Source organism: Phoca vitulina, unplaced genomic scaffold, assembly GCF_004348235.1.
Source record: "Phoca vitulina isolate PV1807 unplaced genomic scaffold, GSC_HSeal_1.0 scaffold89, whole genome shotgun sequence".
Classification (NCBI taxonomy): domain Eukaryota; kingdom Metazoa; phylum Chordata; class Mammalia; order Carnivora; family Phocidae; genus Phoca; species Phoca vitulina.
Window position 1 is genome coordinate 1,551,219 of NW_022589792.1, and position 121,896 is coordinate 1,673,114.

The following is a 121,896-nucleotide window of genomic DNA, read 5'->3' on the forward strand; positions in this document are numbered from 1 at the left end:
CCTATGAGGGCAGCACAGATTATCCAGTAATCAAAGTATTCAAAGTGTCCTAAAAACTCCCCTTGGATCCTTTTCTACTTCTCTGACTTGCTCATGCAGTTCCGAGCTCTTCTTGAACATAAGCACACCAAGCGCAGTCATACCTCAGGACCTTTGCACTTGCTGTTTCCTCTGCCTGAAAGTTTCCCCTCTCCCCCTCCCCCATATACCTGCCTAGCTCCATCCCTTCATTCTGGGCTCTGCTCAGCATCACCTTTTTAAAAACGTGTCCCCTGACTACTCTGAGATCACTCTATAGCCCCTTGCCCTGCTTTGCCTTTCTCCCTAGTACTCACTGATGTTTTCTCTGCCCATCTCCCCCACTGGATGCAGGTCAGAAGAAGTAGGGATCTGTCTCTCTTGTTCACTACCACCTCTCTGGTCCCTGGCATGTAGTATACACTCAGTCAATGTTATGACCTGAATGTTTGTGTCCCTTTAAAATTCATATGTTGAGATCCTAACCCCCACTGTGATGGTATCAGGTAGGGCTTTTAGAAGGTGATTAGATCATGAGGGGAGAGCCCTCATGAATGGGATCTGTGACACCAGGGAGATCTCTCTTGCCCTCTTTCCACCATGCAAGGACACAATAAGAATACTTTCATAGGCAAGGAAATGAACCCTCACCAGGAATCAAATCTGCTGATGACTTGATCTTCTATTTCCCTGCGTCCAGATCTTAGAGAGAAATTTCTGTTGTTTATAAGCCATCCAGTCTATGGTATTCTGTTATAGCAGGCTGAATAGTTGACAACAGTCATTATTTGTAGTTAATGAATGAATTTACATCCTGTACCTTATGTTTTGTAGGGAGGGCTTTGAGGTGACCTCAAATGACAGCCTAAGTTGCTGCAAATGTGAAATCCTGCCCCTTCATTGAGCAATGATTTGTACTTACTGGATTCCAGGCATTAGATCCTGGTGGCCACAGATTACGTTCAGATTTCTTTCTATCATAATGCACTTTTTTTCAGAGTATGATTCCTAACAGTCTCTACTGTTGAGACCATACTTGAAGTCTGTTCTATTTCATCATGTGGTCAGGAGAATGCTTTTGCCTGTACAATTTGAGGCCACTGCTCCATGATACTCTGTTTCGAAATGCTGCCTTATAAAAATGTCAATGCCCATTATGAGCCTTTCTGTTTTTATTTATTTATTTATTTATTTATTTATTTTTTAAAGATTTTATTTATTGGGCGCCTGGGTGGCTCAGTTGGTTGGGTGACTGCCTTCGGCTCAGGTCATGATCCTGGAGACCCTGGATCGAGTCCCGCATCGGGCTCCCTGCTCGGCGGGGAGCCTGCTTCTCCCTCTGACCCTCCCCCCTCTCATGTGCTCTCTCTCTCTCATTCTCTCTGTCTCAAATAAATAAATAAAATCTTTAAAAAAAAAAAAAAAAGATTTTATTTATTTATTTGACAGAGACACAGCGAGAGAGGGAACACAAGAAGGCGGAGGGGGAGAGGGAGAAGCAGGCTTCCTGCCGAGCAGGGAGCCCAATGTGGGGCTCGATCCCAGGACCCTGGGATTATGACCTGAGCCGAAGGCAGACACTTAAGGACTGAGTCACCCAGGCGCCCCAGCCTTTCTGTTTTTAAATGTCATTAACTTGATCTACAGAGATGGAAATTGTTTAAGTAGAGATTAAAAATATACTAGTATCTTTCCCCCTTCTGGCTCTATCTTGATCTCTGTGTAACCATGTCCTTGGAGGGATGAAGATGATGTTGATAGGGTACAATGTTACCATGGAGACGACTGGGACTGGTCCTGTGAACCATGTTCTTGGTGGGATGAAGGTGACATTGATACGGTACAATGTTACCATGGAGACAGCTGGGACTGGTTCTATTAGCTGCAATCTTGCTAGCTATTATCCTGGCAAAAAGGGTGTGAAGAAATTAATATGCCAGCAGCTCCTAGGATATGTGACTGCTACAAAGTCTGTGTTAGTTTGTGTTTTTAATGACAGACCAGCGAATATCTCCTGGAAACATCGTGAAGATGGAATATGTAAGATCACCAGAAAGAATGTCAGAAAAATCTTCCAGTCCACCCCCTTGCTGAAGGTTTGTTCCAGATTCACAGCAGGATAAAACAGAAGTGTCTGTACCATTAGCAAAAGAAAACACATTGAAAGCAAAGAACAAAAAAAAGCCCACCTTGAAAATTCACATTCAGCCCACAAGTCCACCTGAGGCAAAGTCAGAGCAGCTGGGGTCTCCCTCAACACCCAGATTTTTTAGCAGACTTTTAATTTTACTTCAGGGGGTTCACTGTTTCATCTAATGAAGCTTCTCAAAAAAATTCTACCATTAATCATACATGGCAGCCAGCACCACTTGCTCTAGTTACAAGAGAACAGTAAAAACAGACGTGATAATGGCCACTATGGGAAACAGTATGGCGGCTCCTGGAAGAATTCAAAATAGAATCACCATATGATCCAAGAATCCACTTCTGGGTGTTTCTCCAAAAGAACTGAGAGGAAGGTCTCAAAGGGCTAATTGCACACCCATGTTCACAGCAGCATTATTCACAGTAACCCAAAGGTGCGAACAAGCCTAGTGTCCATCCATGGATGAATGAAAAAACAAAAAACAATATTCCATACAATGGAATATTATTCAGCCTTAAAAAGGAAGGAAAGTCTAACACAACACAGACGAATCTTGAAGACATTGTGCTGAGTGAAGCCAGTTACAAAAGGAAAAATGCTGTGTGATTCCACTTGTATGAAGTATGTAGGACAGGCCCATCCATAGAGACAGGAAGGAGATGGTGGGCGCCAGCGGCTGGGGGAGGGGAAGTGGAGTCAGTGTTTCGTGGGGACAGAGTTTCAGTTTCAGAAGATGGAACGTTCTGGAGACGGAGGGGGGTGATGGTTGCACGACAATGTGAGTGTACTTAATGCCACTGAACTGGACACCAAAAAATGCTTAAGATGGTAAATTTTATGTATACTTAACCATGATTTTTTTAACAAATTACTTTTAAAAATCAGTGATGAAATGCACTTTAGCTGGACACTGTTACCTGCTGAAGCTGCTGAGCCTGAGCCCTGTGGCCACGACCTCATTACATGGGGACGTCAGCCAGGGGGACAGGTGATGCAGGACACAGCACAACTTCAAAGGACACAGACGCCTCACAGCACTGACACCTTCTGAGTGTCTCCCGTACCACCAGGGACACGTGCCCCCTGGCCTCAGAAAGGTGATTCTAGTCCAGCCAGTGGAATGGAGGCCCAGAGAGGTTGTGATTTGCCCAAAGCTACTCGGCCAGGGGAGGTGACCCTGTGAGGAGTCCTGTCTCTGTTCCTGGGACCCTTTCTGCTCTTAGGGAGCAGAAAGCACTTTTTTTTTTTAGGGAGCTCTTTTGTGGGGCTGCAGTTGAGAAGATACCCTGCGAGCTCAGGAGAGGCAGGCCATGGTGGGGACAGCCGAGTACGGTCTGCTGTAACAAAATGCCACAGGCTGGGTGGCTTATCAACAGAAATTGATTTCTGGGAGTTTAGGAGGCTGGGAAGTCCATGATCAACGTGGCAGGAAGGTCAGGTTCTGGGGATATCTCCCTCCTTGGCCTGGAGATGGTCGACATCTCGGTGTACTCTCACTTAGTAAGAAGGCAAGAAAGCTCTCCTGGGTCTCTTTTATCAGGGCACTAATGGCTATTCACAGAGGTTCTACCTTCATGACCTAATCACTGAGCAAAGGCCCCCCTCCTAATACCATCACCTTAGGGGTTTAGGATTTCAACATATGGATTCTGGGGGCTTCAACATTCATTCTAGCTCAGTGTTGGTCATGTTGAGAGGAAGAGCCTTCTCTCCCAGCAAGAGCTCAGAGGGCAGCCCTGAGGGCGGAGCCCCATTCACACCCTCTCCCTTGACAATGACCCAAATATTTCAATCCTGGAAGAATTTCCTTTTTCAGTAGTCCCCACTCTTTGCATCTAGCAAAATCCCTGGCCCCAGGGAGACAAAGATGGTTCTAGTTCCTGCCCTCCTGCACTTTACCCTTTCCTGGAGGAAACGGACTGGGAGACCGTGTAGTAGAGTTTCCTCTTGTCCAAAAAGAGGTGTGGCCTTTGTCCCCCACTTCTGGGAGGTAATCTCGGAGATGTCATGCCAGACAGGAGGGTCTTTGTTTGCCGGGAGGTCTTGGGTCACACTGGAGAGACCAGGGGGATGACTTAGGGCGGGGGCCAGAAAGATCCACAACGTGCTGAGGTGGGGGCTTCGGGGTCACGTGGGATCAATGCATCTGGAGACTGAGATCAACCTTGTGGGCGATCCACCAATCGGTCGGCTGTGCCCACACAGTAGTGCCCCATACAAACTCGGACCCTGCGCTTGGGTGAGCCTCCCTGGCCGGTGATACTCGGTGTTGCATCACACATCAATGCTGGGAGGGGAAAGCTGTCCTGTCTCCGTGGGGAGGGGACAACAGAAGCTGCACGTGTAACCCTTCTCCCGGATGCCGCCTCGGTGCGCCTCTCCCTCGGCTGATCTGTCTGTAACCATCCTTTCCCTGTAATGAACTGTGGGTGTAAGAGCTTCCAGTCAGTTCTGTGAGTCTTTCCAGTGAATTACCAAACCTGAACGTGGTCTTGAGGAAACCTGAACTTGTCATTGATATCAGAAACGAGGGCGGTCTTGGGTGAACTGTGTCCTCAAACACTGTAGTTGCCTCTAACCCTTCACAGCAAAGAATTGAGAAAACATTTGAAATCCTCATAATCCTCTGAATCAAAAACAGGGAGAGCTGCTCTGAGAACCTAGTGCCTTTGGTTGTTACTCATGCTAGAACTTCTACAGTCTTCCACTTTTTTGAGTCCGGCTAAGCCCTGACCAGTTACAGTGTGAGCAGTGTGCTCTCTAGGTTGGTTCGAACCTTCCTCTTGGGACAGCTATCTATGGAAAGTTCTCATCATCTCCTGCAAGGGCTGTGCTAGTCTTTGAGGCACACGTATCGTCTGCAGCTCTGTTTTATCTCAGTTGATTCGCTGAGCTGTGGCTTTGTTGATATGCGGTGCTCTGAAAAGTCTCCCTATTTCTCCTGAAAACAGTTGGCTGTTGAGTGTTGGCTTTTGTTTTTTTAAAGATTTTTATTTATTGATTTGAAATAATCCCATAAACCTCACCCTGCAGTTTGGGGCACCTGGGTGGCTCAGTCAGTTCGGCGTCTGACTCTTGATTTCAACTGGGGTCATGATCTCAGGGTGGTGAGATCGAGCCCAGAGCAGGGCTCTACGCTCAGCACGGAGTCTGCTTGAGATTCTCTCTCTCCCTCTGTCTCTGTCCCTCCTCCTGCACTCTCTCTCTCAAATAAATAAATAATTTTTTTTTTTTAAAGCTACTACAGAGTTAAAATGCTTTCAAAATGATCAGGCTGACACAATCGGGTATCACCTTATGCCCATAAGGACGACGGCAGCAGCAAAGAAAACAGTAAGGGTTGGTGAGGATGTAGATTAGTTGGTGCATTGCTGCTGGGAATGTAAAATGGTGCTGCCGCTATGGAAAACTGTATGGAGGGACTTCGAGAAATGAAACCCAGAATTACCATGTAATCCAGCAATTCCACTTTTTCTTTTTTTTTAAGATTTATTTATTTATTTGAGAGAGAGAGAGAACCACAAGCAGAACCCCTGCGGAGCGTGGAGCCCAACCTGGGGCAGATCTCACGGACCCCGAGATCACAGCCCGAGCCGACACCAAGAGTCGGATGCCCAACCAACTGCCCCCCTCAGGTGCCCCCAGCAATTCCGCTTGTGCGTAGACACCCAAAAGAACTGAAAGCAGGGTCTTGAATAGATATGTGTACACCCACGTTCACAGCAGCATGATCCACAGTGGCCAACCTAAGTGTCTATCGATGAACGAATGGATACACAAAATGTGATAGAAGCACACAACTGAGTACGATTCCGTCTCAAATAGGAAGGTAATTCGGCCGTGTGACAGTTGCCTTCCACAGTGGCTGTACCAGCTCCCGCTCCCGCGTCCCCACGGGGAGGGCAAGACGGCTCCCTTTTCTCCACATCGTGCTCACAACGCTTGCCATTTTCTTTGTTTTGTTTTTATATAATAGCCATCCTAATGCGTGTGAAGTGGTATCTCATTGCGGGTTTGATCTGCATTTCCCTAATGATTAGCCTCGTTGAGAACATATTTTTAACTGAAGAATTATTCTGAGGCTAGAGAGGGGTATCCAGAATTATGTAACAGCCATCCCGAGATGACAGGGATGCTCAGGTTGGTTCTTAGCCATCTTCTGCGCCCAAACAGGACTTCCTTCTTAAGGAAAAAAAAAAAAAAAAAGGCACACCTGCCTGCACACACTGTCAGCGGGGTGTGGGAGCGCCACACACCTGCACTGGGCTCAGGGTGCAAGCAGAGCCCCCAGACACCCAAGTTCAGTGGCTGGGGAAGGTCACGTGGCCAGCCGCAAAACCACTTCTGACACGCAACATCTCGTCAGCTCAGAGTCTTCATTTTCACAGAAACCAGCGGTGCCGAGAGGCTGCTTCTCTGGACACAGCCCCATGGCCCCAGCCTTTGCCTCAACTGGGGCTCCCGCAGTGGTCCCCCCGCAGGGTCTAGCCTCTCGTCGCACCCTCTGCCCTCCAAGGACTTGCTGCAAGGAGACCAGACAGTGCTTGCTGCATTCATGTTTCTCACATCACATACCCCACCCAGCCCATAAACATCAGGATCTGGGCTGTCTTCTATGCTCCAGAAACATCTGCTGAACTCTGGCCACCATAGTACTTTTTAAGAAATTGAGTTCTAAATTGTTCATTTTTTAATCTCACAATAAATTGCATTATTATGAGTATTTCAAATTCGACCCTCATTTGGATTTACCCACATTTATCACTTTTTTCATTCAACACCCCTTCTTGGTTCTCAGCCCTTCCCTGTGGGATCACTTCTCTTCTGTTCTGCTTGAAGAACATCCTGTAGAACTTCTTTTGAGGCGGGTCAGCTGGTGGCCAACTCTCAGTTTTTATTTGCCTGAAATACCTTGCTTTTGCTGTGTTTTGAAAACTGTTTTCAGTGCAAAGTTGACTTTGGTTTTTTTAAAGTCAGTATATTGAAGATGAGATTCCCCATCTTCTGACTTTCACTGTTGCTTTTGCAATGTCAGCGGTCAGTATGATTGTTGGGAGTTTTTATTCCAGCTGATCTTCAAGTCATTTCTCCCTCTCTCTTCGATGTCTAGGTTTTATTACAATTGGCCAGGATGTGGAGCTATTATTTTGATAAATTTTAAATTGAGGGATAACACTGTATAGTGAAGAATTACCCAAAGAGAGGTCTGGCCTCCGTCTTGGCTCCTGGGAGGTAACCTCTAAACCCTTGGGATTTCCCGATAGGAGCTTGGTGGCTACTCAGGTGGGAACCTCAGACAGCACTGGGTAGCTAATGCTGACCTGATGACTCAGGGTGGGCCCTTGGATTGTTTATGCTAGGAGATGACTCAGGGTGGGGGCTGACCACACCAGAAAGGCCAACCATGTGATCAGCTGGCAGGAGCTGAGCCATGTGATATCAGCCCAACCTCCAGAGGGGGTGGGTGCTGAAGACGGATCCATATGGCCAATGGTTCAATCAATCACTCCTACCTAATGAAACCCCAGTAAAAACTCTGAACCTTGGGTGCGCTTCCCTGGTCAGCAATAATCTACGTAATGTCACACATCAATGTGCTCGAAAGATAATGCATCCCTGGGGACAATGAAAACTTCTGGATGTTACATCTCCGGTGTCTGGCCACGGTTAAGGTTGGAAAAACATATGCTGAGAGATGCTTAGGACTATTTTTTTTCTGTATGTCTTACATCTGTGTTGTTCCTTAAGTCCTCCATGACTGCTTTCTTTTGTTTGATTTTTTTTTTCTAGTGTCCCATCTTGATTCCATCCTCCTATCCTTTTGTTACACTTTTTGGTCTGTCTGTTGCTTGCCCCCTCTGCTATCCCTGACCCCAGATGGCTGTGGGGAGCTGACGTCTTTACTGCTTTTGACAGATGCTGCCCAGGAAGTGGCCCCAGCCATGGGACGACTCTGAGGGAGGTGACACAAAAGCAAGCCTTGGTGCTTGTCCCTTGGTGGTGGCAGGGACTGAGGACAGGTCAAAATGTACAACCACAGTTTTCTGAGAACGAGATGCATATTGTCCCCCACACCCCACCTGCAGAGGGCATCAGATCCTGCAGGTTCAGGGCTCGGTCCCACAAGACTGCCTCCCTGCCCATTTGCTGCCGGTCACAAGTGCAGGCTGTCATCTGTGCGTCTGAAGGACTGGCTATAAATCATAGGTTCCCACCACCCCCTCCTCAGGTTCCAATAGTTTGCTGGAGCAGATCATAGAACTCAGAGAATCCATTTCAGTACTAGATTGCCAGTTTACTGCAACGGATATCAAAGGATACAAATCAACAGCCAGATGAACAGATACATGGGATAAGATCCCCAACACAGGAGCTTCCGACCCTGCAGCGTTTGGGGCTCCGCATTCCGATGCATCTGGTTCACCAACCTGGAAGCTCTCTGAACCCAATCCTTTTGGGTTTCTATGGAGGCTTCAGGACATAGGCGTGTTTCATTAAATCACTGGCCACTGGTGGTTGATGCAATCTTCAAGCCCCTCTCCCCTCCCTGGAGGCTGGGGTGGGGAGCTGGGGGAGGGGGAGGGATCGAAAATTCCAGTCCTCCAATCACATACCTGGTTTGCTGGACAACCAGCCCCCATCCTTCTGTGCTTTCCAAAAGTTCCCTCATTAATATAAACTCAGGTGTGGTTAAAAGGTGCTTGTTATGAATATCAATACACCTTTATCACTTTTTTTTTTTAAAGATTTTATTTATTTATTTGACAGAGAGAGACACAGCAAGAGAGGGAACACAAGCAGGGGGAGTGGGAGAGGGAGAAGCAGGATTCCCGCCGAGCAGGGAGCCCGATGCGGGGCTCGATCCCAGAACTCTGGGATCACGACCTGAGCCGAAGGCAGACGCTTAACGACTGAGCCACCCAGGCGCCCCACTCTTTTTCTTTTTTAAGATTTTATTTTTAAGTCATCTCTACACCCAACGTGGGGCTCAAACTCACAACCCCGAGATCAAGAGTCGTATGCTCCTCTGACGGGGCCAGCCAAGCGCCCCAACACCTTTAACTCTTATCACTTACGACATTCCGAGGGTTTTGGGAGCTCTGTGTCAGGAATGGGACAAAACCAAACAGATGTTTCTTATTATAAATCACAATATCACAGAACAGAACCATTAGAAATTTCCAGAGGGACTGGATGTGGGAGTGAGGGAAAGTGCAGAGGTAAGGGTGCTCTTGAGATGTCTGGCCTGAGCCCCTGGAGGGATGGAGCTGCTGCTGCCTGACACACAAATTCTTTACTATTTTTTTTAATATAGTATACTCACTTAGAAATCATTAAAAATCATTCACAGTTTGGTAATCCTTGTCACCTTTCAAATTCTAAACCGAAGTGTCATATTGGTGGCCCAGGTGAATTCATTTATTCGACTAGTGTTTACTGAGCGTGCACTATACACTATTACTGACACATGGGATACGCTGATGAGCAAAAAGAAGACCCCACATTCCCACGGAGCTCTAATGTTAGTGGGAGAGGCGCAGGAGGGGCACAGGGAAAACAGAAAAGCGGAAAGGGAGGTGGGAGAGCTGGGTGCTGAGGGAGAGGTTGTAATACTAAATACAGTCATCAGAGAAGCTGAGATCGGAGCAAACGTGTGAGGGCGCTAAGGGATGGGGGAAAGAATGCTCCAGGCAGAAAGACAGCAGGAGCAAAGGCCCTGTGGCAGGCTGGTGCAACAGCGAGGAGGCTAGTGTGGCTGGAGTGAGCCAGTGAGTGGGGACTTGCCGAGGTGAGGGCAGGAGCCTCGTGGGGCACGGTGAGGATTTCAGCCTAGGTCAATGCAGCCGCTGGTCCAGTCCTTCTAGCTTAAGATTCTAGAGGCTGAGGGCGCCTGGGTGGCTCAGTTGGTTAAGTGACTGCCTTCGGGTCAGGTCATGATCCTGGAGTCCCGGGATTGAGTCCCGCATCGGACTCCCTGCTCAGCAGGGAGTCTGCTTCTCCCTCTGACCCTCCCCCCCTCTCATGTGCTCTCTCTCTCTCTCTCTCATTCTCTCTCTCAAATAAATAAATAAAATCTTTAAAAAAAAAGAATGTAAAAAGGATTCTAGAGGCTGATTTCAGGAGTAAGAAATGCTGTCTTCACCTTGCATTAGAAACATAACCCATGGCCTCTCCTACTTTATTTTTTGGGGGAATTTTAACTATGAAGGAAAAAAAATCGAAAACCAGGCATCTAGAGGTGTCTGGCATAGCATGGCAGGCAACCTTGGCACGTTTGATAATACCACAGCAAAGGGGTCGGCAGGTGATTGTTGAAAGGAAAACCTGCCGTGGCGCCGCTGAAAGAGCAGCTTTTCTTCCTCTTGATCCTGCCAAGCGAGGCCTCTCAGCAGTAATTACTGCGTGTGTGTGCTGACTCAGGGCCCGGCTGGTGCTTTCATAATTCATCCTGCCATGTGGGCGCGCAACTGACCTCAGAAGGGCCGATGACGAGAGCGTCGTGTCGGGGACCTCCACACCCCCTCCATCCATACGGCTGTAGTGATCTTGATCAGATGAAACAGTCTTCAGGTTTTCCCAGGGGCAACCAGGGCTGAGGCTTCTCATCAGGAGAGTCTTCCTGTCGCCCAGCCAGGAGCTGAGGTTGGTTGTGAGAACCTGGGTTGGCTTGGCAGAGGTTAGCTGGAAGGCCTGGGTTTATTACTGCTTATGAGGGCTTTTTTTTAAATTGAGGTAAAATACGCATACCATAAAATTGACCATCTTAACTATTTTTAAGTGTCCAGTTCAATGGCATTAATGCCCATTCACATTGTTGTGCAACCATCACTGCTACCCATCGCTAGAACTCTGTCTTTTTTAAAAAATTTATTTATTTGAGAGAGAGAGAAGGAGAGAGGGAGAGAGGGAGGGAGGGAAGGAGGGAGAGAAAGAGAGAGCACAAGCAGGGGGAGTGGCAGGCAGAGGGAGAGGGAGAAGCAGGCTTTCTGCTGAGCAGGGAGCCCGATGCGGGGCTCGATCCCAGGACCCTGGGATCATGACCTGAGCTGAAGGCAGACGCTCAACAGACCAGGCCAGCCACCCAGGCGCCCCCACTACTCTTTGTCTTGCGAAACTGAAAGTGTCCCCATTAAACACTAAATCCTCATTCCCCTCCCACAGCTCCCGGCTCCCACCATCCTACTGCCTGTCTCTACCAGTTTGATTCTTCTCGGGATCTCATATAAGAGGAAGCATTCAGTATTTGTCCTTTTGTGTCTGGCTTCGTGCACTTAACATAATGTCCTCAAGGTTCATCTACATTGTGGCAGGTGTGAGAATGTCCTTCCTTTTTAAGTTGGACTGATATTACCCACGTTTTGTTATCATCTGTCGATGGGCATGGGGGTTGTTTCCATGATTTGGCTATTTCGAATGGCTTTGAACATGGATATACAAACATCTCTGAGGCCCTGCTTTCCGTGTTTTGTTTGTTTGTTTGTTTTTGGTTCTGTACCCAAAAGTGGAATTGCTGGGTCATATGGTAATTCGATTTCTAACTGTCAGAGGAACTGCTGTACTGTTTCCCACCAGCAGTGCACACGGGCTCCGATTTCTCCACGTTCTCATCAGCACCTGCTATCCCAGTTTTCTGGACAGAAGCCATCCTAATGGGTGTGAGGTGGCCGTCACTTTCAAGTGTTATGAGGCAGCTTTTGCCTTCATAGAACTGTGTCTTGGGTTAATGAAGTCATTAGATGAACCAGTGAGCAGCCCCAGGGAGAAGTAACAGCCAGAGAAACCCAAGAGAGTGAAAATCTCCTGGGAGAATCAGAGCCACTGATTCCTTTCCCAAGGTCAGCCTGCGAGCGCACGTGCGGGGGGCATTCTGGGAACACCGGCTTGGGCAGAGCCAGGTTCTCCTTTCTCCAGTTCAGGCTTGGACAACCTGTTCTGCCACAATCTCACAGATGCCACTCCCAGGCCTAATTTGCACCGCAGGATGAGGTCAGTGAAAGACAGGGAAGATAATGTACAGGAGAGGCAGAGACGAGGTGGCTGGAGAGGGGCCAGGTGGGACAGGCAATTGTCACACCCTCGCCCTGCTGCAGGATGCTCCGGCCACACACGTGGGTACCCATCCAAGCCCCACGGCCGGGGTGACCAGTCATTCCTGCTATGGCCCTCCATGAACAGGTGAAGGAAAAAGGATGGTTAGAAGCCACCTTAAATCAGTGCTTCCCAATGGGGGACCATTTTGTCCCCCAAGGGGCACCTGGTGATGTTTAGAGACATTTTTGGTTGTCAGAACCCTGGGGCTGGAGAGCAGTGGAAGTTTCTTTTTTTATGGGAATTATTATATTTTTTTAAGTTTTGTTTATTTAAGTCATCTCTACACCCAATGTGGGGCTTGAATTCATGACCCTGAGATCAAGAGTCACATGCTCTTCCAACGGAACTGGCCTGGTGCCCTTATGGGAATTACTTGTATTTCCTAAACTATTGAATAGCATCCTAAAACCTTAAACAGGATTCTGGACATGTAGGCCTACAGAACAGACAAATAAATACAAAAATCTACCCCACCCATTTGGAGTTGGAACTGGGAGTTAGATACTGGAGGGAGGGTGTTCTTTTTTACATAAAAGTCTCTGAAGTCACATAAATACAGAATACTTTATAGTAGTAGGTCAGGATTAAATACTAGTCACTGAAGCATCATAACTTTTTTTTTTTTTTAAGATTTTATTTATTTATTTGACAGAGAGAGACACAGCGAGAGAGGGAACACAAGCAGGGGGAGTGGGAGAGGGAGAAGCAGGCTTCCCGTGGAGCAGAGAGCCCGATGCGGGGCCTGATCCCAGGAACCTGGGATCATGACCTGAGCCGAAGGCAGACGCTTAACGACTGAGCCACCCAGGCGCCCTTGAAGCATCATAACTTAATCAGTCTTGTAGACTGCAGGTTCTGTACATCTAACATGTAGAGACAGTCCCACCCTCAGCTGGCCCGGGGGGGTCTCTGTCTCCACATCAGCGCACAGACATCCACAACTGGTGGGGGTTTCAGAGCCTGGCACCTGTGCCCAAGGGAAGCGGGAAAGACAGGGCAGAGAAAAGGAGGAGATGCTCTGAATCGTCAGCCCTGACCCTGGACCCCCTGCTAGAGGCTGGAGGGACTTGCCCTTAGTGAGTCTGTGACCACCCCTTCTCATCCTCATTTTTGTTTTGTTTTGTTCTTCTGTAGGAGTATTTTCCTTTTTTAATTTCTTTTTCTAAAATTGCGGTATAACTGGGGCGCCTGGCTGGCTCAGTGGGAAGAGCATGCAACTCTTGACCTCAGGGTCATGAGTTCGAGCCCCACGTTGCGTGTAGAGATTACCAAAAAAATAATAAAAATAAAAACTTAAAAAAAAAGAAATCCTAACACAATTAAAATAAATTAAAAAAATAAAATTGAGGTATAACTGACATACAACTACTATATTAGTTTTACTTATACAAAGTAATACTCAATATTTGTATATATTGTGAAATGATCATCACAATGTCTAGCTAACATCCATCACTGTAAATGGTTACAAAATTTCTTTCCTTGTGCTAAAAACTTTTAAGATTTGCTCTTTCAAATATGCAACATAGTATTAACTATAGTCACTGTGCTGTACATTATATCCCCATGACATTTACTTTATAACTGAAAGTTTGTTACCTTTTGAGCCCCTTCACTCATTCCACACCCACTCCCACATACACCTTTAGCAACTACCAATTGGTTCTCTGTATCCATGAGCTTGGTTTTGTTTGTTTAGTTCCTTTGATTCCACATATAATTGAGATCATTTGGTATTTATCTTTCTCTGTCCGACTTATTTCACTTGCTACAATGCACTCAACGTCCATCCCTGTTGTTGCAAATGGCAGCATTTCTTTCTTTCTATTTCATGGTTGAATAATATTCCCATCCTTGGCCTTTCAAATAAAAAACAGGCAGGGGGGCACCTGAGTGGCTCAGTTGGTTAAGTGTCCAACTCTTGATTTTTGTTCAGGTCATGATCTCACAGTTGTGAGATCGAGGCCCGCGTCAGGCTCTGTGCTGGGCACGGAGCCTACTTAAGATGCTTTCTCTCCCTCTCCCTCTGCCTCTCCCCCTCCACGTGTGCACTCTCTCTCTCAAAAAATAAAATAAAATGAAATAAAATAAAATAAAATAAAAAACAAAGCAGGGTCCTGGTGGTGCAGACCCGGGTAGTTCTAGAGAGTGGACATGTTGGAGAGAGGACACAGAGGAGAGAGATGCCAATCCAACCCCATCTCTCCTTCACCAGTATACACCAAGCCAACCATCATCTGAGCAGCCACCAGACAGTGGGTCGGTCAGTCAGGCGGTGCTCAGTCACAGTAAAATACTAAAAGAAGAGAAAGAGCAGAAACCAAGAACACTGGACTCGCTGCCACAAGGAGGCTTCTACAGGAAAGGCCAGACAAAGGCCTGAGCCCCAGGATGTCATTCAGGGACGAGTCCAGGCCCCAGTCCTCAGTGATGGATGAGGCCAATGATGGATAGAGGCCCCCGTTGCTGCTCAACACCCTACAGTCACAAGCTGGCCCCCCAAAGAGAGGATTATCTGATCCCAAACATTAGTGATGCTGAGGTTGGGAACCCCTGCCTGAGGTCATCTTTTAACAAACCCTTGATAAAATGCACCCAACGTGGGCCAAACCCCAACATGTATAGCCTGCTTATTTCACCCAAACAGAAGGGGGAGAAATGCTACATTTTAGATATTTGCAGTTTATAGTTCCTGTGGCCAGCTTCATCCGGGCAAAGAAAAGAAAACAGACCTCCTTTGCTAAGCCCTGGGACAAAGACTGAATTTGTCAGTATGTCCATGCCCAAGGTGTCCAAAGAAATGGGATCTGGTGCCCACGCATTTCTAGTCTATTTTGGGGATGTGATGGTTCATTTGAGGTGTCAACTCGGCTCGGCCACAGTGTCCAGACATGCCAGGTCAAACATTATTCTGGATGTTTCTGTGAGGGTGTTTTTGAATGATACTCACATAAATCAGTAGCCTTTGTGTAGAGCAGATTGCCCTTCATAATGTAGGTGGGCCTCATCCAATAAGGTGAAGGCCTGGATAGAACCAAAGGCTGACCTTCCCTGCGCAGGAGGGGATTCCGCCAGCACACGACCGTCGAGCCTGTACTATAGCATCGACGCTTCCTGTGTCTCCAGCTGCCAATTTTGGACTTGCCAGGCCATACAATCACTTGAACCCAATTCTCTAAACTCAATTGGGCTGCCATCACAAAATTCCAGAAGCTGCGGGGCTAAACCACAGAAATTTATGTTCTCACAGTTCTGGTGACTAGGAAGTCCAAAATCACGGTGCCAGAAAATTCACTTTCTGGTGAGGGCTCTCTTCCTGGCTTATGGACAGACCCCTTCCTGCTGTGTGCTCCCAAGGCAGAGAGTGGCAGAGAGAGGGGTGAGACTTACTGAGAGAGAGAGAGAGAGAGATGGAGCTCTCCGGTGTCTGGTCTTACAAGGACACTAACCTTATTAGATCCAGGCCCTCCCCCTTCTGACCTCATTTAACCTTACTTACCCCCTTACAGGCCTATCTCCAAATGCAGTCATGTTGGGGGTCAGGGCTGACGGGCAGGTCCCGTGTGAATTTGGGGGGACCTGATCCAGGTCACAGCAAATCTCTTTCTACCCATGTGCACATCCGACTGGTTCTGTTTCTCTGGAGAACCCTGATTAATAGAGGTAAGACAAGACTTTCTAAAAAAACTAACTCCAGCACTGTTTGTTACAGACAACTGAGCGCACACAAAAATGGTCACCTGGGTTCCTGTCCCCTCCACAGCTTCACATATCACCTACAGGCAGCCGACTCCCACCCCATCTCCAGTGCTGTTTACAGCAGATGGAAAGAGTGCAGTGGTTAAGGGCACAGACACCAGGGCCGCTAGCCAGGGTCTGCAGGACTGTGTGACCTTGGGTAGATTATTAACCCTCTCTGTGCTTCATTCCAACTATAACTCAGGGCGATGACAGGAGATACAGCATAGCAAGTGCTTAGGGTCATGTCTATGGACATATGGTTTTTAAGTGAATGGACTTTATTTAGAGCAGTTGTAGCTTTACAGAAATTTGAGCAGATAGTACAAAGAGTTCCCATATATCTCCTCTCCCCTTAAGATCTTCATCATTTCCAGGGGCACCTGGCTGGCTCAGTGGAAAGAGCATGCAACTCTAGATCTCGGGGTTGTAAGTTCAAGCCCCACATTGGGTATAGAGATTCCTTAAAAAAAAAAAAAAAATCTCCATAGTTTCCAGTTTTCCCTATTATTAACGTCTTGCTTTAGTGTGGAACATTTCTCTCTCTCTCTCTCTCCCTCTTTCTCTCTCTAAAATAAATAAATAAATCTTAAAAAAAAAGACATAAAAAAAGGGGTGCCTGGGTAGCACAGTCGGTTAAGCATCTGACTCTTGGTTTTGGCTCAGGTCATGATCTCAGGGTCATGGGATCAAGCCCTGTGTCAGGCTCCACACTCAGCGTGGAGTCTGCTTGGGATTCTCTCTCTCCCTCTCCCACTGCCCCTCCTCCTGCTCATGCACATGCTCTCTCTCTCTCAAATAAAGAAAGAAATCTTAAGAAAAAAGACATAGTATGGAACATTGGTTATCACTGAAATTTACTACAATTGAACTAATTTTGATATGTTACTATTAAATAAAGTTCACAGTTTACATTAGTTTTCACTCTTGATGTTGTACATTTTTTAAAAATAAGCTTTAAGGGCGCCTGGGTGGCTCAGTCAGTTAAGTGTCTGCCTTCAGCTCAGGTCAGGATCCCAGAGTCCTGAGATCAAGCTCTGTGTCGGGCTCCTTGCTCAGTAGGGAGCCTGTTTCTCCCTCTCCCTTGCTGCTCCTCCTGCTTGTGCTCTCTCTGTCAAATAAATAAATAAATATTTTAAAAAAATAAAATAAATTAAATAAGCTTTCTTTTTTTAGACCAGCTTTAGGTTCACAGCAAAATTGAGAAGGTATAGAGATTTCCTATATACCTCCTGCCCCCCATGATCAACATCCCCCACCAGAACGGTATCTGTTGTAATTGACAAGCCTACATTCATACACCATTATCACCCAAAGTCCACAGTTTGCATTAGGGTTCACTCTTGGTGCTGTCCTTTATAGAAATTTAGACAAATGTGGAAGGACATGTATCCATCATTACAGTCTCATACAGAGTATTTTTACTGCCCTAAAAATCCCCTGTGCTCCACCAATTCATCCTTCCCCACTCCCATTAACCCCTGGAAACCACTGATCCTTTTACTGTCTCCGGTTTTGCCTTTTCCAGAATGTCACAGAGTTGGAATCATACAGTATGTAGTCTTTACAGACCAGCTTCTTTCACTTAGCAATGTGCATTTAAGGTTCTGCCATGTCTTTCTGTAGTTTGATAGCTCATCTCTTTTTAGTGCTAGTATTTCTGGATGGACCACAATTTGCTTATCCATTCACTTCGTTCAAAACTTGGTGGCTTTCAAGTTTTGGCAATTATGACTAAAGCTGCTATAACATTCTCGTACAAGTTTTTGTGTGGACATAGTTTTTTGTTTTTTTTTTTTTTAAGATTTAATTAATTAATTAATAATTTAGAGAGTGAGTAGAGGAAGTTGCAGAGGGAGAGGGAGAGAGAGAATCTTAAGCAGACTCCATGCCAAGCCCAGAGCCCAATGCAGGGCTCAAGCCCATGACCCCAAGATCATGACCTGAGCCGAAATCAAGAGCCAGATGCTCAGCCGACCGAGCCACCCAGGTGCCCCCATGTGTGAACACAGTTTTTAACTCATTTGCATAAATACCAAGGAGCACGATTGCTGGATCATATGATAAGAGTAAGTTTAGCTTTGTAAGAAATTACCAAACTGTCTTCCAAAGTGGTTGTACCATTCTGCATTCCCATAATATTTTAATTTACATATACATGGCCTAAAATAGTACATGGTCCTCAGGAAGTGCTATATAAGTGTTAGCTATTATTGCTGATATTCCTATTGGTCCCTTAACACAGGCTTCCTTTAGCATATAGTACCCTTTGACTTGCTAACAAGCTCATCTCTTCAACACCTTTTAAAAAAAGGATTCTCGGGGGAGCCTGGGGGGCTCAGTTGTTAAGTGTCTGCCTTTGGCTTGGGTCCTGATCCCAGGGTCCTGGGATCGAGCCCCGCATCAGGCTCCTTGCTCCGTGGGAAGCCTGTTTCTCCCTCTCTCACTCCCCCTGCCTGTGTTCCCTCTCTCGCTGTGTCTCTCTCTGTCAAATAAATAAATAAAATCTTTTTTAAAAATAATAAAAGGGGGTAGATCTCCCTTGCTGGATTGCTGCTCCTCCCAGTCACTAGACCAGAGCAGAGCTTGAGAGACACTGCTGTCCCCCAACCCCTACCCCCGATGTGTGATCCAGGACAAGTTTCTTTTCTTTTCTTTTTTTTTTTAAGATTTTATTTATTCGACAGAGAGATAGAGCCAGGGAGCACAAGCGGACAGAATGGCAGAGGGATAGGGAGAAGAAGGCTCTGCACTGAGCAGGGAGCCCGACTCGGGGCTCAATCCCAGGACCCTGGGACCATGAGCCGAGCGGAAGGCAGACGCCTAATGACTGAGCCACCCAGGCACCCCCCAGGACAAGTTTCTTAACCTCACGGCTCAGTTGCCTCACCTGGGAAAAGGACAGTGGGACGATCATAGCCGGAATCTCATCAGGTTGTAGAGAGGATTTCATCCCGGAACCCAGTGGTCCCTGGGGCGCAGCGACAGCATCACTTGGGAGCTTGCTATCAATGCAGGTTCTCAAGCCCTGCCCCAGATCTGCAAAATTAGATGCTCTGTGGGTGTGGCCCAGCCATCTGAGTGTTAGTAGGCCCTCCAGGGGATTCTGATAGCCACACTAAAAATGTGGATTCTAGCACACACTTAAATCTGGAGGTAAAAAAAAAAAAGGTAATTTTAATCACGTGGTCACAATAGCTAGGAATTCCTTGTTGGAAGGACCCTGCCTTTCTCCGAGATCTGGCAAGGAGGCAGGATAAGTTGGGGAATCTGTGGTCTTGCTCCACTGAAATCACTGCTTCCTCGGTTGTTCACAGATTCTTCCAGATGGTAGGACTAACACTGGGTACTTTTTATAAAAAATAAATTCCAGGGCTCCACCTGAGAAGGTCTCAGAACCTCCAGGAGATTCTCCAGGCTTGTGTTTGGAACAGCTCCCTTGCCAGGGTGCCTACTTGGTGAAGGTAGGAAGCACTGCACAGGCAAATTCTTTGCTGATTTCTCTAGAACATAACCTCTGTCAGGGCAGAGGAGTTGTGCAATACATATGAATAAATCAAGTAACGAATTAAGTTGTTTTTGTTGAATTGTCTTGCTCCCCAGTGTGACTGTAGCTCCCAGAGGGGAGCACCTCTTTCCTTTTTTATTTTTTAAATTAATTTTAATTTTTTTGAGGGGCGGAGGGGCAGAAGGTGAGAGGGAGAGAGGCCCCACACACAGCAGGGAGCCAGATGCGGGGCTCCATCTCACAACTCCAAGATCATGACCTGAGCCGAAATCAAGAGTCAGACGCTTAAACGACTCAGCCACTCAGGTCCCCCGCTTTCCTTTTTAATTTTCTTCTAGCAACTCCGTATTTATGATTATCACAGAGAAGGGACCCAACATATCTCACGAGATCACTAATAAGCAGATGCACCTACTCGTGTATTCATCTGCCCAAATTCATATAAGCGCTGACAATCAGGTGAAGTTAAATAAGCAGACATTCTACACAGCTCGTGGTACAAAAGCCGGGTACTGAGTTCTACAGACTGCAGAGCACCATGCGTGCGTGATTCCTACAGACCATGAGGGAGAGTGACGCAACCAGAAGTTCAAATGTTTCAAGCTGCGAGATTGATGCACTGACCAGATCCCACTGCTGCTTCTGCTGATTCTTCATGGGTGAAAACCCAGAAGGGCCACATGAAATATGATTTCATACACACACACACATACACGCTCACTCACAAAAGCAGGAAAGCCCAAACAGGCCCAAATGAATATAGAAAGCCACTGAGCCCAAGTTTTCCTTTAAACATTGTCCTAAGCACTTTGCTGGCTTCCCTGGATGGCAGCTTAAAACAACCGGAAAAATGCAAGTAAGTGATCGGCAGCTTTGCTTTGTTTAATCTAACGGTATTATGTTTGTTTATTAGAATTTTCATCCCAAAGATCTGTAAGATCTTCATATATATTTTAAAAAATTCTTTAGGGATGCCTGGGTGGCTCAATTAGTTAAGTGTCTGCCTTCGGCTCAGGTCACAATCCCAGGGTCCTGGCATCAAGCCCCCCATCAGGGTCCCTGCTCAGCAGACAGCCTGCTTCTCCCTCTCCCTCTGCTGCTCTCCCCTGCTTGTGCTCTCTCTCTCTGACAAATAAATAAATAATATCTTTGAAAAAAATTCTTTGAAGACGACTTACACTGCAGTAGAAGCCAAATGCTTATATCATAACCAAAGCATACAATACTGTTTGGATTGATTAATTATCTGCATATTGATTTAAGTTTTTTTAACTGAAGTATAGTTGACATACAATGTTATATTAGTGGATATTAGGTGTACAACATAGTGATTCGACAATTGTATACATTACAATTTGACAATTCTACACGATGCTCACCACAATACGTGTAGTTACCATCTGTCACCACACAACGTCATCACAATATTATTGGCTATGTTCCACTACATAGCTAGAAGTTTGTACCTCAATTTTTTTAAAGTAAACTCTGTGCTCATTGTGGGGACTGAACTCACGACCTCAAGATCAAGAGTTGCACACTCTCAACTAAGTCAGCTAGGCCCCCATAAATTTGTACCCCTTAATCCCCTTCACCTATTTCGCCCATTCCCTCAACACTTTCCCTTCTGGCAACCACCAGTTTGTTCTCCGTATTTATGATTCTGTTTCTGTTTCGTTTGTTTGTTTTTTAAGATTTTTAAAATTTATTTGAGAGAGACAGAGATAATGACAGAGATAGCGAGAGAGCATGAGCAGGGAGGAGAGGGAGAAGCAGGCTCCCTGCAGAGGAGGGAGCCCAATGTGGGGCTCGATCCCAGGACCCTGGGGTCATGACCTGAGTCGAAGACAGATGCTTAATGGACTGAGCCACCCAGGCGCCCCTGTTTTTGTTTTTGTTTTTGTTTGTTTGTTTTCAAGATTCCACATATAATGAAATCAAGTGGTATTTATTTTTCTTGGTCTGACTTAGTTCACTTAGCATAATACCCGTAGGTCCATCCGTGTTGTCACAAATGGCAAGATATCGTTCTTTTTTATGGCTAATATTCATATATTCATATGTGCATATATAATATATATGCCACATCTTCTTTACCCATTTGTCTCCTGATGAACACTTGGTTGCTTCCATATCTTGGCTACTGTAAATAAAGCTGCAATAACCATAGGGGGACAGATATCTTTCTGAGTTTGTGTTTTCATTTTCTTTGGGTAAATACCCAGTAGTGGAATTACTGGATTACATGGTAAATTCTATTTTTAATTTTTTTGAGGAAGCTCCATACTGTTTCTATAGTGGTTGTATAGGTTGGCATTCCCAACAACAGTGCAAGAGGGTTCCCTTTCCTCCATGCCCTCAACACTTGTTATTTCTTGTCTTTTTGACCCTAGCCTTTCTGACAGGTGTGAGGTGATATCTCCTTGTAGTGTTGATTTGCATTTCCCTGATGATGAGTGCTGTTGAGCCTCTTTTCATGTGTCTGTTGGCCATCTGTAAATCTTCCTTGGGAAAATGTCTATCCTGGTCTTCTGCCCATTTTTAATTCATCTGTTTTGCTAATACTGAGTTGTATAAGTTCTTTGCATATTTTGGATATTAACAACTTAACAGATGTCCTTTGCAAATACCTTCTCCCATTCAGTAGGTCGCTTTTTCATTTTGTTGATGGTTTCCTTCATTGTGCAAAAGCATTTTATTTTGGTATAGTCCCAACAGTTTATTTTTGTTTTTGTTTCCCTTACTTAAGACATATCTAGAAAAATGTTGGTAAGGCCGATATCCAAGAGATTATGGTCTATGTGTTTAGGGGTTTTTTGGTTTCAGGTCTCAAATTTAGGTCTTTAATCCATTTTGAGTTTATTTTTGTGTATGGTATAAGGAAGTGGTCCAATTTAATTCTTTTTGTATGTAGTTGTCCCATTTTCCCGACACTATTTATTGAAGAGACTATCTTTTGTCCATTATATATTCCTTAAGTTTTTTAATGGAAAATTTTATTGAGATCATTGTTGATTCTTATGCAGTTGTAGGAAATAATAGACTCCTCACTTTCTCAGTTTCCCCCAATGGTAACTTTTTTTTTTTTAAAGTAAGTAAGCTCTATGTCCAAAGTGGGACTTGAACTCACAACCTCAAGATCAAGAGTCACAAGCTCTACCTGCTGAGCCAGCCATGCGCCCCTGCTTTGTTTGTTTTTGTGGTAAAATACATGTGACATAAAATTTACTGTTTAACGTGTACAATTTAGTAGCATTAAGTACATCTACACTGATGTGTGTAAACATCACCATTATCCATCTCCAGAACTTTTTCATCTTCGCAAACTGAAACTCTGTCCCCATTAAACACTAACTTGCCCACCCTCTCCCCCGGCCCCTGGTAACTGCCATTCTACTTTCTGTCTCTATTAATTTGCTTATTCTTGGTACCTCGTATATGTGGAATCATACAATACTTGTTCTTTTACGTCTGGTTTATTTCACTCAGCATAATGTCCTCAGGGTTCATCCATGTTGGAGCAGGCATCAGAACTTCCTTCCTCTTTGAGGCTGAATAATAGACCATTGTGTGTATTCATCACATTATCTACTCATCTGTTGATGGACACTTGGGTTGCTTCCACGTCTTCTCCATTGGTAAGTAATGCTGCTATGAACATGGGTGTGCAAATATCTGTTTGAGTCCCCAGTGGCAATCTTTTACAAAATGATGTGTAGTATCACAACCAGAATATATATATATATATATATATATATATATGTATGTATATTGCTTGCTATGTTTTTTTCCAGCTTTATTGAAATATATCAGCCAGGATATTGACATTGACACAATTCATTAATCTTATTCAGATTTTCTCAGGCTTACTTGTATCCATTTGTTTGTGTATATGTATTAACTTCCATACTTAATATGTATAAGTTCCATACGATTAATATGTATAAGTTCCATACTAACATGCATAAGTTCCATACGATTTTATTATGTGGGTGGGTTTCCATATCCACTACTGCAGTCAAGATTACAAACAATTCCAACGCCGGTACTATCCCTACTGCTGCCCTTTTAGGACCACCTGTCCCTCCTTCCTCCAACTGCTATTCTGTCCCCATCTGGAAAAAATGTTACCATTTCAAAAATGTTATATAAGTGGAATCAGACATTTTGTAACCTTTTGAAATTGGCTTTTTTTTTTTTTTTTGTATTCAGCATAATTCTCTGGAGATTCATTCATTTGGGTTGTTGCATGAATCAAGGGTTCATTCCCTTTTATTGCCGAGCGGTATTCTATAGTATGGATGGACCATGGTCTGTTTAATCATTTACCCGTGCGAAGGACACCTGCACTGAGTCCAGTTTTTGTCTATTACGTATAAAGCTACTATGAACATTCATGCACAGGTTTCTGTGTGAACATGTTTTCATTTCTTTAGGATAAATGCCAGGAGTGCAATTACTGGGTCATGTGATACTTGTCTGTTTAGTTTCTTCTGAAACTGCCAAATTGTTTTCCAGACAGCCTGTACCATTTTACATCTCCACCTGCAATAAGGTCCACGTGTATTCCGATGTGTTCCAGTTTTTCCACATCCTCACCAGCATTTGGTGTTGTTATTAATTCTCATTTTATTTTATTTTACTTTTTAAAGATTTTATTTATTTAATTGATAGAGAGAAAGAGAGAGAGACGGCAAGAGAGGGAACACAAGCAGGGGGAGTGGGAGAGGGAGAAGCAGGCTTCCCGCCAAGTAGGGAGCCCAATGCAGGGCTCAATCCCAGGACCCTGGAACCATGACCTGAGCCGAAGGCAGTCGCTTAACCGACTGAGCCACCCAGGTGCCCCATTAATTCTCATTTTAGCCATTCTGATAGGTGGTAGTGATTTCTCAGGGTGGTTTTAATTTACATTTCCTTAACGGCTAATGATACTAACTAAACATCTTTTTATGTGCTTATTTTTTTTTAAAGATTTTTATTTATTTATTTAACAGAGATAGAGAGAGAGCACAAGTAGGCAGAGCGGCAGGCAGAGGGAGAGGGAGAAGCAGGCTCTCCGCCGAGCAGGGAGCCCGATGCAGCGCTCGATCCTAGGACCCTGGGATCATGACCCACGCCGAAGGCAGCCACTTAACTGACTGAGCCACCCAGGCGCCCCTTCATGTGCTTATTTGCCATCTGGATATCCTCTGTGGTGAAATGTCTAAATATTTCAAACCTAACCCAAATTTTATGTGATATATATACACATGTCATATGTATACATATGTAAAATTGATGACTTCTGATGGAAGCCCAAAGTACAATAGTTCAAAAAAGTTTAGTAAAGTCAACCTCAAATAAAACATACTATAGCTAGAATAAAACAACAATAAGATTCTGACAAATGTGGGTAGTTAGGTATCCACTGGAAGTGGCATAATTTAGTGAAAGCATAACATTCCATGCTAGTTATTGGCTGAGTTAAAACCAGGGCTGCCTGCAAAAAGAAATATACTGCCCTGGGTTTGTAACTTGGAAGGACTGCTTCCTGTTTTCCACACCACACATCTCACTGCTTGATCTGGGGAAATCTGGGGAAATTGCTTTCTTGCGTGGCTTATTTTTCAGGGCAGTAGGTCATGTTTGAGGAATAAATACATGTTTGGTGAATAAATAAGCAATTTCATGTTCCAAGGAAGGTCTGAACAGATTACTGAAAAATTATTCACTTTACAGCGGCAACTGAAGAAGATGTATACTGGACTTGGTAACCTTTATAATTCAAGTCCTTGATGTTGAGTCAAAAGGTGCATGTCTGTTTTTCTCTGTAACGGTTAATTTTATGTATAAACTTGGCGAGGCCGTGGCACCTCGTTGTTTGGTCAAACACCAGTCTAGATGTTGCTGTGGAGATATTATTTTAGATATGATTAACATTTTTTTTTTTTTTTTAAGATTTTATTTGTTTATTTGACAGAGAGAGAGCACAAGCAGGGGGAGTGGCAGGCAGAGGGAGAGGGAGAAGCAGGCTCCCTGCAGAGCAGGGACCTTGATGTGGGGCTCAATCCTAGGACCCTGGGACCTAGGATCCTAGGACCCTGGGACCATGACCTGAGCCAAAGGCAGATGCTTAACCGGGGCCATCAGGTGCCCTAGTTGAAGGTCTTAAGAGCAATGATTGAGGTTTCCCAGAAAAGAGAACATTCTCAGTGTGCCTGGGTGGCTCAGTTGGTTAAGCATCCGACTCTTGGTTTCAGCTCAGGTCCTACTCTCAGGGTCGTGAGATCAAGCCCTACGTTGGGTTCCATGCTCAGCATGGAGTCTGCTTGAGATTCTCTCTCCTTCTCTCTGCCCCCCCTGCTTGTGCACTCCCTCTAAAATAAATAAATGATCTTAAAAAAAAAAAAAAGAAATTCTCTTTAAGACTGTTGCAAAGAAATCCTCAAGTTTCTAGACTGCTGCCCTGTAGAATTCTGAGTCAAGACTGCAACATCTACTCCTTTCTGAATCCAACCTGTCGGCCATGTGTGTGTATATAAAATACTCTATGTGTATGTTTATACATATATATACACACACATGTCTATATATAAAGACGTTTATGTATACTTATGTATATGTATATGCATACATGTACGGTTTGCAATAGATTACCACTGGAGACTCAAACAGATATTTGCTCACCTATGTTCATAGCAGCCTTTTTTTTTTCTTAAAGATTTTATATATTTATTTGACAGATAGATAGATAGCACAAGTAGGCAGAGTGGCAGGCAGAGGGAGAGGGAGAAGCAGGCTCTCCGCTGAGCAGGGAGCTGGACGTGGGGCTTGATCCCCGGACCCCAGGATCATGACCTGAGCCGAAGGCAGCTGCTTAGCCGACTGAGCCACCCAGGTGCCCCTGTTCATAGCAGCCTTACTTACAATAGACAAGATGTGAAAGCAACCCGATTGTCCATCAACAGCTGAATGGATAATGTGATGTATACATAACAGATTAGATTGTGACTTGCCAGCCCCTACAATTACGTGAGCCAATTCCTCAAAATAATTCTTCCCCCTTCTCTCTCCCTCTTTTATACATACACACACACACACACACACACACACACACACACACACACAGAGGCATACCTTAGAGATGTTGTGAGTTCAGTTCCAGACCACTACAATAAAGTGTGTATCACAGTAAAAAGAGCCAATGGATTTTTTTGTTTCCTAGTACATATAAAAGTATGTTTGTACTATAGTTTAGTCTATTAAGTGTGTAATAGCATTATGTCTAAAAAACTCCAACGTACATACCTTAATTAACACTTTATTGCTAAAAAATGCTAACCATCATCTGGGCTTTCAGTGAATAATTACTGATCACAGAACAAATATAAAAATAATGAAAAAGTTTGAAATATTGTGAGAATTACCGAAATATGACACTGAGACATGAAGTGAGCAAATGTTATTGGAAAAATGATACTGATAGACTTGCTCAGCACAGGGTTGCCACAAACCTTTAACTTATAAAAATGCACTATCTGTGAAGTGCAATAAAAGGAGGTATGCCTATATGTGTATACAACAAAATCAAGAGAACAAATATATACGTATATATATATCTTTATATATATATTATCAGTATCTCTGGAAAACCCTAACATATCCTCTGAGGCACATGAAAAATATAAGAAACTCACACCTAATACTAACAAGAGATTCACAAAGACGTAGACATGAACCTGCAGCCTCTGAGGTTGCTAAAACCAACTGGGAGTTTTATTTTTCCACTCAGGGAGTGAGGCTGCAAACACCTGGTCTCTTATGTGTCTCCTCACATTCACAGCACACCCTTCCCCACACACCTCACACCACGCTTCCCACCTGGGAAGGCAGCAGGGGCAGATAAGGAAGGTGACTTGGCCAAGGACACGTGAGCTGAAGGGTATAGCCTAACAACGTGACTCTAGCCAAGGTCATTCTCCCTACTTGCATCTGAGGTGGGGGTGTAAAACTGAGGCCTCAGGAAGCATCTTGTAACCCAGGGGATGTATGGGTGATAGAGAGAGACACAAAGCTCATGTTCCAGCATGGGGTATCAGGACCGTGGAGAAAAATAAACCTAGAATGAAGGAGGGGACATTGGCAACATCACATGGAGCCACTGGGAGAGGGGGCCATGCAGGGGTCAGGAGCATATGGGCAAAGCTCTAGGGCAGGAACGTGCCAGACTTGAAGAACAGAGAATGAGGAGGCCCATGGTGAAGTGGAATGAGCAGACCAGGGAGGGAGCAAAGGCCTGGTAGCCCCTGGCGATGCCTGACTTTGGCTTTTTTTGTTTGTATATATATTTTAAAGATTTTATTTATTTGACAGAGAGAGAATGAGAGAGCACAATCAGGGGAAGCAGCAGAGGGAGAGGGAGAGGGAGAAGCAGGCTCCCTGCGATCCCAGGGTCCTGAGATCATGACCTCAGCCAAAAGCAGACGCTTAACAGACTGAGCCACCCAGGTGCCCCAGCTCATCTCTTTTTAACACTATTATTCCATTGTCTGGATGGACCGCAGTTTATCTATTCACCTGCTGAAGGACATCTTGGTTGCTTCCAATTTTGACAACTATGAATAAAGCTGTTATAAACATTCCTGTGCAGGTTTTCATGTGGACATAAGTTTTCAGCTCCTTTGAGTAATTATCAAGGTGTGCGAATGCTGTGTCATATAGAAGAGTGTTTCGTTTTACAAGAAACTGCCAAACTATCTTCCAAAGTGGCTGTACTATTTTCCATTCATACCAGCAAAGAATGAGAGTTCTTGTTACTCCATATCTTTGCCGGCATTTGGTGTTTTCCAAGTTGGATTTACCCTATTCTAATAGGTGTGGGGCAGTATGTCATTGGTGCTTTGATTTGCAATTCCTTAATGGCAGTTGAACATCTTTTCATATGCTTATTTGACATCCATAGATTTTTGGTGAGGCTGTCTGTTCAGGTTTGTCCATTTTTTAACTGGGTTGTTCATTTTCTTATTGTGGGAGTTTTAGGACTTTGTATTTTGGATAATAGTCTTCTTTTTTCTAACATTTTATTTTTAAGTAATCCCTACACCAAATGTGCAGCTCCTGGAGCTGGAACTTATAACCGTGAGATCAAGAGTTGTATGCTCTACTGACTGAGCCAGCCAGGCGTGCCTGGATAACAATCTTCTACCAGATGTGTCTTTCCAAATGTTTTCTTCTACTCTGTGGCTCATCTTCTCATTCTCTTGATGGTCTTTGCCTTTTATTCTTAGCAAGATGGGAGCCATTGGAGGTTTTGAGCAAAAGAGGGATGTGATGGAAATTTAACTCCTATTAAATATCCAGTGATGGTGTCTGGGAGGCAGTTTTCTAGAGCTCAAGGGAAAGGTCCAGGCAAGAGATAAACATTTGGGAACCATCAGCATGTCAATTTTTTAAAAAACTTCAGGTGAGGTTCATATAACAAAATTAAACATTTTAAAATGAACAATTCAGTGGTATTTAGTATATTCACAGTGTTGTATAAGCGCTACCTCTAGTTCCAAAATATTTTCATCCTCCCCAAATAAAACCCTGAGCCAATTAAGCAGTTACTCCCTCTCTCCTGCTCCCGCTCCTGGGCCATCTGCTTTCTGTCTGCACGGTTTTGCCTACTCTGGGCATTTGGAACAGACTCCCAATACGTGGCCTTGTGTGTCTCACTGCTTTCACTTAGCGTGGTTTCAAGGCCTATGCACCATGTAGCATGTATTAGGACTTCGTTCCTTTTTGTGGCTGAATATTCCATTGAATGTGTATACCACAGTCTATCCTTTCATCTGTTAATGGATATTTGCACTGTTTCCAACATTTAGCTTTTATAGGGATTTGTTCACATACCTGTTTTCTACTCCTTTGGGTTAAATACCTAGGATGTAGATGGTTTTTTAAGGTCGGCAAGACTGGAAGCTAAGAGGGTGAATGTGATAGGGGACCAAGTCCTGAGGTAGTTCACTATTAAGAGGTCAGTGTGAAGAAGAGGAAGCTATAAAGGAGCCTGGGAAGGAGCAGATGATGGGATGGGAAGAAACCCAGGAGTGTATAGTGCACTGGAAGCCAAGTGAATAGAAGTTTCTAGGGAGGTAATGTCAACTGTTGCCAACAGGTCAAGGAAAGTGAAGAGGAGAACAGACTCCTGCATACAGCAACAGGCCTGTGACCTTGAAAAGAGTCATTTCAGGGGAGTAGGAAAGGCCTGAAAAGAGCAAAGAGAAATTAGAGAAGACCTAAATAAACAGATACACTATGCTTATGGATTGTAAGATTTAATATTGTTAAGAGAACAATTCTCCCCAAATTGGTCTATAGATTCAATGCAATCCCAATCAAAATCCCAGCAGTTTTTGGTAGAAATTGATAAGGTGATTCTAAAATTTACACAGAAATGCAAAGGACCTAGAGTAACCAAAACAATTTTATTAAAAAAGAACAAAGTAGGAGGAATGCCAGATTTCAAGATTTATTATAAAGCTACAGTTATCAAGACAGTGTGGTCTTAGCTCAAGGGTAGACCTATCAATCAATAACAGAATATGGAGTCCAGAATCAGACTCACACTTAAACAGTGAATTGATTTTTGACAAAAGTGCCAAGGTAATTCAGGGTGGGAGCAGACAATTTCAGGACTGGTGCTGGAACAACTAAATATCCCTACAGAAAACAGTGAACTTCAATCTTACCTCATGCCATACACAAAAATTAACTTAAAATGTATCATAGACCTAAGTGCCAAAGGCACCAGTTTTGCTTAAGCTGGGATTCCAATGTACAGCCATGGAGCACTGGTCTATAAAATTGTTCCCAACGGACATCTTGTCCTTAAAGCAGGACTCTTGCTCCTCCCTTGCCACCATTCCCATGTCCCCATTGTCTCACCTGCAGAGAGAGCTGTTCACACTCTCACCTCTCAGGTCTATTCCTTCAGTTTCTATCCATTCTACCTCCAACTTCCTCCAACTTTACTTCTACCACCTTCACTCTAGTGTAGGCCACCGTCCTCTCCACCCTGGGCCATGGCAATGGCCTAAAGGGACTCATCACTTCCTGTCCTTCTCCTTCAGCCCAGGGGCCACCCTGCAGTATGAGCAACTATGGGAATCTCCTGATTAAAGCCTTTTAATTGCTTCCCACTGCGCTCCAGGAAAAGCTAAAGATCCTCACACAGCTGACAAGGCCCTCCCTGCCCAATGTTGCTGACCTCCCTCTCAGCCAAATGGGCCTTTCTGTTCCTACATTCTTTTCTTCACGGTCTTGGCATATCCTGTTTCCTCTACGCAGTGCCCTCCTTCTCCCTGCTCTTGCTCATCCTTTGGGACTTGGCCTAAGTGCCTCTTCCTTTGAAAGAGCTGACTCCTCAACCCCAGGAGTGCCCCATGTTATGATCTCATTGCACCCTGGGCTTTTCTTCCATTGCACTTACATTTTCCTATCACGTATTAGCTGAAAAACATGGGAGACAGTCAACTGAGCTCATGGACAGTCCACACCATGAGCAGGAACACTGTCTGCTCAGTGCACCACTGGAGGCCAGGACCAGCTCAGTGTTTAGCATGTCAAGGACGCTTAAGAAATACTACCTGAGGGAGAGATACTGAGGTTCAGACCCCACTTGCCCATCTACTGTGCGTTACTCAATATTATGAGCTAAGGTTCAGAAAACTTCCAGGTGGCCTGCTTTCAGAGATTCCTCATAACCAGTCTGTGGAGGTGAGTGTAGTTATTGTTTCCAGTGCACAGGTGAAGAGAAGGAAAGTGTAGACCAGTCCAATTTTCCTGGCATCACCCAGCTACTGACCATGGAGTCAGGTTTCAAACCCAGGTCTTTTCTGCCTCCAGCATGAGATCTCACTGTCTACCCTCTACTGCAAGTGGCTCGGAAAGAAGAACGAGCTGATGCAGGTATGATACACACTTAATCTGTTATTATTCTTCCAATAAAAAAATTAAAGTATCATGTATGTAGTGGAGAGCACCACATGATGCATCGTTTATGTAGCTGTAGATGCTGGGAACACTAGTGACTAGAATCGGTTAACAACTTTGCCATTAATTTGAGAGGAGGAAGACAATAAACCCGGGCATCCAAGAAATGTGAAGGAAAAGGAAGCAGTGATCAAAAGGAGGAGAGGCTTGAGGTGGTTTGTCAGCTGGGACCTGAAAATGAGGAAGAGCAGGCCTGAGAGGCAGGAATAAGGACAGCCACAGGCTGTGGGCCCTAACTTAGGGGCGCACTTGTCCACTTGCAGAACTAAAGGATGTGGCACTTTCAAAACACAGAGAAGCGGCCTAGGGGCTCAGGGCCTTCATACTTAGAACAAGGATCTGTCCCTCGCTGCTTTCACCTTTTGACTCAAACATCTTCCTAGTGATGCCTTCTCTGGCTGCCCCATTGAAAATTCCCGCGACTGTCCATGTTTCCATCTCAACACAATATATTTTACTTATTTCTTTTGCCTCTTGCTTGCCTTCCTAGCAGAACTCCACAACGGTTGACATGGTTGTTTTGTCTGTGCGGTGCCACAGCACTTGCGTCTCCGGCTCAGCAGCAGGTCAAAAAAAATTTGCCAAACTAATAGTACTGGGTAAGTACTAACGAAAAGGCGGCCAGGATCGAGGCCCACCTGGCCTTGCCCAAGAGATCCCGCCATCCCCCGACCAGAAATAAATAAAAGCAGCTCCCAGACCCGCCCTTGGTCCAGGGGCCACCTAGTCTCAGCCCCAGTCCAGCCTGCTCGCCTCCCGCCCTTACGCACGGCCTCGGGTCTTCACTTTCGAGTCTCAAGGACCCTCGGCCAACCCTTCCCCGCAGACCCCGCCGCCATTCCACCCCATCCCCCAACCTCCCGTAGCAGCCGCGAGAACCTCCACCGCGACCGCCGCAGTGCGCCCGCTCTGCGCATGCTCGGCAGCGTGGGGACGCAGCGTGAGGACGAAGACCCCGGTGCGCATGAGCAAGACCTTCCCGGACTGAGTGGGGTGGTACATCAGGAGAGCCAGCTCTCTCTCGTCCCGCCCACCTCCCCGAGGCCCCGAGCGGACGCGCACGCGCACTGGGAGCGGAAGGGCGGACGGGCGCGCGCACGAGGCCGGGCGGGCGGCGGAAGCGGGACAAGCCGACTGCGGGGGGGGAAGGGGAGTTGGCGGGTGCGCGCGCAGCGGGGGCGCGGGCGGCGTGGGGGGGCGGCCGAGACGGGCGGGCGCGCGCGAGAGACTTACCCTCACTCGGCGGCGGTGGCGGCGGCGGCTTCTTTGTTTCGTGAGGAGAGGCGAGACGCCCACTCTGCCCCCGGCCCCGCGCGGAGGGGCGGGGGCGGCGCCGGGACGGCGACGGCGCCGGCGGCTCTCGGTAAGGAACGCGGGCCGCGGGGGGAGCGCGGCGCGGGGCTTGGGAGGACGGTTTGAATGGAGCCGGGGCGCCGAGGGGGGAGGGGGCCGCCGGCGCCCAGAGCGGGGCTGGGGTACGGCGGCGCCCGAGGGTCAAGAAGCCTGGCCGGCACCGCGCGCGCGGGGAAGGCCACAGTGTAGCGAGGCCGCGGCGGCTACAGCATCCGCGGGCCGTGGGGTGGGGGCCCGGGCCGCGTGGAGGCCGCGCGCGCGCTCCCGCCGGGGTCGCCGGACAAAGCTCTCCGCCTGCTCGGCGGGCCGGAGTCCCGGCCCCGGGTCGCTGTGCCCGTCGCGGCAGCAACAATAGCAAGGCGTCGGGGCTTTTCAGGCTACGTTGTAACGGGTCCGACCCGAATGTTGTCTTTTTGGGGACGCTGCGGTCGGGGCTCAGTAGGAAAAACCCCAGATGAGTTCACTGTCGCCTGGAAACGAGAATTAGCAGTCTCTTTGGGTTAACCGACCTAAAATTTTATTTAAAAAAATCACGTATTCTAGATTTTCAAAGAAAAGTAAGTAACTCCCCAGTTCCTTGCAAGTGGTGACTTCAAAATGTTTGCCCTGAAGTGGGGAGTCTAGAACAAGTGGGGGAGAACGGGTAGAACTGTTTGCTGTTGAAACCATTGTTTTTGTTTTGCATCCTTTCGCCTCCAGTTGATTTTCCAGATTAAGGCTTTTATTTAAAACGTGGGCCTTTCGGAGAGTGTTTGTTCTGGTCTCGAAGACACCCGTCTTGATTCCCCCTCCCCCCAGTGAATCCTTGGGGAAACTAGGGAATAAGTGCAAGAGCCACTTCCTAGGAATTTGAAACAAGTTTTCAGTTTGAATTGCCAGACCGGAATGGAGTTTGATTCCCTGGGCTGTCTGTCACCTAGCTGTGTGACCTTAGATAAATAGCTTAATCTCTCTGAACTTCTTCGTTTCCTCGTTTGTGAAATGGGAATAATGCCACAAATGGAGTTGGTAAAACCTGTAAAATGGTTCCTGGCAAGTGGAAAGTACCATTGTTACCGGCAGGCCCAATCTCCCCAAATATTTGTTGAGTCCCTACTGGGTGTTAGATGGTTGGTGGTTGGAGGTTGGATGCTCTGAGGAGCCTCTCTAGTCTTGTAGGGGAACAGATGGTAAATGTGGGAACAACTCCCTGTGGCCTATCATGTAATCCTCATTACCCTTCCTGTGAGAGGAACACCGTGGATGCACAGGGGAGCAATGGGAGCCAGAGATCAGGGAGTTGTATGGAAGAGGGGACCTTTTCTCAGACTCAGGGAGGATGTCCAGGCTTGCATGTGACCACCTGGACCAGTCATTGCTCCCCACTGCTACACTCGCATATCACCTTGATCCTTTCCTGTGTAGCAGTTACCCCAGTGTGTAATTACACGTCCATTCTTCTCTGAGGGCCATCAGAGCAGGGGTCATGTCTGCTTGGTCTCCTGGAGTGTACCCTGGGTCTGGCCCATAGTAAGTCTTTAGGGAACATTTGTGGAATGAATGAGGAGACTCCTTGGGGGGATGGAGCAAGTATATGGGTGAAATGCTTGGCACAGGACTGGGCTTGAGTTGTAAGCAATAAGTGTTAGTTGCTCTTGTTGGTTTTTTAACTTTCCAGGCCATTGTCCCCTGGGAATGAGGGTGTGGGGTGGTGGTTGGTATGTGTGGTGGTGAGGACTGCTAATTCTAGAATCAGATCTCCTGAATTCACACCCAGCCTTCTAAATCCTAGCTTGACCTCGAGCAAGCATTTACCAGTAGGTCCCCCCGACTTGTGAAACAGGTATGACAGCGGTGCCTCAGTTGTTGTAAGGGTTGAAAACATAACATGGGAAGCTGTTTAACACACTGTAGTGCCCGGCTTATAGTACGCACTCAATTTATTGGAGTTAATGTTGTTCTTTATACGTATGTATATATTTGTAAGTCAATTATTTAAAGAGTGAAAAACATAATTTGGAGTCATCCTGTATCTCAGGAAGCTCAGGTTTGATGTGCTGGTTATATATATGTTCTAATTCAAAATCAATTCACATATAATTATGACAATAATAAATGCTCCTCCATGTGCCACGTACCTTTGTCATTCCTTTTGGACCCTCAAAACACTGGAGTTAGCTCTAGACTTGTCTTAGCTGTTTGTGGGATGTGGGAGGGATTAGGTGTATTGGGTGAGAACAACATTCTGCCAGTGAAGAAGCTGACATTTAGGGATATTTCTTCACCAACGGCTCTATTCAACCTTCTGGGTTCGAATTCTGGCTTTACCACTTTCCCTCTTGATGCCTTAGAGAAATGGAGGTGACAGTTCCTGGCATTTAGTGAATCCTCAGATGTGTCAACCAATTTTGGCCTCAGTCATTTAGGGTGCCATGGAACAGAGGGACCCATTCACACATGAATGGCGCCCCCCAGCGTTGTGCAAGAAATGGCCCAACCTCACATTACCCATTCGAACAGGTGGGCATTGAGAGCCTACCACGAGCCAGGCCCTGATGGGGGCTGGGGATTCAGCCGGGAACAGGCAGACAGGGCCCCCTGTTCTCATTCGATCATATCCCTCTCCTTAGTTGCAAAGGAGGACAGTAATGGTACCCAACTATGAAGATTGTTGCAAGGTCTAAACAACAATGACAACTGTAAAGTGCTTAGAACGGCGCCTGGCACACAGTGCTGAACAGTTGGTAGCTAGTGTCATTTATTAGGATTCCTACAACATCCTGGCAGGTTGAAATACAGAATATATTTTTGCCTTGCTGTAATAGTTCTTATGTTTTTGAAGTAGTAGCAAAGGAATCAATTCTTCTATTTTGTTTTTAACAATTTAGAAATTGTAAGCTTGCACTTTCACCATAATGCACTGGAAAGAAGGAAATGTGTTTGGTGGCATGGGTTTTGGAAAATATCAAATGTTTGTTTCCCATCTCACATATTTCCTTGTAACTTGTAACATTGATTGGAACAGAGAGAATTGGAATTTTAAAAAAATTACGGGCGCCTGAGTGGCTCAGTCGGTTATGTGTCTGGCTCTTGGTTTCGGCTCCAGTCATGATCTCAGGGTTGTAAGATTGAGCATGGGGCTTTTCTTTTTTTTTTTTAAAGATTTTATTTATTTGACAGAGAGAGACACAGCGAGAGAGGGAACACGAGCAGGTGGAGTGGGAGAGGGAGAAGCAGGCTTCCTGTGGAGCAGGGAGCCTGATATGGGGCTCGATCCCAGGATCCTGGGATCATGACCTGAGCTGAAGGCAGCCGCCCAACCGACTGAGCCACCCAGGCGCCCCAAGCATGGGGCTTTTCGCTCAGCAAGGAGTCTGCCTGAGATTCTCTCTCTCTCTCTCTCTCTCTCCCCCTCTCCCTCTCCCTCTGCCCCCCCAAAACAAACAAGTAAAACCTTTAAAAATAAATAAAAAATTAAAGGCATGTGCAAAACCTATAAAAGGGAAGTAACAGCTGCTGGAATATTGGGGGAAAATGTCTGAGGGGGAACACATCAGAATCGAGTCTGAGGCTAAATGGAGCTGCCATCGCTGTCAACCTTAAGGAGATCATCCCTAAGAAGTATAAGGCTCAGGGGCGCCTTGGGTGGCTCAGTCGTTAAACGTCTGCCTTCGGCTCAGTCATGATCCCAGGGTCCTGGGATCGAGCCCCACATCGGGCTCCCTGCTCAGCGGGAAGCCTGCTTCTCCCTCTCCCACTCCCCCGCTTGTGTTCCCTCTCTTGCGCTCTCTCTCTCTGTCAAATAAATAAATAAAATCTTAAAAAAAAAGTATAAGGCTCATTAATATGATTGGAGTTTTCTGTTAACTGCATGCTGATCATACTAATTTTTCAGGACATGGATTTGATGGGCATGAGAAATTTGGCCACGAGTCATCTTCATGTAAGGGAAAGGCCCTCGAGGGTAGTGCCAGATGTAGCTGGGTTTGCTGGGCAGTTGGATTTCATAGGGGCAGAGAGAACGGAAGGGATGCATTGATTTCCCTCTCAATTCCCTTAGAGAACGGGCTTTCTTTAGAAAACAGGTAACTGTTAGCAGGGCATAAACCAGCCCAGGCCTCTTCCAAGCCTTTGGGACTAGACTGGTACTCCAGTGTTTCCCTTTGGGACTGTTACTTTGTTATAAAGGAGGCATGTCTTTATTTTTGCATGTGGATACTTATTACTGGGAATAGTCTGGGTTTTGCTCAATGTGAAGTTCACCAGCCCAGTGTGAGATAAAAGGAGGATACCCTGTATTTAGTAGCGGTGGGCTTTAAAATGGCTCCTTGGGATGGTTTAAGTTCTCTTTTCGCTGGTAAGTCATGCCCCACTGGCTCAGGAAGCAGGTGGCTGCGTGGCAGTTGCTGCCTCACCTGTTACAGAGGGGACGGGGTTTGATGTGGGTCATCCTGACTTGCACTAAAAGTCCCAGTAAAGTAGAATGGTGGATGGTCTCTTCTTAATGGTGACACTGAAGCCCAGGGGTCCACTTGTTGTGCCCTGGGAGCTGCATCTGGGCCTGATGACTGCCAGTTGTGTCTTTGATCACAGCCTAGTCTGCTGTTGTGCTGAACACCCATGCCTGCCTTCCCGGGAACACACCCTGGATACCCCTGCCTGTCAGAGTGCTTCTCTTTGCCTGCACTTTGCACCCTTTCAGGCTGTCGTCTGCCTTTTGATTCTCAGCCTAAATCAGTTACTCATGCCTGGAGTCAGACAGACTTGAGGGAGGACTCTACTTCCTGTGTGATGTTAGACCAATAACTTAACCTCCCTGAGCAGAAAACCCCGTTCCCTCCTGTTCCTCCCTCCAACCCCCTCTTACCCCACAGTCTCCCCAGTTGGCACCTCCAGTCACCGATACTGAACCAAGGGAGGCAAGTTGGAGCTGAAATCCAGCCTGGCTGGCTTTGCCAAATCTCGCTCCAAGGCTGGTCAGCCCCAAGGAAGGGACACCTTTTATATTTCAAAGGGCATTTGCTGGTTGAAGCCCTTTTGGTTACCTTGGTCATCATTGACTCCTTTCATTCTTTTAACCTTACATCTATTCATCAGCATGTCCAGAGAAATCTTCTAAAACCATCATCAGACCATGTCACCGCCCTGCCCAGAACATTCCAGCGGTTTCCCCTTGCACCTACAGTAGACTTCTACCTCCTCACTGCTTGCCCTCAAGGCCTGTGATCTGCCCTCCCCACCCATCTCTGACTTCATCTGCTGCCACATCCCCCTTTCCCGCTCTAATCTAGCACAATCCCACACCAGGGCCTTTGTACTTGCTGGTCCCTCTGTCCATCAATAGCCACTGGCTCCCATTCTACTTCAGGTCTCTGCTTAGATTTATCCCCTCCCTAAGACCATCCCTGGTCACCATGATTGAAAGAATAATTCCTGTCAGCTTGTTAACCCTGCTTATTTTTTTTTTTTTTAAGATTTTATTTATTTATTTGACAGAGAGAGACACAGCGAGAGAGGGAACACAAGCAGGGGGAGTGGGAGAGGGAGAAGCAGGCTTCCGGCCGAGCAGGGAGCCCGATGCGGGGCTCGATCCCAGGACCCTGGAATCATGACCTGAGCTGAAGGCAGACGCTTAACAACTGAGCCACCCAGGCGCCCCCCTGCTTATTTTTTCGTAGTACAAGTTCATGGAATCTCTCCCCCCCCCCCGCCCCCCACCCGAGGAACATCATGTCATATTTATTTGTGTGCTTGCCTCTGTCACTCAGTTGTCAGTTCCATGAGGCAGGGATTTTGTTGGCTGCTGGATTCCCAATACCTGGTACTCTGCTCAGCACAGAGTTGGTTCTCAGTCAGTATTTGAGGTGGCTGGGAGGGCCTGTCACAAGTGAAACTGGGCGGGTGTAGGCACCATGCCTCCCTGGCAATTCTAGCATTTTGTGTGCCCCTATTGTGGGGGACTTCTCTCCCACCCTGTCCACAGGTTATGTGTTGTTCTCAACGTTGAATATATGGCAGGTACCTCAACAGACCCCGCAGTAGTAGACCACGACATCCATCCAGTGGGGCTTGACCAGCCTCAGAAAGAAGAAGAGAGTCTATCTGTGTTAAATGGGGAGCACAGTCAGGATAGATTTGTAAAGCTGGTTGGATTTACTTGATGTGTCTTTGCTGGGTCATGTCATGACTCCAGGTCATGTTCAGAAGAGTTTGGAAAATGCCCATCTAGTGGATAGATGGGATAGTGTTTGAATTCTCTCAGTGGAGACCCTGCATCTCCCTGCTGGATTAGAGCATGAACTCCCCAAGGGCAGAGAACCGGCTTCTCGTCATGTGTTCACATCTTCTGGTGTGTTGTAGATAAGGAGGTCCTCTTCAGTGGTTTTCAAGTGAATGAATTTTTTTTTTTTAAAGGGCAGGACATGTGGATTCCAATGAATAAAATGATACATAATTCCCAGTACTAAAAATAATACAGTAGACCCCCTTATCTGTGGGGGATTTATTCCAAGACCCCCAGTGGATGCCTGAAACCATGAATAGTACTGAACCCTATCTATACTGTTTTTCCTATACATACATACCTGGAGTAAAATTTAATTTATAAATGAGGCACAGTAAGATTAACAATGTGAAAATTAATAATAGGAAACCTCATTTAAATGGTATCGGGAGGACAGAAGGAGGAGCCCTCAAACCCTACCACTCGTCATCAATTGCAGACCCAACAGGAAAAGGCCTACCTAACAAGTCACCTTGCAGGTCATAGTACTTTACTACCCCAGCTGAGAGAGAAAGGTTTTTCTTCTGCCCCAGCAACAGCCCAGCCAATGAGACTGTCATAATTCAGCCAGTGAAACGCTACTGCATTTCAAACTCCCTGTTTACTCCAGTGGACTTCTTGTTTATAACAGCCCTCCTGACTTTTCCCCTTTCCTTCCATAAAAGAGCATTCTTTGTTCTCTGGACTTACTTGCCTTTGGTTTTGCCATAGTTGCTTGTCCCAGATTGTAGTTCTCTGTTACTCCTGAATGAATGCATTTTTACAGGTAAATTAACTGCCTTTTTTTTTTTTTTGGAAGATTTTATTTATTTGAGAGAGAGAGGAAGAGCCCGTGCACACGTGGGCGCACAGGAGCCGGGGGAGGGGTAGAGGGAGGGGCAGAGGGAGAAGCCGACACCCTGCTCAGGACCCTGAGATCATGACCTGAGCCGAAGGCAGATGCTTAACTGATTGAGCCACCCAGGCACCCCTGACAGTTTTATTTTTAAGGTTAACAGCAACTAATAATAAAATGGAACAATTATGACAGTAATAGTGTAATAAAAGTTGCATGGGTGTTCTCTTTCTCTCTGAGAGCACCTTATTATACTGTACTTGCTTGCCCTTCTTGTGATGATGTGAGATGGTAAAATGCTAGTGAGATGAGATGAAGTGAGTGAGGTGGGCGTTGTGACGTAGTGTTAAGCTACTATTGATTTTCTGGTGAAACTCAGCAGGAGGATCATCTGCGCGGACCAGGGCTGACAATGGGTAACTGAAACTGGAAAGCGAAACCTGCATGGGAAAGGGGGGCGGGAGGAACTACTGTACTTGGTAACGGACAGACTGAGCGTGTCCACCCGATAAGACATTGTAATTAATTATCATGACATGGTTTTTTGTTTCTGAGGTGTATTCTTTTTTAAATGTAGGGCAAGGGGGTGCCTGGGTGGCTCAGTCGTTAAGCGTCTGCCTTCGGCTCAGGTCATGATCCCAGGGTCCTGGGATCGAGCCCCGAGCCTCGCATCGGGCTCCCTGCTTGGCGGGAAGCCTGCTTCTCCCTCTCCCACTCCTCCTGCTTGTGTTCCCTCTCTTGCTGTGTCTCTCTCTGTCAAATAAATAAAATCTTAAAAAAAAAAAAAAAATGTAGGGCAGGGTTTTACTACTTAATTATATTGCAAGGAAAATGCTCAGCAGCCAGCGTGGAACAGCTAGTGTTGGGGAAGCACTGTGTCAGGAATAAGCTATTTCCACGTGTTCCCTAAGACAGCAGATGCCTCATCCCACACATCCTTCCAGGTTCACAGACCAGTGTGCCGGTCTGGTCAGGTAGGAACAGTTTTCCTAGTAGAGTACTGGGGGGAAACCTCGTTTTGTAGTTTTAATGTAACAAATAAGACTGGTTGTGCGGAAGGCATCCTGCCTGGCCACTTTGGTCCGTCCGAGTACCCTGCCAAGTACCCTGCTGTGGCTGGACCTGTGTCTGTTGATGAAACTTGTAGGGGAACAAATTTCTCCATGCCCAGAAAGTGAAGTCGCAGCTCTCCTGGGGCCAAATTTAAGTATAATGCTGGTTTTCAGGCAAGATGGGGGGAAAAAAAAAAACCAACAACCCATAATCTCAGCAAGCAGATTTTCAAGGGTCCCAATTTCCTGCTAGCAGTCTGTCCTGCTTCAGTGGCTGACCACCACTGTTCTTTTTATTTTAACTTTATTTATTTTATTTTTTTGATTTTAATTCTGGTATAGTTAACATACAGTGTTATATTAGGTTCAGGTGTCCACTATAGTGATTTAACAGTTCTCTCACCTCAGTGCTCATCATGGTAAGTGTAGTCTTTAAATCCCCATCACCTATTGCCCCCCATCCCCCCACCAGTTTGTTCTCTACAGTTAATGAGTCTGTTTTTTGGTTTGTCCCTTTTTTTTCTTCGTTCATTTGTTTTGTTTCTTAAATTCTCTTTTTTCCCCTTTTGCTCATTTGTTTTGTTTCTGAAATTCCACATTATGAGTGAGATCATATGGTTTTTGTCTTTCTCTGACTGACTTATTTCACTTAGCATAATACTCTAGATCCATCCATCTTGTTGTGACCACTGTTCTTTTTTTACAAGAGAAAAGTAAAGGGTGGTATGAAAGAAGAAACTAGACGTACTCCTCAAGCAGTCTGGTTCCGCATTTGAATGTCAATAGATGTTTCTATTTTAAATGATAATTTTAATGAAGTTGAAAATAGAAAATAATGCAATCGTCACATCCTTTCATCTTTTTTATTTCCATAAAAGTACTTCCTGGACATCTTTTCTGGGTATTTATTTCCCAGGTATTTTTCTGATCTAGATTGGTTGGTTGGTTTTGGCGTTTCTTGTTTTTGTTTTTTAATATGATTACAAAAGTAATAGAAGGTTATTGTAAAAAAATAAACACACACAAAAAACATCAGAGCTCCGTGATGTGGAAAGTGTCAGTTTCCTTCATACACCTCCTGAGAGAGCTCCTGGCCTCCGCCAGCCACGGTTCGGCAAGTTTTCTTTGGGCTGGCTTCTGTGTTCAAATGAACTTGTATCTGTTCTTATTCTTAGCAGAGTGGGGCTCGGGCCAAGCACACCTTACATTGATGCTCCCTTCTTTCCTCTGCTTCATCTTGGACCTTCCTCCATATCCATGTGCATGAAGCTGCCTCATGGGGCATGGATTGTGTGGGGGTTCTGATTGTTGAGCAATTGGGGTGCTTCTCGGAGAAATCCAGGTGATATGGCCATGTCACCTCCAAACCCATTGGCCCTGGGAACCTGTTTTCATCTTGCAGCTTACTGAATGTCTTAGCTGTCAGGTTTTTGATTCTTACCCCAGAGTAGTTTTACTTCCCATCACATTCCTTTGGGCTGCTTACCTGGATTCCCAGGCTCCATTCCTTCCTCGTGGAGCCCCCAAACACACCTGACCCACAGGCCACACACTTCTCGATTAGGCTCCCACATACATGTGCTAGTGGTTTCACTGTTTTGTCCCTCTGTCCCCTTGTCCTTCACTTTTCTCATCTGCTTAGGTGTGGCTGTCTGGTTTGAGATGGATTTCAGTTTTGTGTTTACTTACCTTCTTTTTCCCAGCCCAGACACCAAGTGACTTGTCATAGAGGGACTTGTTGGGAGTCCGGTCTGAACAGTGGAAGCCCCCTTGAAGCCCCCAAGACGATAGGATGACCTTGGGGACCCAAGGAATTTGCTGAAAATGCCATATCCTTAGTTTACTGTGTAGGAAAGGTAGAGGTGTTTGGTGATGAGTGAAGAAGGGGTTGGGAAAAGGGCTGTTCTTTGCCCTCAGATCCCACCTCACTTCTGAAATTTCTGGCCAAGCTTGTCAGACCCTCCTGAGTAGGCAACTTGCTGGAGCACAATAGTGCCCGGTTCCATACCCTCCCCAGATCTCAAGAGGGGCAAGCCCACCCCTGCCCTTTAAGAAGGGCTGACTGGCAGAAAGGATCTTGATGATGGATAAGAGCACCACGTTAGTGGCGGTGGGATCCAAGAGGGCAAAGGATAATTTGTAGCCGCTCAGATCTGCCCACTGATTGCAGGGCGGATCTCATCACTTATGACAGCTGGTCTTTGTTTGCATTGGGCCTCTGTGGCCTTCAGGCAACCTCTGTCCTTCTCCAGTTCGGCAAAGCTGCCTTGTGCAGCCTTTACTTCCGGAGTTTGTTCCTGAATGCTTTGGGACAGGAGCATCACTTAAGGTTTGCCCTGTCAGGGAGGCTTAGTTAGGAAGCAAATTCTCCAGCCAGGTTACTTACTACGTGCCTCAGTTTACTCATCTCTTTAAGAGAAGAGGAGGATGGAAGGACTTAATCTGCATGTTGCTTCTGGGTCAGTAGTGACAAGCAGGAAGCAACTGCACAGTAAATGTGGGGTCCTTTGGCTTTGCCAGCAGGGTGGGATTGCTTCCTGCCTATACATGCCTGCCTGCCTTAGCTCAGGGATGCTGGCTGTGACGCCTGAGGGAGGGATTGGTCTCATGTCCAGCCTACAGAGGAGGAAACAGGCTGGAGAAGGTTAAGTCACTCATCTAGTATCATGCAGTTGGCAAGTAGAAGAGTCCAAACTCAGAGTCCACGCTGCACTTCAGTGAGTGGCACGGTGGCCTTGGCCTTGTGACTCTAGCAACTTCACTGAGATGCTGGGTGGCCTGTGAGCCTCAGGGACCCCTCTGTCAGCAGGGCCCATGATAGTCCCTCTGGGAGGTGTGGTGGTATGGGCTCAGTCAGTAAATCTCAGTCCTTACCACCAAATGGGCTCACAAACCTGCTTCCCCTCTGGCTGGATCATCTTTCCTGTTACTTTGTGACTGATAATATCCTCAGCAGTTGTAAATCATGAGGAGGCTGGAGCAAGTCACAATCTTTCTGGATTTTAAAATACCCTTTCTGGGACGCCTGGGTGGCTCAGTTGGTCAAGCATCTGCCTTTGGCTCGGGTCATGATCCCAGGGTCCTGGGATCAAGTCCTGCGTCAGGCTCCCTGCTCAGTGGGGAGTCTGCTTCTCCTTCTGCCTCTGCCCCTCCCCACTGCTCATGCTCTGTCTCTGTCTCTCTCTCAAATAAATAAATAAAATCTTAAAAAAAAAAATCCCTTTCCTTCCTCCATCTCCATGACCTTGAGATTGTAAAGGAAAACTGGTTTCCTCTGCTCATAGCACTCTGACAGCAAATGTGTGGGTTTTCCACGTGGAGCAAGTTTCTGCAGATACCAGCTGGGTGTCCTACACTTCAGTTCTGACGCTAATTGCCTAGAGTTAGTGCAGACCCCAGAGGGTAAGGGCTCAGTCCCACAAGACTGCTCCCCATTTCAGATGCCAATCACAAGTAGTGGGCCCCCAGGTTACCTACATTTCTGTCCAACTTGGTTACAAATAGGGTTTTCATGAACCCCTCCTCAGGTTTGATTATTTGATATCACAGCTCATAAAACACAAGGAGACGCATATATTTACACATTTATGATAAAGGATATTATAAAGGATACAGATGAACAGCCATATGAAGAGGTAAGTAAAGTTAGGTCTAGAAGGATCCTGTGCCCAGGAGCTTTTGTCCCCATGGAGCTGGAGTGTACTACCCTCCTAGCATTGGATGTGTTCACCAACCCAGAAAGTCTCCTAGTCTCTTAGTTGAGAATTTTTATGGATGCTTCATCTTGTAGCCATGATTGATTATTTACTTTTCAATCCCTCTCCCCTCCTTGGAGGATGGGGCTAAAAGTTCTAAGCTTCTACCATGAGTTACTTCATTAGAACAAAAGACACCCCTACCACTTAGGAAATTCCAGGGGTTTTAGTCAAAAAAACTGAAGGCAGAGACCAAATACATATTTCTTATTATCTCAAGTAGACAAATTTTTTTTTTTTTAAGATTTGATTGGGGGGGGAGAGATCAAGCACGCATGAGCGGGGGGAGGGGCAGAGGGAGAGGGAGAAGCAAACCCCCTGCTGAACAGGCTCAATCCCAGGTTCCGAGATCATGACCTGAGCCGAAGGCAGATGCTTAACCGACTGAGCCACCCAGGCGCCCTGGTAGACAAAATTTTCTTAAACAGGACTCTAAAACCATTAACCATGTAAGAACAAACTTGATAAATCAGACGCCATTAAAATAAGAACTTCTCTGCATCACAAGACACCATTAGGAGAATGCAAAGGTGAGCCCCAGACTGGGAGAGGAACCACGTATCCCCAAATAAAACACTAGTGAAAACAGGGCCTTTGCAGAAGTGGATATCTCAGTGGCCAGCATACAGGAAGGTGCGCAACACCATTAGTCGCGGAAATACAAATTAAAGTGGTAGTAAGATATGATTATACTCTCACTGGAACGGTTGCAAGTTAGACTGACAGCACCAAGTGTCAGTGTTGATGTAGAGGAACTAGAATGCTCTCTCTGCTGTGGGGATGGAGGTTATGTGGGATTGTAATCCTAATTTGGAAAGCTTGCGATATTTACCAAAGCCTTCCTATGAGGAATGGTTCCACTCCTGGATACCCAAGGGAAATGGGTGCCTTCGTCCCCCAAGTGACGTCCATAGCAGCTTTACTCGTGCTGGCCAAAACCCGGTAGCGAAGAACAGACGCCACCGTCCCACCCACAGGGTGCCCCTCACGGAGGAGCAGAAGGATACTACTGTATGTTTCTTTTTTTTCAGATGCGGTTCAGTAACAAGTGAACGCACCAAAGAGTGAGAGTCAAAGCAGTGTTTCCCCCTGGGAGGGTGGTCCTCATGGGAAGGGCCAGGGGCGCCCTACAGGAGTGTTGTTCATCCAGCCGTACCCCTACAATCAGGGCACTTGAGGTAGGCTAAAACCCAGTACAAGTAAATAAAACGCTCCCTCTTCCATACCACACTGAGGACCAGAGCACTGCTTCTGGTTCCATCTCCCTGTGTCATCCATCCGTCGTCGTCCCCTGTGCCCCCCTGCCCACCATGCTGCTGCGGGTCTGCCGGCGTGTCTGTCTTCGTGCATGTACCAGCACCCCGATGGGGCACCTCAGTGTGTGGCAGAGCCCGGCCCGCTGTGCTGTTCAGGATGGTTTTGCCTTGTGCCCGTACTGTTGGGTCCCTTTACCGTCACATGTGTCTGAGCTTTCGGTCCAGAAATGAGTTTGCTCCCAGTGGCTCCGGGAACTTACCTGCTTCCTCGCAACCTGACACTTCAGAGGTGACAGCTTCCAAAGCACATGCCCTTTTTAAAAGCCTCTTGTGAAACTCCATGCTTCTCAAAGGTGGATGTTGCCATATTTTGGCACAAGAATTTTTTTTTTAACTCAGTTAATTAACATATAGTGTATTATTAGGTTCAAGGTTGAGTTTAGCGATTCATCAGTTGCATACAACACCTAGTGCTCATCACATCACGTGCCCTCCTTAATGCCCTGATGGTTACCCCATCCCTCCACCCTCCTCCCTTCCAGCAGCCCTCAGTTTGTTTCCCATGATCAAGAATCTCTTATGGTTTGTCTCCCTCTCTGATTTCGTCTTGTTTTATTTTTCCCTCCCTTCCCCTGTGCTCCTCTGTTTTGTTTCTTAAATTCCACAAATGAGTGAAATCATATGATAATTGTCTTTCTCTGATTGTTATTTTGCTTAGCATAATACCCTCTAGTTGCAGCCACATCATTGCAAATGGCAAGATTTCATTTTTTTGATGGCTGAGTAATATTCTATGGTGTATATATACCACATCTTCATCCATTCATCTGTCGATGGACGTCTGGGCTCTTTACATAGTTCGGCTATTGTGGACATTGCTGCTATAAACATTGGGGTGCAGGTGCCCCTTTGGATCACTACATTTGTATCTTTGGGGTAAATACCTAGTAGTGCAATTGCTGGGTCATAGGGTAGCTCTATTTGGCACAAAAGTATTTTTTGATACCCTCTAGCAACTTCGGTGAGCTCCATGTGTCATTGATGAAGTTAGTGCAGCTGTGAGTGGAGGTAATAAATTTCTAGAGGTACCATGCATTTTTTTTTAAAGATTTTATTTATTCATTTGAGAGAGAAAGAGATAGCAACAGAGAGCGTGAGTGGGAGGAGGGAGAGAAGCAGGCTCCCTGCTCAGCAGGGAGCCTGATGTGGGGCTCAATCCCAGGACCCTGGGATCATGACCTGAACCCCAAAGGCAGATGCTTAACTGACTGAGCCACCCAGGCACCCTGGTACCACGCAGTTTGATAGGAAGGTCTGACACTAAGTATAAACTACCTTTAGAAGAGCCATCATTCCAAAGACACTTACCAATTCTTGCTCTTTGGCATGTCTGCCTTTAGATAAGGAGAAGATGTTCCCCAGATGATGTGGATTTTATTTTGCCGTCAGTTTCAGTTGGCAGGTGAGAAAGCACCCATGAGCTCCCGGATGCCACAAGATTCCTTGAGTATTTTCAGGGCCGTTTTCCCTCTTCCCACCTCACTGCAGTCTCTCTGGGCCTCTGTGAGAGGGTCTGTGGACATGAAGAGCCTGGAGGGGCGCCCTGAGGAGCCATCTTCCTTGACCCAGCCGTGGCTATATTTACGTCCCTCGGCTCTCCACCTGTGAAGTATGACTACAGGTGCATCTTGCCCTAGACAAACGCTGGACCAGAGGTTTCAGACTTCAGAATCCGCATTTTAGAAAAGGAGATTGGGACACAGATCACTCACATGCCAGAGACTGGAGTGGCATCTGGAGGTAACGGGATCCTTTTCTGTCTGTAGCAGGTGTGACCGTTCACATGTATCTGAATCAGGTCCGATTTTGTTTCTAAATGGATTTGTCTTAAAGTTATTTTTTACAAGTTTGATTCTACCACCCGCCCCAGGCTTACTGGGTTTTGGATTTGTGGGGAAGAGATGGTGAATAGACACCAGTCCTCTAGCACTCTTGTGAGGTTTATTTAAGGTACAGCACTGAGGCTCCTTGCACTTTGGAGGAAATCCAGGAGGCCCAGAGGACGCGGAGCACTTTCTTGCGCGGTTGGGTCTGTTCTTAGGCTGGTGCACCGGTCACTGGTCCATGTCCTGCCAAGGTTTCTGGTCCTCTGCTCTATTACTTAGCCATGAAACCAGAAAAAAGAAGTTTGGGCTTTTGATCTATTATCCAGGAAAATACGCCCACCTTTTGAATTAAAACTTTTGTTCTAATTAAGAGAATTAAAAATGTTGTTACACTTCTTAACAAAATTTATCCTTAGAACCAAAAGTGCCCAGTAAAGTTTAGGGACAGAGAGAGTCACTCCAAAAACCAAAAAAGACCACAGAAACAAAAACCACATTTGTGTCAACAATAGAGGGGCTTTGAAATAACTTAGTATGTGGCAGAACAAGGGAACACAGTGGAACCACTAGAGTCCACCTTTTGAAGACTACTACATGATAAAAATGGTCCTGGGTATAATTCGATGAAGAAAAGCTTGCCTAGAATGTGCTGAGTAATACTGTTGAGAGAGAGAGAGAAAGCGTGTGTGCACGCGTGCCTGTGTGTGGAACGGTCTAGAAGGGAGGCAGGGAGGTGTGATGGGGTCCCAGTAGCAACATGAGGGCAGCTCTCCACCCTGAGAGGGCCCACCCTGCACGGCTCAGCTCCATCCTTATGGCTCTGGTGGTGTCCCACGTCTCTGAGGAAACCCTCAGCCCCTCCCTCCCACTCCCCACCTCCCCCTGCCCTGCTGGGGAAGGGGTCAGGAGGGCAGGGTTGCTTGTTCTCTGTGTGGCCAGCAAGCGCTTCACCTCTGTGTCTGGTGGGGTGCTGGGTGACTTTAAGTTCCTCTGTTCTTTTTGCGTTTTCTGCGTCTCAGCACTGCAAATGTATTACTCTGTCATCATGAAAGAAGTTATGAAATTGAAGAGTATTGTGTTTAAGGCCGTATATATATAACTACACAACAGAAAAAGGGTTACCTTAACATTGAACTCTTATTATAGAAAAGCTATATAAAATTTATCAGCTCACGGCCCTATGGTGGTAAGTAAAATTTACCGATCATTACATTTTTTTGTAGCATATTTTTGGATCTCGTAGAGGCCCTGGGTTATGGTTCTGGGTATCAGTTTTTAGTTTTTGGCAACATTCATTTAACCTCAGACACGTGAATATTGTTGTAGAACTGTTTGAGATAGCAGAGTGCCGTTATTTTTGTAATACGTCTCTAAATGAACCTGCGTTTCAGACTTCCATTTATTTATTTATTTATTTATTTATTTATTTATTTATTTATAAAGACTTTATTTGAGAGAGAGAGTGAGAGAGAGAGCACAAGCAGGGAGAGTGGCAGGCAGAAGGAGAAGCAGGCTCCCCGCTGATCAGGGGGCCCGACATGGGACTCAATCCCAGGACCCTGGGATCATGACCTGAGCCGAAGGCAGACGCTTAACTGACTGAGCCAACCAGGTGCCCCCATTCATTTATTTTAAAGGAAACTTGGTCTCACTGCCCCAGGTGGAAAACCAGCATCGTTTGCTGTGAATATTTGTATTTGTTGAACTTCCAAAGGCCCAGTTGGATACTGTTGCTGGCAACGGCTTTGAGCCTTATTCTTGCTCTCCCTTGTTGTTACTAGGAAGGTGACAGGTACTGGGCACGAAGGGTGTATCAGCACTGCCCTGAGACATTCTCTTTGTTGTGATCAGAATAGCAAGGGAAGTGAGACCCCCCAAGTGGGGCAGTGGCTGTGGACCTCCACCTCCTGAGTCCCATCCCTTGCTCAGGTGACTTTGATCTGATTTTGTATGCCTGATGTATTCTCCGCTGTGAGAAGAATGGAGGAGAAAGGTCCGGGTATCGGGGTTGGGGTGTTGCATGTCAGAGGCGCCAGCTCCCTGTCAAATGGGTGCTTCTCACAGTACTCCCTGTGGTCCTCCCTTGCCGCCTTGCCGCCTCGGCCTGCTGATGGCCCTGAGCCCCAGCCTGACCAGGACTTCTCTCTAGCAGGAGACCACTGTGTGCGGCTCCTGTGACGATGTCCACTCCAGACCCACCGCTGGGCGGAACTCCTCGGCCGGGCCCTTCCCCGGGCCCCGGCCCCTCCCCTGGAGCCATGTTGGGCCCTAGCCCGGGTCCCTCCCCGGGCTCTGCCCACAGCATGATGGGGCCCAGTCCGGGGCCTCCCTCAGCAGGACATCCCATCCCAACCCAGGGACCTGGAGGATACCCTCAGGACAACATGCACCAGATGCACAAGGTAGGGAGCCTGCGCCCAGTGCCCTGATTGGCTGGGTCCACACGATCGGAGGTGGGAGGTTGGACAGTGCATCCTGGCTTCTGCTCTGAGCCAGGAGGCTTCCTGCCTTGTGTCTCCCGTACCTATCATTCCACATGGGAGATGTGTTCACCTGCTCCAGGGTTGCCTTTTGTTAACGAATAAAAATGTCCAGATCCCTGAAAGGTGGCTTATGTCACATGGTTTCTTGCACTTGGTTGCCACTCACTCACTGTCCTGACTTCTGGAACTGATCAGAGATGCTTTTGCCAGTGAGGTGAGGAAAAAAAACCTCTTAACACAAATAGTTTTCCTTTCTCATTGTGTTCCTGGGTGGTGGCTGGGGGAAACAAGGAACAGCTTCCTATCTGTATCAGTGTCTAAAGGAAGAACTGACATGTTCAAGTCTCAGAGACCACAAGAGATCCTCGTAGAAGAGGGGTCTCTGCTGACCCCTCTAGCCTCCCTCCCCGGGCTATCCATGTGTTTGTACCCATGCCACTTAAATTCCCCCTGCCCATCAGGTGTAGATGGTTATTGTGCCCATTTTACAGGTGAGGAAGTGGGGTCTCGGAGAGATGGTCACTTACTGAGTCATTGGTGGAGCCTGCTCATCCCTCTGGCCCTTCTTGCCTTCCGCATCTCCTGCACATTTCTGTCAACAGTATCTTGTCGCTTCCTTCTTGGGAAGCTGTTGGTGACCTGACTGCCCCCCTACCCCCCCCCCACAATTGAATCTGGGTTCTCCAGCATAGCCTCTTTCCCTCTCTGCCCATTTTGTTTCTTTGTCTTGGAATTGCTTGCATGTACACCACATGTCTGCCAGACACCTGCTGTTTGTCCTGCACTGTGTTAGGAGCCCAGGGGCCAGGGGCCGTGGTAGTGGGACACCCCTCGCCTGCACAGACGTCAGCTTCCCGAGGGCCCCCCCTTTTCCTGCATTTGAAGCCGCTCCTGTGGTCCCCGCCAAGCACCCTCTCCTGCTCTTCTCTTGCTTCTCTCATGGCACACACTGAGCTGGAGTTGACTTTGCTGGGCCACCCACCCATTAGACTGAGTTCCCAGAGACCAGGATATTCGTGCCAGTCAGGGCCTAGCAGAGTGCCTGGAAGGGTCCCAAAAAATGTCCCCTTTACCAGCCATTCCAGTGGGGGAAGTACTTAGTGCTGAGCCTTTGGAGGGAAAATAGGTGTCATCATTCTGCAGAGGTCCAATGTACCTCTTAGGAGGGACAGAACCACGCCACAGACACCTTTCCTCCCAACTAGTAGGCTGGAGGCCTATCTCAGATCAGTGAGGACACCGAACATAGTGTAATCATACTTACAGGCAGAAATTTCAGTCTGTCCCCCTGATTTACAGTCTCCCAAGGAAGAGGGTTTCTGATCCAAAGATTGGTGGTCACCAGGTCTCCTTGTGACGATTAATGGGGAGCTTGGTGTCCCAGCCAAAACAGCTCCTCTTCAGGAGCTCATGTCTTTTCTGCATGGTATTTTGGCCATCTGAAACTATCTCCTGGCGCCCTGATCCATCTGTCCCTTCACTTCCAGACCTCTAGGCTCCTAGGTGGTTGCCCACTGCCGAGTAACATTGCTTTCTGCATCTGCTTGACACTTTAGTTGGTGTCAGGACCATGGCTTGGACCTAAGCTGCTTGGTCACATTGGTGATTCAGTACATACCGGGGCGACCTTGGGTGGACATTTTTAGTGGCAATGAACTCCCAGGCGGCACTTTGCATGCTGCCTCTTCCTGTTCCCTCTTGTTGAGCTTGCCTTGTCATTGTCCCCTCTTGTAGCCAATGGAGTCCATGCATGAGAAGGGCATGTCAGATGACCCCCGCTACAGCCAGATGAAGGGAATGGCGATGCGGTCGGGGGCCCACGCAGGGATGGGGCCGCCGCCAAGCCCCATGGACCAGCACTCCCAAGGTACTGTTTTATTACTCTTCTTTCCTTGTGCTTGTTGCTCCCCCCACCCCAAACCCTACCCTGGGTGTCCTGAGGTCATTTTCCTAGTTGGGTTTCCCGGTCTCCCACAGGCAGATTCAGGGTAGACCCAGGACAGTTCAGCCCTGTGGCATACTCTGCCACGGAGGGCTGTTGAGCTTATGCTTGGCCGGTGCCCGTTTTGGGCCGGCTTGTCTTAGAGCAGCCTCCGGAGAGGGAACCCTGGTAGGATGCATCCATATGCAGCCCTGGAGTTTAGGCAGGGGCCGAGCAGGGTGGGCTCCTCGGGCCAGCAGCTCCCATGCCATCCAGGAATGTACTAGAAATGCAGATTCCTGGGGCCCCACTTCAGACTGCTGAGACAGAATCTTGGGGTGGGTGGGCTCTGCTTTAACAAGCCTTCCGTGTAGTTTTTCTGAACAGGGCAGTTGGAGAATGATGGAGTAGGTGACTTCCTGTCATCTGGGTGGGAAGCTCAGTTCCTCCCTGGGCTCTACACTGAATGGACATTAGGGGCGTGGTCTGTTCAAGTTGAAGGGCAGGAGGGCAGGCCTGAGGGAGGCCTGGATCTGTGTAACAGCTCAGCATTGACCATCAGCAAGCAACTTGCTGAAAGCTGAGCCGACCCAAACTGGTCGTGCCGGCCACTGGTCAGGCTGCCTGCATGTGCCATCTCTGTGGGTGCTTCTCCTTTGAATACTGGGATTAAAGTCATTGGCCGCCCCCTGTCTCAGGATAGGAGCCGGTGTAAGCACAGTTGAAAGGTTACTGTCTTTGCCTTAGAAATCATAGGATGTGTGTTGCCGAGTGACCAGTTGGATCCCACATTGCTTCACAGGTTACCCTTCTCCCCTGGGCGGCTCTGAGCATGCCTCCAGTCCAGTTCCAGCCAGTGGCCCGTCCTCAGGCCCACAGTTGTCCTCTGGGCCAGGAGGGGCCCCCCTGGATGGTGCCGATCCCCAGGCTTTGGGCCAGCAGAACCGGGGCCCGACTCCATTTAACCAGAACCAGCTGCATCAGCTCAGAGCCCAGATCATGGCATACAAGATGCTGGCCAGGGGGCAGCCCCTCCCTGACCACCTGCAGATGGCGGTGCAGGGGAAGCGGCCAATGCCTGGGATGCAGCAGCAGATGCCAACACTACCTCCACCCTCTGTGTCCGCAACAGGACCTGGCCCCGGCCCTGGCCCTGGCCCTGGCCCGGGTCCGGGACCAGCACCTCCAAATTATAGCAGGCCTCACGGTAAGGCCCGCTCTCCCCAGCGCTCGGGGTGGGGAGGGGACTCAGAGCAAACTACCAGAAGGTGGGCAGTGATGTCAGCAGACCTGGGCTCTGCTACCCTCGGGCATTCCCCCCCGCCCCCGGAGACCGCATGGTGTCGGCAGCACTCAGGGCGCTCAGGCAGCAGAGCTGCTTTCGTGCTCAATGTTGTTTCTCCAGCTGCGCCCCCCCCCATGCCTTGCCCACACTGAGGGGCTTGTTGTTGGGTGTGTCCCCTAGAGCCAGGCCTGCCCGTGGGGGTGGATGCAGGCATAAACACAGGATGCCGTTTATTGTCTTGTATGTTTCTCCATATGCGTAGGTATGGGAGGGCCCAACATGCCCCCCCCTGGACCCTCAGGCGTGCCTCCTGGGATGCCAGGTCAGCCTCCCGGAGGGCCTCCCAAGCCTTGGCCTGAAGGTAAGTCCCCTCTGTCTTGGTGACATGCCTCTTCCCTGGCTCCTGTCATAAGCTTGTGCCATGCTGCCCCTGAGAGGGAGCCTGCTCAGAGGGATGGGGCCAAGGACAAGTCCTCCATTCCTTCGGCCCTCTTTGGGTCTTACCTGTCCCTGGTCAGTTCACAGGGGCTTAGGTTGTTCCACTGCATGATTCCTGCAGCACCTTGTCCTGTGGGTCGTGGTAATCATGGGGTCTCCTCACCAAGGAGAAGAGGATCCTAGTGAACGAGCCCCCTGGATGACTCAAGTGAGAGCTGTGGAGAGGCGCTCCCACAGCCACAGATCCCGTCCTTTGGGACGGGGCACCTCCGAGCCCAGAGGCCGTGTGTGACCCCCTTCCCTCCTGAGAACACCCCCCCCCCCGCCCCCAGTACTGTGGGAGGCAGGCAGGGCGACAGGGTGGCTCAGGGCTCTGCTTCTGCTGACTGTGCAGCCTCTGTGTTCTGTGCAAGACACGGTCATCGGGTGCTGGAGGGTTGCCTCTGGCGGTGACGTATGGACAAAACAGACTCATTCCTTGTCTGCTCGGAGCCCGAGGTTTAGTGATGGGCACAGGAGAGCTCGTTGCTTGAGTAAGATTCCTTGGGCACCAGATGAAGGTCGGAAACTGCTGGTCCCGTGAGGCCGCACGCAGCAGGACCAAACCTGGGAGCGACGCTTAGGCAGGGGTGGCTTTGGGAGGGGACATGTCTGCTGAGGTCCGGAGGAGGCAGGAGGGAGGGGGACCCCCGAGGGATCCCTGAGTGAGAGGCAGCGTGGTGGCCTGCGCAGGCCTCGTCAGCCTTGGGGATGAGTTTGTCCCCGAGGGCCGTGAGCGCCCAGCAGCCTTTTCATTTACCCCCAGAATTGAGCCAGAACTCAAAGCTTTGTGCCCCTCCCGCCTGACTCCTCTCCCCCTACCCCGGCCCAGGACCCATGGCGAATGCTGCTGCCCCCACGAGCACACCTCAGAAGCTGATCCCCCCACAGCCAACGGGCCGCCCCTCACCTGCGCCCCCCGCCGTCCCGCCCGCTGCCTCCCCGGTGATGCCGCCCCAGACGCAGTCGCCGGGGCAGCCTGCCCAGCCTGCCCCCATGGTGCCATTGCACCAGAAGCAGAGCCGTATCACCCCCATCCAGAAGCCGCGGGGCCTGGACCCTGTGGAGATCCTGCAGGAGCGGGAGTACAGGTGAGGGCGCTGCTGCCTGGGGCCACTTGGGGTTGCTGCCCCTAGCCCCAGTCAGCCCTGACACGTGTCGGTTTGACTCACAGTTCTAAAGGCCGGTGGGATATGTGATCAGAAGTCTGTCACCAGTTGCCTAGTTCTCTGTGTTGCTATGTATCCTTCCAGAGAAATCCTGTGTGTGTATAGGCAGACAAGTACAAGTAGCCATGAGGTGCCCAAGTGTTTCATGATGTGCACATGGTTCCTCCAGTGAGAGCAGAGTCAGATCATCCCCTATTTGTACCAAATGAGCTTTTCCCTTTTTTTGGATACATAATATTCTATTCAGTGGCTTTTTACCGTAATTGATTTAGCCAGGACTCTGGCGGAAGGGATATCAGGTTGTTTCTAATCTTTTTTTTTCCCCCCACTAATCTTTCGTTAAAACAATGCTGTAGTCAACACACTTGCATCTCTCTCTTTTCCCACGTGTGCACACGTGTCAGAGTAGATCCCTAAAAGTGCCATGGCTTGGGTACAGGGGACCTAGGCAGGGAAATTTCCTGGATTCTGCAAAACTGCCCTCCATAGAGGTTGTATGAATAGATGTTGGAATGGAAGTGTTTTTTCTCCTTGCTAACTTTCGGCTCATCAGCACTCAAAAAGCAACCTGTCAGAGCTTTGTGGTGGGCCCTCTCAAACATCACTAGTTGCTGGCTGCTTTACCAAGGCCTTCTGCGTGCCAGGCGCTGGGGGAGATAGTGGGTGCCCAGTGCGCCTGTATCACTCTGTCCCATGCGGCTGGGACACCTCAAGTTCGCCCCGTGAGCACCTTGCCCTCCCCTGTTTCCCCACTGCACTGACAACTTGTTCAGGGCTGGCCTCCCTTGGTAAACATAAGCCCCATGCGGGAGGGGCTGTGCTTTGTTCACCATAATCCCCAGATGTATCAGTAAATCTTTGTCTAATAACAGTCTCCACAGTGCCTCACCAGCTGTGATGTGCTCTGGAGCTCCAACTCCTGTACCCAGGCACCTCTCCTCCAGCTCCATTTAGATAGCTTAAAATGGCCTTTCAGATGTCCTCGCATCCCCCACGTTTCCCTCCCGTTTCTCTCCCCATGCACCTGACAACAGCTCATTGGGCCAGACCCTGCCTCCCTTTCACAGTTGCTCACCCTCCCTCGTCTCCCATGTCCTCGTCTCAGCTCCTCTTCCCAATCCCAGGAACTAGTGGCCTTTTCCACACTGTGGACCCCGCCACCTGGTCTACACCATGTTGCTGGCCTCCCTGCTCTTCCCCCTTGCTTGTGCAGTCTGTTTCCCACACAGCAGTTTGAGGTCTCTTTTTATAATTAACTTCCATTAGATCTATTCCCCAGGTTCGAACCTGCCACTGGTATCCCATTGCCCATCCAGTAAGCACCTTTTTGTTTAGCCCCTGCCCAAGGCTCTGTCCTTGCCTATGCCACTCTCCCTGTTCCTCTTTTTCTGTGGAACAAGCGAGACTCATTTCTACTCCCAGGCCTTTGCACAGGCTGCACATGACTCCTTGGCTAATTTAGGCCTAATTGCTGAGGTCACCTGCTCATAGAGGCCCTGCCTACCCTCCTCACTTCCAGTGCCCTTCTCAGAGTACCTGGTACTCTCTGGAATTAGTGTAGATACTTAATTCTTTAACTCCTTTATGGCCTGTCTTGTTGATAAGCCTGTGAGTTCTATGAGAATAACAAATTAATCTTGTTTAGTGTTGTTTAGTGCTAAGGCCCAACATCTGATCAGTCCCTGGCACACAGTAGGTGTTTCATAAATATGTGTGAAACATTGAGAAGGGGGATTATCTCATTTGAACCTTAGACCAAGCCTGTAGGGTTGCTCTGCGGGGTTGTCCCCGGGCTGGGGTGGAGACACTGGTCTGCCTGACTCCACAGCCAGCTGTCGCTGCTGAAATGTCACAAGGCAGATGTGCCCTATCAGGTTCAGGTTTGTTGTGCCTGCCCCCTCTTTCTATGTTCTGTGTTTTGGCTGGCTTCCCTTTCTGAGCCATTTCCCATCTCCTGACCAGGATCTGCCTTCCTTGAGGGATGGATTCTCCTGAGGCTCCACCTTTAAAGAAAGGGAACAGGTGGGCTCCCGTGAATATACAAGAGCTCTCATCATCTCTCCTTTCTTCTGTCTTTGCCACCCAGGCTGCAGGCTCGAATCGCACACCGAATTCAGGAACTTGAAAACCTTCCCGGGTCCCTGGCCGGGGATTTGCGAACCAAAGCGACCATTGAGCTCAAAGCGCTCAGGCTGCTGAACTTCCAGAGGCAGGTGGGCACAGGCGCAGGCCCGTGGCTTGAGGAAAAGAGCCTCTTCTGCCAACGTTGATGCTTAGATTCAAAGAGCTACTTGCCATGCAGTTACTAAATGTGTCCTGATCATTAAAAGCAGCAGTGACCTCGCATCCTCATTGGCTGGCTGTCCTCTCCTGTCCATGTCCTGCACAGTGGTGGGACGTTAGCTGTTCTTGGGGTGAATAGTTGTGGGTCTTTCCTAAGGCCGTAGTTGCCAGCTTAAAACAGGAGACTTAAGTGGGCCTATTTTTGAGGGTGCTATACTTTTGAATGATCCATAAGGAATATTTTATGTGTGGTTGACGGGAGGCAGAGCTGGAGACCTGCAGGTTTGAGAGAACATTCTGCTGGGTGTCCAGAAGCGGTCATCTTCTGACCTGTGCTCGCGCTCTCTGTGGGCACCCACCAGACAGCATTTAGAACGGATCCTTCTGGAAGGAGCAGCAGTCTTGAGATATGTAATTATGTGTGGATCTGACAACGTTGTGCACACCATTTCTTCCTTCCTCAAGCTACGACAGGAAGTGGTGGTGTGCATGAGGAGGGACACAGCCCTCGAGACGGCCCTCAACGCCAAGGCCTACAAGCGCAGCAAGCGGCAGTCCCTGCGTGAGGCCCGCATCACCGAGAAGCTGGAGAAGCAGCAGAAGATCGAGCAGGAGCGCAAGCGCCGGCAGAAGCACCAGGTACGTCCCCGCCCCACCGCAAGGCTTGGCCTGCGTGCCTGGGCTGCAGGAGCTTGCACACTGTTGAGTCTTGTTTGATTTGTTTCTAAGCATGCTGGCTGTCTGTCTCTTCTGTTCATCACAACAGTATTCTAAGCACCAAGAATATGTTAGTGGACAAAACCAAATGGCAGTGGGAGAACGGGCCATAATCACAAATGCCATGTTGGGAGGTGTTAGGGTATGAAGAGATGGAAGGCAGGAGTGGAGAGGGATGGAGGGGCTGTTGACACAGCATGGTTGGGGGAGTTCTCTGGGAAGGCGGGATCTGAGGGAGGAAGCCACAAAGACGTGGGCAAGGAGCTTTGCAGATTGAGGGGAAGCGCAAAGGCCCTGGGGCTGGAATGTGCCTTGTGTTCTGTGACCAGCAGGGATCCCAGTGTGGCTGGAGTGGAGTGAGCAAGGGAGAGAGTGGGATGAGGCGAGGACAGAGAGGTGTGATGGGCAGAGTGTCTGGGCTGAGGAGACAACTTGGGCCTTTGCCCTGAGTGAGGTGGGAGCCATGAAGGGTCCTGAGCAGAGGAGGGCGTGATCTGACTTAGCTTTTACAAGATCAGTCAGGAAGACCGCATCTCTACTGGAGTCGGATATGGTTTGTTTGCTCATTTACGTTTTCTAAAGCTCTCCTCTAGTCTATACGTAGTACTGGTGTAGTTTAAAATTTAAAAAGTCACCACTCAGCGTTAACCACTGGTAGCGTTTTGGTATGTATCCTTCAGATTGGTTTTCTGTATGCACAGAGTATCCAAAAGTTAAATAGCCTCCTTTAAACAAACATAGGCAGACATTGACTTGTTTTTAAGTATTGCAGGAAGCATGATTTTTAACATTTACATTGTATTCCTTCTCTGCCTTAGCATCCAGTAATTTATGTAACCATTTCCCTGCTGGGGAACATGTAGCCTATTCTCAACCTTGCAATGTTAGATGCTAAAAGAGGCTTTCTTGAACTTGAATTGTTTTGCTGTTTTCCTTAAAGGGAATTCCTGGCAGTGGAATGACTCGTTTGGAGGTGAGGGCGTTTTGGGGTGGTTAGTGTTCAGTGCCAGATTGTTTGGGCAAGGCGGCTGGCCCTGCCTGTTATCCCTGAGGGAGGGCCCCTCTTACCACAGTCCCCAGCGTGGGGCTTTCCTTACACAGAGAACACCGAACCTCAGGGGCAGACAGTGTCGTTGTACCGTTTTGATTACATCCTCTTGGTTTTAAACAAGCTGCCTTTAAAGTTTTGTCTCCTTTGCGGCAATGTTACAGCGACCCCTGGGGAGTAGCCAGTTCTCTCTTCTGTGTATGTCCCTGCAGGAATACCTCAATAGCATCCTGCAGCATGCCAAGGATTTCAAAGAATATCACAGGTCGGTCACAGGCAAAATCCAGAAGCTCACGAAGGCGGTGGCCACCTACCACGCCAACACAGAGAGGGAACAGAAGAAGGAAAATGAAAGAATTGAGAAAGAGAGAATGCGGAGACTCATGGTAAAATTCTGCCTTCGTGACGCTGTGTCCCTTCCTGTTCCCTGTGGGTGCTTTGGGTGTGGTAGGCACCAGGGATCGATTGCCTGGTGTTATACCGAGGTGGAGTACTGCTCAGAGTTAGAGGTGGGACAGAGAGAAAGAGCCTGGGCTTGGGAGTCCAGAAGACCTGGCCTGTTCATTCTGTCGGTGATCGAGACACCTTAGGCTGGTTAGCTGACTGCTCTGTGGTCTCTCCAGAAAATGGAGGGGGCACGCGCTGTAGGTTGGGAGAGTGACTGGTGATGTGATCCCTATCCTCTGTCCCCACCCTTTGTGTCTTGCTATTCGGGGTGATTCTCTGGTTGGGCAGATACTGACAGGCGCTGCCGTATGCACGCAGCCGCAGTAGTAAGGAGAAGCACGCAGTCCCTACCCTCCTGGCCGCTCCTGCTGGCCCTAGAGAGACAGATGCCCAGGCCGAACAAACAAGACCGTTTTGGGTGGTATGAAGTACCCTGAAGAGAAGGAAGCAGGATGAGGGAGTGGGGATTGATGGGGTGTTATGGGAAGGGTGGGCATGACTCCCTGGATGAAGTGCCTTCCAGGGATAGAGAAACCAAGGGCAAACACCTGAGGTGGTAGAAAGCCAAGTGCGAGGCACAGCAAGAGGCCCCTAGAATAGCATGATGAGGGCACGAGTGAGGTCAGAGTCCCTAGGGCAGTCATGTGGGGCCTTGTAGGCCACAAGGAAGGCTTTAGATTTAATTCTAAAGGGGGAGCCACAGGAGGCTATAAGCTGGGGTGACATGATCTGATTGATTATTAGAAAGCCAGGAGGGGCTTGTTGCATGGGTCTGTGAGAGTAATCTGGCCTGGACCAGAGAGAAGTGTTTGGATTTGGGGTGCGTTTGTGGACAGAGGGACCAGGACTTGCTGTTGGCCTTTTCAAATGACTTCTGGCAAAAGTGTGTCTGTCCAGCAGGCCCCCTCAGGGTCTTCCCTGGGTAGGGGTTGAGGAAATACTGAAGGGGGAGTCGATAGCTATGTGAAGGGTGTATGTACAGCACAGCTCTGGTGTCAGCTAAGCACTCCCTTGGTGAGGGTCTGGTTGCTGGTTAAACAACCCCCAGTGGGCTTCTTGACTCTGGATTACCTGCCTTGGGCACTAATGGACGAGCACGTGTCTCTTGCGAGCAAGCACCATAACCTCACCCTTCTGCAGGCTGAAGATGAGGAGGGGTACCGCAAGCTCATCGACCAGAAGAAGGACAAGCGCTTGGCCTACCTCTTGCAGCAGACAGATGAGTACGTGGCTAACCTCACGGAGCTGGTGCGGCAGCACAAGGCTGCCCAGGTCGCCAAGGAGAAAAAGAAGAAAAAGAAAAAGAAGGTGCGCTGGGACCTGGCCATGTGCCTGCCCCTGGGTGGGACTGGAGCAGCCGTCTTGACACGTGTGCCTGGGCCTCCCCGGTCAGTGAGTGACCATGTCTCTCTTTACCTCTAGAAGGCAGAAAATGCAGAAGGACAGACGCCTGCAATCGGACCTGATGGCGAGGTAAGGGATCAGGAGTTTCTTTTCATGGAAATGCCAGCCCAGCCCTGGAAGCTTAGATCTATTGCATCCATTAAATTTGTTTTTCTTTTTAAATCACCAGAGCTGTCTATGACGATGGGAAGAATCCACACATGTCCCCTGCCACATCCCATCTCCTCCTCAGTCCCACTTCCAAGAGGGTATATTGTTAGCTCCTGGTGTGTTTCCTTCCAGACTTCATTTTTTGTACATGCCATTATTTTGTTAGTTTCACTCTGACATAATTACAGGACAGAGAATTCCGACCCCTTCCTCACCTGGGTTCCCCATTTTCCCACACATTTTTCCCTAAACCATCTGAGAGTTAGATGCAGACATGATGACCCTTTACCTTTGTATATTTCAGTGTGTTTCCTAAAAACGAGGTCCTTTTCCGTAACTGTACAGTGATTAAGAAGCAGAAACAAGCATGGCTGCGATAATACCATGATCTCGTCCACGGTGCTTATTAAGGTTTGGACAGCTGTCCCTCTGATGTCCTTTGCGGCAACTCCGAGGCCATGCATTGCGTTCAGGGGCGGTCCTTCTAGGCCTTTGATCCTGAACAGCTCCTTGCTTCGTCTGAGCCTTTTCTGACCTTGGCATTTCTGAAGAGCACAAGCCAAGTATTTGCCACAGGGCCTTTTGTTTGGGTTTGACTTGCCAGTTCCTTGTGGTTAGATTCAGGTTATGTGTTCTTGGCAGGAAGACCCCAGAGTGACGCTGTGTGCTCTGTGCCTCACGTCGGGAGCACACGGTGTGGATGGCTTCAGTCACTGGTGATGCTGACCATGATCCCTAGGGGTCTGCCAAGGCATCTCTGATGAAAGTTACTGTTTTTTCCTTTTGTAATTATTAAGTACCTTGTGGAGAGATGCTCAAGGCTCTTTAAATGTATTTTACCTCCTCTTACTTCCACCCACTAGTTTCTTCATCTGTTTAATTGGTCTTTGCCTGTATCAGTTTTTGCCATGATGGTTACAAAATGGTGATTCCCCCCTCCCTTCACCTGAACCTCCCCTCTCCCATGATTTCTTCTGTATTTTTTATTTTATTTTTATTTTTTATTTATTTATTTTTTAAAGATTTTATTTATTTATTTGAGAGAGAGAATGAGAGAGAGAGAGCATGAGGGGGGGGAGGGTCAGAGGGAGAAGAAGACTCCCCGCCGAGCAGGGAGCCTGATGTGGGACTCGATCCCAGGACTCCAGGATCATGACCTGAGCTGAAGGCAGTCGCTTAACCAACTGAGCCACCCAGGTGCCCTCTTCTGTATTTTTTAGATGACTTTCTACAGGAAGGAAAAGCTTTCTCTCTTCTTTCCTCTTTGGCCCATGGTATATAGTTTGTCAACCCCTGGTACCAACTCACAAGATTCTCATTTAGTTCAATCCTTTACGGTCATTATTTTGATGTTCAAATTATTCCAGTTTGGGCCAGCAAGAGGGCCCCTTCCAATTGGCCCATGTGTCCTTTGAGGGCTTCCTTACTTCCTTGCACACTGAGATAGCTCAAGCTCATCTTCTGCTTTCCCAATCAATATTTAGAAACCCAAGATCACTCTTTCTCTCTGTCTTTGACCCTCTATTTAATAAGTAAAGTAGGTGCATAAGCAAGTTCTACACCCAGCATGGGGCTTGAACTCACAACTCCGAGATCAAGAGTCGCATGCTCTACTCACTGAGCCAGCCAGATGGCCACCAAGATCTCTTTAGATGTGATTGTTGATATGGGGTGTCATTGCTTCTAGGCCCTCTTGGCAAACAGATCTAGGGAACAGGTGTATGTATGCATACATATCTTCATTGCTATTCTGTACGTTCAAAATCTTAACATTCACAGGGATATCTTTGCGTCTAATCTAATACCATATGGCTATTCTTCTCTCTTTCCTTATTATAACAGCTTAAAACTTGGGTCCCATTAGCCATGATATATTTCCTTATTTGCCCGATCCTAGAAAATACATTCTAGGAAATACATTGAGAATTGTTAACTCATACTCCTGTGGAAAACAGGCCTCCTCAGTAGAGTTTAGTTGGTGTTTGGAGTTATTCACCCTGAAACTAATGTGCTCCAAATATTACATTTAAAAGTTACTTGGGTTAGTTCTCCCCTGTGCCCCCATTAGTGCGGTTTCCCCTGTCCTTGTTGGTTTTATTTATTTACTCATCATTTTTATGTATTTATTAATTTTTTTAAAAGATTTTACTTATTTGAGATAGAGAGAGAGAGAGCACAAGCCAGGGGACAGAGGGAGAGGGAGAAGCAGGCTCCCCACTGAGCAGGGAGCCAGATGTGGGGCTCGATCCCAGGACTCTGGGATCATGACCTGAGCCGAAGCAGACACTTACTGACTGAGCCACCCAGGCACCCCTTTCATTTATGTATTTAACATGTGAAATTTCACTAGTCTGGTTCTGAAAGTCAGAAGCGTACAAAGTGGCCCACTCAGAGAGGGCTTGCTGTCTCCACACACCGTTTTTTCCCTACTACATCCCTACCCGCCTCCTGAAAGCCGCCGTTCTCACTCAATACACTCATTTGGAGGAAAGATGTATAAAAGGGGGAGGTGTAAATAAGTGGTGTTTCCTTTCCCACCTCCCCTGCCCCCTCCTCACTCTCACCTCCCAGAGGAAAACTGAGTAACTGTTTGCTCTGGGGCCTTTTCTGTGTATATGCCACCAGATGGTTTTCTTTTTCCAGCCTTTCATTGTATCCCTGACATCTTCCCACATTAGCTCACATACACTTACCTTATTCTTTCAGTGTCACCGAAATGTGGTATTTCTTGCAGAAAATATTTAAACAGTATGATGAAAAGCAGAAGCCCCCACAGGACCTGCTCTCTCGTGACATGCATGTTGAACATGCATCCAGGGATCGTTTTCCCTATGTCCTTTTTGTTTTGTTTTAAGGCCTTTTGGGGTGATCTAGACACAGCTAGACTCTTCCCATTCAGCAGAATATCTTGGGCCACTTTCCAAATCAGGCCATTAATTCTATCTTAGTTTTATGGTGTCGATGTGTTGGGATTTTATTCAGCATGCAGACGGATAGTTATTTAGGTTGCTTCACATCTGTAGCCGAGATGTTCCCTTTCTCCTATTGCACATGTTGTCATGAGCCTCCTTGTCCATTACCTTTTCGTGCTCTTCCCCAGTCGGCGTGGCCTGCCATAACAAAACACCATGGCTGGGGTGGCTTCAGTAACAAAAAAAAAAGTATGTTCTCACAGTTGTAGAAGTTGTAAATCCAAGATCAAAGTGCAGCAAGGTCAGTTTCTGGTGAGGGCTCTCTTCCTGGCTTGTGGATGGCTGCCTTCTTGCTGTGTCCCCATATGACCGGAGAGACAGCAAGCTTTGCTGTCTCTTAACAGGGGCACTATCCCATCCCAAGGCCCCCACCCTTGTGACCTCAACTAACCCTCATTAGCCCCCTAAGGCCCCATCTCCACATATAGCCACATTGGGGCTTCAGCATTTGAATTTTGGGGGGACACAGTTCAGCCCATAGCAGATGCACGCTTTTTCCTGGAGGCCAGATTTCTAAAGTGAATGACTAGTGATTAACTCAAATAGGTATTTATTTCATGAGATTTTATTTTATTCTTTTATTTATTTATTTATTTATTTGTTTGTTTATCTATCTATCTATCTAATCTATCAAGTGGGCTCCATGCCCAGTGTGGGGCTTGAACTCATAACCCTGAGATTGAGAGTCGCATGCTCTGCCAGCTGAGCCAGCCAGGCGCCCCGTGAGATTTTATTTTAAATGTTATGATTGAATTTTTAAGAATGTGGGCTGGCGTTTTGCTACAGTAGAAAGCCTATGTAAGGCCATTTGGGGCATTCAAGGGAAAAGTCCTATGGCGGGAAAGTGCAGTTCAGGGAATTCTGTTGGGTAAATCACTGGCCGCTTCTCCTATTGAGCAACAGAAGCATCACTCTGTGTTGGCTGTGAATTGTGCTTGAATCTCAGCCAGTGCTTCTCAGCCTTGGCACCTCTGAATTGCCTGGGAGCTTTTCAAAAAGCCCCAGAGCAGTTGAATCAGAATTTGGGGGTGGGGGGAAGTGCAAGCATCAGCACTGTTAGCCACTCCCAGGGAGCACTTGGGGGTGAAAGTCACTGATGGCGGCCCATGGAGGCCGTCTGCTGAGCGTGCTCATGCGGCACGTGGTTGCCCTCACCTTCCATGGTGGGCAGCTTTGAGGGTGAGGTGGTCTGGTTGCGTGGGAGCTAATCTCTACTGTGTGGGCCATGTTGACGGTGAGTGTGGCATCTTAGGGGACACGGGGCTGGTAGAAGTTCCTGGAAGGTGCAAGCGAAGTTTTAAACCAAGAACTTCGTCCTCATCCTGGAGGTTTTCTCTAGGAAATTTGTGGGCGCTAATGGAGGGGGAAATGTTCTTCCAACGTTGGCATCTCAGAACGAGAAATTGAGGAATTCTATATATGCTAAGAGGAAATTAGTTGTTTTGCTTTTCAGATATTCTAGTTAGCTATTTCACAGAAAAGAATGAGGACCTCTGAGGAAGTCTACAAATGTATCAATGGGGGAAAAAAAACAAGGGCCATAAGAATGTGAATAATACAGTCATTTGTGTATAAACGGGGAGAGAGCAGTCCTTGTTTCTCACGCATGGAGTAGATCTACAAGGCCGCCTGAGAAACAGATACTGGTAGACACATAGAGAAACCGTCTGATGGGGTTGGGGAAGGGTCACCACTGTGCTCTTGTGAAGTTGGAGCTGTATTTCCTATTTGAAAATGAAATACCTTGAAGAAACAGTTGTCACCAATGGATCGTATATTATTACTGGATTATTAATATGTCATTAAGTCTTTTTTTAAATGTCATTAACCCATTTTCACAACCACTGGCCACATTTTGTGCCATTTTCTGGGCATGGAGTTGGGAGAGTACTTCCCAAGGTGGCCGTAGTTAGCAGAAGCCTGAGGTATGGAAACCATAGAGCCTCAAGTTACACATGTGATTTTTTTTCAGCCTCTGGATGAGACTAGCCAAATGAGTGACCTGCCGGTGAAAGTGATCCACGTGGAAAGCGGGAAGATCCTCACGGGCACCGACGCCCCCAAAGCAGGGCAGCTAGAGGCCTGGCTTGAGATGAACCCGGGGTGAGTTGGCCTCGTTCCAGGGGCTCTGGCAGCTGGGGATGATTTTGCTTTCATTTAGAAGCAGGCCAGTTCGTTAAAGAAAGTGAATCCTGTGGGTTCTAGTGAAGTGTGTATTAAAACAGTAATATTTTTTCTAGATATGAAGTAGCTCCAAGATCTGATAGTGAAGAAAGTGGCTCAGAAGAAGAGGAGGAGGTAAGAGTCCATTTCCTGGCTGCTGTGGCTCTCAGTGTGGTAACTTCCATGTCTTGGGCCCCCATCACCCCTTGGCACCGAGATCCTCTCCTGCTCTGGGTGGGTGTTGTATGGGGCAGGAAACAGGTACGGGGCAGCCGAGGCCCCCAGTCCTGTGCTTTAGAGCTGCACTGTCCAGTACGGAAGCCTCTAGCCACATGTGACTCCTCAGTCTTAAATTAATCAAATTAAATAGAATTTAAAACTGACCATCCTCAGCTCTCCTAGCCATCTTTCAAGTGCTCAAAATTCGAAGCTCTCCTCTCCAGAAAGATCAGTGTGAAGTTGTGATCATTAGATCATGTACACGTTTGCCCATTATAATCTATTCTTTGGAAACAAATAGTTGCGTTTGTTGTGTAAACTCTCTAAATCATTTAACTATGCCATGTTATGGTGCTATTTCCTTGGTTGACAAAGCTGTTCTGAAGAACCACGTTCCTCTCTCCTCTCCGTACTTGAGTGCCTCCTGGGGAAGGATCACTCAGGGAGCAGTCTCTGAAGGCCGTGTCTCCATCCTTAGCATCCAGATGGGTGTTCTCTGTCACTCCCACTTCACTTGGGGTGAGAGTGTCAAGTATTAACTAACCATTTTGATTTCTTTTATGAACACTTCGCGTCATTTTCCTGTTTCTGATCAGTTATAAGTGGGTTTTAACTGAGTTTTTAAGTGCTCCTCGTGTATTTTCCCCCTCCTGAAGTCGGCATGGTGTTCGCCTATAATCTTTCTTTTGGTCTGTCCTGATTTTACTTTCCTCCTTATTACTACTCCAGTTCATCTGGAATTTTATTTGGTGTAGGCCATGGGGCAGAGCTCTACCTTGTTCCCCCTCCAAGGAGTATTAAGTGAACCAGCATGCAGTTGAGTCCTCCCATCCCATCAGCCTGTGACATTTTTTTAAATGATGTGTTGAGTTTTTATATCCAGTGGGGTCATTTTAGGGCCACCTGTTCAGGTTCCTTTAACATTGATTGTAATGATTCTCCAGTAAAATTTTGTTGTAATTTTTTAATAGCTCTGTAGAGGTATAATTTAAATACCATGAAATGCAAAAATGAAAAACCCACAGGAAGTGTATAATTCGGTGATTTTTAGTGAATTTATAGACTTGTGTAATCATTACCACTCACAAATTTTATTATGTTCTGTAATCCCAGAATTCTCCCTCCTGCTGGTTTACAGTTTGTTCTGACTCCTTCCTCCAGCTCCAGGAAACCAGTGATCTGCTTTCTGTCTCTGTAGATTTGCCTTTCCTGGAGATTTCCTATAAATGGAGTCCTATAACATATAGTAATTATGTCTGGCTTCTTTCAGATAGTGTGTTGTTGATGTTCATCCATGTTGTTTGCGTATGAGAGATCATTCCAATTTATTCCGGAGTCCTATTCCATTGTATGGTGTAGCACGCTTTGTTTATCCATTTACCAATTGATGAGCATTTGTGGTGTTTCCATTTTTTGCTGTTATGAGTAATGTTGCTGCAAACATTCCCATACATGTCTTTGTGTAGACATATGTTTTCGTTTCTCTTGGGTAGATACCTAGGAGTGAAATTGCTGGGTCATATGCTAAGTTTATGTTTGCCTTTTTAAGAAACTGCCAAACTGTTTTCTAAAGTGGTTGTACCATTTCACGGGTTCCAGATTCTCCGTAACCTTGTCCATACTTGGTATTATCTGTCCTTTTGATTATATCCATCCTAGTGGGTGTATAGTAGTATCTCATTGTGGCTTTAGTTTGCATTTTCCTAGTAACTAGATAATGTTGAACATTTTTTCATATGTTTATGCACCATTCATATATCTTCTTCGGTAAATGCCTATTCACATTTTTTGCCTATTATGAATTAGGTTGTTTGTCATCTCATCACTGAGTTGTAAGAATTCTTTATATATTCTTGGGACATGTCCCTGATCAAATACATAACTTGCAGTATCTTTTCCTAGTCACTTGGCCTTTTGTTTTTTCCCTCAGTGGTGTTTTTTGAAATGCAAAATTTTTAAATTTTAATGAAATCTAGTTTTATCAAATTTTTTGTTCATGCATTGTGCTTTTGGAGTTACATCTAAGAACTCTTTGAAGTCACTTAGATTTTTCTTCTGTGTTTTCTTCTAGAAATTTTGTAATTGAAGCTCTTACGTTAAAGATCATAGTTGAATTGATTGCTGTGGTCTGACCTACGGTGTAAGATTTTTTTTTGCATATGGATATCCACTTTATCCAGCACCATTTGATGAAAAGACCACTCTTTCCTCCTTCAGTTAGTCTTGGTACTTTTGTAGGAAATCAGTTGACCATAAATGTAAGGGTTTGTTTCTGCATCTCATTTCTGTTCTGTTAATCTTCATGTCTGTCTTTGTGCCACAATCACTTTATCTTGATTGTTGTAATTTATAATAAGTTTTGAAATTAGTATTACTCCTCCAATTTTGTGGCTTTCATTGTCTATTCTAGATCCTTTGTGTTCCTATGTAAATTGTAGGGTCAGCTCATCAGTTAATACAAAAATGCTTGCTGGAATTTTTATTAGATTTGTATTTAATCTATAGATTGATTTGGGGAGAATCATACCTGAACAATATTTAGTCTTCTAATTCATACTCATGCAATGTCTCTCCATTTATTTTTATCATCATTGATTTCTCTTAGAAGTGTTTTGTGGTTTTCAGTGTATAGTTTTTATACTTCATTTGCTAAATTTATGTTTTTTTAAAGATTTTGTTTATTTATTTGACAGAGAGAGACACCACATGAGAGGGAACACAAGCAGGGGGAGTGGGAGAGGGAGAAGCAGGCCTCTCGCTGAGCAGGGAACCCGATGCGGGGCTTGATCCCAGGACCCTGGTATCATGACCCGACCCGAAGGCAGACGCTTAACGACTGAGTCACCCAGGCACCCCTTGCTAAATTTATTTTTAAATATTTCTTTTGATGCTATTATGAATAGAATTGATTGCTTTTTTTTTTTTTTTTAAAGATTTTACTGATTCATTTGAGAGAGAGACAGAGTACAAGCAGGGGAGAGGCAGGCAGAGGGAGAGGGAGAAGCAGACTCTCCACTGAGCCCAACTTGGGGCTCAATCCCAGGACCTGGAGATCATGACCTGAGTCGAAGGCAAACACTTAACCATCTGAGCCACCCAGGCACCCCTAGAATTGATTACTTAGTTGTATTTTTGGATACTTTATTGCAGTTACATGAAAATACAACTTCTTGTACTAGTTTTGAAAAATATTGGTCTTGTATGTATATATGAACTTGCTGAACTCATACTATTTGTTCTGGATAGTTTGGTTTTGGTTTTTGTAGATTCTTTAGGATTGTCACATACAGGATCATACGGGGAGCCCGATGCTGGGCTCGATCCCAGGACCCCGAGATCATGACCTGAGCCAAAATCAAGAGTCAGATGTCTACCCGACTGAGCCACCCAGCACCCTGTGCCTGTAAATTTTGAGTTGTTGTTTCTATTTTCATTCGGTTCAAAATATTTTCTAATATTCCTTGTGTTTGGGTTTTTTTTTTTGGTTTTTTTTTTGACCATCAGGTCATTTAAAGTTTGTTCAATTTTGGGGTGCCTGGGTGGCTCAGTCGTTGACCGTCTGCCTTCGGCTCAGGTCCTGATCCCGGGGTCCTGGGATTGAGCCCCGCATTGGGCTCTCTGCTCTGTGGGAAGCCTGCTTCTCCCTCTCCCACTCCCCCTGCTTGTGTTCCCTTTCTCGCTGTGTCTCTGTCAAGTAAATAAATAAAATCTTAAAAAAAAAAAAAAGTTTGTTAAATTTTAAGCATTTGAGAATTCCCTAGATTTTTTTGTTTTTGGTTTCTAATTTAATTTTCTCATGGTATGAGATTACTTTGTATGATTTTCATTCTTTTTAATTTATCGAGACTCATTTTTCTGGCTCAGGATCCTGGGGAATGTTTCATGTTCACATGTTCTGCATTCTTTGGGTGTAGTGTTCTGTATATAATAGTTGAGTTGGTGGATAGTGTTGTTCAGGTCATGTGTATCCTTTCTGATTTTGTTTAGTTCTGTTGAGAAGGAAGTAGTAAAATCTCCAACTATTTTTGTTGAATTGTCTATTTCTCCTTTAAATTCTGTCAGATTTTGCTTCATGTATTTTAATGTTCTATTGATACATATATTTTAGTTGTTATATTTTCCTGATGTATTTGATATTTTATCATTATTAAATATCTTTGTCTCTAATAATTTTTTTTAAAGATTTTATTTATTTATTTGACAGAGAGATAGCACAAGCAGGCAGAGCGGCAGGCAGAGGGAGAAGCAGGCTTCCTGCTGAGCAGGGAGCCCAATGCGGGGCTCGATCCCAGGACCCCAGGATCATGACCTGAGCTGAAGGCAGACCCGCTTAACCGACTGAGCCACCCAGGCACCCCTCTAGTAATTTTTTTTTTTTTAAGATTTTATTTATTTATGAGAGAGAGAGAATGAGCTGGGGAGAGACAGAGGGAGAGGGAGAAGCAGACTCCGGCTGAGCAGGGAGCCTGATGCAGGAATTGAACCCAGGACCCTGAGATCATGACCTGAGCCGAAGGCAGACGCTTAACTGAGCCACCCAGGCGCCCCTAGTAATTTTTGTTTTATTTATTTATTTTTTTAAAGATTTTATTTATTTATTTGACAGAGAGAGAGAGACAGTGAGAGAGGGAACACAAGCAGGGGGAGTGTGGGAGGGAGAAGCAGGCTCCCGCTGAGCAGGGAGTCCGATGCGGGGCTCAATCCCAGGACCCCAGGATCATGACCTGAGCCGAAGGCAGACGCCTAACGACTGAGCCACCCAGGCGCCCCGTAATTTTTGTTTTAAAGTCTGTTTTGTCCGGTGTTCATGTAGTCCCTCCAGCTTTCTTACAACTACGGTTTCTTTGCATGGTATATATTTTTCCATTCTTTTACTTCAAACCTATTTGTTCATTTGAATCTGAAAGAGCAGATAGCTAGATCTTGCTTTTTAAATCTAGACAGGGCACCTGGGTGGCTCAGTTGGCTAAGCGACTGCCTTCGGCTCAGGTCATGATCCTGGAGTCCCGGGATCGAGTCCCACATCGGGCTCCCTGCTCTGCAGGGAGTCTGCTTCTCCCTCTGACCCTACCCCCTCTTGTGTTCTCTCTCTCACTGTCTTTCTCCCTCTCAAATAAATAAAATAAAATCTTAAAGGAAAAAAAAATACATCTAGTATGACAGTGCCTGCCTTTTGATTGCGTTTTAGACTGTTCATATTTAATGTAATTATCGATATGACTTTGTTTACATTTGCCATTTGACTGTTTTCTTTTGTCTCATGTCTTTTTTTCTTCCTCTGTTCCTTTTTTTACTGCTTTCATGTTAAGTATTTTTTACTGTACCACTTTATTCTGTAAGTTTTGTTACTGTACCTTTTTAGTTGTTTGCTTTGTAGTTGCTCTGAGGATAACAATATGCATTTTAATTTATCACAGTATACTTCAGATTAATATTAACTCCATTCTGGGAAAATATAGAAATTATGCTTTACTCTAGATCAATTTGCTACCTTTCCTTTGTGTTGTATATATACATACACATATGTTACAAATATATACACACATCTGGATATTGTACCTATATATGCTATAAACCCTACAAAGTGGTCTTCTGATTCATACCTCATGTCATCTTACAGTTTGGTCTAAAGAAGTCAGTAGAGGACAAGTAAGGGAAAATGAATTTATAGAGTCTTTTATATTGATCCATGTAGTTGCCATTTTTAATGCTATTAGCGTTTGAGTTACTATCTGTTAGCAACAAATTCTCTCAGCCTTGGTAAATCTGCGATTGTATTTCTGTAGCTTTGACTTTGGAAGAATAGTTTAGTTGGACACAAATTTCTTTGGTGACAGCCTTTTTCCTTGTGAATGTGTTATTCCACTACTTTATGGTCTCCATCTCAAATGAGAATTTAGCCACTAATTGTATTGATGATCTTCTGTACTTGATGATTCATTTTTCTCTTTCTTGCTTTCTGGCTTTTGTTGGCTTTGGCTTTTTTTAGCAGATTGTGAACTCTCTGTATTTATTCTCCTTAGTGTTTGTTCAGCTTCTTGGCTGGGTAGTTTCTTGCTTTTCATCAAATTTGGGAAGTTTATCATTGCTACCTTCTATCGAGATTCTGTATTTGTTGATTTATTGTGCTTAAAGATAGTTTCCTTTGGTTCTTTGAACATACTTATAATAATAGTTGCTTCAAAGATTATTTGCTAAGTTCAACATCTGGGAACAGAGAGGATTCATTTGCTTTTTCCCTAAATACACATCACACTTTCCCTTTTTGCTCGTCTTGTAATGTTTAGTGGAAGCCTGTTTTTAACTACGCTGGATTCTGACTCCCACTCCTGGGTGGTGGTTCTGGTAGTGGTGTTTGTGTAGTAATGTACTTGGGCTCAGTCTGTGGAGTTCTTTCCCCAGGGCTGTGTGCTACCTTTGGTGTCTCTGCTCAGTTTAGTTTTTGGTTTTATTCTTGTTTTTATTTTTAATCCTGGCTGTCTAGGATTTCTTTGTAACTTAGTAACTTTTTTTGGAACTTAGTAGTTATCCAGTGATTGGGCAGTGATTGTGCTCAGACATCTTGAGCCAATAAAGCTTCTGTCTCTGGTGGATCAGTGTGTATAAAAGAACACATTCTGAAGTTCAGGCCATTTTCAGGTCCACCTTGGCTTTTACTTCCTGTGAGGCCCTTCTTCATTTTTCTCTGTACATGGTCACAGGCTTAGGCAGTAATTTGCTTTCCCAACCAAAGCAAAACTGAGAACCTCACTTACATAACACCAGTGCCACTGGAAGGTATGGGCCTTGCCCCCTACTACAGAGTGACTGAGTCCCCATCAGCCTCAGCTGCCAGTGCTCTTGGCCTAGCCGTCCTGGCAGAACCTTCAAGGTGGAGCTGGGGGTAAAGAGAGATGGAAGTTGCCCCAAGTAAGAACGCTACCATCTCCCACTCTTCTTACCCAAGGTTCAGCGGTTTTTCAAGCATTAATGGTTCTCAGGCTCCTAGAACTCTCAGATGGTTGCTTTTGCGAATTTTGTCCAGCTTCAAAAAGACGTATTTTTCGTGAGTTTGTGAACTTCCTCACTCAGACTTAGAAGTCCTACCCATTTTAATTCCAGACATGGGGATATCAGCTAGGATAAGTCTGTACCAAATACGATTTCTTTTTGCCCAAAATGTTTGTGCTGTTATCATCTGTACATTATTCCAAATCGCTTATAAAATCATTTTGCATGCTCCAAGGGACATCCCATGGGGTTTTGATTGGAATCATTTAGTAGATTAATTACAGATACCTTTTAGTTTAATAGCAATCCCATTATACATAAAGATAACCTATTGGCACTTTGTATGATTTACCCAAGAATACAAGAATGGTTTAACATTGAGAAATGCATTTGTGTGTGTTTCAGCAATATGTCCCACAAAACCCCTTTATCGTCTCAGTAAAGGCTGAAAAATCCCTTTAATGAAGAACACCACTTAAATCTAATTTACAAGTTGATAGAAAACCTCGCAGTAAACTAGAATGGCTGTTCTCACCGGTGTTATTTGACATAGTGTAGCCATTTTAGCCTCTTTGGTAAAGCCAGAAGTAAATCAAGAGCAACAAATACCGAAAATTGGCTATAACATGTTTAATACTTAAAAATTTAAGAGAATCAAATGAAAAACTGCTTTGAGTTGGTCGGGCAAGGAATAAGCATGGTAGTATGCATTCTGTGATGGAGGGAGGCATGGTGCATGAGGCATCTACTACTAGTAAAAAGAAGACAATATCCTGAGACAGCTTTAAAAAGAAGTGTCAGTGCTCCGTGCTTAGGAAAACTAAAAGTCATAAATGGAGCAATTAAGAGAAGCAGCAGAGAAGAGGCATGACACATTCCGGCAGAGTAAGAGGCCATGAAAACAGCACTTGCCTCCCGAAGTGTGCCCTCCACCTGGGAGCCCTGTGCCTGTGCCTGTGGGGGGCCTGGGGTCACGTGGGCTTGTGTCTCGGTAGGAGGAGGAGGAGGAGCAGCCACAGCCGGCACAGCCTCCCAACCTGCCCGTTGAGGAGAAGAAGAAGATTCCAGATCCAGACAGTGATGACGTCTCGGAAGTGGACGCCCGGCACATCATTGAGTAAGGCGTCCCTCCGCGGCCTCCTGCTCTGCCAGCTTCCTTCAGGGTGGCACCAGCAGGACTGTTGGGATCCCAGCCTCTCTCTGGACAGCACGCACCCCTGTCCCGCCGGCAGACATTGTGGGACTGCAGACGGGACAAATTGATTACCTTCACATTTCATTGGTTTTCGTAGGCTTTGAATATTCCATCCATTCACATGGTTCATCTTGTGCTTGAGAGAGAGTTGGGTGTAGAGCAAAAGCCTCCTCACTCTTGTTCTTCAGCCCCCGACTCCAGTCCCTCCCCTGGAAGGAAGTACTTCCAGCGTCGTGTGTCTTCAGAGTATTTCATGTTTCAACAAACAAAACGTGTATATAATTATTTTTTTTCACTTACACACGTGTATCCAGGCACACTTTCCTGCCCCTGGCTTTTTTCACTGGAAGTTTTCTCTCAGAGGTGATGCTTTCTTTCTTTCTTTCTTTCTTTTTTTTTTAAAGATTTTATTTATTTATTTGACAGAGAGAAAGAGCACAAACGGGGAAGGGGCGGGGTGTGGCAGGCAGGAGGAGAGGGAGAAGCAGGCTCCCCGCTAAGCAGGAAGCCTGATGTGGGGCTCTGTCCCAGGACCCTGGGATCACAACCTGAGCCGAAGGCAGACACTTAACCGCCTGAGCCACCCAGGCACCTCGAGGTGATGCTTTCTCCACGCATTGTCGAGCGCGTGGCATTGTACCTTACGCTGTCCTGTATGAGCCTGTCCCTAGTGGCGGGCATTCACATTATTTCTCATCTTTTGCTCTTGTAATCACAGGTACAACTACCATACTAATCATCGTTGCTTATGGTATGAAGTTAGTTGATACTCTTTAAAAGAAATAGAGGATTGAGAGTTGTATACGCTATAGGTAAGAAAGCAGCCCTAGAGCAAGCAGGCAGTCCTTTGAAATCATCAGAGAAATAGGGAAAACCCCACTAAACTCACTGAAGGATTCCTAAGAAGACATAAAGACAGAATCCACAGCACAGCATGAAACAATATGACAGAAATTGGATCACGTGTATGTCACATTAATAAAATGGAGATAGTTTTTTTTTTAATTTTTAAAATGTTATTTATTTGAGAGAGAGAGAGAATGAGAGTGGAAGCATGAGCGTGGAGAGGGAGAAGCAGGATCCCCGCTGAGCAGGGGAGCCTGACTCAGGGCTCGATCCCAGGACCCCGGGATCATGACCCGAGCCAAAGGCAGACCCCTAACCAACTGAGCCACCCAGGCGGCCCCAAAACGTAGATAGTTTAAAATCACTTTTAAAAATAATTCCAGATTGGATCATGAAACAGCCACAACATAAACGATTCTGGTTTTGCGTGAGGCTGTGTCATGTGTATTTTCCCTTTAGGCTCATGAGCGCCCAGTAGAGAGGGCGGGCTATGGGACCAGTCTCTGGCGGAAAGAAACACTCTTCTTATGATGTGGCAGTGACCTGATTCCTGTTGTGGGAGGGTGGGTTTGGGACCCACACATGCAGTCGTGGATTAGTAGTCGTGGCTGGCTCACCTCAGATTCTCTGGCTGCACTGGGCTCATTTTATGGCTCAAGCCACGGATCATTGGGCAGAAAGGGCCATTCGGCAGAGGCTTGTGTCAGAAGCACGTTGTCACAGATAGGAATGGGTGTCCTCACACGGTGCTTCCATCTCCCAGGAATGCCAAGCAAGACGTGGATGACGAGTACGGCGTGTCCCAGGCCCTTGCTCGGGGCCTGCAGTCCTATTATGCCGTGGCCCATGCTGTCACTGAGAGAGTGGATAAGCAGTCAGCACTTATGGTCAATGGTGTCCTCAAACAGTACCAGGTAAGGTTGGAGGGGCACATCCACACGGCAGTCTCGAGGTTTCCCGGTGGTGGGTGGCTGCTCAAGTCACATTCCAATCTTGCTCTTTTGGACACTCGTTCTTCCCCTCTGAACCTCCGTCTCCCCATCTGGAAAGCAGGGGCCCAATCTGTTACCTTTGCCTCCAGGAGGGGATGAAAATTGTGCAGTTAGTATCTGCTGGCTGCTTAATGTATGCCAGGCCAAATAGGAGGCTTCTACTCATTGGCTTCTCATCCCTCAACGACCCGATTTAGTAGGTGCTTCCATCTCTGCGTTCGATGGGGGTGGGGGACAATGAGGAACAGGGAGGTGCAGCGATTCCTCAAAATCACACAACTCAGGAGTGGCCAAGCCAGGATGGGGCCCAGCCTGGGCGCACAGGTGCTAGGTGCGTGGTCCCCGGAGCCCTGCCGTGTGTGGCCACCGCATTGTGTGTGGCAGTGAGGCCAGGGAGTTAAATGTCAGCAGCCCTGCTTCCTGGTGGCCTTTCCAGGTAGAAACTTAGCTGTTTGAATATGTACCAGAAAAAGAGATTTTATAGACATATCACCAGCACGGCAGCCCTGTAATTTTGTAGGAGTGGTTGCTGAGGATGAGGCCAAGAAACCAAGGAGTGGGCTGACTGAAAGCAAAATACCAAAACTCGAGATGGCCACAGGTGGTTCGTGGCTAGGCCGACCGCGGGCCTGGCTGTGCTGAGTCTGCAGTGCGGGGAATGCTCTCGTACCGACTTGGGCTTCAGTCCTGGCCGCTCGCCTCTCTCCTTGCAGATCAAAGGCTTGGAGTGGCTGGTGTCCCTGTACAACAACAACCTGAATGGCATCCTGGCGGACGAGATGGGCCTGGGGAAGACCATCCAGACCATCGCTCTCATCACGTACCTCATGGAGCACAAGCGGATCAACGGACCCTTTCTCATCATAGTACCTCTCTCGTAAGTGCTCTTACCCCTGGGGGGTCTTAGAGTGTCCAGTGGGAAGGCCCTGTTGCTTGGGTTCACCTCATTAGCTCTTTAAAGACCCCATCTCCAAATACAGTCCCATTCTGAGGGGACACAGAATCCGGCATCCTGCATCTGGTTTCAAGGGGCAAGATTGGAGAAGGGTGGGTGAGGGAGTGCCCACCCATCATCCCTGTTGGGGCAGCTCTCACAAGATGACCTCGAGGTCCCCTTCAAATCCCCCAACTAGCACACTCCACACAAGGTGTTGCAGAAGCCAGACAAGCTCCTGCTAGTGGAGTGGAGCAGAGTGGAGCAGAGCCATTTGAGGAAATATCCTTAACTATTCCTCCCTAGGGCACTGAGCCCTCTGGTCCATGGCAACCCTGATGCTTAGTGTGATAGGATCTGGGTCCTCCAACCGAGTCCCAAAGAGGTTCTCACTCACCACCTTGTGGCGCCGCTGGCCACCTCCTTCCGGCAGGCAGCCCTCAGGGGGCCAGGATTGACCAGCCACCCTGGGCATCCCTCTTCCTAGCTCAGCACTGCCACAATATGGTTCACCTGCCCCGCAGTTTTTCTAGAAGTCCTGGAGCTGGCTTTCCTGGACCCATCTCAGGTTTCATGTCATTCATGAAACCAATCACAGGCCTGGGGTGTGGTCTACCCTGATGTGGCCAGGCCTCTGTAGTCTGCACTTGGCTTGGCCCTGGAGAGACGCACCAACCCCCCTTCGGCCAGCACTCATCAGCAACCACTTCATCCTTAAATCAGCTGTCCAGGGGGAGAACAGGAAGCTGAGTGCTCATACCCTGATTCCATAGGAAATAAGACAGCCTCCTGCTTTTAAGACAGCCAGGCTGCCAGAGGCCATACAGCCACGCTGGAGGTCCCAGAACTCTCTCAGAATTTACTTGGAGAAGTTTATTTCTTCCTGCTGCCTTCCCCTCCTTGTGGTCCTATAAATTTGGCTGCCCTGCTAGGAACAGATCCATATGGAGAGAGAACTATTTGCCCAGTGCGACAGAAGGTCCCAGCCTGAGGACAGATGGCCTTGCCGCCTCCTCCCTCATAGCCAGACCCAACTTCTCAGCTTTCTGCTGCACTTCCCCATGCACTGTCTCCCGGCCCACCAGTGACTGGAGTCCCCCTTTTTAGCTCCTGTGCCCCTCTCCCGAAGTGTGACGTTTGACTTCATCTCCACCGGCATAGTTCCCTCCTACATGCTGTCCTACAGCGTAGGTGTTCTGTTTGTAACTTTTCATTTTGAAATTATTTCTAACAATTGAAATTAATTATAAACAATTGCAAAAATAGAATAAAGATTTCCTATATTCCTTTTTATCAGCTTCCCAAATCTTTCCTAACTCCAGGACAGTTATAAAGACAACTGGTCTCCATTAGGTGATGCCTGCCAGTTTCCCCACATAATCTTAGGAGTTTTCCTTTGTAATTCATAAGTTCCTGATGGTGAGGCACGTGGAGAGCACAGAAAGGTCCCATTTCTCAATCATATTTTCCCCAGAGATTTCCACGTCCATCAGATGGGTCTGGCTTGAGACCCCTTCCCCTCTGGGAAGGGCCAATGGTGGCTTTCTTTCCATCACTCCTCCCACAGGTGTGAGAGATCCACTCTAAGGAAGAACTGTGCTTCTCCATGTATTAATTTATTTGTGTAACTCTATCTGAAAGTGGCAGAATGCACACATTCATAATTTTGTTGCTTAAGTTGTCCCAGATCTGGCCTGGGGAGACCCTTCAGGTTGGTTTCCTGTTTCCAGATTCCATGTCCTGGTCATTGTGGTGGTTTGCTTTAGAATAGTTTTAGCTTTACCAAAAAGTTGCAGAGGTACCTCGAGGTCTCTGTGTGCCCTCTCCTAATTCCCCTGTTGATAACATCGCACATGACTGTGGTACATTTGTCACAACTCAGGAACCAGCAGGCACATTACTGTTAACTAAGCTCCAGACTTGATTCAGTGTTCTACTTTTCTCCTGACATCCAGTTGCCATTCCAGGATCCCATACTGCATTCAGTCTTCTCGTAGCTTTCGCCCTCTGTGGTCTGCGAGCACTCCTTGCTTTCCATGTTTTTGTTGACCTTGGTGGTTTTGAGGAGGACGAGTCAGGTGTTTTGTAGGATATCCCTCAATCTAGGCCTGTCTGGGGATTTTCTCCTGCTTGAACAGGATGGTGGGCATGGGGGCCAAAGAGCACAGGGGTGAAGGTACCCTGTCACGACATCGTTTCAGGGGCCGTTATTGTCAGTGTGCCTTGTCCTGGGTGATGTTGACCTTGGTCACATGGTTGAGGTCCTGCTTGTCAGGTGTCTGCCCTGTGAAGTTACTCTTTCTTCCCCTTCCATATACTGTATTCTGGAACAGTCCCTAAGCTTAGCGCTCGTGTAAGTGGGCAATTAAGCTCTCCCTCCTTGAGGGGCAAATAGCTCTATAAATCCTTTAGAATTATTCTGTACAGAAGATATATCTCTTCTTCCCATTTGTTAATTTATTTAATCATTTATATCAGTGTAGACTCATGGGTACTATTTTATACTTTGGTCTGTACACCAATACTAGTTTATCTTGTTCTCGAATCATTCCAGCGTTAGCCATGGGGAGCTTTTAGTTGGCTACTCTGTCCCTTTGACATGGCCCCATTGTTGTGGGGTTTTGAGACACTTAGTTGTATTTGGGCACCCAGAGATGCCCCCAGCTCCACTTGTACATTTCCTGTCTGAGGCCTAGAATCAGCCATTTCTCTAAGAGGCTCTAGTCTCTATTCTTAGAGAACAGTATTAGAAACCAAGAGCTGGGTGCTAGGGGTGCCCCCTTGCTTCTGATCGTCCTTACTGGCAGGCCCTGTCAGCGGACAGCATTAGGAAATAAATGTGTTTATGTAACGTGATCTGTGTCTAGTCATGGCCAACAGCTGTCTCTAACTCAGCTAGACCCATAGAGCTCCTTCTAGCTTGTATAGCACTTTCCAAATAGTTAATCCATGAGAAACAACTTTACCAATTGGAGTACAGTGTTTAGATCCAGTTCTTTTTGTCTTTCCAATTAAAATATCTTTTCCAAAGGTTATTTAAATCAGCTTCCGTGTGTTGATCTTCAGGCTTTTTTACACCATGTTCCACCCAGACAAGGATCTGGTCCATCGAATGACATCTCCAGGCCAGAAGAGCTCCTTTTGCCCGAGGGAGCAGTTTTAGACATCAGCCATCCAGCTGTCCCATCCATCTGTTGAGACGAACAACTGTCCACCATGAGTTTGCTTGTCCTGCCTCCCACTAGACTCTGTCTCCCACCCTAGCTCCTCAGTCTTCCCTGCCCCTGACTCTCTTGGCTCTTCTCTCCTCCTACTACAGATGTTCCCCACACTTCATATTTTGGCCCTCATCTTCTTTCTTGGTGCCTTGTCTGCCATTGCTCCATACAGTAGAATCCAGACTTCAGTGACTGTACCAGGGCAATCTTGCTGACCCTCAGTAATGCCTCATCTGAGGCAGGGCCAGTGGCTCCAAGATGCCAGGACCCAGGCTTCTAGAGTTTTCTCTGCTCAGTCACCCTTAATGTATGACTTTTGCCCTTAACCTTCTTACCTCATGGTTGCAAGATGGCTGCACTGCCTCCATCATTTCATCTAGGTTCCCAGGTTGGTGGACAGGGTAAAGAGCAGCTGATTCTCCCCTCTCTCCACCCTTCTTTGAGAGCTTTCCCCCACTTTCACCCCAGCAACATGAGCTTCATCTCATTGCTCCAACTATGTCCAGCTGGTTGGCCCGACTGCTGAAGAGCCTGGGAGCTAGGGGCTTACAGTGGAACTTCTCGCAGAGGGAGCTGGGTGAGCCACAAGCAGTTTCTGCCACTTGGCCTTTGAGTCTTGTCTTTACAAACTACCCAGGCTAGACCTTTTGAGTAAGTTCCCTTTCTTACCAAAAAGTGACTATCCCAGTATTTCTCAGGGAACTCACTCCCTTGGAAGTTGGCCTTATTGTTGTTGTCACCCTCACCTAAGGTTCTGTCTCTTTTCCCAGGTGAATTATTTCTTCTCATCTGCCTTCCACCTGCCCCCACGCCTGCCCATTTCTCTCTTTCCCTGCTCTTCCTGGCCTTGCTTGTCCCACGGAGGAACAGATGAGAGTCCATGCTCCTGCCCTGCACCCAGTCTTCCAGCCCTCCGCCCGAGCCAGTGTGTCCTCCCCATCTCCATTGTCTCTTACCGGGCAGGAGCCTGCGGTGGCTGGCCGTTTTCATTTCAAGGTGGCACAGAGAACTTGCGGTGTCCCCTGTGCTCCCCGATCTCCCCAGCCTACCCTCCACCACAGCTCTGAGCCTAAAATGAGGCACTGTAAGTGTGCGGGTTTCCCGGCAGCAGACTTGCAATGCATGGCGTGTTCTCAGAGGGGCTTGGGACCCCACAGCAGTGACAGGACTGGTCTCCCAGGTTCAGCTCCTGGATCTGGCCTTTTGCAGCCGCCTGGTTCCTGCCACCCTAGCGGCAGCTGCCCCTCTACCTGCTGCCACATCTCTGTGTCCCCGCTCCTCTCACCCAGGACATGCCCCCCTCCCTCCCCCAAGACTGTCGGTTACTTGACCAGCTCTGAGCATCACAGCCACGTCGGCCTCATGCCCCAGGGGACATTGTCGTAGACAGGAGCTGTTGATGAATGAATTAGAACCTGACTGTCCCTTCCTTGTTTCCGTCAGCACGCTGTCAAACTGGGCATACGAATTTGACAAGTGGGCCCCCTCTGTGGTGAAGGTGTCCTACAAGGTAGGTCACAGCCTGAAGGGATGGACGTACATGAGGGCAGGGTAGGAGTGGGAAATACAGATGAGCGAAGAGGGAAGTCCGCTTGCATGAGTGGTGTGATGCATATGCACCCGTTTTCCTATGTTGTACTCATGGGATCGTGCTGGTCATGCAGGGTTTGGATCATTTATTTATTTCCGAGTAATGCGTTTGTAAATGATGCTGTGCAGTCAGTTCGTGGAATTTGGTGACATCATTGCTTTCCCTGGAAGGTTTCGTTATTGTCACCTGAGCTTTGGTTAAAACCCATTCATGTAGGATGCCTTAACGAGTATACCCATGATCTCTGGGACATGGTACTTGGGGGCCCTGCCTAGCTCGATTCACCCCATGAGGTAGAGACTAATTGTGCCTATTATCTTAGTGGGGAAACTGAGGCAGAGAGGGCAGCCCTCATGCAGCCAGGTTGTGTCCCTGCCTGCCAGGCTCCTGGGTCCAGGCTTTTTGCCCTGTGTTGTGTGGCTCTCTGCCACATGGTGGGGAGGAGTGGGGTCCCAACACCAGGAACAGTGTGTGCAGGGAGAATTTGGTGCAGTTAAGGAGCTAAGAACAGTTCTGCCAGCAAGAGCTTATGGGACCCACTGAAGTTCAGTCAGCCTAGAATGCGAGCCTAGAGAAAGCACCATGTTTATAACCTGGGGCCCTGGTCACATGGGTCAGGAGTTTGGAACTGGGGAGGGACAGGGCAGGTTTGCTAATTGGGGAGAAGCTGGAGCTACATCAGGGAGTGGTCAGCTGGGCCACACTCACATGGGAAGCCTTGAGGCAGCGGCCTGGTTTCCAGCCAGGAGGCCTAAGAGGAGCCCTGGGAAGAGGAGGGAGCTGATTGGCCACGGACACCGGGACAGATGTAGTGCAGACAGCAAGCTTCCCAGAGCCCCCGGGCTGCCTGTGGCCCGCATGCCTTTCTCCCCCTCCTGCAGTTGCCGCTCTGCATGTCAGCGGGGGAGGCCTCTCCACGGCAGCCCCCGTGGCCCCAGGAGGCTTGAGTCGTGCATGCTTCTCTCCCACACAGGGTTCTCCAGCAGCCAGGCGCGCTTTCGTCCCCCAGCTCCGGAGTGGCAAGTTCAACGTCTTGCTGACAACTTACGAGTACATCATTAAGGACAAGCACATCCTTGCAAAGGTAGCATGTCCTTGTGTAAAACACACCGAGCCCCCTGTGGCCACGTGGTGTCGGTGAACATGTGATCCAGGGTTATCCTACGTATGTCACGGAGACCAGCTCCTCAGAGCTTCTGCCCTAAGAGTTTCGTTACATTCGGTGTCTCCCAGCCCGCCAGCCCTACCTTTGTCGTGCCTGGCAGGGCTGTGGTGAGGCCGGCCTGTCTCTGCCTCTGGAGGCCTCGGCCCTCCATCCTTGCTAGCTGTCCTCCCGCACCACAGCGCTCAGGACACCAGCCCGCCAAGCAGGTAGGATTTCGGCATTCAGGGCTGAGACTCTGAGGCCCTTGGTGTTCTGTCGGCTGTGGGCTGCTGGGCTGGCACACGTTTGGTGGAGCTTATGCAGGCCTAGGAGCCTCTTAACTGGCAGAGTTGTGACGTCAGACCATCAATGAATCATTGAGACCATGCCTTGACCCAGATATAAAATAGGCATAGTTCCTTGCCTGCAAAAAGGCCGTTTTCCTGGTTTGAAGGCTGAAGATGATGCATCTGTTCTGACCATTAACCATCTGGTAGAGAAAAGGTCGAGTGGTCGTTTTTTGACCCAGGGCTGGATGTGTTCACAAGTCACCTCTAGGGGCTTGGTCATTGTGATGATTTGGGGTGCTTCATATCCATTTCCAAGCTTACAGATAAGGGAACAGAGGCCCAGGGAGCTGGGGTCTAGTGAGCAGGCTCTTCCCCTCAACTTGTGGTGCAGGTACACCCCTCTGACGTAGGGCAAAGCCTGGCCCATCCCAAGCCCAAGAACGAGGCTCCTTTTCTGACAGCGTCATTAATGAATGTCAAGGCCAAGAGACAGGGACTCCTCACGGGAGATGCTGTCTTGCCCTTTTCACTCTGGGCACCTGACATGCACCGCCTCACCCAGGCCTCATTGTGCCTGCAGGCAGTGGAAGCTGAGGCACAGAGCAGTTCTGAGGCTCATCATGGGGTTCTGCAGACTTAAACCACGATTCAGACCTGGGGCTCCCACCTGCATACTCATGCTCACCGTGAGGATCCACATCTAGCCTGTGTCTGTTGGTCCTGGGCACGGCCCCAGCCCCTCAGGGTTCACAGTCCAAACTTACCTGTGCCACTCCTATTTTTAGAGGCACAGCCTGATGCTTGGAAAATGTACCCGCTTCTGAGCCACATTCCCTGTAGACCCCCTACCCAGGCCCCTCTCTAATGAGTGAGGGGGGTGTTATTTGGAGGATTTTTCTGGGCTACAGACAAACATATGTAATTTGGGGGGAAACCAGAGTACTGTTGTGCAGCTTGCATTGTTCACCCGACAGGTCAAGGGCGTGTCTCCTGTGTGTCTGTCTGCACGCCATGCTTCACAGGGGCGGTGTTGTGTGGCTCTCACATGGTGAGCCGGTCCCTTTTGTCAGTGGACCTTGTCACGCGCAGGTTCTTCACCTGAATGTGCTGTTCCATCTGCAGACTCCCCTAACGGTGGGGAGATTCTAGCTAAGGTGGGGGCATCCCCGCTGCTGCCCCTCCCTGACGGCTTGCTCTTGGGCCCACAGATCCGTTGGAAGTACATGATCGTTGACGAAGGCCACCGAATGAAGAACCACCACTGCAAGCTGACACAGGTCCTCAACACTCACTACGTGGCCCCACGCCGCCTGCTGCTGACAGGCACGCCGCTGCAGAACAAGCTCCCCGAGCTCTGGGCGCTCCTCAACTTCCTGCTGCCCACCATCTTCAAGAGCTGCAGCACCTTCGAGCAGTGGTTCAACGCACCCTTTGCCATGACCGGAGAAAAGGTGTGTGCGCGTGGCTGGCTGCGTGCCGGCGGTAGGCCAGGGAGGGGAGCCGTGGGTGCAGGCTGTCCGTAGAGGAACTGGTCCCAAGTGGTCGGGGCCAGGCTCAGCTGGCTGCTTTCAGGTGTATACTGAGTGCCCGAGGCTGCAGGCCGAGTCTTCACGGAGCAAGGCCGCCTTACCGAGACTGATGGGCAGAGATCAAGAGCAAACTCCAGGGAGTCTCTTGGGGCTTCCCTGACCCAGTGCCTCAGGCACAGGGAGGGCACGGCAAGGAATTTGGCTCTGAGGTAGCTGTGGGGCTGGCAGGGCACAGCTGGAGGTCCCCAGGGTCCTGTGGGTCCCTCTAGACAGTTCACATTTCACCCTAAGGGCAGCAGGAGGCTCAGAAAGTTTCAGTCAAAGGATCAACATGGTCAGATTCTGTATATTTTGTTTTTAAAAAGTGCTGTGACCAGTGTCTCTCGATGTCTATATGGCCGTGGGTGGCATCATCAGCCTGAAAACCAGACTATGGCACGTTGGCCGTCGAGGGGCAGGTCTTTATCTGCTTGATGAAGTCCCCAAGCTGGCTCCCATTGTGAGCCCCCTGTGCTGTTTGGCTTTGAGGGGGTTTGTGGGCAGGTCATGTTTTCTGTTGAAGGAGACTGAGAGGCTGGAGCCTGGTGACTGAGGAACTGGGCACAGTTGCAGAGATTGGGGGTTGATGAGGAGCGTCACTGCCTACGGTGGCTGGGCCGCCGCTCTCTCCGGCCCCTGCAGCTAGTTCCTGACTGTAAGGTCCTCTGTAGGCAGGTCCAGGCCAGCTGAGGCCACCTCAGTGTCATCGGCGAGGTACGTTCTCCTTGGCACCGTGGAGACAGAAACCCATCTGAAGAAGAAACCGTGCCTTTTCCAAGAGTCTCCAAAGGGGAGCGCCCAGTGTTCAGACTTCCAGGATCCTCATCCTAAGCAAATGTTCTTATTTTGTTTATTTTCAAGTTTAGCAGAAGTTCTAAAGCTCTATGAGAGATGATCAGGGGACCCAGAGAAGATAAGTTTAAGTGTGGTCTGTTTGACTCTTTTTTAATTTTTAAAAGTTTAACTTCTTAGCAGAGAATCAGACACCTTGGGAGAGCAGAGTTTCTTTCGCTCTGTCCCTGCCAGGCTGAAAGGAGAGGATTTGGGGCTCCCAGTGACAGCCCCCCACGAAGACCACCCATTTCACACCCAGCGGTTCTATAAACGTGGTGTTTCTCCACCTATCGTTTGGATGTGTTGGCAGGTTTCCAGACATGCGTTTATATTTCTCTTGGGAAAAGAACCAAGTATCCTGTGTGTTTCTTTTCATGAGGCCTCTGGGGCGTGGTTCCCTGGAGCCTTGGGTTCTATACCCTAAGAATTCCGTGGAAGGTCCCAGGTCTCTGCAGTTGTCTAAAGGAAGAGGGTGCCCCACCAAGCCCCATAAAGCGTAAGGCAGTCTGACATGGAGGCGCTGAGGACAAGGCGACTCTAGATGACCCTGCGTACCCTTCTCCGCATCCCCAGCTCCTTCCTTTGGAGGTAACCTTGGTTTGCTTGTCTCATGGGGGTGCCAGGTGGACCTGAACGAGGAGGAGACAATTCTCATCATTCGTCGTCTCCACAAAGTGCTGCGGCCCTTTCTCCTCCGGCGGCTCAAGAAGGAAGTCGAAGCCCAGTTGCCTGAGAAGGTAATGGATTGTTTGGAGTGGATGAAGCTGAGGTGCGGTGTCATGCTGGGGGCTTTCCTGGGGTGGGCCCGGTCCAGTGGCACTCCAGTGGTCCATGCTGTATTCTCTCATGGCCCTGGTCTTCAGCTTTGTCGTGTCCCTGTGATGTGAGGATGGCCACTCACACGCGCTGGCTCTGTAACGTGGAGGCAGGTGCGGCTTCGAGCAGGGAAGCCCCTCTCTCGTCTGTGGGCCCGATGCCTGTGGGTGGGTCCCGTCCGACCACATCCGGCAGCGCTTAGTGACTCTGGGCTGCCCGGGCGCCCGCTCACACCATAGGATGGCTCTGGCTTCTCGCTCGGGAACCCAGTCCCCTGGCTGCCCCCCCAGGACGCCCTCCCCTCCCCCCGTCGGGCACGCAGTACTTGCCCTTTGGTTCCCAGTGGGCTGTAGAGGAGCTTGGGGAAGGTAGCCAAGTCGCCCCTTCAGGCCCAGGACGTCCCTTCTACGTTTCTCTGTCCCACTGCACCTACCATAGGCCACCTCCCCTTGTTCCCTGACTGTGGGGGCTCCTCACCATCATCCCCTTGTGCCCTCTTCTGAGCACACACACATCCTGGGATCCAGGGTACCTCTGAGAGGCTGAGACCGGAGATGGCCCCGGGCTGGGCGTTCGGCTCAGGGAGTCTCTGCTCTGACTGGTGATGCATGTCCCCTGCAGGTGGAATATGTCATCAAGTGTGACATGTCTGCACTACAGCGCGTGCTCTATCGGCACATGCAGGCCAAGGGGGTGCTGCTCACCGACGGCTCCGAGAAGGACAAGAAGGTTCGCCACAGGCCCCTCCCCTTCCCCGTCTGGATGTCCAAGGCCGGTGTGGGGGGTTCGAGCACCCTGTCATCAGCAGGGCCTTCCGCCCCCTTGGAGTTTACTGGGGAGGTCAAGGCCTGATCAGTGATGATCACAAGGGCATCACATAGCTATTGTTAAATCATAGCTGATGGGAACAGCCTCGTTCAGTAAGGCTGACACATGAGGGGCTAATGGCCCATCTGCAGGGAGTCCCCTAAGACCCTCCCAGTCTGTCACTATCTGGTGTCCTCGGCTTATGAATTGCTGGTCTCCTGCAGATGCATCCATCAACAGGGCAGAGCCCAGCAGGACCTCCAGCAGAGTTAGAATGTTCTCATGAGCCTCACCTTCCCAGCTGGGAAAAAGCTGACTCAACAGCCATGGCCACTAAGCCCCTTCACCTTATTACTAAGTGAGGCTGAGGTGATATGGAATGAGGGCTGGGCAGGCTGCCGTCTCCTGGGACCACTCTGAGGTCCCAGACCCAACCCACCCCAGCTCCCCTCATCAGGACAGAAATGTCCTCCCAGGTACCTCGATTCTACACCCCATGCCTTGGGCTTGGCCCCGCCTCCCCATGTCTCCATGTGTTCCTTGGGCCCTTTCTTACCTGAGCAGGTGCCGCAGCATGTTTCCTGGATTACTTCTTGGCCCGCAGCCAGCACCCACCCCCGCATTCTTCCTTCTCTCTGTAGCCAGAAATCTTCCTAAGTTGTCATGGCCCATCTGGCTGCAGCCCCACAGGGACTCCCCACAATGCCCACAGCCAAGGAAAATGTTAGTCCTTCAGCGTCAGCCGTTTACCAGTCTTCCTTCCCTTCTGTCCTGCAGCCCCTTCCAGCCAGCCCCTCCCGCGTGTCAGGCTGTCTCTGCTCCCCCAGAGTTGGCTTCGAGCCCTCTGTGCCTCCACAGGAGCTAGCCCCTCACTCCCAATTACTCTGCCACAGGCCAAACCTGCCCGGAAGTGTCCCCTTCTGTAGTCCGCCTCCCACCCCACCCCCAACCCCGCCCTGGGAGCAAGACCCAGTACAGAGCCTCTCTTCTGCCTCCCCAGGGCAAAGGCGGCACCAAGACCCTGATGAACACCATCATGCAGCTGCGGAAGATCTGCAACCATCCGTACATGTTCCAGCACATCGAGGTGAGCATCGCCAGGGACAGCAGGCCCTCGCTTCCGCCAGAGACATCTGTCTGTACAGAGGCTGACGCAGAGCTAGGGCGTCTGTCTATGACGGCTTTAGTAAAAATACTTTTTAATAATTTAAATAGGTAATGCCTATATAGTGTTTCACTATTGATTTTCTGTTTATTAGTGTTCATTGTAAGGAATGGAAACAATGTAGAAAATACATGATGGAAATGAAAGCTTCAGAAAGTGTGCCCTCAGATAGCCACAGAAGGCATTCGAAGACTCTTCTCTGGGGTTACTTTTCCTACCTGAGAAGGTCCTATTGTCTCTGCTGCTTGGCACACTAGCTTTTCCCACTCAGTGACATGGGGGGCTGTTCGTGGTTTGGAGCATCGAGAGCAACCTTCCTTGTCATGAAGTCTCTGGGTCAGAACTTTTTTGGGCCACGATACCCTATGAGAGTCCGGATTCTTGCTTCTGAATTGCACATGTATGTCAGTACTTTTTGTGTGAAGTGTTGGGATCTCTGCAAATCTCTTCATGTCCCTGGGATTCCATCCCGGCACTCCAAGGATGGTCTCAGATACACACTGTCCTCGTGCACTCATTTCGTGGTTAACAGTGGTCTATCGTGACTGACTTTTCTTGGTTGGAGAAGCCTGAGGGAAGGGACGTCGACCGAATGGAAAAGCAGTGTGCAGCGTCCGTATTTGGCTCCTGAGCCACCTCAGAGCCACTGTGGATCGCTGAGCACCAGTGTGGGGGCTCCGGGGTGTGGGGCTGGGTGGCCTCTTCCTGCCCCGTACTGACCTATCTCTCATTCTGTTGCAGGAGTCCTTCTCCGAGCACTTGGGGTTTACCGGTGGCATTGTGCAAGGGTGAGAAGCTTCCCCGTGAAGGGGGTGGGCACGCTGTCCACGTGAAGGTCTTTTTCACTTCTTGATCGGCTTTATTGCTCTCGTGACATTTGTCCAATTTCAGAGGCACTATATTCATGGCAGAAAATTTAGAAAATAGAGACAAACCCAAAGAAGGGAATAGAAATCCTCCATTAATCTTGAGAGGCAGACCTGGCTTCCAGGCCTCACAGCGCCACATCCGGGCTCTGTGACACTTGACAGCCTTCTTAATCACTCTGAGCCTAAACTCTGCTAAGAGAGATGATATCGAATCCACCTTGTCATGGGTGTTTCTTTCCAGCATTTTTTTTTAAAGATTTTATTTATTTGAGGGAGAGAGCGAACATGCACGAGCAGGGGGAGGGGGAGAGGGATAAGGGTCCTGGCATCATGACCTGAGCCGAAGGCAGACACTTGACCAGCTGAGCCATCAAGGCGCCCCTCCAGCATAGATGATGCAACCCAGGCTTCCTTAATCCCTGGTGCTGGAGGTGGGTACCCTGGCTAGGTTTCATCATTGCAAACAGCCTTGCTCTAGAGCTGAGGCCACCAGCAGTTCTCTGAGCTAGTAAATGGTTTTGAAGAATAGAGGCACCAAATAAAAGATCAGAAAGTTCTTTTGCTATATTTTTTTTATACCAAATTGCATCATGGGGGGCTCACAGACCTGGGTTTGAGTCCTGGCCCTGGCACATCAGCAGCCATATCACACTGTCCCCCCAGCCTCAGTCTGCACAGCTGTAAGCTGGGGGTTGTTGACTACAGGGAATGAGAAAAGCTGCAGTGACCCTTAACCCTACATGAGGTGCCGGTGGGCACTCTCCAGTGTGTGCCTTTGCTCCTGGAGGTTCTCTCGTGGACTAGGGAGGAGTCCTCACTTCCTGTTGTCCCAGCATGATTGCTGATAGCATCTTTTCTCATTCTTAAAAGTATCTAAGTTGGATGACAACCACATGCTCACCTTTGACCAAGAATGGCCTTGAGCATATTTTAGTTGGGTTGAAATGGCTTTGCTGAAACTTCATGGAGGTCAGAGGGTCTGCTTATGAAGCCACTTCTGTGCCCTTGACCCCCGTGATGAGCAGCCTCCCTAGGCACCCAGGTCAGCCCCGAGATGGGAGGTACGCTTCCTCTCCTGCCTATCTGCAAAGTGCCGTTGCTAACATCGTGTTCTTCCTCCACTCCCTGCTCACCAGGCTGGACCTGTACCGAGCCTCGGGGAAGTTTGAGCTTCTCGATAGGATTCTTCCCAAACTCCGTGCCACCAACCACAAAGTGCTGCTGTTCTGTCAGATGACCTCCCTCATGACGATCATGGAAGATTATTTTGCGTATCGCGGTTTTAAATACCTCAGGCTTGATGGTGAGTATGCCCAAGAGAGATGTTTGTGGAGGGACTTGTTATCTACAACTGCCAAAGCTTCTGGCCAGTGTACCCTCCTTCACAAGGCAGGGCAAGGCCCGGAGACTAGATCTAGCATCAGGAGTGAGCGTAGCACGTTCAGGGACACAGGCTTGCAGGACTGGGAGGGAGGACTCTGCAAGTATCGTGACTGGATCAGAGCCTGTGGCCTAGGAGAGTGGCCAACCTGGATCTGACACCCAGGTCTCCTAAACATGAGGCCTATTGTCTTTGTACTACAACTCTGGGTCCAGTGGTTGTGGTGTACTATGCAACAGTCTTCTTTCAGTGGGAAGTGGCAGAAGTCCACATCCCTTGGACATCAGGAAAAAGTATACTGAGCCCCAGGGGTTATTCTTGCTTCAGGTACAGCTGGATCCAGGTGTCTAGATGATGTTGCTGGGGCTTTTCTCAAGCTCTTGGTTCCACTGTCCTCCATCTTGGCTTCATTCTCAGGCATCCTGTCCAGGCTCCCCTTATGTTTTTTCAGTGTCCGCAACAGAGGGTGCAGCCCATCTTTTCCCCCAGAGGTCCAGGGGCTGGCTCTCATTAGGTTGCTATGAGGCACGTACACTTTTCTCCACTGCCCCGTGATTGTAGATCTGTCACTGGTCAGGCCTGGAGCTGGAATCAGGCTCATCCATGCCCACACCGTGTGCACTGAGGGTAGTGGGTCAGGGGGAGAGTGGAGCTGGTGATGCAGGATGACAGCAGGTTCTCCTGGGAACAGTGCTTAGCTGCGACCCCTCTACTCTCCTGGGAAGTTGTGTGTCTGCCTTTATCCCACCACACGGGAGCCCCAGGGAGGAGGGTGCTAAGTGAGATGGTGACAGCATGCTGGACATGTGGTCTGACACATGTCGATTGGCCAGGGAGGCCCTAGAGGAAGTCCCCCCTCTCTTTCCAACTGTAAGAGTGCACGGACTCACCAGAAGAGTGAGCTTCGGAGCCGCTGGCTTGAACAGAGTTAAGTCAGTAGCTTCTTTCCCACAGCTTCTCAGAGCTTTTATTGAAGCTCATTGCCAGGTGCCTTTCTCTGGCAGGATGCCCCAAATGTCTGCACCCTCATTTGTCTTGCTGTGCATCTGGTGGGACTGTGGTTTCACAGACTACAGACCTGTGGTTGCTGGGCTGATAGCCTGTCGGTCTCTGGCCTCCTCGCCCTCACCCACAGCCTGCCCTTTGTGCCCATCTTGCCTTCTGTCAGCCTCGTCTTAGAGTTCCGTCCAGGGCCACCTTTACAAGCGCAAATGACAGTGTGTGTCTCCCTGTGTCCCTGCCTCCTTCTGGGGCCTCCTTCCCACTCCTTGGAGACTGAAAACTGCACGCCTGTCAACGGGATGGCCAGGCCTTGTGCACACTGGGCCTTGTCTGTGTCACGGTGCCAACCCTCAGGAGAAGCTGTAGGTAGAGAGCATATTCCCTCCTGCCCCAGGAGGTGTTCTTTCGCCCCATTTCTTTCCTTGTCCTCCATGGTGAGGAGAGGACTTTTGGTGCACTTGGCCACAGCTACACAGTACCCACATGGTCACAGAGCAATGGCAAAGGACAGACAGAGAAAGTAGGGGCTCAGCAACATGTTGTAAGATGGAACCTTCCACCGTCAGAGCAGTGAGAGTGAGGGTGCGGGCTAGACATCGGGGCAGTGGGCCCTTGAGCATGGGCCTGCCTGCTCCCTGTTCCAGGCATCAGCCCTTCCTCCAAAAGGGGCAGGTGGGGGCATGCCTGGAGCCCAGGCTCCTGTGGGCATCGGGTCTCCATGCTATTCGTCATGATGGTTGGGCAAGTGGTTGGAAGCATTTAATTTTCATTTCTTTTTATGTTTTAGATTTTTTAATTTATTTGACAGAGAGAACGAGCACAAGGAGAGGGAGCAGGGGAGGGAGAAGCAGGCTCCCCACTGAGCAGGGAGCCCGAGGCGGGGCTTGATCCCAGGACCCTGTGATCATGACCTGAGCTGAAGGCAGAGTTTAACTGACTAATTTTCATTTCATCACCAAAAATGACTCCTGATTTTGCCAAAGGCACTTTGCTCTGAGCTGGCAGCAACCCAAGGAGCTTAGGTGCCCCTCTGGTGCTCACGTGTCATGGATGGTCACATGAGAGTCCCTGTGACTCCAGGAAGAGGGAAGCTATTCCTGCTTGCAGGGAAGAGTCCCTGTTGTAAGGCACCCATGTGCTTGCCTGTAGAAGATTCTCTGTGACTAGAGAAACCCACTGCAGTGTGATTGAGGCAGGCACCAGCCCTCTGGCCAGTCCCTCGTTCCAGGCACTGTGCCTGGGCACCCACCCCGTGTCGTGCTCACATCGGGCCCGTTTGACTCCGAGGTGACTCGTGGCCTGTTGGGGCTCCTTTTCATCTGGGGTAGGGGGTGTGGCATTCGCTCGTGTTCACCATAAACCTGAATTGCTCACTCATCGCAGCTCAGGCACGCGTGTGGAGCGACTATAGAGTTGGCCCAGGAGGCCTCCGTGGGACGTGTGCGGGCACTGTCTCCGCCCTGGAGCAGGTGTTCTCTGTGTCTCCTCGCCATCGCCCCCCACCGTGCCCTGCGTGGTCCCCCCTGCTGACAGCCTTCTCCCTGTACCCTGCAGGAACGACAAAAGCGGAGGACCGGGGCATGCTGCTGAAAACGTTCAACGAGCCCGGCTCCGAGTACTTTATCTTCCTACTCAGCACCCGCGCCGGGGGGCTCGGGCTAAACCTCCAGTCGGCCGACACTGTGATCATCTTCGACAGTGACTGGAACCCCCACCAGGTAAGGCTGGGCTGGCCCCCTGGTGGGGCGGGGGGACTGGAGACTCCCCGGAGACCCTTTCCCATCCCGAGTGCCCAGCGGCACCCACGGCTGCTGAGGCCTTTGTAGAGAAGCCCTGAGCGTATTCATTTTCCTTTGTCTTAAAACACCACTTTTTGCTTTTATTATGAAAAAAAATACTCCATTTCTATTTAAAAAAAAAAAAAATCCTGGTTTTAGGTAAATGTGTAGAGTGGAAAATGTCCCAATCTTACCAGCCGTCAGTGATTGTCACTTTTTTGTGTGATCCAAGCTTTCCAGGCCATGTTCTTTGTGAGCTCTCACACACTTGTGCTTTTAAAAGTTTGGGGGCATGTTTTTACACTGCTGCTCTTATTTTGTATTTATATGCCCTATCCAGGGCTCCATGCCAGTTACAGAGAAGTGGTATTTGATAGATATGGCGATTTTAAAGTGAGTTTTTAACTTTTTCTGATGTTTCATTATAAAAGTAACAGTCTTTTTTAACGCAGATATCAATAACTCAGCGTAAACCGAAGAGTCCATTTCCCCCCCCACACCAGTCCCGCGGTTTCTGACCACGAGCCAGCGTGTAGCTGTAGGCACACACCTGTGTTCTGGTTTTGATAGAAACACAGCGTGTTCTAGCACGTGTTCTTCCCTCCGGCAGCTGGTGTGTTTGTCCTCTTGGGGCAGGCTCACTGGGACTCCACACAGCCATCTCCTCAGCTGCCAGGTGTCCGGGCATATGGTGGCCTCAAGACTCAACTCAGACCTCACTTAGCAGGCATCTGGGTTTTGTTTCTCAGCGTGACCGCTTAGGGAGCTCTCTTGTCCATCCCTTGGAGTATTTGTACAAGGACTCACCAGTCAACCCTGAGACGGGGGATTGCTTGGCCCATGGGCATGTCCTCTGTACATTCTGGTCACCTCTGCCCAAGTGGCTTCCAGCAGGCTGCCCCAGGTGTCTCCCACCTACGGTATGAGCATGTCCTTCCCCACAGCCTGGAGGCGCTAGTGTGTGGATGGTAGCCCATCTGATGGGCAGATGCTCAGGTTGGTTACTAGCGTCCCTTTCTACCTTCAGCCTGGGGCGTAGTTCTCACCGAGACCTCCGTGACCAGCCAGTTTCCTGAGATGTGGTTGTGGTGTGCTGTCCCCGTCGGCAGGCAGACAGTTGGCAGAGGTCCCCCTGGGGCACGTGAGCCATGCTTGGCAGCACCGCCAAGAAGCATGCTGACCGAGCCAGGGAGCTCAGCTATGGACACAGGCGCTCCCGGCCCCCCACCAGGTGTGGCCTCTGCCGAACCCACTGGGTGTGAATCTTGAGTATAGGCCCATACTGCTCCGGGCCCGGATCAGGGTTTCGTGGGAGCCCTCCTGAGTCGCAGCCGGGGATGATGATACAGATAGTGTTGGCAGCCACGGCTACCATTTGGTCAGAGCTTGCTCCGCAGCGCACTCTGGGCTGAGTATACGATGCCATTTAGCTCCTCGCCCCTCACAGTCACCAGAAGGGCCTGTGTCAACAGAGTGAGTCCTGAGGCTCATAGAGGTTGGGCCTCGGCCTGGGCTGCACAGCAGGGAAGGAGCAGGGCCAACACCCAAGCCAGGCATTGCAAAGATGCTGTCCGGCTTCGGCCCTGTCCTGTGAATGGGTGCCCTTAACTGCAATACAGCCATCCCAAGCGCCGGGGCCCTCCTGGGGTAGGTGAGGGGACCGTGCAGCTGTGACATGAGCTCCTTGGGAATATAACGGCCCAGGACTTGCCCTCCAAATTGCACTGTGCTCTGGAGTACCTATAGAATCCCAGTAAGATGGGAAGGGGCGATGGGGGATCGTCATCCTGGCACAGGCTCCAGGTTGCGTTCCGGGGCTCCCAGCTCAAGAAGCTGCTGGTCAGGGCAGGCAGAAGGGCCCGGCAGGAGGAGGCAGGCACACAAGAACGGGAAGGCCTTTCCCGCCGTCACTGCGAGGTTGACTGCCTCTTAGATCTCCGCAGAGCTGGATCGGGACTGACCTGCCTCTCTTCCTCTAGGACCTGCAAGCCCAGGACCGCGCCCACCGCATCGGGCAGCAGAACGAGGTGCGGGTGCTCCGTCTGTGCACAGTCAACAGTGTAGAGGAGAAGATTCTGGCCGCCGCCAAGTACAAGCTCAATGTTGACCAGAAGGTGATCCAGGCTGGCATGTTTGACCAGAAGTCCTCCAGCCACGAGAGGCGCGCCTTCCTGCAGGCCATCCTCGAGCACGAGGAGCAGGACGAGGTGAGGGCAGCGCCAGCCCCAACCCCCTCCCCGGCGTGAGTGGTGGACGCATGAGCGGCTTTCATTTTTGTTTTTTTACCTTTTTTGCACTCTTATTTTTTTTGCATCCCTTTGGAGTAAAGGGAGTGTGGGCTGAAAGGAAAGAGGATGAGTACTTGCTTTTTCTTTGAAGTGGTTTTTTTTTTCTAAACTGCTGGTGAAAGACGCCGGATTGACAGCCCTGGAGACTGAAGTCCTCTATTTATCCACAGAGCAGACACTGCAGCACGGGCAGCGGCAGTGCCAGCTTCGCCCACACTGCCCCTCCGCCAGCGGGCGTCAACCCCGACTTGGAGGAGCCACCTCTAAAGGTGAGAGGGGTAGTTCAGTCTCCATGCCCATTCAATCCTCGGCTTCTCGGCTGAGACGGCCAGCAAGGGCCCTGATCCCACGGAGCGTGCGTGTGCGTGTGCGTGTGTGTGCCTCTCGCTGCCGTGTGGGTCCCCATCCACCGCAGCCGGCCTGGGACCGCCAGCTCATTGCCCATGGACCGCCGCCGCTCGCCTCCGAGCCCGGCCGCCGCCCAGCCCGGCCTCCCCGCACTCGAACTAAATGTGTGAAACCTTCTAGGAAGAAGACGAAGTGCCCGACGACGAGACTGTGAACCAGATGATTGCCCGGCACGAGGAGGAATTTGACCTGTTCATGGTAGGTACACCTCGCGGGGCGCTCTGAAGGCTTCGCGCGCCCCACCCTATCGACATCAAGTAGAACAAAACAGCTTAGTCAAATAGGACGAAACTTCTCAGGGACGGGGGTGTCCTGGCGGGTCGTGGAGCTGGGTCCTCTCTCAGGGGGGCCCCACGCTGCCTCCCAGCTGACCCATCTTTCTCCCGTGGTCCCCTAAGAGTATTGCAGCAACAGTGGGACACACACACACCCCCATCCCGTGTGTGATCCTCAGTCTTGCTGAATGCCCATCCTCCTGAGTGTTACGTCCTTGAGACTCCCTTTCAGAGGGAGTTAACGCTGTCCCAGGCCTGTGGTCAGTCACAGGTGCCCCTTAGCTCTGGGTAGAAAACACAAGTCCGCATGGAGTCAGAGTGTGGGCCCTTGGCCCCTCTTCTGCGCCTTTCCCATCTTTTCTGGAATTCTCTGCCCCTGAGGCGGAGCCCCTAGCGAGGGTGTGCTGTTGGAGCCAGAAGCCTCAGAATTGCTGTTGAGCTGCCTGGCAGCAGTGGTGCCCGAGGCTTGAAGCCTCCCCTGCCACACGCGCCTTGTGTGCCCCCAGCTCTCCCTGTGCTCACGCCTCTCTCCCTCTGTCCCCTGCCCTGCGCCCCCAGCGCATGGACCTGGACCGCAGGCGCGAGGAGGCCCGAAACCCCAAGCGGAAGCCGCGCCTGATGGAGGAGGACGAGCTCCCCTCATGGATCATCAAGGACGATGCTGAGGTGGAACGGCTGACCTGTGAGGAGGAAGAGGAGAAAATGTTCGGCCGCGGCTCCCGCCACCGCAAGGAGGTGGACTACAGCGACTCGCTGACGGAGAAGCAGTGGCTCAAGGTACATGCTGGAGAGGGCCGGCCAGGGGCAGGGTCGGGAGAGCAGAGATTCAGCTGCTGCACTGTGGGGCTCATCCAAAACGCGAGCAGGTTCCCTTCGGCCATTCTTGGTTTTCGTTAACCACAGCGACACCTCTGATGTGGGGCCAGCTCGCTCCGGTCCTCCTGACCGCTAGCACAGGAGGTTTACGTGAGGTTCACGTACAGTGCTGCCGCTCTCAGCTTGGTGTGCTCTTCCGAGGGCCTGGCAGTGGGAAACACAGTGATGGGTCAGAGGGTGACCTGCCCTCCCACGTGGGTGGGAGTGCCAGCGGGGGTCAGACAGCCTCCCTTGGGGCACATCGACCCCAGAGCTGGACCCCTCACCCAGGCACCCAGGTGACATGAGCACAGTCTTCGGTAGATAACAACCCAGGTCCCTGGCAGCAACAGGTGTAGGCGGCTAAGTCAGGGCCGTGGGCGTCTGGTGGGCGCACTGGGATTATGGTGACTCATCAGGCCCTTCCCCATGCTCGGGGCTCTGAATGCAGAGGTGGTGACTGGGAATCCAGCCCTGAAGTTTCATAAAAATGCCCATGAAGCAACCCTTACCAGAAGGCAGGTGGTGGCGTTCAGCTGTGCCCAGCTTATTGGCACACCCCAGAACAAACCATGTGGCCTGCCTAGGCCTCTGGTCACACTCCCTGGAGTTCCTCTTGATTGACTGCAGCCCCAGTGCCCCCTCAGTCCACGAGGTCAGGCAGCCCTGGCCCTGTCCTAAAAGCTCAGAACCACCCAGACTAGTGAGCTCGCTGGCTCAGCTGTGCTCTTGAGGGAGCCGCTGAAACGTGCCAGGGAACCAGTGACCCTCGGGTAGGGCAGGTGCTTGTCCTGCTCCTCACCCGTCGGCCCCGAGCTCCGGGCGATGGAACCTAGGCCCAAATGCAGGCGGGAAGAGCTCCCGTGGCTCTGCATTTTTGAGACACGGATACCTTTTAAAAATAATTGCCTGTGTGCTAATAATGTTTTGTGCACGTTTTGCTCTTTTCTTTTTTAATATAATTTATATAACACTGCATTCAATCATGTACAATTCAGTAGTTTTTAGCGTATTCAGCGTTGTGCAGTGATCACCACAAATGAGCATTAGAACATTCTTGTCACCTCAGAAGGAAGCCCTGTCCTCTTCAGCTCTCTTCCTGTCCCTTTATTCCCCCTAGATTTTGTTCTAAACATTTCATATAAATAGAGGCATGTGTCCTCCCTTTGGCGACTGGCTTCTGGCAATAGGCAAAATATTTAGTAGTAGGCAAGGTTTATCTGTGTGGTAGCGAGTACCCTTCCTTCTCAAGGCTGAGTAATGCTCTGTTGTGCAGATAGACCACACTGTTGGTAATGTCTTTGTTCGTTGGCAGACAGTTGGCCTGTTTTCCACCTCTGGGCTGCTGAGAATAATACTGCCATGAACATTGGTGGACAAGATTTTGGCAGAATATATATTGTGATTTTTATCACATGAATACTTAGAAGTAGAATTGCTGAATCAAATGGTAATTTTTTAATTTAATCTTTTGAGGAACTGCCAGACTGTTTCCCACAGCAGCCACACCATTTTACATTCCTACCAGCAGTGTGTGACAGTTACGATGTCTCAATCATCCTGCCTGTGTTTGTCACTTGTCCTTCTGACTCTGGCCATTCTAGTGGGTACACCGTAGTAACCTTGTTGTGGTTTTTAATTGCATTTTCTTGGTGGCTAATGGTGCTGGGCATCTCCTGAGGTGCTTGTCGGTCATTTGTGTATCTTCTTCAAAACTCTCCTCATTGGATGTGTGATTTGCAGATGTTTTTCTCCTATTCTGTTGCTTATTATTTCACTTTTTTGATGGTGTCCTTTGAAGCACAAATGTTTTTAATTTTGACGAAGTCTAGTGTATCTGTTTTTTTCCTTTTGCTTGTGCTGTGGTATCATGTCAGAGAATCCACTGAGAAATGTAGGAGCACAAAAATTTACCCCTGTGTTTTCTTTCAAGAGTTTTAGCTTTTACATTTGGGCCCAGGATCCTTTTTGAGCAGTTTTTGTTTAGGACGTGAGGTCAGAGTCCAATGTCGTTCTTTCACAAGTGGATGTCCAGTTTGCCCCAGCTCCGTATGTTGAAGACTTTTTTTGCCTCCCAGAGCACATGCTTTTTTTGTAAATGTCGTACTCAGTAAGAGTTTGTGTTAATAAAAAAATACGTTTACCCAAAACAGACACTCTCTTTTCTTAGTGGTGGCCACGTAACTGGGCCCCCTTTTCTGACAGCCACTCCGGTGCCACACGTACCAAAACTCTTGAGAATGGTGCTGGCACTTGCCCTGCTGGGCTGACCTGTGTGCCTGGGCCTCAGGACCAGAGACCCTAGTGTTGCGTTCTTAGGCTAGCTGTAGCAAGGACCCCAAAGTGGGTGACCTAAAACTATAGCAGTTTATTCTCAGAGTTCTGGAGGTTTGAAGTCTGGAGTCAAAGTTTCAGCAAGGCCTAAGGTTCCAGGGGAGGATCATTCCTCACCTCTTCCAGCTTGTGGTGGCCCTGACATTCCTTGGCCTGTGGCCACTTCACCCCTATCTGCTCCCGTCTTACATGGCCTGTCCCCCCGTCTTTGTGTCCTTTCCTGTCTCTCATGGGGACATTCTCATTGGAGTTGGGGCTCACCCTGACAGAGGATGACTTCATTTTTGCTCTTTAATTAAACCTGTAAAGATCCTATTTTGAAATAAGATCACATTCTGAAGTTCCAGGTGGACATGAACTTTAGGGGACACTATTCAACCCCCCGTACCCCCCTGGGCTCGCAGTGCACGTCCTCCCCCATGCCAGCCTTACAGTCCCTCCTGCCTGCCACATGCCCTTCATGCTGTTCCTTTGGCCTGGATGCCTTACCCACCCCCACCCTTCAGATCTCAGCCTAAGTGCCACCTCCTCTCCGATGCTCCCCTGACCCCTGGCCAGGGCACGTGTGCTCCACCATCAGAACACCACTCACCCTCCCTCCTGGCAGTCAACACGCTTGTCACCATGTCTGCGAGATGTTTGCTTACTGTCTTCCCTCCATGAGGGGTTTTCTCATGCTGTGTCCTCAGTGCCTGGCCCTGTGCTCGCAGTCACAGCTGATAAATGTGAGATGGACAACCAGAACATCCCTTGGAGCCCTGCCCCAGCTCCCTTTTCTGATTGCAGGCTCCTCTGGCTTCTCATCTATTTGTGGGGATAAAATGTGCAAACGAGTCCTTATCATTGAGAATGAATCAATTGGTGTTGTTCAGAAATTAATCTTGTTCACAGTCAGGTCCTTCTGCTCAGCAGTTTCACTACCCGGAGTCTATGTACAAGTAACACGGCTGGCAGTCACGGCATTGGTCCGACTAGCACCCCGCCCCCAAATGGAAACAGCCGAAATGCCCAAGAAAGTCTAAATGAGGGTATGTTGTACAATGAAATACTAAACCGACATCAAAAATTACGTTGCAGAAAAGCGACAGGAAGTACATCCAGGACATAGTAATCAAAAACGTGAGTCCCGGTACGGCGTGTGGATACGCTGCCATCGCTGTCCTCGGTGCCGCACGCGTACGTGGGAAGGGCCGGGAGAGTCCTGGCTTGGCCGGTGGTGATGGCTGCACACAGTGTGAACGTACCTAATGCCCCCGAAGTGCACTCTTAAAAATGGTTAAGTGGTCAGTTTTGTGTTATGTACATCTTGCCACAATTTTTAAGAAAAATGCCGAGGCTCTAGAGCAGAAGTATTAATAGTGTCACCTCCGGGTGGAGGGATTCCAGGGTCCAAGTCTTCGGGCTCCCTTCGGTGGGGATGTGCCTCTTTAATTGGTAAAGAAATGCAACTGTTGATTTGTTAAGGCCAGGCATGGGCAGGGAGCACCTGGGGGGGCAGAGCCAGCCTGTCGTGGCCTCTCGGAACCCACCTGGGGCCCCCAGCGTGTCCCGCCCTGCCGGGGCCTGCGGGTTTGCGCTGCGGCCTTTGCTTGTCCACCTCGGTGCTGGCTGTCCTATTTTACCACTATTGACCCTGAAGGCCATCGAGGAGGGCACGCTGGAGGAGATCGAAGAGGAGGTCCGGCAGAAGAAATCGTCTCGGAAGCGCAAGCGGGACAGCGATGCCGGCTCCTCCACCCCGACCACTAGCACCCGCAGCCGTGACAAGGACGACGAGAGCAAGAAGCAGAAGAAGCGCGGGCGGCCACCCGCCGAGAAGCTCTCCCCAAACCCTCCCAACCTCACCAAGAAGATGAAGAAGATCGTGGACGCTGTGATCAAGTATAAGGACAGGTAAGCCAAGGAGCGCAGCAGGTGGGCGTTGGGGGTCCTCGGAGGTGCCTCGCCTGGCCCTCCGGTCACTGCACACACATTGCTGGCCTGTCTTTGTCTCGGTACGCCTGCCCTCGTGGGACTTACGTTCTGCAAGAGGCAAGCACTCTGTCAACTGTGATGAGAGAGGGAAGAGAAAATGTCGTGGGGAGGTGGAGACGGGGCTGTTTTCAGGGATGGCGACGTTTGAGGGGGAGCCCTGAGGAATGGAGGCCTGGGGCCAAGTGCTCCAGCAGAGGCAGGAGCCGGGGGAGAGGTGATGGGTGGGGGGAGGGAGAGGGAGGGACCAGTGCGGTGATGGGCGCCGATTGCACGGCTGGTAGACTGTAGTGAGAGGGCCCGTGTGGCTGGAGCTAAGACGAAGCAGCTTTCCTTCTCTAGACTTTCTATCCTCTCCCCACACTTGGATGACGTGCCAGCCCAGGTCCCACCATGGGCCATCACGGGTGGGCCGCTTGTTGCGAAGACTAACCAGGCTCCGCTCCGGGATTTGGGGTCCCTGCCCGCCCAGACACACAAAATAGGAGACTGCAGCAGATCTGTTTGTGGATCACAAGTACCATTTAAATAAGAAAATAACGGTTCTGCCAGGCCCTCCCCGGGAGCATGTGCACGGTGGGCCAGCTGGGGCATGAGGCCTGCACTTTGCTCAGGGCTCAGCTCGTACTGCTCCCCCAGCATCTCAGTCCACTTTCTGGTACATACTGGCCAGTACCAGCTTGATTTTATAGTAACATGTGGCAGTCATTAAGCAAAGTAAGGGTAAATTGTAATCTGTAGGAGGGAAAAGTGTCGAGGTGTAAGCCTCAGTGCATCATTTGAAGAGGCTCTTAGCAAGTATGAAATTCTGGGGACTAGTGATGATTGTAGTACCCAAATAAAAGTTATAAATTGTCTTTAAAAAAAGAATCTTTTATTATTAGAAGAGAAACAAATGACTGAGAAAGGCTTATTTCAGCTCAACCACCCACCCTAAAAATGTGGCATCTGTATTGGAGAAGAAAATACCGAACTGATAGGCAGACTTCACCTTTGAGGCAAATTCCACAAAGAAAAAAGTGGAAGAGTCACAATTATTTGAAATATGGAATGTGCAAAAACCCAATGAAAACGATAGATCCCAGTGTTTTCTTCCCAATTATCTTTTTGCGAGGGAGTCTTAAAATTATCAAAATGAAGAAGACCCTTGAAGATTAGGGGGCAAGGATGGACTTTTTCAAAAGTCATGCTGATCTTTTGGATATCCAAAGCGAGTGAACCTTGACCTTACCCCACACCTTACACATGTGTTAAATTGAAATGGAGACATAAATGTGAAAGGTAAAACAAAGTTCTAGAAGAAGGCATCGATGAAAATCTTCATGGCCTTGATGTGTGCGGAGACTTCCTGAACAGCACACAAGCACCGCTAACCATAAAAGACTCATAAAGTAGACGTCACTAAAATTAAGAACATCTTTTCATCCAAGGACACCCTCATGAATCCCCTGAATACTTGGCACCGACTGAAATTTTAAAATGAGCAAAAGTCATGAACAGACATCTCCTGGAAAGAGAGATCCCAGCGACCAATTGGCATGTGAAAAGGTGCTCGGGATCATTGGCATCGACGCCGTAACATCAAGGTAACACACAATAAAACCAGAGATGCCTCCATAGACCCACCAGAATGGCTCAGATTCCTTTAAGTGTTGGCAAGGACACAGAGTAGTTGGACTTCATGTACTGCTTATGGGAGCAGACCGCTCTTTGGCACTAAACCTTCTGACCCAGAAACTCCAATCCTGGTTCCAGAGTTTGCTGAATGCCTGTGTCTGCCAAAAGACAGGTACAAGCACTTGCAGAGCAGCCTTGATCGTAACTGCCCCAAATGAAACAGCCCATTGTCCATCCGTAGGAAAACACACCAGTGGTGGCCTAATCCAGGAGCAGAATTCTAACCACCACCAGCACAGACATTCCGCCACTCCCTGGGAGAATCTTACAGTCATTTTGTTGAGTGAAAGAAGCCAGACGCTAGCAAGTACCTACTGGATGCTTCCAGTTATAGAAAGTTGAAAAGCTGATCCATGGTCGTGGGTGTGGAACAGTGGTTACCTCAAGACATGAAAATGTTCGGGGGCGCCTGGGTGCCTCCATCGGTTAAGCGTCTGCCTTTAACTCAGGTCATGATCTCAGGGTCCTGGGATCCAGCTCCATGTCGGGCTCCCTGCTTGGCGGGGAGTCTGCTTCTGCCTCTCCCTCTGCTCCTCCTCCTGCTCCTGCTCTCTCTCTTTTTCAAATAAATAAAATTTAAAAAGACACGAAAACGTTTATCGGGATAAACATTTGGTATGCATGCTTTCCTGTATTATGATACACCTCGGTTTTTAAAAAGACAAAAAACAAATTGCTTGTAAACAGCATCCTAAACTTGTTGATAAGGCCTTGGATATTTTCGAACTTAAAAAAAAAAAAGGTGTCCATATTTTTTAGTCATCTTGTGACTTACTGCAAAAGGCTCCTGAGCATCAGCCTTAGCCATGTATCACATGAGAAAAGTGGAACTGACTCCCCCAGCTGCTGCAAACAATGTTCTTCCAGCACGTGCAAGATGGGGTGAGAAGTCAGGCCTGAAACTAAAACTGGCTCTTAGGACTCCGTGACCCCTTGTGGAGACTGTTCGCCTGCAAGAGGCTGAGATCCAGTTTGGTGAAAGCCCCAGCTCTGGAGTCACAGAACTGCACTCCGAGCTGGAGTGAGACCCGAGTGGCAGGACACCTCAGTGGAGGGTTTGATATATGGTTAACATTTAACCCTGCATCCTCCTGGAATGGGTGGCATCACAGGACTGGGAGTTCTCCGTTACAGTGGAAAGAAACGTAGAGAAGTTACAAGTGGATCTTGTATATGTGCTCATTAAAGGAAGCCTCCCACATGCTGACATTGAGAAACGCTTGGTTTGCAATTGGAGCGGGTCCATCCCCTTGCTGCTTTGCTGGTGGTCCCATAGGAAAAGATCAAGCAGGGAACATAGAGACTCGGGAAAATAATCCTGTTTTCCTGCTTGAAAAGTTACCTCATAGCAAATACTTTCAAAGATGACCTTTGGGTAAAAGGCTGGCGTATTTAATGGATTTTTTTGACATTCCTTAACATCCTGAATTTGAAACCACAGGGAAAGTAACAGTATGGTTCACCCTGTTGTGAGATTGGATGAGAAGTGAGACCACCCTCACTCTTGACACCAACTGCAGAGTTCAGGGATCCCAGACCACGCTCAGGCTTGCTAATTATTTTGAAGGACTCTCTGGACTCTGTGAAAGCTGCTCAACTCAGTTATGATTTGTTACAGTGCAAGGACAAAGATTGGCATCAGGGCAGCGTCCTGGAGAGTTCTGTGTGTGGAGCTTCCAGTCGCCCTCTCCCCAGGGAGTCGCTGACAGCGCTCACTTCCCTGGCAGCATCAGGAGACGACTTACAGCACTGCCAACCAAGGAAGCCTCGATGTCTAGAGTTTTTATTGGAACTTGTTCTCGGAGACACGACTAACCACCCACGTGGCTGGCCTCAGTCTCTAGCTCCTCTGTGGGTTGAGCTGATGCCACATGACCCATCACCCCTGCCTTAAGTCACAGTCTTAGACTCTCTGGGCCAAAGGCCCTCAGGTAAACAAAGGCAGCCCACAAGGCAAGACATTTCAAGGGCTGAGAGATCACATCCTAGGAGCCCAGCATAAAGGCCAGACCTCTCTTTGGACCAGGTTAAATTCTCACGGCACACCCATCAGGCACTGGAAGGTTCTGAGGGACCAGACACCATGCCACACCAAAGAGAACCAAAGTGGAATAAATTTGGAAGTAGCCAGCACACACTTTGTCTCAGACTTCCTATATAGCTCATTTCCGGGAGAGAAAATCTATATTTAAAAAAAAAAAAATTTTTTTTTTTTCTGCTTTCCAGAACATTTTAATTAGCTAAATTCTGTACTTGAGTTAAACATGGAGCCTGAGGAGAGAACGAATTGTTACAGCGTGGTGTCTCCTGGACGCCAGTAAATGGTTACAGGACACTGTCAGCATTTGGATTCGATATTCCTGAGTCTGCCTTGCTGAGCAAGAGGGCCGGGTGCTGCTGATTGCACTCCAGTGCCCGTGGGAGCCGGGGTTGCGTCTTCCCCGCAGTGACTCGAGAGGAGTGCTTCTGCTGTGTCTCCGCTGCTTTGTGTGAGCGGGGCCACCCTTCTGTTGGTGGGCATTGCTCCAGATGTTGCTTTTGATTACATATTTCAAGATCTCCCCCGGCTGTATTTCAATACCAGTGCAACCACATTTGATAATTGCCTTTGTACTTACATCCTTGTCCATGTAGAGGTAATGTCCTGATCTAGAAGCGTTTGCTCCCTTCACACCTGTTCAGGTTCAGGACTGCCATGCCCCTCCCTCCCAAGGCCCCCGTGTCGAGTGTGGCCTGAAGAGGTGTGCCACATAAGCAGGGCCCCGTCGGGGGAAGAGGAAGAAAGGAGTGTCATGGGCAAAGGGGATAGCATATGCAGAGGCCCTGAGGCCGAGGGGAGGGGCATCCTGTGTGCAGAGGAAGCCAGCTAAGGCAAAGGGCCGTACCGCGCTGAGCGCGCATGCAGGACCTCACAGGGCTCCTTCTCCTTGGTGCTTGGAAATCTCAAACTGCATCGAGGAATCCTATGGTTAACAGCCAGAATGAGAACCGGAATTAAGAAAGTAAGTTGGAAGGTCGGCATTTTCGCTTTAAAATCTAAACATGGAAGTAAGTTAGGCACAGGTTCCCGGTCAGGTTGGGACCTTGTCATAGGGTGATGTGTCCTGTCGGCTGGCGTCTTCATCCCGTAACCCTTCAGGTAGGTAGCCAAGGTCCTGTCTGCAGATGCTAGTCCGTCGGTGTGTGCTCTGGAGCGCACACCTCGGTGCCTTGGGGGCGGGTTTGGAGAACTGGGTCTGCTGGGAGGAGCCATTTCAGCAGGGAGGCTCCCGAGGAGCCTGTGCAGCACCTGTGCTGCCCGCTGTAGGGCAGAGTCACGGCTGCTGTGAAGAGCACGTGCTGGGCAGGGGAGGGTCAGCGCCAGGTTTCCTGAGCTCCATCGTACTGACGTGACAGAAGGGAACACTTGTTCTCAGGAGATCCTCACAAGTTACTCTCGATGGCTCAGAAAGGTGGTGGGTGTGTTCAGGCTGCCAAGGCTAAGCCTCCCATGGCTGAGCCCCACTGAGCAGACCCTCTGGGTCCCCTTCCCCCTTCCCCCTGCCAGGAGGCAGCCGCTTGAAAAGGACTGGACGACTTGAGGGTCACAGAGATCTGGGCTCATCATCCATCTCCCTGCCTCAGTTTCCAGGTCCTCAGCATAGAAGTGGAATCCCCCAAATTGGATTGCAGAGACCCCAAATGTGAGATACCATGGGCCAGGCATGCTGCCTAGAGATCAGCCCTGAATCCATTGTGGATGATGCAAGGCCCTTGCCCCGTCTGTGGTGGCAGCTTCGGCCTGGGCCTGGCAGCCACTGCCTAAAACCTATTACCGCTTTCCCTTTGCCCTTCCGGGAGCCCTGCACTTCCCTGTTCAGAATCAAAGAGCAGATGGCTCTTGGGAGTTGGAAGCTTTGTACACTGATTTGCAAGAAAAACAGGCAATGTAGCAAGCCCCAGGGGAGGTTGTCTGGCTGAAGTGTTCCCCAGGAAAGGTAACTGCAGGTGGCTCCAATCCCCTCAGGATAGTCCCCTTTAGGGGAAAGAGTAGAGGGTGGGCAGGCCTGGGAGCCGTTTCATGAGGGGGCAGAGAGGCCTCAGCGTTCTCCAGCCTTGGCCTTTGAATGCCATACAGCCCTTCATCTGGAGCCCAAGCTCAGACTGGGTACGCTGCAGGAGGAGAAGCTAGCTCTCTGCCTGTGGGTCCAGCTCTGGGGTCAGCACTTTCTGCTTGGCACCCAGCCCGGAGCCTGTCCTGAGAAACACTCAGCTGAGATGTCTTGAGAAAAGCGCTGATCCCCATCATCAAGGCCCAGGCCAGCCTGGGTGTGTAGGTGCAGGCTGGGCTGAGGGCCCGGTGGCCCTTGTTGAATCGTGCTGAGGTTCCGAGGCTGCCATAGAGTTTGCTGGATGAAGTTGCACCTGCCCTCTTTGCCACCCTGCCAGTTCCGGCCCCAGGCTTCACTCCCTGCTGGTGGTTGGTCGTCACAGTAGAAGAAAACAGGGCAGCAATCTTAGAACGGCTTAAAACTAGAGTTACATATAAGTTCAAAACAGGACGGGTACAGACACTGGACCCCAGAAATAAGTAGTTTTGGGTGAACAAGTCACACCCTCTGCCTCCCACAGAGTCCCGTGTGAGATCCTTCTAAAGTGCTCGTGCATTCCGGCAAGCGTGTGCTCCTTCTGTACTCAGGGAAAACAATAAAGAAATGGTCATGAAAATAGAAGATAATCAACAGGTAAGACAGGAAGTATAAAAGGAAAATTCAAAATCGCTGGAAAATAAAAAAAGATGAATAAAAAGGTCCATGGTCAAGTAAACGAGAAATCACGAAAGAATAGGTAGATTTTATTTATTTATTTATTTATTTTTTAAAGATTTTATTTATTTACCTGAGAGAGAGAGAATGAGAGAGCATGAGGGGAGGAGGGTCAGAGGGAGAAGCAGACTCCCTGCCGAGCGGGGATCCAGATGTGGGACTCAATCCCGGGACTCCAGGATCATGACCTGAGCCGAAGGCAGTCGCTTAACCAACTGAGCCACCCAGGTGCCCAAGAATAGGTAGATTTTAAAATAAAGCTAGAAGACAGCTAGCTAAAAGAATTGAAAGGTTAAGGTTCTAAGGTGAAACTAATTAAAGACGTAAGTTAACCAAGCTTAGAAGTTAGGAGGGAAGGAAGAGTGGGTATGAGGGTCTCAGGAAGGTATGGAGGTGGGTCTGTCAGTTCCAGATGGACCAGAGGACCCCCAGCACCCTGGGTTCCAGCGTGGGCATCCAGAGGTCTCTTCCATTTCAGAAGGGGCTGTGTGGCCTCCGCTGCTGCAGAGCCGCTCAGCACTCTAGGGGCTCCCGGGAGTACCAGCGGGCTGCGAATCCTGACTCATTCCAACCAGGAAGCACGCTTCTCAAGGCCCGGGTCACGCAGCCCTGCAGAAGGTGGCCTCAGGCCCCCCTACACTTGCATGACCAGCTCCACGCGCCTCTGACTGCAGCTCCCAGGGGAGCTGGGCTGGCTATGCCTCTCATTTTTACCCTCTCTCTCGTGCTGAGAAATGTTCTTTGCATGCCATGAACAGGTCCTGGGCTTCCTGCTCTTTGTCCTCATCACCCACAGCTGATGTCTTCTGAGCTCCGGCCGCTGCAGAGCGTGGTGCAAGGCCGGCGCTTGTGACACTCAGCGTCTGCTCGGGGAAGCCACAGAGTGGGTGACTGCAGCTAGGAGCCTGCCTGGATTATGATCCAGCTGCTGCTTTCTGTGTAATCCCGGGTCATGCATCTTTTTTCAAAGCTCAGGGTCTCGCCTCCAAAATGCATGTCAAATCCAAGTGCTTCCCCCACTCGGGTTACTTGTTTCTTTACTTTTTTTTTTAATTAACATATAGTGTACCATTAGTTTCAAAGGTAGAGTTCAGTTATCCCAAAGGCAAGGGAAACAAAAGCAAAAATGAACTATTGGGACTTCATCAAGATAAAAAGCTTTTGCACAGAATCAGGGTTTCTTTATAATGACATTTGGATCGAAGTGTTAAAACTGTATTAAGAAACACATCCCCCCCCCCCCCAAGATGTGTCCTTGCTTCATTTGAAACTTCGATCTCATTAGACACTTAACCAGCATCATGACCTGCGGCCAGTCTTGGTCCTGGCACACACACCCTGAAATAAAGCTTCCTCACACCTCTCTACTGGGAGAGTGCTGAGAACACAAGGCCAGCAACCTACAGACCATTATTCTCAGCGGGCTCATTGGTGAACGTCCTTTCCTTTCCCTTGTGCGGGAGTCAGAATTGTTTCTGTACCACGAAGCTGTAAGTCCAGCTGAGATTGCCCTTTCGGCAGGTGCAGGCTCTTCATAAAGAATTTGTAACTAAGTGGATCAGATTTCTCACATGTCTAATGCTCAAGTTATCCTTGATTTTGTAACACGTCAAAAAATTGAACCTAGAAAGTAATTGTATACTAATGAAGTAAATGAATAGGTTTTGTTATTTCACTTTGAAGTTTTGTTTATGGAAAATCTCCTGAGATTCTGTTTCAGACAGTCTTCGGCTAAATCAGTTTTGAAACTGCTGAGCTATTCATATCCAGGACCTTGCAGGTTCAGTTCGCTGATCAAGGGTCAAAAGAGAACATGGGGGGCACCTGGGTGACTCAGTCGGTTAAGCGGCTGCCTTCGGCTCAGGTAGCCCCGCATCGGGCTCCCTGCTCAGCAGAGAGCCTGCTTCTCCCTCTCTCTCTGCCTGCCTCTCTGCCTACTTGTGCTTTCTCTCTCTCTGTCAAATAAATGGATAAAATCTTAAAAAAAAAAAAAGTTTGCAATTAAAAAAAGAGCCAAGAACATGGTCCCAGGGCTCGAAGATGTCATTGAGCGATGTCATGGGAAGATGGACTGAACTGGACTCTAGGAAGGAGAGCGGGGATGAGGGACAGAGAAGGAGTCTTTCCTGGCAGTTTGGGACCACCTCCATACTTGACTAGCAGGGTCTGTCTTGGGCACCATCTTCACTTGATTGCTTGTGCCTGCCTGAGGGCAAAGGGATAGTGCTCTGATCTGCTTGCAATGTCTGCACTGGTCAGAGGAAAAGAAGGTGAGGACACCAGGCAGTATGTTGCCATCCCTGATATGGACAGACCTATTTCTCTGTTGTTTTTAAGATTCACACCAGTGGTCAACAAACCCGCAAAAAAATAAATCTGGTCCACCATCTGTGTGTGTATCACCCGTGAATTAAGAATGGTTTTTTTAGAGGATTTTAGAAAAATCAAAAGAATAATAATATTCCATGACATGAAATTATAGAAAATTCACATTTCATTGTTCATAGAATAAGTTTTATGGGAACACAGCCAAAGCTCATTTTTCTGCATCTTGTCTATGGCCACTTGAGTGCAAGAATGGCAGAGTTGAATAGTCGTGACAGAGATGAGATGGCCCACAAAGCCTGAAAGATTTACACTGGTGGTTTACAGAAAAAGTTTGCTGACCCTTGATTTAGAGCAGCATATGGGAATGAGTGGGAGAGATCCCTGACTTAGTCATGGGGGGTGACCTGTGCGCAAGCCCTGCCTGCCACCGGCTCTCATTGCCCCTCTGGTTTCTCCATCTGTTGGAAAGGGATATGGATGGATGACTTCTTCGATGCAGAGAGTTCGTGGTTCTGTCCCATTCAGGGGCCTCTTGGTCTATTCTGATTCTCTTTGTTCTTTCTCCGCATGTTGTAATTTTATTTTAAAGACACAGTGAAGGGACATTTGGACTTTTAGGCTCTGTGTGTCAGGAAGCTAGTTCTGAGACCTTCATGTCTAGGGATTCCTTTGGCTGGAAGACCATAGAGGAGTTAGCAAAGACTGGCTTTCGGGACCCAGAGCTGTCCACCACCTCTCCCCTTACCCCGTACGGTGACCTGTGGCTGCCGCAGCTCTGGGCTTCCATCCTGAAGGCTTCACACCCCAAGAGGAAAGCAACCTCTGCTTCCTCAACTCCTGATGGAAAGTCACAGGGAGGGCTCTGACTGGCTAGCTTGTGTCCCAGGGCTTTGCCTTGACCCATCACCAAGACCAGATGGGTGAGGTACAGCACTTGATCCCGCCCAAGCCTTGGGGGAGGGGTTGGGACTCAGTGTTGGGCAGCGCCACCAGAACCCTGAGTTGGCGTAGGGGAGGGCCCACTTCCTTAGGGAGGCAGAGGCCATCTGGGCGGGTCGAATAATAAAGATCCTTACCAGGGCTCTTCAGGATCCAAGAAGGGCGTGTAAAACTAGACCAAGCCCTGTCCCAGCAGAGTTAGAGAGTTAGACTTGTTGCCAAACCTCATTCAGCGAGAAGCACCCACTAGCCTAGACTTGGGAGGAACTGGGGGCTTCGGGCAAGGGGCCCCGATCGTGTCTCGTGTCCTGAAGTAATGGGGGCGGGGCAGTGAACGAGGTAGAAGGAAATCCCTGCTCTGGGAGCTTGTGTCTGGAGGCACGAGAATAGCATCCTCGTCGCGTCCTCGTTCTTGCCACACACATCGGTGGCAGAGGCTGCTGTCGCTCTTATTGCCAAACCAGGTGGGAGCCCAGGCTTATGTCTGAAGGGAGGTCTGGTCCTCACAGCCTCAGGGTTTTCCCAAGCTCCTTCACTCCCAGATCGCTCTGCCTGCAGAAGCTCTTCAGGGCAAGTCTCATAAGACAGGAGGCTGACAGGGGCACACAGCAGTGCCTTCTCAGGGCGGGGGGGGGGCTTCCTGGTAGTTGCTGCCAATCCTTTCTGGAACGGGGTGGTATATAAATGACCATACGGCATGGGGGGGCGGGGCAGTGAGGCACCCTTGTTCGGAGATGACCTTTGTGACACCCAGGTTTGAACCCTGCTCCAAGACCCTGAGACTTTCACCCTGAGCTGTCTGTTCTTCATTCAGCAAATGTTTATTGAGCACCTGCTCTGTACCAGGCTTTGTTCCGTGCCAGAGAGAGAGCGGGAAGTAACACAGGCAAGGCCTCTACCCTCATGGCTTGCGTTCTGGTCTAGCGAGGACTCAGACACATGGGATTTGGTTGGGAGAAGTGACACTGATCCGGGTGACTGGCTTCATAGCTAATAACGTAAAGAGGTTGAATTGTCAACATTTCTAAAACAAAATGCAGTACCCCTGTGACAGGACAGGAGAAATACCAAGTAGAAAAGGAAGTATTGATAAATTGGAATTTGATTAAAACTAAGATCTGTTCATCAAAAGATACCATCAAGAGAGTAAGAAGACACGACGTAGACTGGAAAAGGGGTTTGCAGAAAGGGCTCTCTGAAGGAGGATAAAGACGTGCACAGGTGCTGCCAGAAAGAGGTCGTCGGGGGACTATTCCACCTATGAAACGGTGCCTGGTTTCGCTGCTCACCGAGGAATCGTGAGTTAAAAGCGCACGGAGGCAGCAGTTCGCAGCCAGCGTGTAGAATAGCCACACCGCCCAGGAATGCCACCGTGGACGCAGTGAGCGGGGGCTCGGTGTCCACTGACGCTGAGTGCCCCTGCCCTGCTCTCCAGCTCTCCACCTGCCGGTGTGTGCCCAGAAGACGTGCAAGCCGGACGCTTGGACGTGAGTGTCTGCAGCCACGTGCTTCTGGATACCCAGCCCAGGTGCCAGTCCAAGCATGTGCCCACCACGGGGCATGAGGCGGCTCCTGAGATGCCCAAGACAGATCTCACAGCGATGAGGGAGGCGGCCAGACCTGGGAGCTGACCGCGCGGGACCCCATAACATCAAGTTCAAGAAGAGGCCAAGCACACCCAGGTCCCAGAGGTCAGGCGGGCTCTCAGGAGCCTGGCGCACCTCGGGGAGCTGAGCCCTAAGGATCTTATATCTCAGTCATTCTTTTTTGTTACCATCTGTAAGGGCGGGTGAGGGGGGCCACAGAACCTTGGGGGGAGTGGACATTGCTCTGAGGTGATGTGAGGGCTGCAGCTGGGCTTCCCGGGGAGCGGTGGCTTTGATGATTCTGAGGAGGTGGGAGAGAGGGATGCTGAGGTCAGAGGTCTGGAGGGCCAGGCTGCCACTGCCGGGACTTTGGGTTTCATTCCCAGTGAGGTAGACAGCTGTGACTTGTCCACCTCTAACACAGAGGGGAGGAGGGCTGGAAGGTTCTTGGCCCCGAGCCCGCCGCAGCGCTGCCTGGTGGTGGGGTGGGGGTCTCCAGAGGACTTCTAAGGATTAAAAATGACATCTCCGCACTTTGGCAACTAAAATGTTATGACAGTGGATTTGCTGTTTGAGAGAGGAAGCCTTTAAAAGTCCCCCATCGTCCTGGGGCCCTGTCCGTCTATCACGCACACCCAGTTCCGGGCTATCTGCACTCCCGAGCTCATTGCACCAGAGAAACGTCACGCACAGGGTGGCCAAGCAGGCCTTTATTCCTCAGTTACACCCTCATTCCGAAGGTTTGTAAGAGGCGCCCCGTTGCTCCCCGTTCTTTCCTGTCTCCACCAATTTCTTTGCCCAATGGAAGTGAGGTTTTACTACAAAACTTTCCACTGTATTCCAGCACTAGAGTCCTACTTCGTGAGCTCCCTCGAAGGCCATGCACATCCCAAGGCCCAGCCACCTTCACAGATGCCACAGATGAGCACGGGGGGGGGGGGGGGGGCGGCGTGTGGCCTAGAGAGCCCAGCCTTAGCACCGTGCACGGCACACTCTCCACACCCATCAGTGAGCAGCAAAATGAATGTAGTGGGTCAACTGGCATTTCTAGAAAGTGAAATAGTGGAGAAAACAGAGTTCATCTCACTGAACAAGGGAGACCCTGTGCGGGGAAACCTCTGCTACTTTCTGGCTATGGGTGCGTGTCCTCTATCAGAGTGGAAGCTGTGGCTGCCGCTGTGCATCATGGTCAAGAGTATAAGGATAGTGCTGTCGGGATGAGAAAGGGGAGCTCCTAGAAGGTTAGGGGGACAGCACGACGTGTGCAGGTGGGTGAGTGGTGGGTTGCGGCTCAGGTCTGCCTCTCCCGGGTCGAGTGCCCGCTGCCTTCAGATACCGGTTCTTGTTTTCAGAGTTACGTAAACAAGCTCTGGGTGTCTGTGGCCAAGCCACCCAGCAGCCTGTTCCCGGAGAGAAGGGAAGCCTGCTACTCCAGGGAGGGCACTTCAGGGTTTACTGCCGGATGCTCCCAACATCACGACTGCATTAAGGAGCAGCTTTGCCAGGACTGCCTCCCCGAGGCTTCTCCTGGCCGGGACCCCAGAAACCTTGCTCATTCAGGGTTTCTGTGCATCACAGGGTAGCTGGGGTCGTCAGCTACAGGCCAGACAGACAGGAGCTGGAATCTGGTCTCCGCACCTTGCTGGCTTTAGCCAGCCATCATCATTCAGTCCTTGCTCTGGGCTGGACACTTGACACACAAGTTCCCAGCAAGCCCTGCCCACACACAGCCTGCCTTGGGCCTCTGCCTTCCAATCTTTCATCCCAGTGCCAAGTGGGGGTGCCTGCGCTCAGGGAGTGCCAGCTTCCCACTTCCTTCCAGGTTGCATTTTCAGCCACATCCTGCCCTGTATTGGGTCCAGCTGGTCACAGATAAGGGAGGGCAGGCCACCCGTAGGCAAGCCTTGGAGCAGGGCCTCGACCAGCTCACCGGCTCCCCGGATCCCCCAGGGCAGGGTCCGTGTCTCCAGGCTGACAGACCAGAAAGGGAGACTGAGCTCATAAGAGTTCGTCTTCTCCCGTCTGCCAGTCCTTGAATCGCCTGCACCCTCCCTCCTCAGGCCCAGGAGTGATGTTCCCTCTGAGCTCCTGTCCCCAGACAGAGCCAGGCCTGGGTGTGGCACAGCCTGGTGGCCAAGTGCACGGCTCCTCTCATAGGCCCAGGAGACAGCACCTGGGACCCCGCCACGTCTCAGGGCTGCTCCCAGTGCGTCTTTTCTCTGCTCCCTTGTGGAAAACCAGTGCTTTCCCAATGGCAAGGACTAGAAAACCGCTCAGGTCTTCCATTAGGGTCTTTCCAGGGGGCATCTCTCCTCCACCGGTCTTTGCCAAATTCTCTGAAGTTCACGGCTCCTAAGTGCTGCCTGTGAGAGACATGCTTGCAAAACTTGCAAAAAGTGGTCTCTCTCTGAGAACCAGCACTTACTGCTCCCGACATAAGCCGACTGATTTTTGCGTCGTACATAACTGTAATCATGATTCTGCCTCTTTCAAGTGCTGAGGCTCTGGCTGCACGGCCTCTGGTGATGTTCCCTCCAGGAGCCAGGGGTGATTGGGGGAGGGCAGAGTCTGGATTCAAATGCATCCCTGGCCCCTCTCAAGAATGTTCTAGAACTCACAAGACAGTACACGTATGGGAGACAGTACATGTATGAGCGCTTCGAATTTCTCATTCCTCAAACAATGGGTGGCGGCCAAGCGGGGGCTCCCCCAGCAGGCGGGGCCTGGGAGTGACGCCCACTCTGTCCCGCCTTGCAGTAGTAGTGGACGTCAGCTCAGCGAGGTGTTCATCCAGCTGCCCTCTCGCAAGGAGCTGCCCGAGTATTACGAGCTCATCCGCAAGCCTGTGGACTTCAAGAAGATAAAGGTAAGCCTGGCATAGGGTGTGGGAAGTGGGGGTTCTCCGCAGAAGTGTGCCCACATCAGTGTTTGGGGAATCTGACCCAGTACCTTCCACATCTGGGCGCTACTGGGGTGTATGGGACAGATGACCACGGTGCAGACTGGGCAGAGCCTGGGCTCTCTGACCAGGGGCCCAGTCACAGGCTCGTGGGATTCCTCGTGGCCTCAAGAGCCCCAGCAGCCCAGTTTGTGGGAGAAGGTCCTAAGGGTATGTTGGTGGGCAGTGTGTTCAGGGCTCCTTCAAGGTTACCCATGACCTAGGCTTCAGAAGTACAGCTCTGTGTTCAGTGGGCCTGGGCTTCTGAGTCTGTATAGAGGTGCCCAGAAGACAGGGCCATGACCTTGTTAGGCAGAGGGCCTCCCGGCCCCAGGGTCCCCGGGCACAAGGCAGATTCCCAAGGTAAGGCTGCTTTTCCCACCGCCCACAGGAGCGCATCCGCAACCACAAGTACCGCAGCCTCAATGACCTGGAGAAGGACGTCATGCTGCTGTGCCAGAACGCTCAGACCTTCAACCTGGAGGGCTCCCTGGTGAGGAGGCCCCCGGGGTGGAGGGCACGCACTCCTAGCTTTGGCCACCTTCACAGCTAGGCCCCAATTCAGCACGCCCCTTGCTCTGTTTTAAATTGACTGATTAAGGGGCGCCTGAGTGGCTCAATTGGTTGAGTGTCCAACTCTTGATCTCAGCTCAGGTCTTTTTTTTTTTCAGACTTTATTTATATTCATTTGAGAGAGCACAAGCAGGGGGAGAAGGAGAAGCAGACTCCCCACTGAGCAGGGAGCCCAACGTGGGGCTCGATCTCAGGGTCATGAGTTCAAGCCCTGCACTGGGCTTCACGCCGGCGTGGATGCCAAAACAGATTGATAGAAAAGAATTCCCAACCACTTAGAATATTTTGTCAACTATAAAAGCAATGTATTCCTTACTAAAAGAGGCAGAAAAAAAAAAAGATTAGAGGAAATGAACTCCGTCTGATCCATCCAGGATGACTCAGTGAGCAATCCAGTATATATGTTGGAATTTTACTTTGAATTCACTAGGGACTTCTCGAAAGGAATCGTGTGGATGTGTCCTTTCCTGCAGTGAAATTAACACACACACACACAACGTCAACTTAGCAAACTTTTCCTAAGTGTACTTAGGATTGATTCTCGTGGAAAAGAGATTTTACAGTCCTAAATTTGGGGGAAATGCTGCCTTAAACAAGGGACATGCGTTTCCAGCAATACTGCAGACCTTCTCAGAGCCTTTAAAAGCCTATGCTCACTGGGATTCTTTAGGGGAAGGGAGGAACTTGTAGTCGTTCCTAAACTAACACATCCACACTTTTCTCCGGCTCTCATGTTCTCTCAGGCCCTGATTGGGAAAGGGTTACTGAGGGCCCTCTGCCCTGCACAGGCTGTCCTGCCAGAGGGCAGGGCCAATGGCCCCCATCAGGCCCCAGCCCACTCAAACCCCACGTGTCTCCTTCCAGATCTATGAAGATTCCATCGTTCTGCAGTCAGTTTTCACCAGCGTGCGGCAGAAAATAGAGAAAGAAGATGACAGTGAGGGCGAGGAGAGCGAGGAAGAAGAGGAGGGCGAGGAGGAAGGCTCTGAGTCTGAGTGTGAGTCCCAACGGTGGGTGGTTGGGCAGACCAACATCACAGCCAGGCAGCTCCCAGCTGCCCCTGACTCAGCTTGGCATGCTCTCCCAAGCTCACGTCTTTCTTTCTTTTTCCCCCACTTTCTGGTCCCTACCCCAGCCCGCTCGGTCAAAGTGAAGATCAAGCTGGGCCGGAAGGAGAAGGCACAGGATCGGCTGAAGGGGGGCCGGCGACGGCCGAGCCGCGGTTCGCGGGCCAAGCCGGTGGTCAGCGATGATGATAGTGAAGAGGAGCAGGAGGAGGTGAGCCCCCAGGGCCCCGCCGTGGGCAGGAGCAGGTGGCCAGTGGCACTTGGGTCTTTGGGGCTCTGTCCCCATGCCAGGTCTTGGACCCTTCTGTCATGGCGTGGGGAGGGTCGGTGCTCTTAACGGCCCACTCCACAGATAGGGAAACTGAGGCTCAGGGTTGTACAGGGCATAACTCCAGACCAGGTCTGTGTGGCCCTAGTGGAACCAGTGCTCTGAGGCCAGTGGGACTGGGTCTATATCGAGGGTGGGGTCAGGAGGCAGCGGGATGGAAGATGCCACCAGACAGTCCCCCATCTGTCACCCCTGAGCAGACACAGCCCCCTCTGTAGGAGGATTTCCAAACAATGGTGGTGGATAAACACAAAAACCAAAATCCCGTGACCTGAAATTAGCAAAACGGTGCAGAACAGATCCCGTGAATGGTGCCGTGAGTGGTGTCTGGATGTCGCCTGTCCCCCGGAGCAGGCTGCCATCCTGGTGCACAGGGAGGAACTGCAGGAGCATCAGGCCCACGGTGGGCATGGGGGGTGGTAGCAGACCCGCTTGCCACATTTAAAGAAGCTTTGCCCTCTGGCTGGGGCCTGCGTGCCCGGCCCTTCCCTGTTGCGGGAGCTGGGCAGTTGACTTAACCTCTGAGGCTCAGTTTCCACTTCTAGAAAACAGGGAGGCCCAGAGGATTTCCTGGGGCCTGGCTTCTGGCAGAACCCGTTGAGTGCCATCTCAGGGTTGCTGTTTTTCTCATGCAGCCAGTTGCAGTAATAGCAAAATCTGGCGCTTCGGAACAAACCTGACCGTACACATGATAACCTGATGAGGACATTAATGATGTCCTGGCCAACGGAGGGGTGGCGTCTGTTACAGAGAGGAGCGTCTGGGCTGTAAAGCTCCCCATCTGCCCAGTCCGGATGCAGCAGAGCGTTTTGTGGCCCTTGCCAAGCTGTTTAAAACGTTTGTGCGGAAGAACAAACATCCTACATAGTGAGGAATAGCCATGGTGGTTTTGAAGCCGCAGGTCAGGGGCACAGGGCCAGGCACGCCGTGGTGGGAGGAAGCAGAGAGGGCACAGTGAGTCTCCCAGGTCCAAGGAAGAGTCCGTGTGGGCGCAGGGGCCAGGCCCTGGGAGAAGAACGACATTGGGGTTTGGCTCACGGTGCCCCCCTGCTGCCTGCTCACCCCCAGTGAGGGCAGTTCAGCCGGCCAACATGCTCAGCGCCTGGGTAGGCCCGAGTGGGGGGCCCTCGACGGTGGGGCTGACCATGCTCTCTCCTCCTGTCCCCCTCCAGGACCGCTCAGGAAGTGGCAGCGAGGAAGACTGAGTCCCAACATTCCAGAGTCTCGACCCTGGGCCCCTGGTTCCAGAGCCGAGGCGGCGTAGCCCTTAGCAGTAACGGGTAGCAGCAGATGTAGTTTCAGCCTGGGGGTAAAAACTGTATAAACGAAAAGCTTCCATATTTATACAGCAGAGAAGATGTAGGACTGTTTGTGTCTGGCCCTGTCCTGGCGTCAGTAGCGTTTGTAACAGCATTAACTGTTGAAAACAAGAATTAGGACTCGGGGAACACGCGACACCCGGTTGTCTCCTTTCCCGGCAGTCCCGTCACGGCCGCAGTTGGGAGTCACTGTAGTTTCAGCCCTGGGTGCACGCGTGTAGCCGTCCACCCCTCGTACTGTATTCTGCGGGACAGGTCAGACCCGCTGGGGCCGGGGCCACAGGCCCGGCGGGGGTATGTCAGTGTCACTGGATGTCAAACAGTAATAAATTAAACAGACCACAAAGCTCACGGCCTTGCCTTCTGGTGGACTCATTCCAGGCTCCCTGCGGGGTCGCCGATGCCTTAGGGGCCCCGTCCTCCTCCCGTCCCCACATCCCACAGGGTCCATTTCACAGGGGAGGACACTGAGGCCCAGGCAGAGGAAAGTTCAGACCTGCCCAGTCGCCACACCCTCTGGTCTCCAGCTCAGGCTCTTGGCCCTGCTGGGTGCCCTTGCCATGCAGGGAGCAAGCAGCTCGCTCCCTTCCCTGCCTACAGCCGAGGCAGGGTCGGGGAGACAGTCACAGAACCGGGCTCGTGCCACACAGAGGTCAGTGTCGTGGCTTGGGAAGCCCGGGGCACTGTGGGAGCCCATGCAACCAAAGAGAGCTTCCAAGTCCAGAATGTACGTTGAGTTCTATAATTCGTGTCTCTTCAATAAGATCTTCTTTTCATGACTTGCCTTTGATTCTCTAAACGCTGTTTCCGGTAGTTCTAACATATTAATAACAGCTGCTTTGAAGTCCAACATCTGGACCCTCTCAGAGAAAGGGTCTATTGACTACTTTTTCCCTCTGTGTCAGTCACGCTGGTTTCTTGGTGTGCCTTGCATTTTTTTTTTTTTTTTCCGTTCAAAATGGACATTTTAGGGGCTCCTGGGTGGCTCAGTCTGTTAAGTGTCTGTCTTCGGCTCAGGTCATGATCCCGGGGCCTGGGATCGAGCCCTGCATCGGGCTCCCCGCTCGGCGGGAAGCCTGCTTCTCCCTCTCCCACTCCCCCTGCTTGTGTTCCCGCTCTCGCTGTCTCTCTCTGTCAAATAAATAAATAAAAATTTTAAAATCTTAAAAAAAAACAAACACAAAACAGTGCACCTGGGTGGCTCAGTCATTAAGCATCTGCCTTCAGCTCAGGTCATGATCCCAGGGTCCTGGGATCTAGCCCCACATCAGGCTCCCTGCCCACTGGGGAGTCTGCTTCGCCCTCTCCCTCTGCTTGCTGCTTGTGTTCCCTCTCTTGCTGTGTCTCAAATAAATAAAATCTTTAAAAAAAAACACAAAACAAAAAAATGGGCATTTTAAATAATAGATTGTAGCAACTCTGAATTCTAAATTCGCCCCCACCCCCGCCATGGGGAGTTTCGTGGATGATGGCTTTGCTTTCTTTGTTTAAGAATTGCTGCTCTACAGAAATGGAGAAGGAAAAAAAGAACCCAAGAGCTAATTTTCTGGAAGGACAAAATGCAAAACCAACTTTGATTAAACAGAGGATATATAAAAGGCAAGTTAAAAACCTGGGTACAGGGGCGCCTGGGTGGCTCAGTCGTTAAGCGTCTGCCTTCGGCTCAGGTCATGATCCCAGGGCCCTGGGATCGAGCCCCGCATCGGGCTCCCTGCTTGGCAGGAAGCCTGCTTCTCCCTCTCCCACTTCCCCTGCTTGTGTTCCTGCTCTCGCTATCTCTCTTGTCAAATAAATAAATAAAATCTTTAAAAAAAAAAAAAAACCTGGGTACAGGGAAACAACACACACACATTGAGCAACTTGTATAGTTTTCATTATTGTACTTCGTACAACTGTAACAAAGAATGAGCCAGCTCTGTGTACTGATATGAAAGTCTCCAAGGTATGTGTATTTCTCAAATATATATCATTTAAGATGTATAAAGATGTGTCGATACACATAAAAAAAAAAAAAGAATTACTGATCTAACTCTGTAGGGTCTGCCTCCCCCACAGCAAGTAGCTGCTGATGTTTCTGCTCAGGTTTGGGGTTTTGTTTTTAGGCTGCCTTCCTCTACGTATCACCCCTGGG

General features: G+C 49.1%; 1 protein-coding gene across 12 annotated transcripts; it reads left to right on the forward strand.

The window, feature by feature from the left end:
• The first annotated feature begins 32,710 nt into the window (after positions 1–32,710).
• On the forward strand, positions 32,711–120,783 carry SMARCA4 (SWI/SNF related, matrix associated, actin dependent regulator of chromatin, subfamily a, member 4). Of its 12 annotated transcripts, XM_032395893.1 has the most exons (37): positions 32,711–32,880; positions 45,806–45,952; positions 47,579–47,830; positions 50,069–50,318; positions 52,134–52,266; positions 53,123–53,527; positions 53,868–53,966; positions 54,915–55,173; positions 57,338–57,464; positions 58,000–58,173; positions 59,512–59,685; positions 60,887–61,054; positions 61,169–61,219; positions 66,245–66,375; positions 66,513–66,570; positions 74,640–74,761; positions 76,449–76,599; positions 77,391–77,554; positions 82,273–82,339; positions 83,394–83,504; positions 85,063–85,305; positions 86,880–86,993; positions 87,694–87,801; positions 88,880–88,966; positions 89,786–89,832; positions 91,050–91,216; positions 93,851–94,014; positions 96,054–96,281; positions 96,533–96,631; positions 96,891–96,968; positions 97,604–97,822; positions 101,865–102,127; positions 116,298–116,406; positions 116,870–116,971; positions 117,916–118,048; positions 118,187–118,329; positions 119,619–120,783. In XM_032395893.1, the coding sequence occupies exons 4-37, from the start codon at positions 50,097–50,099 to the stop codon at positions 119,649–119,651; spliced, it is 4,953 nt and encodes a 1,650-aa protein (XP_032251784.1). In that variant the 5' UTR covers positions 32,711–32,880; positions 45,806–45,952; positions 47,579–47,830; positions 50,069–50,096; the 3' UTR covers positions 119,652–120,783. The 12 variants fall into 12 exon arrangements, 11 of the variants coding, with proteins under 11 accessions (XP_032251784.1, XP_032251788.1, XP_032251789.1 ...); XM_032395898.1 differs by lacking the exon at positions 32,711–32,880 and having other exon boundaries at positions 45,212–45,952; positions 116,301–116,406; XM_032395894.1 differs by lacking the exon at positions 32,711–32,880 and having other exon boundaries at positions 45,212–45,952; positions 47,728–47,830.
• The last annotated feature ends 1,113 nt before the right edge of the window (positions 120,784–121,896 follow it).

Excerpts from the sequence above, each read along its gene's own strand:
- SMARCA4 (XM_032395893.1), top strand. The coding sequence starts at position 50,097 with ATGTCCACTCCAGACCCACCGCTGGGCGGAACTCCTCGGCCGGGCCCT. Across the intron at positions 89,833-91,049 it reads ACCGGTGGCATTGTGCAAGG|GCTGGACCTGTACCGAGCCT; the intron begins GTGAGAAGCTTC and ends CCTGCTCACCAG. Across the intron at positions 116,407-116,869 it reads TGGACTTCAAGAAGATAAAG|GAGCGCATCCGCAACCACAA; the intron begins GTAAGCCTGGCA and ends CACCGCCCACAG.